The sequence below is a fragment of the Hemiscyllium ocellatum genome, chromosome 12, assembly GCF_020745735.1.
Source record: "Hemiscyllium ocellatum isolate sHemOce1 chromosome 12, sHemOce1.pat.X.cur, whole genome shotgun sequence".
Lineage (NCBI taxonomy): Eukaryota > Metazoa > Chordata > Chondrichthyes > Orectolobiformes > Hemiscylliidae > Hemiscyllium > Hemiscyllium ocellatum.
The window spans coordinates 101,481,989-101,602,822 of NC_083412.1; the positions used below are offsets into that span (position 1 = coordinate 101,481,989).

Consider the following 120,834-nt stretch of genomic DNA (forward strand, 5'->3'; position numbering starts at 1 on the left):
ATTTGTTTGCAAAATCACGAAGGCAGATAATTGTTGGAATAAGACTATAAGACCTCAGAGCAGAAATTAGGCCATTCAGCCCATCGAGTCTGTTGCACCATTCAATCATGGCTGACAAGCTTCTCAATCTCAATCTCTCACTTTCTCCCCATACCCTTGATCCCCTTTATACTCAGGAACCTATCTTTCTCTGTCTTAAATATACTCAATGCCTTGGTCTCCACACCTTTCTGTGGCAATGAATCCCATCGATTCCCCACTCTCTGGCTGAAGAAGGTTCTCCTTATCTCCGTTCTAAAGGGTCTTCCCTTTACTTGAAGGCTGTGCCCTTGGGTCCTGGTCTCTCCTACCGATGGAAACATCTGCCCAACATCCACTCTGTCCAGACCGTTCAGTATTGTTTACATTTCAGTTAGATCCTGCACCCCCCCCCTCCCTCACCCAGGATCCTCAAACATTCCTCATGTGTTAAGCTTTTTGTTCCTGAGTCCATTCTCCTCTGAACACACTCCAGGGTCAGTACATCCTTGCTGAGTTATGGGGCCCAAAACTGCACATTACTCCAAATGTGGTCTGACCAGAGCCTTACAGAACCTCAGAAATACATCCCTGCTTTTATATTCAAGTCCTCTCAAAATAAATGCCATCATTGCATTTGCCTTCATAAACACTGACTCAACCTGCAAGTTTACCTTGAGAGAATTCTGGACTAGAACCCCCAAGTCTCTTTGCACTTCAGACTTCTGAATTTTCTCCCCATTTAGAGAATAGTCCATGCCTCTATTCTTCCCACCAAGGTGCACGACCTCATACTTTCCCAATGGCTGTAATTGAGGGTGGCACGGTGGCACAGTGGTTAGCACTGCTGCCTCACAGTGCCAGAGACCCGGGTTCAATTCCTGCCTCAGGCAACTGACTGTGTGGAGTTTGCACATTCTCCCCGCGTTTGTGTGGGTTTCCTCCGGGTGCTCCGGTTTCCTCCCACAGTCCAAAGATGGGCAGGTTAGATGAATTGGCCATGCTAAATTACCCCTAGTGTTAGGGGAATGGGTCTGGGTGGGTGTGCTTCGGCGGGTCGGTGTGGACCGAAGGGCCTGTTTCCACACTGTAAGTAATCTAATCTAAGCAAGAATGACGAAAAACAGGCCCTTCGGCCCTCCAAGCCTGCACTGATCCAGAAGCTCCATCTAAATCTGCTGCCTATTTTCTAAGAGTCTGTACCCCTTTGTGCCCATTCATGTATCTGCCCAGATACATCTTAAATTCCAGGCACCCACCACCCTCTGCGTGAAGAACTTCCCACGTGTATTTCCCTTAAACCTTTCCCCTCTCAGTTTGAACTTGTGACCCCTAGTAATTGAATCTTCCGCTCTGGGTAAAAGTTTTTTGCTATCCACCCTGTCTACACTTTTAATGATCCTGTAGGCTTCAGTCAGGTTTCCCCTTCAACCTCCACCTTCCTGATGAAAATAATCCTAACCTACTCAACCTTTCTTCATAGCTAGCACCCTCCATACCAGGCAACATCCTGGTGAACCTCCTCTGTATCCCTCCAAAGCATCCTTTTGGCAATGTGGTGACCAGAACTGTACATAGTATTCCAAATGTGGCTGAACTAAAGTCCTATACAACTGTAACATGACCTGCCAACTCTTGTACTCAGTATCCCGTCCAATGAAGGAAATCATGCTGGATGCCTTCTTGACCACTCTATTGACCTTCATTGCCACCTTCAGGGAACAATGGACCTGAACACCCAGATCTCCCTGTACATTAATTTTCTCCAGGACCTTTCCATTTACTGTATAGTTCGCTCTTGAATTGGACATTCCAACATGCATCACCTCGCATTTGCCCGGATTGAACTCCATCTGCCATTTCTCTGTCCAACTCTCCAATCTATCTATACTCTGCTACATTCTCTGATAGCCCCCTTCACTATCTGTTACTCCACCAATGTTAGCGTCATCTGCAAACTTGCTAATCAGACCACCAACACCTTCCTCCAGATCATTTGTATATATCACAAACAACAGTGGTCCCAGCACAGATCCCTGTGGAACACCACTGGCTACAGTTCTCCGTTTTTTGAAACTCCCTTCCACTACTACTCTCTGTCTCCTGCTGCCCAGCCAGTTCTCTATCTCTCTAGCTAGTACACCTTGGACCCCATGTAACTTCACCTTCTCCATCAGCCTACATGGGGAACTGAAAGTCACTGCAAGTAAGTACACAGGTGCAACAGGCAGTGAAGAGGCAATGGCAGGGTTGTTTTATTCATTGATGGGATTGTGGTTGTCACTGACCAAGCCAACCCAGAGGGAGATTCAGAAACAACCACATTGCTGTAGGGATGGGAGTTTCCTTCTCTAAAGGACACTAATGAATCAGATGGGTTTTTCCAACAATTGATAATGGATTCATGGTCATCATTAGACTCTTAATTCCAGATTTGTACAGAATTCAAATTTGACCAACTGCCACAGTGGTGGGATTTGAACCCAGGTCCCCAGAATAATCTCTGGATTAATAAAAGCCAAAAGAACGACAGCTGCTGTAAATCAGGAACAAAAACAGAAATTGCTGGAAACGCTCAGCAGGTCTGGCAGCATCTGTGGAGAGAAATCAGAGTTAATGTTTCATGACCCGAAGGAGCTCTGAGGATGGGTCACTGGACCTGAAACATTAACACTGACTTCTCTTCACAGATACTGTCAGACCTCTGAGCTTTTCCAGCAATGTCCAGTGCAGGGATCCCCTGTGGCCGTTCCTCTCAATAACAAGTACATAGTTTTGGATACTATTGGGCGGGAGGGACTTACCTGGGGTAAGCCATGGGGTACAGGTCTCTGGCACAGAGTCTGTCCCTGTTGCTCAGAAGGGAAGGGGGAAGAGGAGTAGAGCAGTAGTCATTGGGGACTCCATAGTTAGGGGGACAGATAGGAGGTTCTGTGGGAACAACAGAGACTCGCTGTTGCTGTATTGCCTTCTAGGTGCCAGGGTCTCTGATGTCTCGGATCGTGTTTTCCGGATCCTTAGAGGAGAGGAGGAGCAGCCCCAGGTTGTGGTCCACATAGGCACCAATGACATAGATAGGGAGAGGGATGGGGATGTAAGGCAGAAATTCAGGGAGTTCGGGTGGAAGCTGAGAGCTCGGACAGAGTTGTTGTCTCTGGTTTGTTGCCCGTGCCACGTGCTAGTGAGGCGAGGAATAGGGAGAGAGAGCAATTGAACACGTGGCTGCAGGAATGGTGTAAGAGAGAGGGATTTAGATACCTGGATAATTGGGGCTCATTCTGGGGAGATGGGACCTCTACAAACAGGATGGTCTATACCTGAACCAGAGGGGCACCAATATCTTGGTGGGGGGGGGGAATTGTGTTGAATTTGCTAATGCTCTCCAGGAGAGTTTAAACTAACACAGCAGGGGGGTGGGAATCCGAATTGTATTTCCAGTGTCCAGGAAGTTGAGAGTAGTGACATCAGAAATGAGGTTTCAAGGTCACAGGACTGCACCGGTAAGCAGGAAGGTGGTTTGAAGTCTGTCTACTTCAACACCAGGAGCATCCAGAAAGACATGGGTGAGCTGGTGCCTAGGATTTCGATGTTGTGGCCATTTCAGAGACGTGGATAGAGCAGGGACAGAAATGGTTGTTGCAGGTTCTGGGGTTTAAATGTTTCAGTAGGAATAGGGAAGGTGCTCAAAGAGTGGGACAGTATTACAGTGGCAGAAAGGACATTTGATAAGGATGTGTCTACTGAGGTAGTATGGGCTGGGGTTAGGAACAGGAAAGGAATGGGGTCTGAAAGTGGAGATTGGTGCATCATTTAAAATAGACATTGGATTTGATCTTCAGAAAATAGAGCAGCAGGGATTGGGTAAGGGAATGGGGCTGACTGGAATGGTCTGTGTGGGGAAGAGTGCTCAGTATGGACATGAGGGGCTGAATACCCCCCTGATGTAAATGAGTTTAGTTCAGCCACATTTGGAATATGAGTCAATAAAGTGTGCAGCTGGAAAAAGTACAGCAGGTCAGGCAGCATCCAAGGAGCAGGAGAGTCGACGTTTCATCAGAACTCATGAAGGGTCCCGGCCTGAAACATCGACTCTCCTGCTCCTCTGATGCTGCCTGACCTGCTGTGCTTTTTCCAGCTCCATACTTCATCAACTCTGACTCTCCAGCATCTGCAGTCCTCACTATGTCCACTTTGGAATATTGCATACAGTTCTGGTCACCACATTACCAGAAGGATGTAGATGCTTTGGAGAGGTTACAGAAAGGTTTTACCAGGATGTTGCCTGGTCTGGGGGATTTTAGTGATGGAGAAAGGTTGGATAGACTGGGTTTGTTTTCACTGGAACACAGGGGGTCAGGGGTGACCTGATATCAGATTGAGAATAGCATGGATAGAGTGGAGGGTGACACCAGGAGATACTGATTCAAGGTGTAGTGCTGTGCAACTTAAAAGAGATGTGTGAGGTAGGTTTTTCACACAAATGGTGGTGAGTCCCTGGAATGTGCTGCTAGAGGAGGTGGTAGAAACAGATACAGTAGCAGCATTCAAGAAATACCTGGACAAATCCTTGGATAGAAAGGGAATAGAGGGATAGGGATCCAGAAGTGAAGACAGATTTAAAATGTGATGGCACAGGCTCAGAGGGCCGAAAGGCCTGTTCCTGTGCTGGACTGTTCCTTCTTTATCACATGGCAGCTTGCAGCAGGACAGAGGGTCCTCACGGTGGTGGAGACTGAATACTGCCCCACACCAGAACTTCATCTCACACTGTCATTTCTTCAATTTTCAGAACAACATCTTCAGACTCACGGCAACGGATCAAAACAAGACTTCATTAATTCGCTCGGTCTCAGTTCTGACAATGAAGAGAAGTTGTTTGCAATTTCACAGGATCCTGAAATAAGCTCAATAATCAACAACCCACAGTTCCAGGACAAACTGACAGATATGAGCAACAATCCCATTCAGGCACAGAGGTAATCAAGTTTACTTCTCCTCCTCGAAACCTCAAAACATCATCCCCTCCTTCAGTACACAGCCACACTGACCCTCACTGGGGGTCAGTCCCACACACACTGACCCTCACTGGGGGTCAGTCCCACACACACTGACCCTCACTGGGGGACAGTCCTACACACACTGACTCTCACTGGGATACAGTTCCACATATACACACACTGGTTCTCACTGGGGTACAGTCTGACACACACTGACTCTCACTGGGGAGCAATCCCACACACACTGATCCTCACTGGCGTACAGTCCCACACACACTGACCCTCATTGGGGTACAGTCCCACACACACACACACACACACAGACCCTCACTGGGATACAGTCCCTCACACACACTGACTCTCACTGGGGTACAGTCCCACACACACTGACTTTCAATGGGGGACAGTCCCACACACACTGACACCCACTGGGATACAGTCCCACTCACATACTGACACTCACCGTGGTTACTGTCCCACACACACTGACCCTCACTGGGATACAGTCCCACACACACACTGACTCTCACTGGGGTACAGTCCCACACACACTGACCCTCACTGGGGCACGGTCCCACACACACTGACCCTCACTGGGGCACAGTCCCACGCATACTGAACCTCACTGGGGCACAGTCCCACACACACTGACCCTCATTGGGATACAGTCTCTCACTCACACTGACCCTGACTGGGGGACAGTCCCACATACACACTGACCCTCACTGGGGCACAGTCCCACACACACTGACCCTCACTGGGGGGACAGTCCCACACACACTGACCCTCACTTGGGGACAGGTTCATTATCACCAATGGAATCATGTTGCAGCTCTCCTTTCTTGCTGCAGTCCTTTGGAGAATATGACCTTCCATTCAGCGTCTGCTGTGGGTGGGTATTTTTTTATATTTTATTAAACAAATTACAAAACAGTCTACAATAAACATTTACAGCTGTACAAGAGACAGCAATTTTACAAGGGAGAAGAGCAGCAAAGCTAGGCCCCAAACCCTACCATTCAACCATTTTACAGAGAATGAGGACAAACCTCAAATCCCAGTTCCACATTTAACAAGACAGTGACAATGACATTTGTACATTAAACAAAACTGTTACATACAGAAGTGCAGACAATACAGACCCAGCAAGCCCCCACCCCTCCCACCTTCCGACCACTCTAAGGCAGCCCGCCCCTACCCACCTTCCAGTTTGTGGGTGGGTATTGATTCTGTTGTGGTGTTTGTGATTGGGCAGTGATTTGGGATCTCGCTGCTTGCTTGTTGAGGTGAGACTGAGTTGTTCCGAGTTGCTGAATGGATACAGAATCTGGTCCTCATCAAATGGCAGAGCATCAGGCTGGCACAGTATTGGGACCAGCTGGTCCCTTTATTTGTAGCTCAACTTTAACAAAAACTCTCCAGAAACTAAATTCGAAATTGCCAGAGGAACTCAGCAGGGCTGACAACGTCTATGGAGAGAAAGCAGAGTTATCATTTCAGGCCCAGTGACCACTCCTCAGAACTGATCATAGTGAGCAAAGTCTGGGGGGATAAAGGTCTTAAAGTTCAGTCAGGATGGAGCCCAGAGAGAGAGAGAGAGAGAGAGAGAGAGAGAGGAGAGAATGACAGTTAGACAAACAGAGGGATGGAGGGATAGTGAGTCAAGGAGAACAAAAAGCTGCTAATGGGTCACTGAGGAAGTGACAGTGGGTTGGCTGTGATGACAGGCCCTGGGGCTGGGCTTTAGGGTAAGGACATGGAGGTGGTGTTCTGGCTGTGAAATGATTGAACCTGATATTGAGTCCAGGAGGCTGCAGGCTGGAAAATGAGGCGTTGTCCTTCCAGCTTGTGCTGAGCTTCCCTGGAGCACTGCCGCGAGCCTGAGACAGAGCTGCTGGCCAGGGAACAGGGTGGGGGGGTTGAAGTGGCAGGCTCAGTGTCTTTTTTGCCAGCACAACATAGACATTCTGCAAAGCAGCCATCCAGTCTGCACATTACTGCAGCTGGAAAACGTGTTTGTGACCTTGGATACTGAGGAAAGAGAAAGCAAACAGACAGGGGTTACACCTTTTCTATGTCTATATCCATCTTACCAGCTCATTGCAGATCCCATGTAAGTTTCCCTTTTCCATTAGCTGCCATGAGGGACCTTGTCTAAGGTCTTGCTAAAGTCCATGTAGACACTCCTCCTGTTGATGTTGGTACCAATGTGTATCACAACCTCTTACTGCTCATCCTCCCCCTTCAGAATATCCTGTGGCAGCTCAGAGCCGTCCTTCGTCCTGTCACCAGGGAGACAACACACCATCCTGGAGTCTCTTTTGGATCCACAGAAACACCTCGCTGTATCCCACAGTCCCCTATTGCTTCTGATCAGCTGCACTTTGACCCTCCCTGTGGTACCACTGACCTGTCTGCTGCTACTGCAGGCTATGTTAAAACATGGAAGGTAACAGAGTTATACAAAGAGAAAAGTAAACAGAGTTCCAGGTAAATATAGAAGTGGAGGAGAAACACAAAAGGAAAAATTCAGAGAAAGAAGTTTAACATTTACCACAAGGGAGTACACGAGTCACCGAGTGAGTGAGAGAGAGTTTGTGTGTGCGAGAGAGAGAGAGAAAAACAGACAGAGACACAGAGAGAGAGACACACACACACAGACAGAGACACACACACATAGAGGAGACAGAGAGAGAGAGAGAGAGAGAGAGAGAGAGAATGCCAGAGTTGATAAAATCATCAGTGTGTGTAATTTCTTTTACAGAATGTTGGAGGTTTCTGACCCGGAATTCCGAGCTCAGTTGATGACGCTGGTGTCTACTGGTGTCATGGATATTCTGCTGCAAAACAGCAGCTCAAACTGAATCCCAGGGCAAGTGAAATATCTGCAACAAACTGATGGTCACAAACAGGGACCCAGACGTCATCAGGAGATTGGATTCTGGAAATGTGATGTTTCTGTTACTCCTACAAATAAAATGAACTTTGTACACCTTATCTCCTAGATAATAGTAAGCTAACCGATCAGCCAATCAGAAACTCCACACTGTCTCACTAATACCAACTGGAATGAGTAAACAGCCTCTGTCCAAAGTACCTGAGTGAGTCAAGGATTGCTTGAATCCCTGCCAAGGTCCCCTGTGCACCCGAGAGTCCATGGAGGGAAGATGAAGTGAAATCTCCCACAAGTAGTAACCACATCATCACTGGCCCCAGGAATTTAATTTGAATATTTCTCAACTTCTGTTGAGAATTTCATTTTTCAGGTTGTAAGTTTGCTCGCTGAGCTGGCAGGTTTGTTCTCAGACGTTTCGTCACTGTGCTAGAGAACATCATCAGTGAGCCCCCAGTGAAACACTGGTGTTCTGTCCTGCTTTCTATTTGTGTTTCTTGGTCAGTTATGGTGGGTGCTAACAGTTTCGGTTCTTTCTCTGAGAGGTTGGTAAATGGGGTCCAAATCGATGTGTGTGTGTGAGTTTGTCCAGTTTTTCTTGTAGGGCTAGTCTTTTCTTTGTCTTGGTCCAATGGAGAGCTGCAGACCAGCGTCTACAGGAAAGCGACATACACAGACCAAATTCTCAACTACAGGAACATTCATCCCCACACCCACAAACAGAGCTCACACACAGCAATAACACAGATAATCCAGATGCTTGGAAAAAGAACCTGTTGGACCAACTACTCACAGACATGGGAAACGCTGTCCTGGTATGAGGGATGTTCTTCAACCACAGGAACAGAGACAAAAAGGACTTTCTACCAGCACTGTAATCAACTCTGAAAACAATGGACTTGTGAAAGAAACCCAGCACGTGATCAGACAGACTGTTGCACCAGCACTAAGCAGAAAGAAAGAAGGGAACACCCCCAACATGCAGGAAAGGAAAGCCCTGGAAGGACTTAGAAAAGACAGAAATATCGTAATCCTACTGGGGGAGGCAAAGGGCACATGACCGTCATCCTGAACAGAACACAATACATTGCAAAAGCAAACACACTATTCGCAGATACCGACACCTACCAACAGGTGGCGGTGGACCTGACTGAACAGCGAGAAAACCATTTGACAGCATGACTGAGGAAACTCCACAAAACAGGTGTCATTAACAAGACAGACCTCCAAAGAATTAAACCTGAAGGATCCAACACACCCTGTTTCTACGGATTACCAAAGGTACATAAACTTGGGGCCTCCCTCAGATCCACAGTCTCACCTCTCAGCATTCCGACATACAGACTAGCCAAGGAATTTCAACGCAACCAGAAACACTGAGTAGAAGACTCAAGCCACTCCACCCACTCCACCTAGAGATGCCTTAACATCAACAACACCAAGATAGAGGATGATGAGGTCATGGTTTCCTTCGGTGTGACAGCCCTGATCACATCAATAAACATCAGCCTGGCCAAAGAAACACTGGTCTCATTGTTCAATGAAACAAGGACTCAAACACCTGACAGCACCAACTCCATCAGCAAGTCAGCATCCTCAAACAAGTCGACCTGTGCCTCACAACCCACTTCACCCTCAATGACAAGATCAACAAACAAATCAGTGGGATGCCTATGAAATCACCAATATCAGGATTCTTAGCAGAAGCAATTATGCTGAGGTTAGAACAGACAGCCCTTCCCACAATCCAGCCCAGACTGTGGCTCCACTACATGGAGGACACCTTTGGCATCATGAAATGCAACAAATTTGAAGAAACCCACAAACACATAAACAGCATCCGCACCGGGATAAAGGTCACCGAAGAGGAAGAGGACAACAACAGACTCCCCTTCCCAGACGTCACAGTAGAATGGAAAGCCAATGGAGAGCTGCAGACCAGCGTTTACAGCAAAGCCACACACACTGACCAGATATTCAACTACAGGAGTCATCATCCCAACACCCACAAACTGAGCTGCATCAGGACATTATTTAAACGAGCCACAACACACTGCAGCACCCAGGAACTATGAGAAGCTGACGAAAAACACTTGTACAATGTTTTCAGAAACAACGAGTACCCGATAAGCGCAGACCGCCGATTCCTACACAACAATCCTAAACAAGAAGACACAACATGCCCAGAGACTCTAGCCACCCTGCCATACATTAAAGACATCTCAGAGATGACAACCAGACACTCCAGCCCTTAGGCATTATAGTAGTCCATAAAGCTACCACCACACTGAAACACCTCCTGATGAATGTAAAGGACCACATACCAACAACCAGCAGAATGAACATCATATACAAAATACCCTGCAAGGACTGCACAAATATTACATTGGACAGATGGGCAGGAAACTAGCCACCAGGACACATGAGCACCAACTAGCCACCAAAAGACATGACCAAATATCACTAGTATCCATACACACAGGTGAAGAGGGACATCAGTTCGACTGGGACAATACATCTATCCTGGGACAGGCTAAACAAAGACACACACACAGGAATTCCTAGAGGCATGGCATTCAAATCGGAACTCCATTAACAAACATATCAATTTGGGCCCCATTTACCAACCTCTCAGAAAAAGAACCAGAAGTGATGTCACCCACCACAACAGACCAAGACACATAAAGAGTAAGTGGGACAGAACACAAGAGCTTCACTGGAGGCTCACTGATGATGTCACCAAGCACAGTGATGAGACATCTGAGAACAAACCTTCCAGCTCAGTGAGCAAACGTACAATTTCATATTTATTTATTGTGCTACTCTCACTGGGATACAGATCCTGAAGGTGCTGACTCTCACTGGGATACAGATCCTGAAGGTGCTGACTCTCACTGGGATACAGATCCTGAAGGGGCTGACTCTCACTGGGATACAGTTCCTGAAGGGGCTGACTCTCACTGGGATACAGATCCTGAAGGGGCTGACTCTCACTGGGATACAGATCCTGAAGGGGCTGACTCTCACTGGGATACAGATCCTGAAGGGGCTGACTCTCACTGGGATAGTTCCTGATGGTGCTGACTCTCACTGGGAGACGCTGCATCCAAAATCATCAGAGACCACGATATATTGTATATAGCATCATATTTATCAACATGCTGATTATCATCCACTATCATTGTATAACAGGACAATGCTGGACAGTTCACTTTGGGTAAATTGTTACCAGCTGAAACTGAACTGGAGTGGGATTGGGAGTGGGGGGAGTGACCGCAAGGACCTGAGGCCCGACAGGAAGGTAAATTGTAAAAGATTTAAAACCTTGCCTTGTGTATATGCAGTGCACACGCTGAGCAGGACGGACACAGGAATGCTGGGTAAGTGAGGCTTTCTATTTGGGCGGATGCTTTATCCAAAACACTCCTTGGGTAGTGTCTCCCACCCGGCCGCCTCCTCCTCCTCTAACCAAAAAGAACCGGTTCTGTGCGCTGGATTGGTAAGGTGACTAGGTTCTTTATGTTTTTTAGTTTATCAGTGGTCTTGTTGGATATTTAGAACAGTGGGATTAGAGGTTAAGGCAGGTGAATGTTCTTCCTGCAGAATGTGGGAGGAAAGGGTCACCTCTAGTGTCCCTGCTGACTTCACTGGTGGGAAGTGCACCCAACTCCAGTTCCTTGGAAACTGCATTAGGGAACTGGAGCTGGAACTTTGGATCATTGGATTTAAGGCAGAAATTCAGGCAGCTAGGGTGGAAGCTTAGTGCTAGGACAAACAGAGTTGTCATCTCTGGTTTGTTGCTCATGCCACATGCTAGTAAAGTGAGGAATAGGGAGAGAGAGGAGTTGAACATATGGCAGTAGGGGTGGTGCAGGAGGGAGGGGTTTGGATAATTGGGGCTGATTCTGGGATAGGTGGGACCTCTACAAGCAGGATGGTCTACACCTGAACCACAGGGGTACCAATATCCTGGGCGGGGCAGGGGGGATTTGCTAATGCTCATCGGGAGGGTTTAAACTAATTCACCAGGGGGATAGGAACCTGAATTGTGGTTCAAATAGTGGGAGGTTGAGAGGAGTGAGGTCATAACTAAGGTTTCAATATCACAAGGCGGCTCCGGCAGACAAGAAGTTGGTTTGAAGTGTGTCGACTTCAACGCCAGGAGCATCTGGAATAAGGTGGGTGACCTTGCAGCATGGTTCAGTACTTGGGATTTCGATGTTGTGGCCACTTTAGAGACGTGGATAGAGCAGGGACAGGAATGGTTGTTGCAAGTTCCAGGTTCTAGATGTTTCAGTAAGAACAGGGATAGTCATAAAATAGGGGGAGGTGTGGCATTGTTAATCAAGGACAGTATTACAGTGGAAGAAAGGACATTTGAGGACTCATCTGCTGAGGTAGTATGGGCTGAGGTTAGAAACAAGAAAGGAGAGGTTACACTGTTGGGTTTCTGTAGGCCTCTGAACAGTTCCAGAGATGTAGAGGATCGGATAGCAAAGATGATTCTCTATAGGAGTGAGAGTGACAGCGTACTTGTCATGGGGGACTTTTAACTTTCCAAATATTGACTGGGTGAACTGTAGTTCAAATATTTTAAATTGGTCCAATGTGTGCAGGATGGTTTCCTGAAACAGTATGTAGACAGGCCAACAAGGGGTGAGGCCTCACTGGATTTGGTACTGGGTCATGAACCTGGCCAGGTGTTAGATTTGGAGGTAGGTGAGCACTTTGGTAATAGTGACCAAAATTTGGTTATGTTTACTTTAGTGATGGAAAGGGATATGTATATACCACAGGGCAAGAGCTATTGCTGGAGGAAAGGTACTTGTGATTAGGCAAGATTTAGGATGTATAGGATAGGGAATGAAACTCCAGGGGATGGGCACAATTGAAATGTGGAGTTTATTCAAGGAACAGCAACTGTGGATCCTTGATAAGTATGTGCTGGTCAGGCAGGGAGGAAGTTGTCAAGCACAGGAGCTATGCATTACTAAGGAAGTTGAATCTCTTGTCAAGAGGAAGAAGAAGGCGTATGTTAGGGTGAGATGTGATGGCTCAGTTAGGGCACTTGAGAGTTACACATTAGCCAGGAGAGACCTAAAGAGCGCGTGAAGAAGAGCCAGGAGGGGACATGAGAAGTTGTTGGCAGATAGATGAAGGAAAACCCTGAACCTTTCTATAGGTACATCTGGAATAAAAGAATGACTAAGATTAGGACCAGTCAAGCACTGTAGTGGCAAGTTGTGCATGGAGTCAGAGGAGATAAGAGAAGCGCTAAATGAATTTTTTTTATTAGTATTCGCACTGGAAAAAGGAGAATACTGAGATACAGGCTACTAGACTAGATGGGATTGAGGTTCACAAGGAGGAGGTGTTAGTAATTCTGCAAAGTGTGAAAATAGATAAGTCCCCTGGGCCGGATGGGATTTAGCCTGGGATTCTCTGGGAAGCCAGGGAGGAGATTGTTGAGCCTTTGTCTTTGATCTTTATGTCATCAATGTCTACAGGAATAATGCCAGAGCAAATGTTGTTCATTTGTTAAAGGAGGGGAGTGGAGACAGCCCTGGTAATTATGGACCAGTGAGCCTTACTTCAAATGTGGGTAAAGTGTTGGAAAGGATTATAAGAGATAGGATTTATAATCATCTCAAGAGGAATATGTTGATTAGAGAAAGTCAACACAGTTTTGTGAACGGTAGGTCGTGCCTCACAAACCTTATTTAATTTGGTCACCTTCTCAAAGAATAGGTGGATGAGGGTAAAGTGGTTGATGGGGTGTATATGGAGTTCAGTAAGGGGTTTGATAAGGTTCCCCAAGGTAGGCTAGTGCTCAAAATACGGAGGTATGGGATTGAGGGTGATTTAGCAATTTTGATCAGAAATTGGCTAGCTGAAAGATGACAGAGGGTAGTGGTTGATGGGAAATGTTTATCCTGGAGTTCAGTTTACTATTGGGTACCACAAGGATCTGTTTTGGGTCCATTGTTGTTTGTCATTTTTATATATGACCTGAGTGAGGGCATAGAAGGTTGGTTAGTAAATTTGCAGATGACACTAAGGTCGGTAGAGTTGGGGAAAGTGACGAAACATGTAGGTTACAGAGGGACATAGATAAGATGCAGAGCTAGGCTGAGAGGTGGCAAATGGAGTTTAATGTGGAAAAGTGTGAGGTGATTCACTTTGACAGTATTAACAGGAATGCAGAGTACTGGGATAATGATAAGATTCTTCATAGCGTAGATGGGCAGAGAGATCTCACTGTCCAGGTTGATAGCGTTGTTAAGAAGACATATGGTGCGTTAGCTTTTATTGGTAGAGGGATTGAATTTCAGAGCCACAAGGTCATGTTGCAGCTGTACAAAACTCTGGTGCAGCCGCACTTGGGAGTATTGTGTATAGTTCTAGTCACTGCATTATAAGAAGTACGTGGAAGCGTTGGAAAGGGGTCCTAGGAGATTTCCGATGATGTTGCCTGGTATGGAGGGAAGGTCTTACGAGGAAAGGCTGAGGGACTAGAGGCTGTTATTGTTTAAAAGAAGAAGGTTGAGAGGTGACTTGAGACATATAAGATAATCAAAGGGTTAGTTACGGTGGACAGTGGGAGCCTTTTTCCTTGGATGGAGATGGCTAGCACAAGGGGACATAGCTTTAAATTGACGGTTGATAGATATAGGACAGATGTCAGAAGTAGATTCTTTACTCAGAGAGTAGTAGGGGGCGTAGAACTCACTGCCTTCAACAGTAGTAGACTCGCCAACGTTACAGGCATTTAAATGGTCATTGGATAGATATAGATGAGAATGGAATAGTGTGGGTTAGATGGGTTTCAGATTGGTTTCACAGGTTGTAGCAACATCAAGTACCGAAAGGCCTGTTTTGTGCTGTAACCTTCTAGGAATGTTCATGCCCTTTATCGCATTGGAGTAACTTACCATGACTCCTCTATCAGCACCTTCCAAATCCATAACCACTTCTCCCTGAGATGACCAGGGCAGCAGATACATGGGAGCATCACTACCTGCAAGTTCCCCTCCAAACCACTCACCATCCTGAACTTGGAAATATATCACTATTCCTTCACTGTCACTGGGTCAAAATCCTGGAAATCCCTCCCAAAGCAAATCTACAGCAGGTGGACTGCAGTGATTCAAGAAAGCAGCTCACCCCCACCTTCCCAAGGGACAACGGGGGGTGGGCAATAAATGCTGGATCAGCCAGCAACTCCCATGTTGTGAAGAAAAATTTCCACTTGCGTTATTAGTCCTTTGTGTAGAGCAGACTTATGTTCTTTATTCACAGAAAGTGGGTGTTGCTGGCTGGGAGGGCATTGCTTACCCATCATTAATGCTCAGAAATTAATTAAGAGACAGCCATATTCCTATGGGTCTGGAGTCATATATAGACTAGACCCCCAGACCAAATAATAACCGCAGTTTCCTTCCCGAAAGGATATTAGTGAAGATGTTTTCTGACAAAAATCTAAGCACTCCCTAACAATATCCCCCTCTCAGTGAGGATGGAACACTGGAGTCAGAAAGTGCTGTTTACTTCAGAACATTATTCTCCACCCACATAAAGATCTCTCCTTCCCAAGAGATTCTTTCAGCATTCTGTGAAATCTCAGTTGATCTTAATTCCATCTAAGCTCCCCAATTAATTTCTGGACAGAATTTCCACATCCCTGTTGGTGAGGAAGGTTTTCCCAGCATCACCCAGGAGTTCCGTGGCTCAACTACAAGAGAAATGCTGATGTTCTGGAATTACCAACCGGATGAAATAATTCCTCTTTGCTCATTCATTAAATCCCTTAATCCTCTTAATGACTTTAATTAAGACTCTTCTTAATCTGCAGTTCTGAAAATATAAAATAACTCTGTACAAGCTTACCTGACAAAACAATGCCTGTTCCCAAATGTACAGATTGTGAACTGAATTTCTGTCAAGTTATTTTCCACTTGAACTGCTGCCCAAACACAGCCATGTTTTCTCACGTCTGTTTATTTAAAGCTCTTACATCCCAGTGGTAAAATTCTTATCTCTGAAGGCCCGTGGGGGTCACCCACTCCAGAGGTGTGTCATGTTCAAACTTAAAAGCTATCGACAACTTCCTTCTCTGAGCCCAGTCTCCTCCAAGTGAAGCAGCACACCGCCCCCCCAACAGCAGCCCACATGGACAGGGCTGAGATAAACACAGACACCCTGCCTCTGGCACCAGCTGTTTTATATTGACTGAAGCAACTTGCAGTTTCCTTGAAATAAATAGGCTAATGGAATGTTGGTCTTTAATTTTGTTTTGCATCTCTCATCTTGTTTTTCTGTGATTCCTGTTAATTCCTCCACAATTCCAGCTTCACAAAGCATTCCAATTGATTTTAATTCTAGGGTCTGAAGTCAATGAGCTCTCACTAACCTACACTGAATGCTGATAACATGAAGAGACTGTTCAACTGTCCCATTGTAAACATGTGCTCCTGTTCCTACTGTATTGTCTAACCGAGCATTGCCAGCAAACCCGACTATACCCTCATCCAAGTTATTGAGAAATACTGCAAGAAGCTCAAGGTCTGAGTGCAGACACCACTAATCCCATCCTGACAGTCGAAATAGGTCATCATTATTCCTACGGTCTCCTTCCTCATTAGTTAGCTTCCACCTCATTACACACCCAGTGTGGTGATGTGGAACTTGATATCACATTGATACTTTCATTTTCACACCAACAACTTCCTTAATAAATGCAACTGTTTTAAGCCACGACCTAAAACCTACCCCTTTGCAAACCCATCTGGCTCTCTCTGAGGTAATACTTTCTCAAATACAGAACAGATTCCAATCATCTCCAGAAAACTGACAGACTTAGGCATGTATAATTCCTTAATTTATCTTTTCTACACTTCTTCAGTACTATTGTCAATTTTCCAGTTCAATCTTTGAACCTTTGGGTGATTTGGAAGATCATGATGAACAAAAATATGAAGTTACAGCAAATGCACAGTGGGCACAATGCTAAGGAGTCCTGAGACTATATCGTGGCAGTGGTTCAAGGTCATTACCACAGTCTCCATGGCAATAAACATTCCCCCAGCCTGTCACATCCATGATGGAAAAAAATTAAAAACAAACTGAATAATAACTCATGGATTAACTAAGGGAAGCCAGATCTGTTCAGATGAAAGTGGTTATATGATGTACATGGACTTCGAGGAGAAATTTGAACACAGCAATAGTCCCCACTATCTTCCTCATTCCTGGGACAGCCCCATCAAATCCTTCATCGAGGTATTTTAATCAACCTTCTCTGGAGCAGGTTGAACTTAAACCCAGGCCTCCTAGCTCAAAGGTAGGGGCATTACCACAGCATCACAAAGGACTCCATAAAGGGGCTACAGGGATCAAGGAATATAGGGAGAAAGTGGGAACAAGGTACTGAATTGGATATCAGCCACGATGTTGACATTTTCATTATTTTATTTATTTTCCTATCATTCTTGGTTTGGAGCTATGAACTGAGATTTGAGAGCTAAAGGTGACCTTTGGACTATGAGTAGCAGCTTGTTTTAGACAAGAGAATTAAAACAAAACTGATGTTTAGGAGGCCAGTCGTGGAAGTTAAATTGCAGGTAGATTCTGTTCAAAGAATGTTTTAGACATTTCCGTTCCCAAAGTGCTTTATGCTTAGGTAGATAGCAAATGTTTAAATATCAACTAGGACCTCGAGGGAGGAATACCAATCTAACAAGGAGGAACCAACATTGGAAATGGTTTTGAACTGCATTTAAGGCAAATGGATGATAGCTTCAAAAGCTGGAGGATGGAAATTTGATTGTTCCCCAGTTGTTCTCCCATTATCTATTCTCTGAACTTTCAATAATTTGAATCTTAGTTTTAAATATTATGTGATATTCCTTGGAGCCTACTGGAAGTTATTTGCAATGACCAGTGTCTGCAGAATGAATGCCAAAGGCCTATGATGTTAGAGATGGTGGAGTGCGCTTAAGTGAACTTGCCAGTTACATCTCATTCATATTTGTTCTTGTGATTTATTCGTTAATGGTGCGCCTGTGTGTCGGGCTAGAACCAAAGAAGGTTAAATCATAATTAGATTACCTTGTTTCTTAACTTTGCTAAAGTTACTGTATGAGTAATAAAATGCTAAATCTTTTGCTTAAGCCAGAAACCTGGCATTGGATTTTGGTTATTCATAAAGTCTGGTTAAGAACCATTGGGGTTAATTTTGAAGGTCATTGAATGTTTCAATATTGTATATACAGGGATAGGACTGTTACCTGTGTCAGAACAATATTCATACAGAATGGCTGAGGCAACCTGAACGGTTCCTGCTCTCTATGTAAAATAATCTTTAAAACAGATTTCGAGATAACTCTGGTCACCAGTCCAGGAGTGTGGGGAGGGAGGAAGTAGAGAGGGGAAGAGAGAGTGAGGAAAGGAAGGCAGGGATTGAGGGAGAAAGGACAGGGTTGGGAGGAGATGGGGGGGTCAGGACCAACAACAGCATCAAATGCAAGACGAGCAGAGTGGAACGGTTTATTTGTTTATTCTGAAATGCAAGGTTATAACGCAGCTGTCAGCCCAGTTTTGGGAAGCTGGTGCATGATTCATCTAGTTCAATGTTTTAAATCCCTGAAAGTTCTTGTATATAGTCAGCAGAACATGCAAAATGGAGAGAGACAGGTACTCAGGGCCACCGGCCAAACGGCAGGAAAACTGTACTGCATTGATGAATCAGGATTCTGTCCCATTTAAATAACTGTTCATACACAGATTCATCAATGCAAAACCCCAAATATACACCAACCCCATGGCTCCAGTGTACAGTCAAACTTCACTAACAGGTACACCAGGCCACACTAACATCAGTTAGGATGGTTTAACAGAGGGAAAAACAAACATTCAGAGTCAGGGCTGCTAAAGGACGGAAACACTCTGGGAGAAAATGGCAATAAACAGCCCACGCTCCATGACCCATGTACAGTATTTAACTCAGGTACACTGGGAGTACAGAAACAGGGTTAGATAGAATAAAACCTCTCGACAAATGTCCTGATCAAACACTCCTAGAACATGCACTGTACGGGGTTAGAGAGAGAGTAAAGCTCCCTTTACACAATCCCATCAAACATTCCTGGAACAGGGACAGCATGGGTTTATGTAGAGCAAAGCTCCCTCTACACTGTCCCCCATCAAACACTCCCAGGGACAGGGACAGGGACAGCACGGGGTTAGATACAGAGTAAAGCTCCCTCTACACTGTCCCCCATCAAACACTCCCAGGGACAGGGACAGGGACAGCACGGGGTTAGATACAGAGTAAAGCTCCCTCTACACTGTCTCCCATCAAACACTCTTGTAACAGGAACAGCACGGGATGTATAGCTACAATCTGCATTGACTGTTCATAGGAAGGACAAAAATGACTGGCCAGCACACAGCTGCCCCTTCGTTACCAAGCCTGAAATGTTGCTCCTGCCTTATTACGTTCTTGCATGCTGCTTTTGTTACAAAGCAAGGAATTGTGAAAACAAAACTCAACCAAAGTCCAGGTTGTTACAAGCAGCAGTTGTTACAATCCCAATGAGGAAAGCTGGTCATATCCCTGGCTCAGACCACAGTCTATTCAGACATACACATTAAAGGGATGGTTCCACAGTTCCCTCAAAGGAATTAACAGAGTTCGTGTTTACTTCCGTTCACAGGTTAACTACATCTGCAGCATATGCCACCTCCCAGCCCAATTGTAAACAGTTTTAATCCCACAATCAAGCTGGTTTATTATAATTACAATCCAGCTGTGGTAGGGTTACAGCAAACACATGCCCCCATTATTTGTGCGCCTACCCTTGGCTTCTGTTTTTAGGAATTTCTGGTGTTTGCACTTTTATTCATTGCACCAAAACATGTAGGTTTTATTTTTATTTTGAATCATGCTTCACCCAATCATCACATGAGCAAACCCACAGACAGGCAGCTCACTTTCCTGCCAACAAGGTGTTTAGGATGAACCTGCACCCAGACTGGAGAGGGAGTGAGGTGACAGGTTCGTTCGGTTAGTCGGTCGGTCAAATTCAGGTAAATTTGGAAAAGTGGCCAGTAACAGTAACTAGGTCTTCTTTAAAACAAAATATAACTCAGCAACAACTCTGATCAGATTCACAGTACTCTCAGGTTAACACTAGCCCTTTCGGAGAAGGGTGCAAATGACGGACATAATCATAGGAGACTCTCATTTTATTATAGATATACTTTTTCCAGCTCATCCCCTTAAACTCTGAGCTTGAAATCTGTATGGGTTAGTATCTGAAAATAGAGACCACCCAGAGTAAGTAAAAGCAGACGCCACAGAAACAGAGATGTGTACAGAATGCAGCCAGGAGGAAGCAGCTTCTCTGTTATGAGACAGAGTTACCTTAAAGGATGGAACTGTTCAATCCTTTAAGGAGATTAACAAATGGAACTCGACTGATCCAAACTCGGCACAGTCAGAAGTTTCTAACATTGAATATTCAGAGTGTAAAGGAGGTATTAGTGAGAGATTAAAACAAGAGAGTGCACAAAGACCCCCAGAATGGAGTTGGTCAAGGATTAAAAATACATGCAAAAAGATACATGCAAAACTGCAATTAGTTCCCAGCTCATTCAATTCCACTGAATACCTGACAGTCTGCTGATCAATGCCCAGGTCCCTGGTACCCAATGGAACCCACCGTGAAGCTTTGCTTTCTCACTGTTAGTGCATAAGGTGCTTTCCTAAATGTTGACTTGGATCATCTGCTGATCTACAACATCTCTCTTGATCCCAGTTCTGGTGAACAGCAGGAAGGTCCCAGGGGAGAATAAAGATCTGGTCCACTGGGATCAGGATGTCAGGAGGAAGGTAACATTGCTGCCAGGACTCAAACAAAACTGGATAACTTGGAATGTTTAATAAGGGGTAGAACTTTCCTTCAACCTCCATCAATCCATTCAGTGAATAACATTCAGTCTGAACAAATCAAAGGATGTGACTCTGTTCTATATTGGGACCCAATTGTTTTTGGTGGGGGGAGTTGGTTCGGTCTCACAGCTTAACACAGATCTCTCAAGACTAGGAAAGGAGGATACTCAGAGCACTCTGCCCCATTCAGATGCAATGAATCAATTGCAGCTCCTTCAGAAATCTTTGGGGTCTGATCCTGGGTGCAGTCAGTTTAAGGACATGGAGACAGAGAGATACTGGATGATGTGTGTCAGAGATCCATATTCACCCGTGGCTCACATTACCTTCACAATCCCTCCACTTCATGCTCCAACACTCAGTTATTGATTTGACAAAATTAAAGTGAGAACTGGATTCTCTGCAAAAGGATGGAGGGTGGAGTCTTGGTTTCGATGGCAGTGAAAGGGGCAAGGGGAAGAGAGAAATAAGGGGTATGAAAGAAGATGCTAGAAAGCTGGAGGAAGAAACATCAGCCCAGAGCTGGAGGAATATGTAGGGAGGAGGGCGGTTTTAGTGTGGAGACAGAGATTGTTGTATCGCTTAGAGAGACAAAGTTACCACTGTGTATTGTAGATGAGAGAAACCCACCCTGAAGTAGAAATTCAGTCATGTCAGTCAACAGCAACAGACTACACTCAGTGTCCTTGGTTACTGATCCATTCGTGAAGTGTCAGTGTAGTGACCTACCACAGCATGGTAGGATCAAGTGGGGCATGGAACAGTCCGCATACAGTCAGCATACATCATCAAACGTAATGAGAGCAGACGATTATAGTCTCAGTCTCTCCTGAAAAACACAACCTTTTGATATATCTCAAAATCTTAAAATGGAGGCAGTGGGGGATGAAAGCAATTGGAGAGATGTGGGTGTGAAATGGAGACGGTGAGCATGAGATGGCAAGGCTGGGAGAAATATACAGCATGTTCGAGATAGAGACAGCAAGCAAGTGGGAAAGATAGAGTGAAAGGCGAGGTAAAGGGTGAGTTGACCTGGGATGAGAGTGGACAGTTGTGTCTGAGTATAGTCCATGAGACAGGGTGGGTGTCAGTAATGTGGATCGGGGGTTAGTGCAGCTGTCCATTCAGGAGCTGATCATGGAGCAGCTGATTCCTGACTCCTGGCCACTGTTAGTTGTTGTCAGTTGAGAGCAAAACATTCCTAAAAAATTCAGTTATTTTCAATAAGCAGCTTGGAAGTCTTTCCATTAATATTTCTACATCCTCTTCTTAAATTCCTGATTTCCATAACTAGAGCCTTTTCCAATCTCCGTCACTCCAATAAGCCTTCGTACACAGAAGGATGCTGTGAAAACAGGGAAAGGATATATTAAAATCACAGCAGAGACACGATGCTGAAAACACCACAGCAAAATTAATCACAACAATCTCAGGACTTACTAACAAGTGGATACATTTAGAGATTAACCTCACATTAATCAGACAGAACTCAACAAGTCTATAGATTCAGGATTTATTTCAGACTCCCATAATGTAGAAGACCCTGAAAGAGCACAGGAAGAGACAACTCCCCTGGTGTTTGCCCAGAGCATTGCAAAAGTAGTGAGCCAATCCCTTCTTAGATGTTATGGCTGAATCCCACTTGCACATTTAGGCAAGGCCATTGCAAATCACAGCTGGGGTGCACATGGAGGTCAGACCAAGTAAGTGCACGAGGTCTCCCTCTCTCTCTCTCTCTCTCCCCCCTCAATGGCAAAACTATCACTGAATCCCCCACCAACATCCTGCGAGTTACCATTGACCAGAAATCTTACTGGATGAGCCATATAAATAGTGGTTGCAGTTCAGAAGCTAGGAATCCTGCAGCAGGTTAAGTCAAGTCTGTCCACAATACCAAGACACAAGTCAGAAGGGTGATGGAATACTCTCCACTTGCCTCCAACAACACTCAAGAAGCTTGACACCGTTCAGGACAAACTGTGTACCACCTGGAGATGCAATGCAGTAACTCACCAGGGTACCTTCCAAACTGATGACCAATACCATCTAGAAGGACAAAGGCAGCAGATACAATGGGAGCAGAGGTGGAGAGGGGATTGGATAGAGGGGTATAATCTTTTGAGGGGCATGGGCAGGGTGGACAGAAAGCATCTATTCCCCTTAGATGAAGGATGAATACCAAGGAGGTAGAAACGTAAGCTGAAAGGAAGGAGATTTAGAAGAGGGTTCTTCTCCCAGAGCGTGGTGGGGCTCTGGAATACACTCGAGTGTAGTTGAGGTTGGAAACTTCACAGCCTTTAATAAGTGTCATAATCTTCTAGGTTATGGATCAAGTGCTGGCAAGTGGAGCTATTGTAAATTTAAGAGTAATGTTTAGTCAGTGCAAATTCAATGGGCTGAAGGGCCTTTTCTGTAATGTACGATTCTCTGCAAACACCAACCCCCTGCAAGTTCCCCTCCAAACCACCCACCATCCTGACTTGGAAATAAATCACCATTTCTTCAGAGTTGCTGGGTCCTGGAATTCCCTCCCTAAGGGCACTGTGGGTCTGCCTACAGTACAGAGGCTGCAGCTATTCAAGAATGTAGCTCACCCTCACCTTCTCAAGGGGCAACTAGGGATGGGTCGTCATTATTGGCCTAACCAGCTACACCCACTTCTGATGAAGTTACCACAGAAGGTTAGGTCATAAGGTGAGAGCCGCAATGTGTTGGAGATAGTATATTGGCAGGGATGGAGAATTAGATCATAAGCAAGATATTGCAAAGGGTTCCTTTTCAGGCTGGGGACCTGTGACCAGAGCAATTCCACAGGGAACACTGCGATAACCACAACAGTTTACAAACTGTTAATTACTTGGAGGAAGGAAGCAAAACATACTGAAGCCACATTTGCAAACAGAACAAAAATAAATGGACAGGTTAACTGCGACAGGGATACAAACAGGTTAATTGATACACTCAAGGTCTCACTGGGGAAGTGCAGTATTCCCACAGGCACCTGGGCATCACTGGGCAAAGACTGTCCAAAAGTGGAGGAGCAGCATCTGGGAATGTGTCGAGCATCTTGAGGTTTGCCATTGGGTAAAAACGGAAGCCAGGGGAAAACAGCAAAAAGAGCCACCCACCCCATTCCTGTGACCACCACCTGCCCCAAGTATAACACAACTTGTAGTAGCTGTTGTCAGTCTGTCCAGTCACCTACTGACTCACTTAGTCTGTAAGGGACAAACAGTTTAGAGAGAGATATTGATAGGTTAGCTCAGTGGGTAAAGAGCTGTCACATGGAGTATAATGTGCAGAATATGTGAAGTTGTTCATTTTGGAAGGGAGATCAAAAGGACAGTATCATTTAAATGGAGAAAACCTGCAGAAAGCTGCAACGCAAAGGGACCTGGGGTAACTAATGCACACAACACAGAAAGCTAACACACAAGCTGCAAGTGTAGAGGGTGATGGTGAGACCACACCTGGAGTACCACGAGCAGTTTTGAACATAGAACAGTACAGCACAGTACAGGCCCTTCAGCCCTCAATGTTATGCCGGCCTGTTATCCGACTTTAAGATACATACCCTGCATTGTACTATCTTCCATGTGCCTATCCGAGAGTCACTTATATATCTGAATCTACAACCACTGCTGGCAGTGCATTCCACACACCCACCGCTCTCTGTGTAAAGAGCCGACCTCTGACATCTCCCTTCCTCCAATCAGCTTAAAATTAAGCCCCTTCGTGATAGCCATTTCTGCCGCTGGCTATCTACTCTATCTATGCCTCTCATCATCTTGTACACCTCTATCATGTCACCTCTCAGCCTTCTTCACTCCAATAAGAATTGATGAAGGGCTTATGCCCAAAATGTTGATTCCCCTACTCCTCAGATGCAGCCTGACCTGTTGTGTTTTTCCAGCACCACACTCTCGACTCCAATGAGAAAAGCCTCAGCTCCCTCAACCTTTCTTCATTTCACATGCCCTCCAGTCCAGGCAGCGATCTGGTAAATCTCCTCTGCACCCTCTCTAAAGCTTCCACATCCTTCCTATAATGAGGCGACCAGAACTGAACACAATATTCCAAGTGTGGTCTAACCAGGGCTTTATAGAGCTGCAGCATAACCCCTGCTAAACTCAATCCCCTGCGAATGAAAGCCAACACACTATACACCTTCTTAACAACCCTATCAGCTGGGGTGGCAACTTTGAGGGATCCATGGACATGGACCCCAAGATCCCTCTGTTCCCCCACACTGCCAAGAATCCTGCCTTTAACCGTGTTCTGCATTCAAATTCAATCTTCCAAAATGAATCACTTCACACTTTTCCAGGTTGAACTCTATCCGCCACTTCTCAGCCCAGCTCTGCATCCTGTCAATGTCCCATTACAACCTACAACAGCCCTCCACACTGTCCACAACTCCACCAACCTTCATGTCATCGGCAAACTTATTAACCACCCTTCCACTTCCTCATCAAAGTCATTTATAAAAACACAAAGAGCAGAGATCACAGAACCGATCCCTGTGGAATACCACTGGTCACTGAGCTCCAGGCTGAATACTTTCCATGTACCATCACCTTCTATGCCTTCTATGGGCCAGCCAATTCTGTTTTGATCCCCTTATTTAAGGAAGGGTATCATTTCACTGGAGGCAGTTCAGAGAAGGTTCACTCGGATAATCCCTGTGATGGAGGGATTGTCTGATGAACAAAGGCTAAACATAAAGAGATTCTTTTCACTGCAGTTTAGATGAAGGAGAGGTGATCTCACTGAAACAAAGGGTTCTTTCGGGGCTTGACCGGGAAAACGCTGAGAGCATGTTTCCCCTTATAGCAGTCTGGATCCAGAGGGCATAGTGTCAGAATAAAGGGGCACCAATTTCAGACAGAGATGAAGAGGAATTTCTTCTCTCAGAGGGTTAAGAGCCTTTGCAACTCCTCCTCACAGAGAGCTCTAGGAGCAGACACTTTGGGTGAATATAAGGTTGGGTTTTAATCTAACCTTATGAATAAGGATAAGGGTAGTCTCCAGATGGAAGTATTAAGCTGAGGCAAGGCTCAGTATAAGGCAGAAGCTGGGGAAAGTAGATTTTGTGTGTGTGTGTGTGTGTGTGTGTGTGTGTGTGTGTGTGTGTGTGGGAGGGGGGTGGGGCAAGGGATGTTTGAAGGCAAATCCACATCTGACATGCGAGAATCCTTTAAAGACCAGTTGATTAGAGTTCAGGACCATCATGTTCCTGTGAAAATGAAGGTCAAGGATGGCGAATCTCAGGAATTTTCAATGACTACAGAAATCATCAGCTTGCTCAGTGATGGTAGAGTCAGATGCATTAGGGACATTTACGCAACTATTGGATAGGCACACGGAACATAATACAATAAAGGGTATGTAGGTTAGTCTGATCTTAGAGCAGGATAAAAGGCAGCAGAACACTGAAGGCCGAAGGGCCGGTACTGTGCTGCATCGTTCTATGGTCAAAAAGGAGGAAGCATATGCAAGGCTTAGGAAACTGAAGACTGACAGAGCTCTCAAAGGATACAAGGGAAGCAGGAAATAACTCAACTATGGAATTCGGAGGGCTAGAAACAGGCAATAACAGGATTGAGGAAAATCCCAAGGCGTTTTAAACTACCATATGGAGCAAGAGGGCAGCTAGGGAAAGGACAGGTTCATTCAAGGAGAAAAGAAGGAATGTGTCTGTGGAACCAGAGGAAGTCACTGAGGTCCTGAATGAATACTTTGCAGTGGTATTCACAAAGGGGAAGGTCTTGTTGGATTGTCCATTGAGAAAGGGTATGTTGATATTCTGGGGCATGTCAATATTTAAAAGAAAAAGGTGGTTTGGGTGTTTTACTTTGCGTTAAGATAGACAGGTCCTAGGACCTGGTATGATCTAAGCCAGTTTGCTGAGGAAATTGTTGGACCCTTCTACATCATCTTTGCATTGTCTTCAAACACAGGAGAGGTCCCAGAGGACTGGAGAGTAGACAATGTTTAAAATGGGGAACATAGATAATCCAGGAATGACAGGCTAGTGAGATTCACATCAGTGATAGGGAAATTATCGGAGAAGATTCTCAGAGACTGGATTTACTCACATTTGGAAAAATATGGATTTATTAGTGATGGACAGCATGGCTTTGTGTGGGGAAGGTCATGCCCCTCAAACTTGATTTGAGTGTTTTGAGGAAGTGACAAAGATGATTGATGAGGTCACTGTGGTGGGTGTTGTCTATGTGGGCTTTAGCAAAGCCTTTGACAAACTCCCTCATGACAGGCTGAGAGAGAAGGTGAAATCACATGGAATCCGCAATGAGCTGATAAAACCGATTGAACTGGCTTGGTCATAGGAGAGACTGTTTTTCAGACTGAAGATCTGTGAGCAGTGGTGTTCCACAGGGATCAGGACAGGAACCCGTGGTTTGTAATTTATATAAATGATTTGGAGGATTATGCAGGTGGCCAGATCAGTAAGTTTGTGGATAACATAAAGATTGGGGAAGCTGTGGACAGTGAGGAGGATTGCCAGAGGATACAGCAGGATATAGAAACTCTGGAAACTTGGGCAGAGAAATGGCAGATGGAGTTTAATCTGGACAAATGTGAAGTGATGAATTTTGGAAGATCTAATGCAGGAGCAAAGTGTGAATAAATGGCAGGACCCTTAGTTGGATCAACATACAGAGGGATCCAGGTGCACAGATCCATACCTTCCTGAATGTGGCAACGCAGGTAGATAAGATGGTCAAGAAGGCAAATAGCACGCTTGCCTTCATCGGTCAGGGCACAGATTAGTGAGTGGCATGGTGGCACAGTGGTTAGCACTGCTGCTTCACAGCGCCAGAGACCCGGGTTCAATTCCCGCCTCAGGCGACTCTCTGTGTGGAGTTTGCATGTTCTCCCCATGTCTGCGTGGGTTTCCTCCGGATGCTCCGGTTTCCTCCCACAGTCCAAAAATGTGCGGGTCAGGTGAATTGGCCATGCTAAATTGCCCGTAGTGTTAGGTGAAGGGGTAATGTAGGAGTATGGGTCTGGGTGGTATACGCTTCGGCGGGTCAGTGTGGACTTGTTGGGCCGAAGGGCCTGTTTCCACACTGTAAGTAATCTAATTGTTAAAAGTTGGCAAGTTCGCGTAGCAGCTTATGGAACTTCAGTTAGGCCACATTTGGAACATTGTGTACAGACCTGGTCGTCACACTGCCAGAAAGATGTGGAGGCTTTGGACAGGGTACAGAAACGATGAGGGGCTTTGCCCGAAACGTCGATTTTCCTGCTCCTCGGATGCTGCCTGACCTGCTGTGCTTTTCCAGCACCACTCTAATCTTGACTCTAATCTCCAGCATCTGCAGTACCCACTTCTGCCTGGGGTACAGAAACGGTTTGCCAGGATGTTGCCTGGTTTGAAGAGATTGAAAAAACTTAGTTTGCTTTCACTTGAACATCAAGGATGAAGGGCCATCTGACAGAAGTTTCCAAAATTATAAGAGGCGTGGATAGAATGAATAATCGGAGTTTTTCTCCTCATAAGTTTAAAGTAAAAGGGGATAAGCTTAAAGGAAATGTGAGGGGCAGTTTTTTTTTACACGGAGGGTGGTGAGTGCCTGGAATGTGCTGCCAGAGGACATGGTGACCACAGATACAACAGCAATGTTTGAGAGGCATCTTGACAGATACTTGCATAGAGAGGGGATAGAGGGATATGCACTGTGTAGAGGCACTTAGATTCAACATTATGTGTCGGCTCAGTCTTGGTGGGCTGCAGGACCCGTACCTGTGCAGTGCTGTTCTTTGTTCATGTGTACAGGGTCATATGACAACACACCCTGGTAGAATATACAGTTTAATTCCCTTAATTGAACATAATATGACTGCATTAGAAAAATTCAGAGGAACTTCATTCAACTCATTCCTGGGATGAAAGACTTATCTTACTAGGAAAGACGGGACAGTTTGGGCCTATGTCCACCTGAATTTCAGAGAGAGAGAGGTGATTGTATAGAAATAAACCGGCCTTGGGGGGGATCTGACAGGATAAAATCTGAGAGGTTGTTTCTTCCTTTCTAAGGTAGAAATGAGGAGATTTTGGTTTTCCCTGCTCAGAGGGTCATCAGTCTGTGGAATTCTTTTTCCCAGAGAAGTGGAGGCTGGGTCATTTACTTCAGACTGTGTTCGCTAGAATGATGATCACCAAGGGGTCATAGGGGACAGATAGGAAACTCTGTCGATCCAAAACCACAACTAGATCAGCTGCGACCAGATTGAAAGGTGAAGCAGATTTGAGGGACTGAATGGCCTAACTCCTACTGCTCACTCCCATTATTCTGCTCAGATGCTGAAAATCTGGAATAAAACCATGTCAGAAATACTTGAGACATTAACTTCGTTTCTCTCTCCACTCGCGTTCAGACGAGTATTCCCAGCAATTATTTGTCTGAAGTGTTACCTGCTCCGACGAACAGCAGAAATGAACAGATGACAACAGGGGAACCGCTGACAAATACTCCAAACACAAAGTTAATTAGTGGAGTCAGGAGCACGATCACCCAGAACAGCCAGTTCAGGAAGGCCCAGGGTCGACGTCTCGGCTGGATGGCCTGCCCAGGGAAGGTACCATCCTTCACATACTGCTCCTGAAGTGCATCCTGGTAAACGGAAAGATACAGTCTTGTTCAACGGTCTCTACTTTGCCAAGTGGGGTGGGCTCAGGTTTAGGTAAGACCCCTCCCGTCATCCCACAATTTAGAGGAAAATCACATAACCAAAAGGAAAACACGCGAAGCAGGAAAAAAATGAGTCCAGGATGAAGTTTCATCTTACGCTACCTCAGAGTAACAAATAGCAACAAGAAAAGTTCATTCACCCAAAGGATGGTAGAAATAGGGAAGGTGCTGTCTGAGAGGGTGGGGGAGGCAGAAACTCAATAGCATCTGGGTAAGGACTTAAAATGCCAGTCGAGAGTGTGGTGCTGGAAAAGCACAGCAGGTCAGGCAGCATCTGAGGAGCAGGAAAATCGATGTTTCAGGCAAAAGCCCTTCATCAGGAAATGTCGACTCTCCTGGTCCTCAGATACTACCTGACCTGCTATGCTTTTCCAGCGCCACACTCTCCACTCAAACCTGCAGCATCTTCAGTCCTCACTTAAAATGCCAGGGCAGGCTAAGCCATGGACCAAGTGTAGGTAACTACAGGATTATTGTTGTTTCATGTTTGTGGGTCAGCATAGTCATAGTGGGCAGAAGGACCTGCTTCTGCTGGATGACTCTTTAAGACTCAATGAGAAAGGGAACAGCGACAGGCCTGAAGGCAGAGTGACCCCAGTGCCTGGTGGGATGTGTGGGAATGGAGACAGGGCACTGTTTTCTCAGTAATTTCCAGGTGGGATCAACATTGGGACAGCACACTCAGACTGATCAACGGGCATTGGAAACGAGACTGAGGATCACAGAGATATTAACTCTTCAGTTTGACAGACAGCTGACAGGTGCATTCGATGGGCAAAGATAGTGGTGGGGCAGGTGGGCTGGGGGGTTGGGGTGGCGGGGGGGGGCGGAGGGGAGTTAGACAGGATCACTGACAAGCTCACAGGAGTTGACACTGCGGCCTCCCCACAGGAGCATGGTCAATACCGAAGTGGGGAACCAGACCTCACTTCTGTTCTGTCTCCTGATGGCAATGAACACTTTGTCAGTGTTCACTAGTCAGAGCGATGATATAGATAAAGATATAGGGTGAAGGACTGTAGTCTAATTTCTTTAAGCATATCAGACAGAGAGAAACATCTAAGTGTATTAAAAGTAGAATAAATCTCTAAGACTGGGTGAGATGGATTCCAGGCTGATGAGTGAGGCAAGAGAAGAAATGGAAGAGGCGCTGGCAATAATTTTCAATTCATCTCTGGCCATAGGAGAGGTGCTGGAGGACCGGAGGACAGCTAATGTGATCCCACTACTCAAAAAGACAGCAAGGGATAAACCAGGAAACTAGAGGCCAGTCAGTCACCTCAATGGGGTGGGGGGGGGGGGTTGTATTTTGAGAGACAGAATACATCTGCATTTTTAGAGACAGGGATTAATCAGTCAGCACGTTTTTGTTTAAGGGTAGTCTAAGCAACATGATTGAAAAATTCAAACTGGGTGTCTCGATGAGGAGGTGACAGAATAATGGCTTTAAGTGGTTTATGTTGTCCTTTTTTTCATAATGAGAAAGGTTTTAAGACAGAGGTACTAAGATGTCTACAGAAAACTCCTAAAGTGAACAGCTTGAGAGGCCTTGGTGTGTTTTTTTTTAAAAAACATTGGAACAGAAGAAACAGCCTGACGGGTGTGGTCAGCCCTGACACAGCCAGGATGTTTAGATTTAGGTTTTCAGGAGGAGTAGTTGTTTGGGAATGTGTTGCTGCAGTACATCTCTCCCTGCTACACTCTCGGATTACTCTTAATGTTTTCCTCCTGGGCTGCTGGAGTGGAATCGGTTTTCGCAATCTGCTGAAGGGTGTGTTTATTAAATGCTACTATAATGGAACAGTTTACTAGTAAAAGTTACTGCGTCCATTATGAAAGTTACTGCGTCTATTATTTTGGAAAGCATTCCTTTAGAGTAACAGCTAAGCCAGTTTTTTTCTTTATTCTTTCTTTTGTTCTATCTTAACTATAGTCATAGAGTCTTGGAGATGTACAGCATGGAAACAAACCCTTCGGTCCATCCCGACCATGCTAACCAGCTATCCCAACCCATTCTAGTCCCACAGTGTCTGAATAAATTGTGTTTTGCTCAAAGCAGAGTGAGTAGTTTGACAAATTGAATTGCATCTGGAACACAGCACCTTACATTTACCTTTGAGAAAAGGTTGGGGTCTAGGTTACTTTCTTAATATATTTTGAGGGGGTCTGGTCTGGTCCACAAAAATCACAATAATTTTGATGAAGTCTATCTGGACTTCTGCAAGGGCTTTAATAAGGCCTCATGTGGAAAACTGAGGGTGAAGGTACAAGTCAATGATAGCCAAGAATATTTGGCTAATTGGATGGAGAATTAGCTGAGCGGACTGTGATGGTAAGGAGGGGTTGTTGTGTCTGAGAGCAGAGTGTGATCATGGAGGGGGGGTTTGGTGTGTCTGGGAGCCGACTGTGATGGTTGACGGGGGGTTGGTGTGTCTCGGAGCAGAGTGTAATGGTTGGGGGGGGGGGGGGGGGGGGGTTGGTGTGTCTCGGAGCAGAGTGTAATGGTTGGGGGGGGGGGTTGGTGTGTCTCGGAGCAGAGTGTAATGGTTGGGGGGGGGTTGGTGTGTCTCGGAGCAGAGTGTGATCATGGAGGGGGGGTTTGGTGTGTCTGGGAGCGGACTGTGATGGTTGTGGGGAGGGTGGGGATTGGTGTGTGCGGGAGCAGTGTGAGATGGTTGAGGGGGGTTGGTGTGTCTGGGAGCAGACTCTGATGATTGAGGGGGGTTGGTGTGTCTGGGAGCACGTGTCCAGTGGGGCTCATCAGGGATAAGTATTAGAGACCATGATATTTGTGATCTATGTGAATGGGTTGTATGCAGGAGGATTGATCAGGGGGTTCACAGATGAGATGAAAAATGGCAGGGTGGTAAATAGTGAAGAGGAAAGCTTAAGATTTCAGGAAGATATATTTGGGCTGGAGCAAGTCAAATGGTATGCAAGCGAGGGAGAGGCAAAAACCTTCATAACATTGAAGCAGTATTTAGATGTGCAATTGTAATGCCAAAACATACAACGCTATGGGCTAAATGCCGGGAAATGGAATTAAAAATAAATAAATAAGTGGATGTTTTTGACTGCTCAGTGAGCCTGCTGTAGATCTCCATGACACCCTGGCAATAATTACGTACTCCGATAAGGAGCTGTACTAAGAATAAAGCTCTGGGAAATACACCCTGATGTTGAAAGGTGAGTGTCACTGCCTGGTTTAGGCTCAGTGAGAGCAGTATTCACATCCAGCAGCAGCAGGTGGGACTGAAGTAAACAGTATTCCAAAAAATAGTTGATACTTGTTGCTATGCACTGACAGGACACAGTTCCAGCCCTATTTCTTACAAGGGGCATCAGACACCAGTTATCCTGTGACATTCATTCCACTTACTCATTATCTAATACAAACCAAACAACAGTGAACACACACCAGTGAGCGTCAGTGTGTGTGGGTCCCATCTCCCAGTGAGCAAAAGGGCTGGAGCTGACATTTCGCCTTGGTTATACCTTATAACTGACATTTCACCCAAGCCCTCAGGATGACAATACCTTTTCCTGGTACAGTCTATGGAGCCAAGCTGCGCATTCCTTCTCATCTTCTGGAATATCTTCTAGAGGGAACCTCCTATCAAACAAAGATGTCAGTCTGACAGTTGCCTCGAACTTGGCACTGTATGTCCATGGTCGAAATAATTAAGTAAGCAAACAAAATGTAATCTCAAACACACGTGTGCATACGCCCATTCCTACTCACAAAGATGCTGAAACATAAATCCGCACAAAGATAGACCCACCCCCAGGCCCCACCCACCCAGAGAGAGACAGTCCAGCCCCCACCCACACAAAGAGAGATACCCCCAGCACCCACCCACACAGAAACACACACCTCCGTCCCCCACCCACACAGAGGCACACACCTCCAGCCCCCACCCACACAGAGGCACACACCTCCAGCCCCCACCCACACAGAAACACACACCTCCACCCCCCACCCACACAGAGGCACACACCTCCACCCCCCACCCACACAGAAACACACACCTCCACCCCCCACCCACACAGAAACACACCCCTCCATCCCCCACCCACACAGAGGCACACACCTCCATCCCCCACCCACACAGAAGCAGACACCTCCAGCCCCCACCCACACAGAAACTGACACCTCCAGCCCCCACCCACACAGAAACTGACACCTCCAGCCCCCACCCACACAGAAGCAGACACCTCCAGCCCCCACCCACACAGAAACTGACACCTCCAGCCCCCACCCACACAGAGACAGACTCTGACTGTGAACAGCTGGAACCCCAAGCACTGTTCTTTGTGGCAGTCACACCCTGCCAATGTGAGAATGACCCATTTACACCGACCGTTTTCGGTCTCTTCACCAATCGTTAATCCATTGCAGGACATTACCTCCCATCCCATAACGGTGAGGCCTCGGGGTGTTGCTGAACAAAGACAGGTGCACAGTTTTTTTGAATGTGGAGTCACAAGTTGACAAGGTGATGAAGAAGGTGTTTGACGTGTTTACTATTTTTGGTCAGTGCACTGAGATAGGGGTTGGGAGGTTATGTTGGGTCTGTACAGGACACTGGATAGGTCACTTATAGAATACTCATTCAATTATGGCCTCCCTGTTACAGAAACATGAAAAGGTTCAGATAAGAATTACAAGGATGTTGCCAGGGTTGGAGGATTGAGCTACAGGGAGAGTTTGAATAGGCTGGGGCTGTTTTCCCTGGAACGTTGGAGGCTGAGGGATAAGCTTGTAGAGGTTAATAAAATCATGAGGGGCATGGATAAGACAAATAGACAAGATCTTTTCCCTGGATAGGTGAGTCCAAAACTAGAGGGCACAGGCTTAAAGTGAGAGGGGAAAGATTCAAAAGGAACCTGAGGGGTAACTTCTTCACACAGAGGATTGTGCATGCTTGGAATGAGCTGCCAGAGGAAGTGGTGGAGGCTGGTACAATTACAGCATTTAAAGGCATGTGGATGGGTATATGAATAGGAAGGGATATGGGCCAATGCTGGCAAATGGGACTAGATCAGTTTAGGATATCTGGTCGGCAGGATCTCATCATCATAACCCAATCCTCCTTTTCCTTCTTGTCTGTACTTCCTAAGTGTCACATATTATGGAATATTCAGTTCCCAATGCTGGTCACCATGCAGGCATGTTTCTCTAATGGCAATCTGTTCTTTCCTGTGTATCTGGATGTCTGCCTTCAGACCATCGGCCTGTGCGCATCAAACAGAGTGCCCTTCCCTTGGTCTCTTCGACATCAGTCTTACTCAAGGCCTACCCAACTCGCTATCTCCTGCCTTCCTGTCTCTCCAGCATCTTTTCAACCTCCTGTTACCAACTTTCCTTCCTTCCAATTTCAGTTAGCCCCTCAGGTTCCCATCCCCTGACAAACTCAGTTAAACCCAGCCCAACAGCACAAGTAAATGTCCATTAAACTACCCCTTTCAGTTCTGGTAAAATGTATCCCTTGTTGAGGTTTGACTTGCTCTGGAACGGATCCTAATTCCTCAGGAACCCCTCCTTCCTAGAGCAGCTCTCCAGCCACATGTCCAATCCAGCATTTCTCCTCCCTCTTCTAGCAATATGCACCACAATCTCTGGCTAATCCCCTCCCTCCCAGAAAGACATCTCATAGCTGCTAAGTGACATCCTGCACCCTGGGTCGCTCATGGCACAGTGGTAGTGCCCCTAACTTTAAGCCAGGAGAGCTGAAAATGTGTTGCTGGAAAAGCGCAGCAGGTCAGGCAGCATCCAAGGAGCAGGAGATTCGGCATTTCGGGCATAAGCCCTTCTTCAGGATTATGCCCAAAACGTCGAATCTCCTGCTCCTTGGATGCTGCCTGACCTGCTGCGCTTTTCCAGCAACACATTTTCAGCTCTGATCTCCAGCATCTGCAGACCTCACTTTCTCCTTTAAGCCAGGAGACCTAAATTCAGGTCCCACCTGCTCCAGAGGTAACGTCTCTGAATCAGGCTGCACAGGAAGTATTGATCACTCTGGAGTCACATTTAATGCTGCAGAAAAGCCTGTCTGATCACCCTGACTGTGAATCCTCTATCATTACTGCCCTCCCATTCCTCTCCATCTCCTGTGGTCCCAAGGGCTGGGCTCTGCTACACTTCTCACAGTCACCACCATTCTCACCAGTTTCCAAATCGGAATACCAATTAGCCAACTCGACAGGCTTTGGACTCTCTAGCCTGCCTACCTGGCTCTCCCAGGCTGCCTGGTGAGTTTCGGGTTTGTGTGTCAGACTGACAGATATTTGTTTGGTCACCTACCACTTGTTCCTTACCTGACACACATATCTGCATGGTACTGCTTGCCGTGCAGTATGCCCAAGAGTGTCGGGTTCTTGTTATCTCGGAAGTTTAACGTCACATCATACACAGCAGTAACTGAAATGGAAAGCAGCCAGATGATGTTGCAGCAATACATTTCATAGGGGCTGGCTCACAGAGTACAGGCTGAAGCAGCTCGCAAACATGGCACTGGCCCTCATATTGGCCCCAAGTCTCATCAGTCTTCACAAGGTGACAGGGGCTTTACGGACCGCAGCGTTGAAGAGAGTTGCTGCTGTAATATGGGACTGCTTCAAGATAGCCAGAGCAAGTGGTGGATGCTGGTACAATTACAACATTTAAAAACTATCTGAATGAATGGGAAGGATTTAGAAGGACACAGGCCAGATGCTGGCAAATGGGATGAGATCAATTTTGTATATAATTGGCATTGACAAGGTGGGCTGAAGGGTCTGCTTCCATGCTGTACATCCGTGACTCTGAGACACAAGCAGGTAGCCGCTCAGTGAGTTTCCACACCCGATGTCAAAAGTCTAAAATAAAAACAAGCCACAGTCACTGCACACACAGTAGAACCCAAATCTGAAACAGAACCAAATCCACTTCAACTTCAAACCAAGAGAGGAGCCTGACTTTCCCACAAGGAAGCTAACATAGGCTGTTTCCAGAGGGCCAACCTTGTGACCAGTGTTAGAAGCTTGTGCCTGAGAGGGTGGATTTGAGGGACATTTCCTGATGGGATTGGAGGAGTTGTTCCCTGGGATCTGTTCCAAGGTGTTAGGAAGCAAAACAAAGAACAGAGAGGAGTTAATTGGGCTGAAGGCGAGAGAGCAGGGTAACAGAGGCTCAGAGGGGTCTCAAATCCAGCAACACAAATATAATAAAACAAAAACCGCAAATGTTGGAGGTCAGAAATAAAAACAAAAACTGTTGGAGAAACTCAGCAGGTCTGGCAAGATCTGTGGATAGAAAGCAGAGTTAATATTTTGAATCCAGATATACAAGAACGAATGTATTGAGAGGTCAGGGCGGAACACAGCCAACTCACCCGTTCCCCTGAGGTATTTAACAGTGGTGGTAAAACCTTTGGTCCTTGGTAACAGGTGATATTTCAGCTTCGGTAGACCCTTAGATTCAGCAACCTCCATACTAATACGGTGTTTCTTCTCTGTAAAACGTGTGCCTTCACAGTATAACAGAAACTGAAATAGAGAGTGAGACAGATAAAGGGTATTTTAACAACCAACCCAGAATCAAGGCATGGGACCTCACATGGAAGGGGGTCATGATCCCACGCGCACGCGTACACACACACACCCCGACCCTCACTGGGGGGAGCGGGCATCCTGCACTCATTGACTGGGGTACTGACCCACAGACATTGACTTGCACTGGGTTACAGATGTACAAGGTTAAGACAAATTGTCTTACAAGGACTTGGGCACAGAAATCACATATTTTGGGGGAAAGAGCTGCAGCGGGACAATGAGGAGGAATGTTCTTACACAGCAAGTGGCAATGACCAAGAACTCATCCACAGGGTGTGGGTGGAAACAGAAATCAACAAATGACTTCAAAAGGAACAGAAACAGAAATTGCTGGAGAAACACAGCAGCTCTGAAGGAGGATCACCAGGGCAGCATGGTGGCTAGTACAGCTGCCTTACAGCCCCAGGGACCAGATGACTGTCCGTGTGGAGTTTGCACATTCTCCCCGTGTCTGAGAGAGTTTCCTCCAAGTGCACCGGTTTCCTCCCACAGTCCAAAGATGTGCAGGTTAGGTGGATTGGCCATGCTAAATTGCCCATAGTGTTCAGGGATGTGTAGGTTAGGTGCATTAGTCAGGGCTAAATGTAGAGTAATAGGGTAGGGGAATGGGCCTGGATGGGTTACTCTTTGGTGGGTCAGTGTAGATGTGTTGGATCAAATGATCTGCTTCCACACTGTAGGGATTCTATGATTCTAAATCAGACATGAAATGTTTACTCTGCTTTCCCTCCACAGATGCTGCCAGATCTGCTGAGTTTCTCCAACAATTTCTGTTTCTTTTTCATATTTCCAGTATTAGCAGTTCTTTGTTTTATTTAAATGATATCAAAAGGAAACCGAAGGGAATAAATGTGTGGACTTTGGGATAGAGTGGAGGGGAATGGATTGACGGAATTGATCTAGGGAGGGTTGGTAGAGCTTGGCTGAGTTGGTTTCCTGTGCTGGAATGACACAGAGAGGCTTGCACTTGCTCCCAGAGGTGCGTGTAGTTTTGGAACTGGGCAGTGTACTCACCCACATGTACTCTGGGTAGTCCTGCAATGCCTTCAGTCCATTTACAACTGTGTCTCTGTCCTCATCCCAACGACGTTTACAGAAAACAATCTCCAGGAAATACCACGTCCATCCGATCAGAGGTACGTAAAGCAATTCCTTCTTCGCCAACACTTTAGAGCTCTGTAGGCATCAGGGCAGTGAATAAATCCACAATAATACCCAACAATGGAGTTACAGAAAACCAGCTTCACATCCTTCACCAGCCTCCCCCCACCCCCACAATCTCACTTCCCACAGGGTTTTCAACACAGACATTTAAAATACAAAAGGATAAAATGGGAATGTTACTGACCCCCAGAACGCCGTGTCTTTCACACATGGTCCAACCGCAGAGGAAGTCAATCTCAAAATTGTGATTTAAGATGACAATAACATGTTCCTTGCCAAATTGGTCCACCGTGGCCTGGTCAGTGAAAAGTGTACATTCCGTGCCAGACCACCATTCCAGCAGCAAGACCAGCTCTGGAGATACAGAGGGAAGATGGCCACATTACCAACAGCAATAGCAGCTGAAACTGACAAAGACCTAAACTCATCAAGTTGGCCGCAGCACAGGATGGGCACCAAAACCCATTCCAAACACCAAGCAAGAAAACACTCTGCGCACTATGTTAGGGAAAATGCAGAGAATGTTACACATCCAACTGAAACCCGTCGGATTATCTTAAAAACATCGCTCCAGCTCAAAGGCCAAGCAAACCTTCCTCTACTATCATATAGAAAGTAAAGCTCCCTCTACACTGTCACCGTCAAACACTCTCAGGACAGGGACAGCATGGGGTTAGATACAGAGTAAAGCTCCCTCTACACGGTCCCCATCAAACACTCCCAGGACAGTACAAAGTTAAAAATCACACAACACCAGGTTATAGTCCAACAGGTTTAATTGGAAGCACACTAGCTTTCGGAGCGATGCTCCTTCATCAGGTGATAGTGTAGGGCTCAATCGTAACACAGAATTTATAGGAAAAATTTACATTGTGATGTAACTGAAATTATACATTGAAAAATTGATTGTCTGTTAAGCCTTTCATCTGTTAGAATACAGTGATAGTTTCACTTCTTTCATGTGTAAATCACAAAACACTTTTTTTAAAGTTGCATTCTTGGGTTAGCTGTTAACAATGGTGATAGCTAGACAATATGTTGAAGGTGTTAGCCCCCTGTGTTCTCTGTCTATGACCTGATGTTTAGATTGATTCTAATCTTAAAAGTGAGATAACAGAGTTTTACATAAATTCCTGCAGTTTTTGAGCTCAGAGTTCTACATGAATGTATGCAGTTTTTGAGCAAAGTAACTCCGCAAGTACAAATTCAGCCCACAAAATATATGTGTGCATGTGGGTCTTTGTCTGTGTGTGTGTGTCTGTCTGTCTGGGGTGGGGGTTGTGAGTGTGAGAGTATGTCTGTCTGGGTTGGGGGTTGTGAGTGTGAGTGAGTGAGTGAGTGAGTGAGTGAGTGTGTGTGTGTGTGTGTGTGTGTGTAGGTGTGTGTGTAGGTGTAGTGGGTGCAGAGTGTCTTAAGTCTATGAGGGGGTGCATGTGAGAGTGTGGGTGTGTGTGTCCATAAGGGGGTGTGTGGGTGTCTGTGTGCGCGTCTGTGTGTACCTGTGTCCGTGTGTATGTGAAAGTGTGTATGTATAGGAATATCTGTGTGTGTGTGTGTGTGTGTGTGTGTGTGTGTGTGTGTGTGTGTGTGGTGCAATGGTGATCACCTGTAATGTGACATGAACCCAAGGTCCCGGTTGAGGCCCTCCCTATGGGTACCGAACTTAGCTATCAGCCTCTGCTCAGCCACTTTTCACTGCTGCCTGTCCCAAAGTCCACCTTGGAGGATGGTCACCCGAAGGTCCGAGGCTGAATGTCCTGGACCACTGAGGTGTTCCCCAACTGGGAGGGAACCCTCCTGTCTGTTGATTGTTGTGCGGTGCCCATTCATCCGTTGTCGTAGCCTTTGCTCGGTTTCCCCAATGTACCATGCCTCCGGCTACCATGCACCCCAGACAGACACACACACCACAGACAGACAAAGACCCACATGCACACATATATATTGTGGGGTGAATTTGTACTTGCAGAGTTACATTGCACTTTGCTCAAAAGCTGCATACATTCATGTAGAACTCTGAGCTCAAAAACTGCAGGAATTTATGTAAAACTCTGTTATCTCACTTTTAAGATTAGAATCAATCTAAACATCAGGTCATAGACAGAGAACACAGGGGGCTAACACCTTCAACATATTGTCTAGCTTATTTTCACTATGGACATCCAGTCCCTGTACACCTCCATCCCCCATCACGAAGGACTCAAAGCCCTCCGCTTCTTCCTTTCCCGCCGCACTAACCAGTACCCTTCCACTGACACCCTCCTTCGACTGACTCCTGCCCCACCGAACTCATCTCCCAATACCTCGACACGGTCCTGTCCCCTTTAGTCCAAGAACTCCCCACCTACGTTCGGGACACCACCCACGCCCTCCACCTCCTCCAGGATTTTCGCTTCCCCGGTCCCCAACGCCTTATTTTCACTATGGACATCCAGTCCCTGTACACCTCCATCCCCCATCACGAAGGACTCAAAGCCCTCCGCTTCTTCCTTTCCCGCCGCACTAACCAGTACCCTTCCACTGACACCCTCCTTCGACTGACTGAACTGGTCCTCACCCTGAATAACTTCTCTTTTCAATCCTCCCACTTCCTCCAAACTAAAGGAGTTGCCATGGGCACCCGCATGGGCCCCAGCTATGCCTGCCTCTTCGTAGGATATGTGGAACAGTCCATCTTCCGCAACTACACTGGCACCACCCCCCACCTTTTCCTCCGCTACATCGATGACTGTATCGGCGCTGCCTCGTGCTCCCACGAGGAGGTTGAACAGTTCATCAACTTTACTAACACCTTCCATCCCGACCTGAAATTCACCTGGACTGTCTCAGACTCCTCCCTCGCCTTCCTAGACCTTTCCATTTCTATCTCGGGCGACCGACTCAACACAGACATCTATTATAAACCGACTGACTCCCACAGCTACCTGGACTACACCTCCTCCCACCCTGCCCCCTGTAAAAACGCCATCCCATATTCCCAATTCCTTCGTCTCCGCCGCATCTGCTCCCAGGAGGACCAATTCCAACACCGCACAGCCCAGATGGCCTCCTTCTTCAAGGACTGCAGATTCCCCCCAGACGTGATCGACGATGCCCTCCACCGCATCTCCTCCACTTCCCGCTCCTCCGCCCTTGAGCCCCGCTCCTCCAACCGCCACCAAGACAGAACCCCACTGGTTCTCACCTACCACCCCACCAACCTGCGCATACAACGTATTATCCGCCGCCATTTCCGCCACCTCCAAACGGACCCCACCACCAAGGATATATTTCCCTCCCCTCCCCTATCAGCGTTCCGCAAGGACCACTCCCTTCGTGACTCCCTTGTCAGATCCACACCCCCCACCAACCCAACCTCCACCCCCGGCACCTTCCCCTGCAACCGCAGGAAATGTAAAACTTGCGCCCACACCTCCACACTCACTTCCCTCCAAGGCCCCAAGGGATCCTTCCATATCCGCCACAAGTTCACCTGTACCTCCACACACATCATCTATTGCATCCGCTGCACCCGATGTGGCCTCCTCTATATTGGTGAGACAGGCCGCTTACTTGCGGAACGCTTCAGAGAACACCTCTGGGCCGCCCGAACCAACCAACCCAATCACCCCGTGGCTCAACACTTTAACTCCCCCTCCCACTCCACCGAGGACATGCAGGTCCTTGGACTCCTCCACCGGCAGAACACAACTACACGACGGCTGGAGGAGGAGCGCCTCATCTTCCGCCTGGGAACCCTCCAACCACAAGGTATGAATTCAGATTTCTCCAGCTTCCTCATTTCCCCTCCCCCCACCTTGTCTCAGTCGGTTCCCTCAACTCAGCACCGCCCTCCTAACCTGCAATCCTCTTCCTGACCTCTCCGCCCCCACCCCACTCCGGCCTATCACCCTCACCTTGACCTCCTTCCACCTATCCCACCTCCATCGCCCCTCCCCCTAGTCCCTCCTCCCTACCTTTTATCTCAGCCGGCTTGGCTCTCTCTCTCTTATTCCTGATGAAGGGCTTATGCTCGAAACGTCGAATTCTCTATTCCTGAGATGCTGCCTGGCCTGCTGTGCTTTGACCAGCAACACATTTGTAGCTATCACCATTGTTAACAGCTAACCCGAGAATGCAACTTTAAAGAAAAGGTTTTGTGATTTACACATGAAAGAAGTGAAACTATCACTGTATTCTAACAGATGAAAGACTTAACAGACAATCAATTTTTCAATGTATAATTTCAGTTACATCACACTGCAAATGTTTGCTATAAATTCTGTGTTACGATCGAGCCCTCCAAAATCACCTGATGAAGGAGCGTCGCTCCGAAAGCTAGTGTGCTTCCTCTTAAACCTGTTGGACTATAACCTGGTGTTGTGTGATTTTTAACTTTGTACACCCCAGTCCAACACTGGCATCTCCAAATCATCCCAGGACAGTAACAGCATGGGTTAGATACAGAGTAAAGCTCCCTCTACACTATTCCCATCAAACACTCCCAGGATAGGGACAGCATGGGTTAGATACAGAGTAAAACTCCCTCTACACTATCCCCACCAAATACTCCCACTCAGGGATGCATGGGGTTAGATCTACTCTACTCTCTATTCTTTTCAACTGAAAGTAACAGTCTCCCTATCAAACACTTGTTAGCCATAAATGAGATCCACTCGGACAGTTTTCCTTCCTGGCGAGCAGCCGGTTTGCATGGTGCCCTGTATGGTTGCTATCGGTGTCATGGCAAGAATTGAGTAAACTCTGATAACAGGCTTGCCACAGTGGGGGATTTCAGTCTGGGCTGACTTTCCACTCTGGTCAACAAATGGCATCTCCCATTCACAAACAGCTGAAGGTGTGCCGAGTCGAGTCAGGCACGGCTGTGGGGAATACTCACGGCTCCACAGTGAGTACGCAAGCCGACAGTTGAGATGTCGATACAGTTGCTTGTTGATGGGCCAGATGGGGAGAGTGCAAAGTTGGATGAAGTTGATGCAGAAGCCACTGACAACGAACACAAATCCAAGTAAAAGATGAACTATGAACTGAGTCTTCAGGTAGGCGATTATACTCATGGTTTAATCAGAAGCGTTTACAAGGCCCCTCACTCAGAATAACCGTCCTGTGAAAGAGGGAGAGAATACAGATCATCAATATAACTGTGACAGTGCAGTAATCGCTAGCACAGCTACAGGCCATTCAGCCCACCAACTGGTCTCTTAAATCTCACTTCTGGTTATTCTGCCAATCACCACAAACCCACGCCCACTGGTTCACAATTCAACAGCAATGGTTTCAGGTGAGGAGCAGGTTTGAGAGTTGGTCGCGCTGTTGGGGACAAGGGTACACGTGTCTTCTGTGTTAACCAATTCTCAATCTATGTTCAAACATTACCCCCAATACCAAGAGCTTGTGTAATAACCTTTTATGTCACATGTTATCGAATAGAGGTGAGGTTACTGAATATGTTCTAGGGGCTGCATGAAACTTCTGATGGACAAGGGAGTCCAGGATTATGAGGAGCAAGCAAGAATGTGGGGTCGAGACCACAATGCAACCAGACACGATCTTTCAAATAGTAGAGGGGTTTGATCGGCCTAAAGGCCACTCTTTCTCTCATTTCTTTTATCCTTTCTGCTGACCAGAGCAACAAGCTAGAGCTATCACCCGAGAGCCTGCAACCCTGGCTCTCAGTAGGCACTCTGATAAGGCACACAGCTAACTCCACATGTCCTGATGGGGCATCAGTTGCTCGAGCTGATTCTGAAACACTGTCAGCTAAACTGCTGCATCTAACCAGGACAGCAACTCTTTCTTTTCCCAGGGCCAGGGATACTTTCTAGACATGCACCTTCTGAAAGAATGCTGATATTTATCAAGCACTGTCCGAGAGATCTGGGCAACAGGTACTCAATACTGTAAATGACTCCTTCACATCAACTGTGAGCATTGTTACAGCATTGTTTAATAGAACCCGGTGTAGCACACAGAGAGAGAAGGGAACAAGCCATTCATTCTAATTGTAGTTTTAATACAATTATTGTGGAATTTGCTCAGCTGTTGCAGACTCTTTAGTTCGGAATCACTGAATTGTTATGGTGCAGAAGCGGACTGTGTTTGTGCCACTTGTCCATCTCTTCCCCACAGCCCGGCCTATTGTTCTTTCATCTTGAAATCCTTGTTGAATCTGCTGCCATCACAGAGACAGTACATTTCAGATCCTAACCAGTCACTGCATAAAAAAGTTTTCCTTATCCTACTATGGCTTCTTTTACTGATCCCGTTTCCATCTGGGACACAGCCAAAACATTTTCTGCCTACAATCTCAGTCCAGACCACTCCTGCTGGGAACCAGAAGAGAACACTCGTAAACAGTGAGGTGGGAACTAGAGACTGTAAGGATCATGAAGTTTGCATTTCCAAGGGGAAGCAAGGTTGTGAGCAGATGAACGCAAAAGAACCAGCAGCCTGAAGTACATATGCTTTAATACAAGGAGTATAGTGGGTAAGGCAGATGAATTTAGGGCTTGGATTGGTGCCTGGGAGTATGATGTTATTGCGATCACAGAGACTTGGTTGAAAGAAGGGCATGATTGGCAACTAAATGTTCCAGGTTATCGATGCTTCAGACAGGACAGGGAGGGAAGTAGAAAAGGAGGGGGTGGGGGTGGGGGTGGGGGTGGAGTTGCATTGCTGGTCAGGGATAATATCACAGCTGCGCTAAAGGAGGACACTATGGAGGTAGTGAGGCATTATGGGTGGAGCTGAGAATTAAAAAGGGTGCAGTTACACTGGTGGGGCTGTACTACAGACCTCCCAACAGTGAGCATGAGGTAGAAGAACAAATAGGCAAACAGATTATGGAAAGATGTTGAGGCAACAGGGTGGTGGTGATAGGAGATTTTAATTTTCCCAACATTGACTGGAATACACTTAGTGCCAGAGATCTGGATGAGCCATAATTTGTAAGGAGTATTCAAGAAATTTTTTCTAGAGGAGTTTGTCAATAGCCCGACAAGGGAAGGGGCCATACTGGACCTGGTACTGGGGAACAAGCCAGGCCAGGTGGTAGAAGTTACAGTGAGGGATTTCTTTGGGAACAGTGACCACAATTCTGTAAGTTTTAGAATACTCTTAGACAAAAATGAGAGTGGTCCTAAGGGAAGAGTAGTAAACTGGGCCAAGGTTAATTATATCAAAATTCGGCAGGAGCTGGGAATTTTGGGGAATTGGGGGCAGCTATTTGAAGGGAAGTCCACATTTGGTATGTGGGAGGCTTTCGAAGATAGATTGAAGATAATGCAGGATAGGCATGTCCCATTGAAGCTGAAAATGTGTTGCTGGTTAAAGCACAGCAGGTTAGGCAGCATCCAAGGAACAGGAAATTCGACGTTTCGGGCCAGAGCCCTTCATCAGGAATGAGGAGAGGGTGCCAGGCAGGCTGAGATAAAAGGTAGGGAGGAGGGACTTGGGGGAGGGGCGATGGAGATGTGATAGGTGGAAGGAGGTCAAGGTGAGGGTAATAGGCCGGAGTGGGGTGGGGGCGGAGAGGTCAGGAAGAGGATTGCAGGTTAGGAAGGCGGTGCTGAGTTCAAGGGAATCGACTGAGACAAGGTGGGGGGAGGGGAAATGAGGAAACTGGAGAAATCTGAGTTCATCCCTTGTGGCTGGAGGGTTCCCAGGCGGAAGTCCCATTGAAGGCAAAGAATAGGAAGGGCAAGATTCATGAACCTTGGATGACAGGAGAAATTGTGCAACTAGCCAAGAGGAAAAGGAAAGCATACATAAGATTCGGGCAGCTAGAACAGAGCAGGCCATGGAGGAATGTCAGAAGAGTAGGACCAATCTTAAACGAGGAATTAAGCAGGCTAAAAGGGGTCATGAAATAACTTTAGCAAGCAGAATTAGGGAGAATCCCAAGGCCTTTTATCATATAAAAGAAGCAAGAGGGTAACTAGAGAAAGGATATGCTCACTCAAGGATAAGAAAGGAAGGTTGTGCATCAAACCTGAGAAAATGGGTGAGATTCTCAATGACCACTTTGCATCAATCGATGAAGTAGACATGACCGGCCGAATGTGTGTCCACAAGCAAAATAACCATCCCGAACATACTCCCTCCTACAAGCATCGAGTATTGGTGATCAGTGTATAATTCTGCCTACTATAGGGACTTTACTATGACACAGTTAAAAACACACAACACCAGGTCATAGTCCAACAAGTTTAATTGGAAGCACACTAGCTTTCGGAGCGACGCTCCTTCATCAGGTGATAATGGAGGGCTCGATCGTAACACAGAATTTATGGCAAAAATTTGCAGTGTGATGTAACTGAAATTATACATTGAAAAATTGATTGTCTGTTAAGCCTTTCACCTGTTGGAATACAGTAATAATTTCACTTCTTTCATGTGTAAATCACAAAACCCTTTGCATTCTCGGGTTAGCTGTTAACAATGGGTGATAGCTAGACAATATGTTGAAGGTGTTAGCCCCCCAGGTTCTCTGTCTATGACCTGATGTTTAGAGGCTTAACAGACAATCAATTTTTCAATGTATAATTTCAGTTACATCACACTGCAAATTTTTGCTATAAATTCTGTGTTACGATCGAGCCCTCCACTATCACCTGATGAAGGAGCGTCGCTCCGAAAGCTAGTGTGCTTCCAATTAAACCTGTTGGACTATAACCTGGTGTTGTGTGATTTTTAACTTTGTACACCCCAGTCCAACACTGGCATCTCCAAATCAGGATTACTATGACAGGTGATTGATAACCCAAAACACTGGGTCACAACTGAAGCAGAGGATATATAAACAAGGATTTGGAAATCAGTAAAAAAAAAGTTGGGCAGTGAACTGCAATGAATCAGTGCTCCCCAGTAGGAAGAGAGAGATAAGCTGTTTACATCGGACTGATGTGAAATTGCACAAGCCAATTCCTTCGCAAACCTGTCATGGGAGAGGGACCAGCAGCAGGGTCAATACAAGCCTGTCGCAGTTGGACAGTCTTGACTAAACCAGTGTCCCGAAGCTCAAGGCTAACCACAAGTTTTAATTAGTGATCCCCCACCTGCAGTAACACACCCCACCATTGCATCCTTACAGTTTAAGTAAAGATCAAGAGAAAACAAACAAAAATGCCAGAGTGCATTGGTAAGCAACAGGAAGATTAGTTCCTTAAATTGAAGAATTGTCACAGACATATTCAGCAAATTGCTCTATAATGAGATAGTGGCTGATTATCCAGTACACTATCAGCTACAACACAACAAGGATTCATCATTCTTTACGACTCAGTACTGGAGCTCATGACTTGGAGGGTATCATGGTGTGTTCATGCTTCAGTCCAGAGAGGTCAGCACTGAATGGTGAACAGTTCAAGAGGAAAGCGTGAGGGAGGGCCACACTGCCCGAAGGACACAGTTGAAGGAGTGCTGACCTTTGGGTGCTCAGACTTCCGGATTTTTACCCAATGCCTAGTCTGTCCTGTCAGGGGATTTACTTGGAGAAAAATTGGGGCACTGTCCCGATCAATATCTACACTAACACAAACATCACAAAAACAAAACACAAAACTTAGATTTTCAAATGGACATGCTGGTGATGGTGATGTGGTTTGGTGAAATTAGTAATGAACAAAGTTCAAGGCAGAGAAGTATGAGGTGAGATGTTTGCGGTATGGATACAGAGAGATTAGATTAGACTAGACTCCCTACAGTGTGAAAACAGGCTCTTGGGTCCAACCAGTCCACACCGACCCTCCAAAGAGTAACCCACCCAGACTCATTTCCCTCTGGCTAATGTACCTAACATTGTGGGCAATTTAGCATGGCCATTCACCTGACCTGCACGTATTTGGACTGTGGGACGAAACTGGAGCACCCAGAAGAAACCCACACAGACACGGGGAGAATGTGCAAATTCCATACAGACAGTTGCTCGAAGGTAGAATCGAACCCAGGTTGCTGGTGCTGTGAGGCAGCAGTGCTATCCACTGAGTCACCGTGCTGCCCCGTAGAGTATGAGAAAAGGTGCAACTTTAAATGGGGTAGAACACAGCAAAATGGGTGCACATGGGCAAGTGTTATTAAAGGTAGCAGGACAGTGAAGAGCACAGTTAACAAAGCACAGAGTTTTGAGGCTATATTAATAATGAAATAAAGTATCAAAACAGAGTTATGTTAAGCCTGTATAAAATACATTAAGCTTTAGCTGGAGTATTTTATACACTTCAGGAAGAATGGAAAAGGATTAGAGTGAGTGCAGAAGTGGTTTAAAAGAATGGTTCCACAGATAAGGAACTTCAGTTATCAGTACAGATTGGAGAAATTGGAATGTACTGTCTGAGAGTGTGGTGGAGGTAGGCTCGCTCCAACAGTTAGGGTCTTTTGATTTGATTTACTGTTGTTACATGTACCTAAGTACAGTGAAAAGTTTTGTTTTGCCAGCAGTACAGCGAGATCATAAAGAACAAGGAAATACAGATCATAGGGTGCTTAGACAGGGCAAGGCGTACAAGGTTACACTGCACAGGAGGTGCACAAATGAAATCAATGTGAGATTTGAAGTTAAAGGGGTCCATTCAACAGTCTAACAGCAGGGAAGAAACTGTTCTCAAATCTGTTGGTACATGTTCAAGCTTCTGTCTCTTCTGCCTGATGGAAGAATTTGGAAGAGATTATAACCGGGGTGGGAGGAGTCTTTGATGATGTCTGCTGCCATTCACAACAATGGAGCCCATGGATGGGAGGTTGGCTGCTGTGACAGTCTGGGCTGTGCGCACCCCCTTCTATAGTTCCTTATGGTCCTGGGCAGAGCAGTTGCTGTACCAGGCCGTTATGCACCCAGATAGAATGCTCTCTATGGTGCATCTGTAAAAGTTGGGGAGGGTCCTTATGGACATGCCAAATTTCCTAAGGCTCCTGAGGAAGAGGTGTGGTTGTGCCTACTTCACTGTTACATCTATGTGGGAAGTTCAGGAGGTATTGGTGGTGATCGTCACTCCTAAAAACTTGACACTGTTGACCCTCTCCACCTCAGCTCCATTGAGGTAGATAGGGGCATGTCCTCCTCCTTTCCTCCTGAAGTCAATGATTAGCTTTTTAGTTTTGCTGATTCTGAGAGAGATTGTTATGTCTGCACCACATCACCAAGCACTCGGTCTCCTTCCTGTATTCTGACTCATCATTGTTTGACATCCAACCCACTATGGTGATGTCATCAGCAAACTTGTAGGTGGTGTTCGTTTGGAATTTGGCTGCATAGTCGTGGGTCTACAGGGAATTCAGTACATCCTCGCGGGTGCCTGTGTTGACAATTATCGTGGAGGAGGTGCTGTTGTACATCTTCACTGATTGTAGTCAGTGGGTCAGGAAGCTGAGGATCCAGTTACAGAGGGTGGAGCCGAGCCCAAGGTAGCAGTGTTTTGAGATTGATCTGGAAGGGATATGATATTGAAGACGGAGCTGTAGTTGATGAGTAGGAGCCTGATGTAGGTGTCTTTATTATCCAGATGCTCCAGGGATGAATACAGGGCCACGGAAGTTGCACCTACTGTGGATCTGTTATGTTGGTCGGCAAACTGCAGGGGATCGAGGGAGGCTGCAGCTGATGTGGGCCATGACCAGCCTCTCAAAGCACTTCATCATGATCATAGAGGTCAGAGTCATTGGGGGTAGTCATTGAAGCACATTGCATGTGCTTTCTTTGGTACTGGGATGATGGTGGTCTTCTTGAAGCAGGTGGGGACTTCAGATTGTAGCAACAAAAGGTCGAAGATCTCAGCAAATACTCCCACAGCTGGTCAGCACAGGATCTAACTGCACAGCCGGGGGACTCCGTCTGGGTCAGTCGCTGGGTCTGGAATGTACTGCTAGACTGGAGGGGAAGCCAGGTTCACTTAAGGATTTCAAGAAGAAATGGAATATTATCCAAAGAGGAAAAAATGCACAGGGCTAAGGAGGAGATGGTACAAAGTGTCAGGAGTAGGTGAGTTGCTTTTCAGAGAGAAAGCACAGAGAGAATTATAGAGAGACTCCACCTGAGCAGTGACCAGTCTGAGAATGTGAAGTTAAGCCAGAAAACTTTAAAATTGTTGAAAATTTAACTGTCAATACCTCAATATCACAACTCTATTTCTGGGATTATATTGTCTGCAATGTGACCACTGCACTTCCAGCACCAAAAAAGCAACCACTCTTCAAAAAGCAGTCTTAGTCACAACTATGTTTAAGATATCCTGAGTCCATGTAAGGTAGATAGGAAATGCAAGTTCCTTCTAGCTCGACTTGCACAGAATCTATTGAGAGCATTATCAGAAATACTGTATTCATGAGCCACTTACCCTCACTGCCAACACTTCACAGTCAGAGAGACTCTAAGGCTACTGCTCTCCTGCTGACAATGTCCTTAATCTCAGGTTCTCAGCATTCCTTACCATTCACCTGACCAGCCCAGAGCCCATTCCCATTCCCAAGCACGGACAATAGACAATAGGTGCAGGAGTAGGCCATTCTGCCCTTCGAGCCTGCACCACCATTCAATATGATCATGGCTGATCATCCTTAATCAGTATCCTGTTCCTGCCTTATCTCCATAACCCTTGATCCCACTATCCTTGAGAGCTCTATCCAATTCTTTCTTAAATGAATCCAGAGACTGGGCCTCCACTGCCCTCTGGGGCAGAGCATTCCACACAGCCACCACTCTCTGGGTGAAGAAGTTTCTCCTCATCTCAGTCCTAAATGGTCTACCCCGTATTTTTAAGCTGTGTCCTCTGGTTCGGCACTCACCCATCAGCGGAAACACGTTTCCTGCTGCCAGAGTGTCCAATCCTTTCATAATCTTATACGTCTCAATCAGATCCCCCCCTCAGTCTTCTAAACTCAAGGGTATACAAGCCCAATCGCTCCAGTCTGTCAGCGTAAGGTAGTCCTGTCATTCCAGGAATTGACCTCATGAACCTACGCTGCACTCCCTCAATAGCCAAAATGTCTTTCCTCAAACTTGGAGACCAGAACTGCACACAATACTCCAGGTGTGGTCTCACCTGGGCCCTGTACAGCTGCAGAAGAATCTCTTTGCTTCTACACTCAATCCCTCTTGTTATGAAGGCCAGCATGCTATTAGCCTTCTTCACTATCTGCTGTACCTGCATGCTTACCTTCATTGACTGGTGTACAAGAACACCCAGATCTCTCTGTACTGCCCCTTTATCTAAATTGATTCAATTTAGGTAGTAATCTGCCTTCCTGTTCTTGCCACCAAATGGATAACCACACATTTATCCACATTAAACTGCATCTGCCATGCATCTGCCCACTCACCTAACCTGTCCAGGTCACCCTGTAATCTCCTAACATCCTCCTCACATTTCACCCTGCCACCCAGCTTAGTATCATCAGCAAATTTGCTAATGTTATTACTAATACCATCTTCTATATCATTAACATATATTGTAAAAAGCTGCGGTCCCAGCACGGATTCCTGCGGTACTCCACTGGTCACTGCCTGCCATTCCGAAATGGAGCTGTTTATCACTACTCTTTGTTTCCTATCAGCCAACCAACTTTCAATCCAAGTTAGTACCTTGACCCACACACTACAGAACAAAACAGAAATCCAACGAGGCTCCTCTTGCATTCAACAAGGTCAGGTTGATCTTAACGCGCTGTCAAGTCATTTCAAATTCTTCAAAAGCCCAGAGAATATCAGCCAGTCAGACCCACCACTCCCAACCCCAAGGAGTACACAGCAATGAGACTAGGGAATAAATTAGAAAACAGCAAAACAGATAACATCATAACAAGAAAAGCACTAGCACCTGAAGTAGTAGTGAGGCTCTGAAAGCTTGTGATTTCAAATAAACCTGTTGGACTATAACCTGGTGTCGTGCGATTTTTGATAATGAGGAGGAACAGGAATATGTAGCACGCTTCCTTCAGCCTGTTCATTCATTTAAGGCCATGAGGTATGCACATGGGGTTGTAGAACAGTCCAGGATTCTCGTGATCATCACCATGACTAATCCTAGCTTGTATTTACCTAGTAGAATTTAAACTTTCCAGCTGCAATGGTGGGATTTAAAGCTAGCTCCAGGTTGTTCATCTAAGCCTCCGGATTAGACAACTTTTATGATACTGTACACCTTGAATTGTTTCAACAAGAGATGTTTGCACAAGTGCCAGGCAATGATCATCTCCAAGCAGCTTAGAACTAATGGCACCAACAGCACTGACTACATCACAATTAATATCCTGGAGCTAACCATATAAAAGGCAGTTACAGTTATAACACTGAAAAGACATTTGGATAAGGACAAGAAGAAGAAATGTTTGCAGGGACATGGGCCAAGTGCAGGCAGGTGGATTTGTTGAGTTTGGGGTTATAGCCAATGTGTCTCGGTAGGACTGAAGGGTCTGTTTCCAAGTCGTATGATACTATAGCTCTATAACTATTTCTATTCCTTTTTCTCACCTATAGTCACCTTGTCTCTTTTTGGCTTTGTACAGCAGCATGAAAGTTGCCTAATCCAGAGGCTTAGATGAACAACCCGGAGTTAACTTGAATTCCGACCATTGCAGCCAGGAAGTTTCAATTCTGTTGGCTTTCACCACTTCCTACGGTAGTTAGTTCCATATTCTATTGCTCAGAAATTTCCCCTGTTTCAAAAGTGAAACTATTTCAGGCTACAAGAGCAGGTCAGAGGCTCGGAACTCACCTCCTGACTCCCCAAGCATGTCCACAAGGTATGCATCAGGAGTGTGATGGAATACCCCCACTCGCCTGGATGGGTCCGCTCCAGCAAAATTCTAGAAGCTTGACACCATCCAGAACAAAGCAGCCCGATTGATTGGCACCACATCCACAAGCATCCGCTCCCTCCACCATCAACACTCAGTAGCAGCAGTGTGTACTCTCCATAAGATACACTGCAGAAATTCACCAAGCTTTGGAGGAATATAGGGAATGTACAACCAATCTGAAACGAGGAATGAAGAGGGCTAAAAGAGGTCATGAGATATCTTTAGCAAAAAGGGTTAAGGAAAAGGAACAAGAGGGTAACTAGGGAAAGGGTTGGCCCAATCAAGGGTAAAGGAGGAAAGATATGCATGGAGTCAGAGAAAATGGGTGAGATTCCTAATGAGTATTTTGAATTGGTATTCACCAAGGAGATGGACATGGTGGATGTTGTGGTTAGGGATAGATCTTTGATTACTCTAGGTCAAGTCAGCATAAGGAGGGAGGAAGTGTTAGGTATTCTAAAAGATGGACAAGTCCCCAGGACCAGATGGGATCTATCCCAGGTTACTGAGGGAAGCGAAAGAGGAAATAGCTGGGGCTTTAACAGATATCTTTGCAGCATCCTTGAACATGGGTAAGGTCCCAGAGGACTGGAGAATTGCTATTGTTGACCCCTTGTTTAAGGAGGGTAGCAGGGATAATCTAATTTCAGACCTATGAACCTGACGCCAGTGGTAGGGAAACTACTGGAGAAGATTCGAAGGGATAGGATGTATATTCATGTGGAAGAAAATGGGCTTATCAGCGATAGCAGAGTTTTGGGCAGGGAAGGTCATGCCTTGCAAACCTAATAGAATTCTTTGACAAGGTGACCAAGTTGATTGATGGAGGAAGAGATGCAGATGTCATATACATAGACTTTAGGAATGTATTTGATAAGGTTCCCCATGGAAGGCTGATGAAGACGCCTTCCACATATATCTCCCCTAAACTTTTTCCCTCTGACTTTGAGCTCCTGAGCCTTAGTAGTTCCTCTGCTCTGTGAGAATGTTTCTTGCTGTTCACCCTGTCTACACCTCTTGTCATTTTGTAGACCCTCAAATAATTTGCACGAAGGTGTAGGTTGCCTCATTAGCAAGTTTGCAGGTGACACTAAGTAATAGATAGTAAAAGGGTGTGTCAGAGAATACAGCAGAATATAGAGAGATTGGAGAGTTGGGCAGAGAAATGGCAGATGGAGTTCAATCCAGATAAATGTGAGGTGATGCATTTTGGAAGATGTATTCAAGAGCAAACTATTCAGTAAATGGAAGAGTCTTGGAGAAAGTTAATGTACAGAGAGATCTGGATGTTCAAATCTATTGTTCCCTTAAGGTGGCAATGCAGGTCATTAGGGTGGTCAAGGAGGCATACGGCATGCTTCCCTTCATCGGATGGGGTACGGAGTACAAGAGTTGGCAGGTCATGTTCCAGTTGTATAAGACTTTGGTTTGGCCCCATTTTTAATACTGCGTACAGTTCTGGTTGCCACATTACCAGAAGGATGTGAATGCTTTGGAGAGGGTGCAGAGGTGGTTCACCAGGATGTTTCCTGGTAAGGACAATGCTAGCTATGAGGAGAGGTTGAGTAGATTAGGATTATTTTCATGCGAAAGGAGGAAGTTGAGGGCCTACAAAATGACAAGAGGTGTAGACAGGGTGAACAGCAAGAAACATTCTCACAGAGCAGAGGAACTACTAAGGCTCAGGAGCTCAAAGTCAGAGGGAACAAGTTTAGGGGAGATATATGTGGAAAGCTCTTCACGCAGAGGCTGGCGGGTGCCAGGAACGCGTTGCCAGCAGAGGTGATGGGGCAGGCACGGTAGCATCATTTAAGGTGTATCTAGACAGATACATAAAAGGGCACAGAGCAGAGGGACACAGATCCTGAGAAAATAGGCGGCAGGTTTAGACAGAGGATCTGGATCGGTGCAGACTTAGTGGGCCAAAGATCCTGTTCCTGCACTGTAATGTTCTTTGTTCACCAAAGATCCTCAGACAGCACCTTCCAAACCCATGACCACTTCCATCTATCAGGGCAAGAGCAATATATAGCTGGGAACACCAAACCCTGAGAGTTTCCCTCCAAGCCACTCACCATCCTGACTTGGAAATATACAGTTGGTTCTACTATAATGTGCGTTTCTTCAACACAAATTGCCTTAACGCGATTGAAAAACTTAGACTGTTATTTGCAGAATGCGAACTTTCCTTCCCTGGATTGATGATAATACTATTCCGGATCCATCAGTTAAATGGCGCAGTTTGTGTGATTTTCTTATAACAGGAGACTGCGTGAGAACGGAACTGTCGTGTTATCCCAGAACCGACTGAATCATCTTTTCTTCAGTGTTGCCAAGTCAAAGTCCTAGAATTCCCTCCCTAAGGGCACTGTAGATCCATCCACATGAGATGGACCACAGAGGTTCAAGGAAGCAGCTCACCATCACCTTCTCAAGGGGGAAGTTTGGGATGGCTAATAATTGCTGGCCCAACCAGGAACACACATTCTGTGAATTAATATTTTTTTAAAATGTAAGGATGTAGGTGCAGTGGAAGCAGTCAGGAAAGTGTTGGCCAGACCAATGTCTGGACTGAGGGGTTGCCCTGTGAGGAAAGACTGTACAGGCCTGGCTCATTCCCACTGATGTTTATAAGAGCAGGAGGCAATTTGTTTGAATTGTACAAGATCGTGCGGAGTCTCGACAGTGTAGATAGGGGTATTATTTACAAACCAGGGCTGCATACCTGAAACAGGGATTAGGTGATTTTTTTTTGCTTCCTCTTGAACGGAGTGTCTTTGGAACTCTCTTCCTGAGGTGGTGGAGGAAAGGGAGCCTTGGAATATTTTTGAGTGATTCTTAATAAGCAAAGGGAGTGTAAGGTTAGCTGTAGTAACAGAGCAGCCATGATCTTATTGAATAGCAGAGTAGGCTCGAAGGGCCGAATGGGCTACTCCATGTTTGGATGTACGTTCATATATAAGATGAAAATCAATAAAACACAGGAATGAGTGACTGGGAGCAAACAGACTGTGCTGAGATATGAATACCACACTCATCTCTTCCTTTTCCATTCCCCTGACAACTGTCGCTCTCACTTAGCAGAATCTTGTGTCCAGTACTGGTGTTCTGGAGGTGGTGTTCCAACCTCCTCCTCAGATTTGGGAAGGTCAGATTTTAACTGGTGCAGAGTCTTCTCACCATTAGCCACTCTGATGGAGCTATCATTGCAGTTGTATGAAGGGTGGTCCTATAATCAAATAGGAACTGGAACAGTGCAGTATCTCGTGAGCTGTGGGCTGTTTGTTTAAGCCTGTCTTCAAAATTTGGACTGAATGGTATGGAGATGTCCTTATATGTCCAATACCATTCGACTTTAGGAAATATTCAACATCCCAGCTTGTAAACATTTCCAGGGGGGTTCTTGTGTGATATTAAAGAGTTAACTTGATCTGCTGACCTGTAGGAAATTGGAGGTCCCAAGGCTAGGATGGATTGCCTCTGACATACAGATAAATGGTAAGAAATTTACATTATCCTCTCCTAGTATTCAGGGCCATTTACAAGACCATCTCCTTGCCATTCAAAAGCCTATTTACATGGCCATCCCCTATTCAGAGATTAATAAGAACATTACAGTTGGAATTGGACTACTCCCTGCAGTTAAAAAAAACATACAATACACACCAGATCTGGCCATTAAAAGAGCATTCACATTACATTGTTTCTGGAGATGGTGTGGTCACTGTATCGTGCCTTGAGAGGCATGTAACTGTGAGGGAGTGACTGGGGGTTGTCTTGTGAGCATTACTGACTGTGATGCAAAGATTTTGTATAAAGGAAGGATTGTTTTCTTTGTTCAGAGAGAGCTTCCCTGGACACACCTCACATACATGGTTTCTACAGTGCTTGTATTGTACTGTGCTTAATAAAATGTTGCTTGTTCACAGAAGTTGGTGTGTTGCAGTTGCATCAAGTGCATAAGAACCTCAGGAAAAAAGAATTTAACACTTGCACTGCAAAAGATGCATGTTTTTTTTCCATCACTGTTTCCTTGCACCTCCAGCCACTTTGAGTGGGCTTCCACAATGGCTAAGAATATTGCGCGCATGAAAGGACCTACACAGTTGATGTGTAACTGAGTTCAGGGTTTACCCAGCCATTCCCACAAATGTGGGGAAGTTGCTGGCTATATTTTTCTACTTTTGGCACTCTGAGCACTCCCTCACCAACTCAGCAATGTCTGCATCTGATTCTTGGCAATCAGACATAAAACTTAGTCATACAGCACGGAAACAGATCCTTCAGACCAATCAGTTTATACCAACCTTGGTCCCCAAACTAAACTATACCCCTCCAAACCTTTCCTATTCATGTGCTATTCATTTATGCTCCACTGTTTTGAATAGTCCCAGCCTAGGGAAAAGACCTTTGCTATTCACCTTAACTACATCCCTCAATTTTATAAACCTCTCTAAGGACATCCCTCAACCTCCCATACTCCAGCGAAAAAAAAGTCCGAGATTATCCAGCGAATTTTTATGTCTCAAACTGTCCATTCTTAGCAATATTTTGGTAAATCTTTCTGAACCTTCTCCAGTTTGACAATCTCCTTCCTGTAACAGGATGACCAGAACTGCTCTCAGTACTCCAGAAGAGGCCTCACCAACATCCTGTACAACTTCAATATGACATCCCAACTGCTATACTGAAAGTCCTGAGCAATGAAGGCAAATGTGCTAAACACCTTAACTTCTCACCAACATCTTTATTTTGGAAACCCATCGATGACCCTGGTGGTTTTCAGCCAGTACCTGGTGACCACTTTTGCTCAGGATAATCACTCTTGCTCCCCATAATAATATGCCAACCCCAACAGTGATTTGGTCTCTCTGGGTCCAAAAGGTTTCAATTCTATTTGAGATGGTCCGGTGGATCCCCTCCCCATGACCACCAGCTGTTTCAGTTTTGCCAGGACCAGATCTTTCAGCATTCAAAGTCTGATATTATCAGCTGTAACTGAAAGTGTGTCCAAACAATTTAAAACCCTTATGGACGCTTCCAGTGCTGGCACTGCCGGTGGTGTATCTGCGTGCACCAGGCGGTTCAATGCATCCGCATTTGCCACTTGGTCTCCCGGACAGTGCTCCGATTTGTAATCACTCAGTATTAGTTTCAGGTCAAATACAGCAATGGGCTCTATGGGCAGCACTGTAGACCTAACAAGAGGTTCGTGGTCCATTATTAGGATAAGTTTAAGTCTGTAAAGGTATAGGAGGAACAATCTAACTTGAAATCTGACTGTGAAGCCTTCCTTTTCTATCTGGGAGTATTTACGCTCTGTATTAGCCAAAGTCCTGCATACATACACCATTGGGCAATCCCCTCTACTGGGCTATTTCTGAGATAATACTACCTGATGCCAAATGGGGAGGCATTGAATGTCATTACTAGATCTGGCCTGGGCTCACAGTGTGCCAACATTTCACAGGATATTAACTGTTTCTTCACTTCCTGAAAGTTATGGTGTGGCTATGCAAACATTTCCAAGGCTGACTCTTTAAGGGTTGACGCAAAAGTGCCAGGATGGAGGCCAGTTAATTATGATCTTTCTGTAATAATTTACCAACCCAAGGAATGGCCTAAACTCCAATACAGAGCTGTGGACCAGGACAGCTTTGATTGCCCTCACTTTATTTTCCAACAGATGTAACCCAGTCTTGTCCACTCTGTAGCTCAAGGAGATCACTTGGAATGCCTGGAACACAGGTGGACACCAACCTGAGAGAAATGTTGAAAGACTATGTCCAAGTGCTCCTTATTGGTCTTCCTTGTTATTAACGAGCCATCTGGATAAATGGGTACCTCATGTGGACCTTGCAAAATATTCTCCTGAAAAATTGCACAGGCTGACGATACCCCATGTGGCAAGAGTGTATTAGTACAAACCCTTCTGGCTCATGTCTAGCTTTGTGAAGGACAGCCCCCTTGCCAGCTTTACCTATAAATCCTCAATGAGAAGGATTGCGGATTTATCCAGCTGCAAAAAGTAGTTTATTATTTGTTTAAAATCCCCACAAAGGCTAACTGATCTAGCAGGCTTCACAGTCAGTATGACCAGCGCAGCCCATTCCCCAAACTGGATTGGTTTGATGATTCCATCGCTTTCCAGCTTTCTGTCTCTACTTTTGCCTGTAAGGCAAATGGCACTGGATGGACCTTGCAGAATCATGGGATTGCTTCCTGGTCAACATACAAGATGGCCTGGACCCTTTGATAGTCCCTAGACCTTCCTGAAAATCTTCAGGGTATTGGTTAGAACTTCACTCAGACAGCCATTTTCTAACTAAAAACGTTGAGCCAATTTCACCCCATCAAGCTTGGGCCCAAGCCTTTTACTACAGTCAGTGGGAACTGAACCAGCTGCTTCTGATAAGAGACTGGAACCAAAGTTGTATCCTTAATCTGTAAAGGTTCCCCAGTACAGGTTCTCAGTCTAGACAATATCTTGCTCAAACTTAAGGGTTGGAGTCCAGAGGGAATTTTGTTACAGTTCTGCGATCACTGATATGGCCACATTACACCTGGATGACCATTAAATCAGGCGTTTATTTGATCGGCTCTGATTTGGATGTTGCTAAGCAATTTCACTGTTCCAAGCCAGATATAGGAGGATTTTTCACAGTGTGCACTCTCCTGGCTACTGCTCTTTGAGTTCTCTTACTCAATTTAAGTCGAGTGGAACTGTTTTGCTGTCTTGTGTCTGCATATGGATAGCAACAATAATGGCTTGCAGTCCTGGATCCTGGAGAACATTTTAACCGTTTGGCTGAGGATTGGCTTTGTTTTAGGGTTTTGCTGTGAGCTGACCGAGAGTCCTTCTGTTCAGGATATGTCCTGAGTGAGGCTGTGTAATTGCCTTCACTCAAGTGGTGTTCCCCAAACTCAGTCAGACTGGTGAGGGTGTCCACTTCCATCAGAACACCCTGTACCTCATCTGCTCCACTTGCCACACTTTTCAGTGACAAAGCCAGTTGTAGTGCCTGTTAAAACCCAGTTGGGCTTCAGCTAGGAGGCACTTTTGCATGGCTACATCATTAACCCTACTCTTGTGACAGAGGCCAGTAACCCCTCAACATACACCCTTAATTTACACATGGAGAGCCCTTGACACTGATCCAGCTCCCTCACAGCCTGTTCTTAAACTGAACAAGATGTCTGACATGTCTGTTTATATCTGTCAGCCAGGGCTCCCTGATTGGGACTGTTAGTCTGGCCCAATCAGGGAACTCATACATTATGAAATCCACCTGGCTGATCTCATTACATTCACTGCACGTACTTTCTGGATGATATGAAGTTAAATATAGTGGGTGCCCAAAGAGACCTGGGGGCTCAGGAGCATAGATCTTTGAAATGTCACAAACAGGTACAGATAATAATCGACGAAGCTAATGGAATGCTGCCCTTTATATCCAGAAGACTGGAGTACAAGGATGTGGAAGTTATGCTGCAGCTATACAAAAGCCAGGTTAGACCCCACTGGGAACAAAGGGTAGATCTGGGCACCACACTTTAGGAAGGATACACTGGCCTTGAAAGTAGGACAAGGTAGGTTAACCAGAATAATACCTGGACTTCAGGGGTTAGGTTATGAGGAGAGATTATATAAATTAGGTCTGTTTTCTCTCAAACTTAGAAGGTACAGGGTGATCTGATCAAAGTCTTCATGATATTAACAGGAATAAAACAGGGTAGAGAAAGATCAAGTATTTCCACTGGTTGGGGATTCTAGAACTAGGGGTATAGCTGCAGTAGTCAGGCCAGACCATTCAGGAGGGAAGTTAGGAATTACGTCCACACACAAAGGGTCAGAGAGGTTTGGAGCTCTCTTCCACAATGTATCCTTTTTTCCAAAGCGCAAGACCTTGCATTTGCTCACGTTGAGTTTTGTCAGCCATTTCCTGGACCACTCTCCTAAACTGTAAATCTTACTGCAGCCTCCCCACCCCCTCAGTACTACCAGTCTGTCGGTCTAACTTCGTATCATTGGCAAATTTCGCCAGAATGCCCCAGTCCCTTCATCGACAGATCACTGAAGGTGGCAGCACAGGTAGGTAAGGTCGTAAAAAAGGCGGGCATTCTTGCCCTCGTTAGAAGGGGCACCAAATGTAAGGATTGACAAGTTATGTTGTAGCTGTACAGAACTTTAGCTCAACCATACTTGGAACATTGTTCTGGACACCACACTGGCAGAAGGATGTGGATGTCATGGACAGGGTACAGAAAAGGTTCACCAGGATATTGCCTGGCATGGAGGATTTTAGTTATGAAGGAAGATTGGATAAATTGGGCTTGTTTTCGCTGGAAGACAGGAGGTTGAAGGGTGATCTAATACCAGTTTATAAGATTGTGAATGACCATGAATAGAGTGAAAAGTACAAGGCTTTTTCCCAAGGCGGAGGGATCAATCCCAAGGAGACGCGGATTCAATGCGCAGGAAGAAAGTTTAAAAGAAATGTATGAGGTGCGTTTTTCACACAAAGGGTGATGAGTGCCTGGAGTGCGTTCCAGAGGTGGTGGTGGTGGAAGCAGACACAATAGCAGCATTCATGAAGCACCTGGATGGATATATGAACAGGAAGGGAATAGAGGGATACGGATCCTGTAAGGGAAGGCTGTTTTAGTATGGAAGGGCAAAATGTGCAGGCTAGGAGGGCCGAAGGGCCTGTTCCTCTGCTGTACTGTTCTTTGTTCTTTAAACACCTCAAGATCCCACTGTTCCTCTGAGCTTCCTTGTGTTCTGCCATTCACAGTAATACACTGTTTCTATATTACTTCTTTATCTACACTAAACTTCATTTGCTACTGAAATCATCCAGTCCCCAAGTTTTCTCTCTGTATTTTGTGTTCTTCTATGTTAGCTATGCTCCCCAAATTGGTGTCAATCGCTCAACTTTATACTTAGTTAGATTTATAAAACAGATTTTGTTAATTTAAATGATGTAAACCAGTTGGTTTAACACAGATCCTTGTGGAAGAGTTTATTTTGCATTCTCTCGAGGCTGTCAATGTCACTGGCTGGGCCAGCATCTATTACCAATCTCGAACTGCCCTTGGACAGAGTATCTTGTTTGACCATTTCAGTTAAGATTCCTGAAGCACATTTGTGAATCCCATGGATTTTTACAACAGTCAATGATAGTTTAGTCATTGCCCACCATTTTAAAGACTAGCTTTGAATTCCAGGCTTGTTAAATGAATTTAAATTGACCCATGTGCCCACAGCATTAGCTTGCATCTCTGGATGACTAGCCCAGTGGCAACGCCACTTGTCCTATTTTCTTCAATCACTGCTCTTCTTGGAGTTTAGTCATTTTGCAATCACTTCAGTACCTCTCCTAACAACTTTGTGTGCTACATTATTGAGGACTTAATGACATCCACCGTGTTTTCTCTTTTGTTCATTTTGTGAACTTTTCTATAAGGTTATTAAGCAGAACCTAGCTTTTGAGAATCCTGATATTTTAAATGATATTGTGTGTCTTTCTCCCCTCTCAGTACAGGTTACAGAATTGTTTCTATCACTGACATTAAGCTGACTGGTCTACATTTCCTAAGTCTTACCCAATCTCCTCTTATCCTTTCCTTGCTATAGGGTAAACAATCCCAGCTTCTCCAGTCTCCCCATTATTTTGTAGTATTTACCACAACAACATTGCATTTGCAGCAATTCATCTTTTGAATAAGTTAACAATCCTGTACATTTTTCTTTAAGTACTTTCTCAACTTGCCCTGACACATTTTGGGCCCTCTTTCAAATTGTACCTTTCGTTTTGCCTCTCCTTCAATTGTTCAGCTTTTAGCACACTCTATGCCATTGCTAATGCTCCACACTGTTCTGAGGTAAAGGAATCTGTTACATCTCTGGTCATTTCACCAGTGTAGCTACGCCTTCTGAAACACTTCCATTATACTGCATTTCTGGGCTTTCTATCATCTGCAGATTTTGAACATTTTACCCTACATTATCGATCTGAAGTTGACTGTGCAAGTCAAAAGAAGAAACACTCCAGAAATCAGAGCCTGGACTACTTCCAAAGACAACTGCTTACCACCAACCACTCTACAGAGTTAACATTTCAGGTTGAAGACAATATATTACAAGTCATCGAGTCTGTCTGTTACATTAAGAATTCGGAAAAGTTATTCAAATAACTTTTGCCTTTAACAAAATCAATGCTGATTTTCATTTGTCAACTCATTTCATTCCAAACACCAATCAACTGAGCGCCAGACTGGACACATCAGCTGTAAAACATGCAAACGCAAAAACACACACAGCTCAAGAAACCAGCAATGCTGATGGTGAGCTGGTTACCAAGCAACATTGCACTCCAGAGTGACAGGACTGTGGAAGGATGCAAGTCAAACAAAACATGACTGCATCCTCAGGGAGACACGAGATGAATATTATATCCTCAGAGGTCATACTTACAGAAAGCTCCGTGAATGTTTGCAATTGCTGATCCACAATGATCTCAAAGAACAGCACAGCAGCGTAGAGAGGCTAAACTGCCTCCTCTTGTTTCAGGAACAGTGCATTAGACTAGTTAAACATCCAGAGGAAAACCACACAAGCCACTGAACTCAGACCAGGAAAGGCAGTACACCCACTCACTCCCAGAGAGACCTCTGAACAAACTATAACATTCTGTGTGATAACCCAAAGTTTACACCAAGAGCACAATAAAACCCACAACTGCAGGAAACAAAGCGACAGCTGCCTGAGAATGACAGCGCTAATATAGCTGACCTCTTACACATATTTGAAAAGCACGTGTTCTCTTGTGGCAAGTGGGCAATCTAATTTTAATATATGCACTGAGTTCAAAGTCCCACTTGCAAGTGAGTGCATAACCCCTACACAAACACGGTGGCTCAGTGGTTAGCACTGCTGCCTCACAGCACCAAGAGCCAAGATTCAATTCCAGCCTCGGGTCTCTGTGTGGAGTTTGCACATTCGCCCCGTATCAGAGTTTCCTCTGGTGCTCTGGTTTGCTCCCACAGTCCAGAGATGGCTAATCCACGTAACATGTACATGTTAAACTTCCCAGTGTCCAGGGATGTGTAGGTTAGGTGGGTTAGCCATGGGAAATGTGGGGTTACAGATATAACATAGGGGGTAGGTCTGGGTGGGATACTCTCAGGGTCGGTAAAGACTCAACTGGCCAAATGGTCAGCTTCCACACTGTAGGGATTCTATGATTCTGACTGAGTGCACCCAGTCAGTTGTCCTGTCCCACTACAGTATGTATGTGCTCATGGTACAAGGCCTAGATAAAGGCCAATGCATGAACAGAACTCTGAGGGAGGGGGAGCTTACCTAAACAGCTCAAGGTATCTGTAAAAATAAAATCCCCATTGCCACTCACATCACCAAGCAACAAGCATACCAAATAGTGAGGCTGTTCAGACAGTCTGCACACCCTCCTATACTGAGACAGGAGGTAGTAGCTGCAGTAAGTATATACAGGTGTGTGCGCACACACGGCTTTTTGATCTTTAAAAGGACCTTGGATCTGAAATGATGATAGATCGGCAAAGGCTGATGCATAAGGGGACCTGGGTCACCTTGTAAACTAGTTACTGAAACCAAATAGGCAGGTGCAGCAAACTGTCAGGAAGGCAAATAATATGGTGGACTTCATTGCAAGAGGACTTGAGTTCAGCAGTAATGAAGCCTTACAATATCCAGGCAGGGCGTTGGTGAGGTCACCTTGAATACTGTGCAGTTTGGGTCACCTTACTCAAGAGAAGACTAACTTACCATTAAGGGAGCACAGAAAAAGTTCAACAGACTGATTTCTGGGATGGCAGCTGTATCATGTGGGGACAGATTGGGTCAACTGAGCACTTATTGAAAAAAGTGAGAGGGGATCTCACTGAAACATAACATTCTGAGACTGGTGGACAGACAGGGATAATGTTTCCCTGGCAAGGGGCCTATAGAGTAAAAAGTGAGGTCTGCAGATGCTGGAGATCAGAACTGAAAATGTGTTGCTGGTTAAAGCACAGCAGGTTAGGCAGCATCCAAGGAACAGGAAATTCAACGTTTCAGGCCAGAGCCCTTCATCAGGAATGAGGAGAGTGTGTCCAGCAGGCTAAGATAAAAGGTAGGGAGGAGGGACATGGGGGAGGGGCGATGGAGATGTGATAGGTGGAAGGAGGTCAAGGTGAGGGTGATAGGCCGGAGTGGGGTGGGGGCGGAGAGGTCAGGAAGAGGATTGCAGGTTAGGAGGGTGGTGTTGAGTTCAAGGGAATCGACTGAGACAAGGTGGGGGGAGGGGAAATGAGGAAACTGGAGAAATCCGAGTTCATCCCTTGTGGCTGGAGGGTTCCCAGGCGGAAGATGAGGCGCTCCTCCTCCAACCGTCGTGTTGTTATGTTCTGGCGATGGAGGAGTCCAAGGACCTGCATGTAAACCTCCGTATACAGCGTATCATCCGCCGTCATTTCCGCCTACTCCAAACGGACCCCACTACCAGGGATATATTTCCCTCCCCTCCCCTATCAGCGTTCCGCAAAGACCACTCCCTTCGTGACTCCCTTGTCAGGTCCACACCCCCCACCAACCCAACCTCCACTCCCGGCACCTTCGCCTGCGACCGCAGGAAATGCAAAACTTGCGCCCACACCTCCCCCCTTACTTCCCTCCAAGGCCCCAAGGGATCCTTCCATATCCGCCACAAATTCACCTGCACCTCCACACACATCATCTATTGCATCCGCTGCACCCGATGTGGCCTCCTCTATATTGGGGAGACAGGCCGCCTACTTGCGGAACGCTTCAGGGAACACCTCTGGGACACCCGGATGGCTGAACACTTTAACCCTCCCTCCCACTCCATCGAGGACATGCAGGTCCTTGGACTCCTCCATCGCCAGAACATAACACGACGGTTGGAGGAAGAGCGCCTCATCTTCCGCCTGGGAACCCTCCAGCCACAAGGGATGAACTCGGATTTCTCCAGTTTCCTCATTTCCCCTCCCCCCACCTTGTCTCAGTCGGTTCCCTCAACTCAGCACCGCCCTCCAAACCTGCAATCTTCTTCCTGACCTCTCCGCCCCCACCCCACTCCGGCCTATCACCCTCACCTTGACCTCCTTCCACCTATCACATCTCCATCGCCCCTCCCCCAAGTCCCTCCTCCCTACCTTTTATCTTAGCCTGCCTGGCACCCTCTCCTCATTCCTGATGAAGGGCTCTGGCCCGAAACGTCGAATTTTCTGTTCCTTGGATGCTGCCTAACCTGCTGTGCTTTAACCAGCAACACATTTTCAGCAAGGGGCCTATAGAACAAGGGCTCTCACTCTCAAGGTATGAATTTGACCACAGAAAGTGGTGAACCTGTGGAATTCTCAACTGTGGAGGGAAGCCACTGAATAAGGCACAAATAGAATTCTAGAGGCTTAAAGGGGTATGTGAGTGAGGGGGTGAAGAGGAGGGTACTGAGACAGAGGTTCAGCCATGACCATTTGAGTGTACAGCAGGCTCAATGGATTGGACCTATCTGCTCCTGTCCTCCTTTCTGACACTGCTGTGGTTCCAGCTGTTCCCCTCAACTGATTGAGCCACGTCCAGCAGAAATAGACAGCAATCAAGGCAGAGAATACTGGAGAAACTCAGTGGGTCTGGCAGCATCTGTGGGAAGAGAAACTGAGGTCATATTCTGAATCCAGTATGATTCTTCTTCAGAACTGACGGGAACTGGAAACTGACCAAAAGGCAAAGGAAGTGTTCTTGGTAATAGTGTAAAATAAAGATCTAAAACAAGTGTTAATGCTAAGTGTAAACAGCAGAAAAGAGATCAGCTCTCCTGATAGCAAATACGTGCAAACAAGACACTGAGCAGTGGAGCTGTGAGGAGATTTAATCAAAACATTGGGACTTGGCTGGGATTCTGCAGCAGACTGAGGACAGGAATCAGAGCACAACGGAAAGGTGGTGTGTGGAAATGGCAGGGTAGGTAGAAGGTCATTCTAGACTCAAAATGTTAATTGTTACTCTCTCCATGCCATTGCCAGAACTGCTGAGTTTCTCCAGGACTTTGTTTTTATTTTAAGACTTCCAGTTTCCACAATATTTTGGTTTTATTAGACCGGGACTGCAGTTGACCAGATGACGATGAACCATGCTATGCCCTTGTTCAGCAATGTGCCAATTTTTAGCCTTGCCAGATTATCGTGTGGCAGCAATGTAGAGAGAGAGAGACATTAGCCAAGGACAAATATTGACGTGAGTCAGGAAGCATGAAGTCATTCTGATGTCAGGACAAGGTAAGACGAGGGATATGAGCGACAGCAATCTTCATTAACTAAAGGACACGAGCAGACACTGAACATATCACACGAGAAGCTGTGCATTCACACAGTGACTGTATCAATTGTATAACAGTTTTATTTTCTCCAAAGTGATTTAAAAAGGCCATTCGACAACATTAGTCACAGAGCTCACTCACAGAGGGCCACGTTAACCCTGGCCTTTGGACAAAGCATAGACGTGTTGGCATCATTCGACAGTCACCCTCTGGACTTTCATCCATCAGCTGATCACCTCAGCCTGTGATACGAGGATGAAAGGAACAGGGGAGGGTACACAAGTCATGGTAAAACTGACACACCACCTCATATGTACACCACTTCAAATAAATCCCAAACTACAGCTCAGCAGTTGCTGCTGCTCTCAGTCCCATGAGCAACCAACAGAACTGTTTCTTTGAAAAAAAAGGTAAGCATTTTTCACAGACCACAGCCTGCAGAATTTTATCAATAGTAGCTCCTGGATCCACGAGCATCCAATGAAAGATACCTTGGCTAAGGATACTACCAGAGTGAGACTTGTTCACAACCAGTACTGTACCCCAGTGTTATACAGTGATAGACCTGTCCCCACCAGTACTGTACCCCAGTGTTATACAGTGATAGACCTGTCCCCACCAGTCCTGTACCCCAGTGTTATACAGTGATAGACCTGTCCCCACCAGTACTGTACCCCAGTGTTATACACTGACAGGCCTGTCCCCACCAGTACTGTACCCCAGTGTTATACACTGACAGGCCTGTCCCCACCAGTACTGTTCCCCAGTGTTATACAGGGACAGACCTGTCCCCACCAGTACTGTACCCCAGTGTTATACACTGACAGGCCTGTCCCCACCAGTCCTGTACCCCAGTGTTATACAGGGACAGACCTGTCCCCACCAGTACTGTACCCCAGTGTTATACACTGACAGGCCTGTCCCCACCAGTACTGTTCCCCAGTGTTATACAGGGACAGACCTGAGCCCACCAGTACTGTACCCCAGTGTTATACACTGACAGGCCTGTCCCCACCAGTACTGTTCCCCAGTGTTATACAGGGACAGACCTGTCCCCACCAGTACTGTACCCCAGTGTTATACAGTGACAGACCTGTCCCCACCAGTCCTGTACCCCAGTGTTATACAGTGACAGACCTGTCCCCATCAGAACTGTACCCCAGTGTAATACAGCGACAGACATGTCCCCACCAGTACTGTACCGGTACCGGTGTTATACTGACAGACCTGTCTCCATCAGTACTGCACCCCGCTGGTACACAGTGACAGACCTGTCCCCACCAGTACTGTACCCCAGTGTTATACACTGACAGGCCTGTCCCCACCAGTACTGTATCCCAGTGTTATACAGGGACAGACCTGTCCCCACCAGTACTGTACCCCAGTGTTATACACTGACAGGCGTGTCCCCACCAGTACTGTTCCCCAGTGTTATACAGGGACAGACCTGTCCCCACCAGTACTGTACCCCAGTGTTATACAGTGACAGACCTGTCCCCACCAGTCCTGTACCCCAGTGTTATACAGTGACAGACCTGTCCCCATCAGAACTGTACCCCAGTGTAATACAGCGACAGACATGTCCCCACCAGTACTGTACCGGTACCGGTGTTATACTGACAGACCTGTCTCCATCAGTACTGCACCCCGCTGGTACACAGTGACAGACCTGTCCCCACCAGTACTGTACCTCAGTGTTATACAGTGACAGACGTGTCCCCACCAGTACTGTACCCCAGTGTTATACAGGGACAGACGTGTCCCCACCAGTACTGTACCCCAGTGTTATACAGGGACAGACCAGTCCCCACCAGTACTGTACCCAGTGTTACACAGCAACAGAACTGTCCCATAAGACCATAAGTTATAGGAGTAGAACCAGGCCATTCAGTCCATCTAGTCTGCTACACCATTTCATCACACTTGGTGTGTGTCTCAATCCCATTCTCCTGCCTTCTCTCCAACCCTTGATACTCTTCCCAATCAAGAATTTATCTATTTTGGTCTTGAACACACTCAATGACTTAGCCTCCACAGCCCTCTGAGGCAAATGCCCATATTCACCACTTTCTGGCTGAAGAAAGTCTTCATTTAAGTTCTAAAAGGGTCATCTTTTTGCTCAGAGGCTGTGCCTTCGGGTCCTACTCTCTCTTACTAGTGGCAACATCTTCTCTGCGTCTCTCAGTACTCTAAGTTTCAATTAGATTTCCTCATCCTTCTAAACTCCATCAACAGCAGGCACAGAGTCCTCGACTACTCCAATGACAAGCTCATTTTTTCTTGTATCGTTCTTTAAACAAACCCAAATATTGCTGGAAAAGCTCAGCAGCTCTGGCAACATCTATGAAGAGAAATCAGAGTTAATTTTTCAGGTCCTGTGACCTTTCCTATGAACTGAGGAAGGGTCACCAAACCTGAAACGCTAACTCTGATTTCTCTTAGATTCGGAGCCCAAAACTGCTCACAATATTTCAGCTGTGCTCTGACCAATTGTATACAATTATGAGGGATGTGGACAGAGTGAATAGAGAGCAGCCATTTTACTTGGTTGAGGGGTTAATCATGCGAGGGCATTGTTTTGTAGCAAGGGATTCAGAGGGGTTGTGGGAAAAACCTCTCTCACTCGCTGGGGAGGGGGGAGGATATCTGGAATGCACTGTCTTGGATCGTACAGGAGGCCAGAAATCTTACTTTTAAGAAATATTTGAATGAGCATGTCAATTATCATCACATTCAAGGATATGGGACAAGTGCAGGAAATTGGAATTAGCACATTTTTAACAGCAGTTATGTTGGTGTAGAATCAGTGGGTCAAAGGGCCCTTTCTACACTGTATGAATCTCTGCTCTTGTGTTCTACCCCTCTTGAAATGAATACTAACATTGCATTTGCCTTCCTAACCACCAAGTGAACCTGTATGTTAATCTTCAGAGAATCCTGAACTAGACTCTCAAGTCCCTTTCTGTTTTTGACTGCCAAATTCTTTCCCCATTTAGAAAATAGTCTCCCCCTCTATTCTTCCTCCCAGAGAACATAACCTCTCACTTTCCCTCATTGTATTCCAAGTGTCTCACCTACCTTTGTGTCATCTGCAAACTTCGCAACAATGCCCTCAGCTCCTTCATCCAGATCAGACATTGGATCAGCCTTAAGGGTGAATCCACAGAAAGCAACTGGCCTGCATGGAATCCCTGATTGTACACTCAGATTCTGTGTGGACCAGCTGGTGAGAACATTCACAAACATGCAGCATGCTTTAATGTCTACCACCCAGTGGCTCTGAGATCCATAATTATGAAGTGCTTCGAGAGGTTGGTGATGGCTCATATAAACTCCAGCCTCACAGCCTGCCTTGATCCTTTACAATTCGCCTATCGGCACAACAGGTCCAAAGCATACACTATCTCCATGGCCCGACACTCAACCCTGGAACATCTGGATTCCAAGGATGTCTACGTCACCCCTATTTATTGACTACAGCTCCGCCTTCAACACCATAACGCCAAACAAACCCCTCTCTAAACTCCAAGACTGAGGTACCTCCTCCCCTCTATATAACTGGATCCTCGATTTCCTGACTCTTACACCTCAGTCAGTAAGAATAGGCAACAGCACCGCCTCCACAGTAATCCTCAACATGACGACCCACAAGGCTACACCCAGTCACTGCAATACTACTTATACACCCATGACTGTGCGGCCAAATTCAGCCACAACTCCATTTCTAACTTCACTGTCGACACCACTGTTGTAGGTTAGATCTCAAACAATGACAAGACAGAATACACAAGTTAAAAATCACAACAACATCGGGTTATTGTCCAACAGGTTTATACAGAAGCACTAGCTTTCAGAGCTCTGCTCCTTCATCAGGTGATTGTGGAGAATAAGATTGTGCATGTGTGTGTGTGTGTGTGTGTGTGGGCGGGGGGGGGGGGGCGGGGGGGGAGGAGGGGCACGGGGAAGGGTTTATGATGTCTGTGAGAGTGCGTGTGCACGCGCATGACCATAGTGCAATGGTGGTCATCTACAGTGTGACATAAGCCCGAGGTCCCAGTTGAGGCCACCCCTATGGGTACTGAACTTGGCTCTCAGCCTCCGTTCTGCCACTTTGCGTTGTTGCCTGTTCCGAAGTCCACCTTGGAGGACGGTATCCCAAAGGTCCGAGGTCAATGTCCTGGACTGCTAAATGTTCCCTGACTGGGAGGGAACACTCCTGTCTGTTGTTTATTCTGCAGTGTCCATTCATCCGTTGCCAGAGCCTCTGTTTGGTCACGGCAATGTACCATGCCTCAGATCATTCTTGCCTGCAGTGTATGAGATAGACAACGTTGGCTGAGTCGCCTTAGTACCTGCCACATATATGGTGGGAGGTGTCCTCATGGGTAATAGTGGTATCCATGCCCACACTCTGACACGTCTTGCAGCGTCTACTGTGACAGGGTTGTATGGAGTTGTCCGGAAAGCCGGGCACATTGCTACAAACAATGATCTGTTTGAGGTTTGACAGTTGTTTAAAGGCGAGCAGTGGAGGTGTGGGGAAGGTTCTGGCGAGATACTCATCCTCATTGATAATGTGTTGCAGGCTGCGAAGAACATGATGTAGTTTCTCGGCTTCAACACGGTCATTCTAAAAGAGGAGACACTTAACGATCCAGGTCTTTTTCAATATATAATTTCAGTTACATCATAGTGCTCTCTAGAAAGCATCCAATCTGGACGCATCTCGGCAGCGTTTGGCAACTGCTCTTCCAAGACCACCAGAAACTAGAGAATTGGGAACACAGCCCGGTCATTTGTAAACCAGCCTTCCATCCATTGACTCCATATACTTCCCACTGCCTCAGGAAAACAACCAACATAATCAAAGACCCCTCCCACCCTCTTTCATCGAGCAGAAGGTAGAAAAGTTTGAATACATGAAAGTTTCAAGAAATGCTTCGCCCTCGCTGTTATCAGACTTCTCCATTGGGACCTCTCAAATGCTAATGTTGATCTCTCTCTCTCCACCAATTGGCAGCATTGTATCCCGCACATGCGGTCCTAATATGGACCCCTGCAAAATTCCATAAGTTACTGGCTGCCAACCTGAAACTGACCCCTTTATCCCTATGCTCCCTTCTGCCAGTCAGCCAATCCTCTACCCATCCCAGTACCTCACCCCGAACACCATGGGCTCTTGACTTCTTTAGCAGCTCCTGTGCAACACCTTGTCAAAGACCTTTTGGAAATCCAAATACATCACAGCCACTTCCTCCCTTTTGTCTAACTTGCTTGTTACCCCAACTAATTCTAATAGATTTGTCAGGCATCACCTGCCCTTGGTGAAGCTGTGCTGACTCAGCCCTATTTTAACATGCACTTCCAAGTACAGATTTGTTCTGCATTAACGTGAATTCCCTATAACACGATTGACAAATTGGCTCACTGTTTTTAAAGCACAAACTTTTAAAACGAGTGTTAGCTGTAATGTGATTACATTTCCAACACTTTAAGCGCTGTTTCTAAAGCAGAATTTTTCTATAACATGGGGTTGTACAAGAATGCAGTGTTGAAGGAGAACTACCTGTACACCACAATGTCATCCTTAATATTGATTTGGAGATGCCGGTGTTGGACTGGGGTGTACAAAGTTAAAAACACACAACACCAGGTTATAGTCCAATGAGTTTAATTGGAAGCACACTAGCTTTCAGAGCAACGCTCCTTCATCAGGTGATAGTGGAGGGCTCGATCGTAACACAGGATTTATAGCAAAAATTTGCAGTGTGATGTAACTGAAATTATACATTGAAAAATTGATTGTCTGTTAAGCGTTACTGTATTGTTAGAATACAGTAATAGTTTCACTTCTTTCATGTGTAAATCACAAAACCTTTTTTTTAAAAAGTTGCATTCTCGGGTCAAAAACTGCATGAATTTATGTAGAACTCTGTTATCTCACTTTTTAGATTAGAATCAATCTAAACATCAGGTCATAGACAGAGAACACAGGGGGCTAACACCTTCAACATATTGTCAAGCTATCACCATTGTTAACAGCTAACCCAAGAATGCAACTTTAAAGAAAACGTTTTGTGATTTACACATGAAAGAAGTGAAACTATCACTGTATTCTAACAGATGAAAGGCTTAACAATCAATTTTTCAATGTATAATTTCAGTTACATCACACTGCAAATGTTTGCTATAAATTCTGTGTTACGATCGAGCCCTCCACCATCACCTGATGAAGGAGCGTCGCTCCGAAAGCTAGTGTGCTTCCAATTAAACCTGTTGGACTATAACCTGGTGTTGTGTGATTTTTATCCTTAATATTGGCTTCTAAAATTATTACCAATGACTCATGTCAGGCTAAGCAATCTATAGCTTCCTATATAAAAACCAAAAGAACTGCAGATGCTGTAAATCAGAAACAAAAACAGAAATTCTCAGAAAAGCTCAGCAGGTTGGCAGCATCAGAGAACAGAAATCAGAGTTAATGTTTTGGGTCAAATTACCTTTTTCCAGCAACTTGTTTTTGTCAATAATTTCCTGTCTTCTGCCTCCCTCCCTTCTTACACAGGGTGCTTTATCCACTTTCACCTTTCCCAACATGTTCTCCTTCGTAATGGCCACTGCACTCACCTCTGCCCTCTGACTCTCCAAGTTCTGATAAGTTGCTGGTGTTTTCCACTGAAAATTGATGCAAAATACCTGTCAGTTCCTCCAACACTTTTTGTTCCCATTACTACTTCTCCAGCCTCATTTTCCAGCAGTCAAACACTCACTCTTGCCACACTGATGTTTTATATATCGAAGGAAAACCCTTGCAATCTGCTTTTATATTGCTAGCTAGTTTACATTCATTTAATCTTCTCCCCACCAACTCCAATTTTTTTCAAGCTATCCTCTGGTCTTTAAAGTTTCACCAATCCTCTGTTTAGATAAGGTTTTTGCCCTGGGGTGGGGGAATCCAGAACTCGAGGGCATAGGTTTATGGTGACAGGGGAAAGACATAAAAGGGATCTGAGGGGCAACTTTTTCACACAGAGGGTGGTGTGTGTATGGAATAAGTTGCCAGAGGAATTGGTGGAGGCTGGTACAATTGCAACATTTAAAAGACATCTGGATGGGTATATGAATAAGAAGGGTTTGGAGGGATATGGGCCAAATGGGACTAGATTAATTTAGGATATCTGGTCGGCATAGACAAATTGGACCGAAGCATCTGTTTTCGTGCCATACATTTCTATGACTCTATGACACGCTTTTTCTTTTGCTATTATGCCGTCCCTGACTTCTCTGGTCACCACAGTTGCCTTAAGATGTTTCCTCTTCCTTGGGATGAAGTTCTGCTGTGCCTCCTGAATCATCCCCAGAAACTCCTGCCATTACTGCTCCACCATCTTCCCTGCAACTGTCCCCTTCCAATCAACTCTGGCCAGCTCCTCCCTCCTGTCTTTGTAGTTACCTTGACTCAGTTGTAATACTGTTATATCCGATTCTAGCTTCTCCCTCTTAACCTCTCCTTAGCATATTATGGTCACTGCTCCCTAGGAGCTCCTTCATTTCCAGCTCCCTAACCAAGTCTGCCACATTGCACATCACCAAACCCAGAATAGCCTGTTTCTTAGTTTCTTGAAGCAGCCGGTGATGGAGCACAGTATCTCAGACATTTCATAAATTCCTTTTCTTGGCATCCACCACCAACCTGATTTGCCCAGCTCACTTGCATAGTGAAGTATAATATTATAATATGCCTTTCTTAAATGCCTTTTTTATCACCTGATTTATTTTCGTCCCCATAACCTGTCTACTGCTAAGAGGCCTGTACACAACTCCCATTAGGGTCAGCAAGTTTTGAGAAGATTTGTAGCTCAGGTTGAGGTTCTGGATGTGGGTTTGCTCACCCAGCTGGAAGGTATTTTTTCAGACGTATCATCACCATACTGAGTAACATCATCAGTGAGCCTCCGGTGAAGCGCTGGTGTTAGTGACCTGCTTTCTATTTATACATCTAGGTTTCTTTGGGTTGGTAACAACAAACACATCAATTTGGACCCCATCTACCATCCTCTGAGGAAAAGAACCAGTAATGAAATCACCAACCCAAAGACACCTAAACACATAAATAGAAAGCAGGACATAGCACCAGTGCTTCATCCAGAGACTCACTGATGATGTTACCTAGTGTGGTGACAAAGTGTCTGAAACCGAACCTTCCAGTTTAGCAAGCAAACTCACATCCCATTAGGGTTTTTTTTCCCTTTGCAGTTCCTCCTCTCTATCCACACAGACACCACACCTTTAGACCTTACATCACTCCTTACTATTGGCTTAATTTCATTTTGTACTAACAAGGCAACCCCACCCCTCTTCCCATCAGCCTGTCCTTTTGATAGAATATGTATCTTGAATATTTAGTGTCCAGCCACGTCTCTGTGATCCCCACAATATTGTACCTGACAGTTTTAATCTGTGCTACAAGCTCATTTCCCTGGTTTTGTATGCAGTGTGTAAGTACAAAGCCCTCAGTTTTGCATGGATTAGCCCCCTTATTTGCTATGCCTGAAGTTAGATTCCTGAACCTTTCCACACATTCTTTCCTGTCACTTGTTCTGCAAACTTTAAACTCTGCTGAAACCTCCCACTTTAACTTTTCCCATATTCTTCCTTGTAACTGAACGCTCGAGGAGGAGAAAGTGAGGACTGAAAATGCTGGAGACCAGAGTTGAGAAGTGTGGTGCTGAAAAAGCACAGCAGGCCAGGCAGCATCCGAGGAGCAGGAGAATCGACGTTTTGGGCATAAGCCCTTCTTCAGGAATTCCTGAAGAAGAGTTATGTCTGAAACGCCGATTCTCCTGCTCCTCGGATGCTGCCTGGCCTGCTGTGCTTTTTCAGCACCGCACTTCTCAACTGAACGCCCAACCCCACTATTTAGTTTAAAGCCCTATCCACTGTCCTAGTTATGCAATTTAGCAGGACTATGGTCCTTGCATGACTCAGATGGACCCTGTCCCATCAGAACAGTTCCCTCCTTCCACTGTATTAGTGCCAATGTCTCATGAATTCAAAACTGTTTCTCCCACACCAATCTTTCAGTCACATGTTTTACCTGATTAACTTGTGCTAATTTCCCCATGACTCAGGTAATAATCTACAGATGATTACTTTTGTAGTTCTGCTTTTTAATTTAGCCCCGTGGGAGAATCTCCTTCTTCTTTTTACGTATACATGGACCACAATGACCGAATCTCTACCCTCCCACTCCAAGGCCCTCTGCAGCCCAGATGAGGTGCCCTGAACCTGGACACCAGGCAAACAACACAGCCATTGGGACTCTTGATCCTAGCCAGAGAACAGTGTCTATTTCCCTGACTGTACTATTCCCGCTGATTATAACTACATTTCTCTTTTCTCACCCTTTCAAATGGCTTCCTGTAGCTATGGTCAGTTTGCTCAGTCTCCCGACAGTACCCTCTCATTCACACAGGGACCAAGAATCTCAGACCTGTTAGACAAGCTCAAGGGCAGAAGCTCCTTCAGCACCACATCCTGGATGCCTCTACCTAACTCGCACATGGTCACATCCTCCTGTGCCCGGCCACTGTAGGTAATTAATCGAAGGAGTGTGTCTGTTTTCTGAAACACAGCGTCCAAGTAATCCTCACCCTCTCTGATGTGTCACAGTGTTGGAGATTCGGACACCAGCTCATCAACTCTGAGCCGAGCTCCTCAAGCGACGAACATTAGTTACAGATGTTACAACCACCAGCTCCCACATCTTGCAGTTACAACACAGCGCCTGGTACAAGCACCTTGAAGGAGAAAGTGAGGACTGCAGATGCTGGAGATCAGAGCTGAAAATGTGTTGCTGGAAAAGCGCAGCAGGTCAGGCAGCATCCAAGGAACAGGAGAATCGACGAGAAACACCTTTACCTAGCTCTTATTTTGAATTTCAAAAAAAAATTGCACGAGTATTTTAGTTTCAACCTTTATGTATTTCCCCTATTTATCTTCAATTTGAAAGTAACCAACAATATATCATCAACTTAGTAGCTATCACCAAACAATGAACTTAAGGTTTATCTGTGATGTCTTTTTTTGCTTCTAGTTGCAGATCCTGGGCTTCAATTATCCTGTTCAAAACATGTCACTTTCGAAATTCCCCCAAATTAATACTCATTCGAGCTGTGTCACTCTGGATGGAATCATTCTTTCTGACTGTGCAAAGCTTACTGTGCCCCAGTGTTATACAGGGACAGACCCGTCCCCACCAGTACCGTACCCCAGTGTTATACAGGGACAGACCCGTCCCCACCAGTACTGTGCCCCAGTGTTATACAGGGACAGACCCGTCCCCACCAGTACTGTACCCCAGTGTTATACAGGGACAGACCCGTCCCCACCAGTACCGTACCCCAGTGTTATACAGGGACAGACCCGAGCCCACCAGTACTGTGCCCCAGTGTTATACAGTGACAGACCCGTCCCCACCAGTACTATACCCCAGTGTTATACAGTGACAGACCCGTCCCCACCAGTACTGTACCCCAGTGTTATACAGTGACAGACCCGTCCCCACCAGTACTGTACCCCAGTGTTATACAGTGACAGACCCGAGCCCACCAGTACTGTGCCCCAGTGTTATACAGTGACAGACCCGTCCCCACCAGTACTGTACCCCAGTGTTATACAGGGACAGACCCGTCCCCACCAGTACTGTACCCCAGTGTTATACAGTGACAGACCCGTCCCCACCAGTACTGTGCCCCAGTGTTATACAGTGACAGACCCGTCCCCACCAGTACTGTACCCCAGTGTTATACAGTGACAGACCCGTCCCCACCAGTACCGTGCCCCAGTGTTATACAGTGACAGACCCGTCCCCACCAGTACCGTACCCCAGTGTTATACAGTGACAGACCCGTCCCCACCAGTACCGTGCCCCAGTGTTATACAGTGACAGACCCGCCCCCACCAGTACCGTACCCCAGTGTTATACAGTGACAGACCCGTCCCCACCAGTACCGTACCCCAGTTTATACAGTGACAGACCCGTCCCCACCAGTACTGTACCCCAGTGTTATACAGTGACAGACCCGTCCCCACAAGTACTGAACCCCAGTGTTATACACTGACACACCCGTCCCCACCAGTACTGTACCCCAGTGTTATACAGTGACAGACCCGTCCCCACCAGTACCGTGCCCCAGTGTTATACAGTGACAGACCCGCCCCCACCAGTACCGTACCCCAGTGTTATACAGTGACAGACCCGTCCCCACCAGTACCGTACCCCAGTGTTATACAGTGACAGACCCGTCCCCACCAGTACTGTACCCCAGTGTTATACAGTGACAGACCCGTCCCCACAAGTACTGAACCCCAGTGTTATACACTGACACACCCGTCCCCACCAGTACTGTACCCCAGTGTTATACAGTGACAGACCCGTCCCCACCAGTACTGTACCCCAGTGTTATACAGAGACAGACCCGTCCCCACCAGTACTATACCCCAGTGTTAGACAGGGACAGACCCGTCCCCACCAGTACTGTACCCCAGTGTTAGACAGGGACAGACCCGAGCCCACCAGTACTGTACCCCAGTGTTATACAGTGACAGACCCGTCCCCACCAGTACCGTACCCCAGTGTTATACAGTGACAGACCCGTCCCCACCAGTACTGTACCCCAGTGTTAGACAGGGACAGACCCGAGCCCACCAGTACTGTACCCCAGTGTTATACAGTGACAGACCCGTCCCCACCAGTACTGTACCCCAGTGTTAGACAGGGACAGACCCGAGCCCACCAGTACTGTACCCCAGTGTTATACAGTGACAGACCCGTCCCCACCAGTACTGTACCCCAGTGTTATACAGAGACAGACCCGTCCCCACCAGTACTGTAGCCCAGTGTTATACAGTGACAGACCCGTCCCCACCAGTACTGTACCCCAGTGTTATACAGAGACAGACCCGTCCCCACCAGTACTGTACCCCAGTGTTAGACAGGGACAGACCCGTCCCCACCAGTACTGTGCCCCAGTGTTATACAGTGACAGACCCGTCCCCACCAGTACTGTACCCCAGTGTTATACAGGGACAGACCCGTCCCCACCAGTACTGTACCCCAGTGTTATACAGTGACAGACCCGTCCCCACCAGTACTGTGCCCCAGTGTTATACAGGGACAGACCCGTCCCCACCAGTACTGTACCCCAGTGTTATACAGTGACAGACCCGTCCCCACCAGTACTGTACCCCAGTGTTATACAGTGACAGACCCGTCCCCACCAGTACTGTACCCCAGTGTTATACAGTGACAGACCCGAGCCCACCAGTACTGTGCCCCAGTGTTATACAGTGACAGACCCGTCCCCACCAGTACTGTACCCCAGTGTTATACAGGGACACACCCGTCCCCAACAGTACTGTACCCCAGTGTTATACAGTGACAGACCCGTCCCCACCAGTACTGTACCCCAGTGTTATACAGAGACAGACCCGTCCCCACCAGTACTGTACCCCAGTGTTAGACAGGGACAGACCCGTCCCCACCAGTAGTGTACCCCAGTGTTAGACAGGGACAGACCCGAGCCCACCAGTACTGTACCCCAGTGTTATACAGTGACAGACCCGTCCCCACCAGTACCGTACCCCAGTGTTATACAGTGACAGACCCGTCCCCACCAGTACTGTACCCCAGTGTTAGACAGGGACAGACCCGAGCCCACCAGTACTGTACCCCAGTGTTATACAGTGACAGACCCGTCCCCACCAGTACTGTACCCCAGTGTTATACAGTGACAGACCCGTCCCCACCAGTACTGTACCCCAGTGTTATACAGAGACAGACCCGTCCCCACCAGTACTATACCCCAGTGTTAGACAGGGACAGACCCGTCCCCACCAGTACTGTACCCCAGTGTTAGACAGGGACAGACCCGAGCCCACCAGTACTGTACCCCAGTGTTATACAGTGACAGACCCGTCCCCACCAGTACCGTACCCCAGTGTTATACAGTGACAGACCCGTCCCCACCAGTACTGTACCCCAGTGTTAGACAGGGACAGACCCGACCCCACCAGTACTGTACCCCAGTGTTATACAGTGACAGACCCGTCCCCACCAGTACTGTACCCCAGTGTTAGACAGGGACAGACCCGAGCCCACCAGTACTGTACCCCAGTGTTATACAGTGACAGACCCGTCCCCACCAGTACTGTACCCCAGTGTTATACAGAGACAGACCCGTCCCCACCAGTACTGTAGCCCAGTGTTATACAGTGACAGACCCGTCCCCACCAGTACTGTACCCCAGTGTTATACAGAGACAGACCCGTCCCCACCAGTACTGTACCCCAGTGTTAGACAGGGACAGACCCGTCCCCACCAGTACTGTGCCCCAGTGTTATACAGTGACAGACCCGTCCCCACCAGTACTGTACCCCAGTGTTATACAGGGACAGACCCGTCCCCACCAGTACTGTACCCCAGTGTTATACAGTGACAGACCCGTCCCCACCAGTACTGTGCCCCAGTGTTATACAGGGACAGACCCGTCCCCACCAGTACTGTACCCCAGTGTTATACAGTGACAGACCCGTCCCCACCAGTACTGTACCCCAGTGTTATACAGTGACAGACCCGTCCCCACCAGTACTGTACCCCAGTGTTATACAGTGACAGACCCGAGCCCACCAGTACTGTGCCCCAGTGTTATACAGTGACAGACCCGTCCCCACCAGTACTGTACCCCAGTGTTATACAGGGACACACCCGTCCCCAACAGTACTGTACCCCAGTGTTATACAGTGACAGACCCGTCCCCACCAGTACTGTACCCCAGTGTTATACAGAGACAGACCCGTCCCCACCAGTACTGTACCCCAGTGTTAGACAGGGACAGACCCGTCCCCACCAGTAGTGTACCCCAGTGTTAGACAGGGACAGACCCGAGCCCACCAGTACTGTACCCCAGTGTTATACAGTGACAGACCCGTCCCCACCAGTACCGTACCCCAGTGTTATACAGTGACAGACCCGTCCCCACCAGTACTGTACCCCAGTGTTAGACAGGGACAGACCCGAGCCCACCAGTACTGTACCCCAGTGTTATACAGTGACAGACCCGTCCCCACCAGTACTGTACCCCAGTGTTAGACAGGGACAGACCCGAGCCCACCAGTACTGTACCCCAGTGTTATACAGTGACAGACCCGTCCCCACCAGTACTGTACCCCAGTGTTATACAGAGACAGACCCGTCCCCACCAGTACTGTAGCCCAGTGTTATACAGTGACAGACCCGTCCCCACCAGTACTGTACCCCAGTGTTATACAGAGACAGACCCGTCCCCACCAGTACTGTACCCCAGTGTTAGACAGGGACAGACCCGTCCCCACCAGTACTGTGCCCCAGTGTTATACAGTGACAGACCCGTCCCCACCAGTACTGTACCCCAGTGTTATACAGGGACAGACCCGTCCCCACCAGTACTGTACCCCAGTGTTATACAGTGACAGACCCGTCCCCACCAGTACTGTGCCCCAGTGTTATACAGGGACAGACCCGTCCCCACCAGTACTGTACCCCAGTGTTATACAGTGACAGACCCGTCCCCACCAGTACTGTACCCCAGTGTTATACAGTGACAGACCCGTCCCCACCAGTACTGTACCCCAGTGTTATACAGTGACAGACCCGAGCCCACCAGTACTGTGCCCCAGTGTTATACAGTGACAGACCCGTCCCCACCAGTACCGTACCCCAGTGTTATACAGTGACAGACCCGTCCCCACCAGTACCGTGCCCCAGTGTTATACAGTGACAGACCCGCCCCCACCAGTACCGTACCCCAGTGTTATACAGTGACAGACCCGTCCCCACCAGTACCGTACCCCAGTGTTATACAGTGACAGACCCGTCCCCACCAGTACTGTACCCCAGTGTTATACAGTGACAGACCTGTCCCCACCAGTACTGTACCCCAGTGTTATACAGTGACAGACCCGTCCCCACAAGTACTGAACCCCAGTGTTATACACTGACACACCCGTCCCCACCAGTACTGTACCCCAGTGTTATACAGAGACAGACCCGTCCCCACCAGTACTGTAGCCCAGTGTTATACAGTGACAGACCCGTCCCCACCAGTACTGTACCCCAGTGTTATACAGAGACAGACCCGTCCCCACCAGTACTGTACCCCAGTGTTAGACAGGGACAGACCCGTCCCCACCAGTACTGTACCCCAGTGTTATACAGTGACAGACCCGTCCCCACCAGTACCGTACCCCAGTGTTATACAGTGACAGACCCGTCCCCACCAGTACTGTACCCCAGTGTTAGACAGGGACAGACCCGAGCCCACCAGTACTGTACCCCAGTGTTATACAGTGACAGACCCGTCCCCACCAGTACTGTACCCCAGTGTTAGACAGGGACAGACCCGAGCCCACCAGTACTGTACCCCAGTGTTATACAGTGACAGACCCGTCCCCACCAGTACCGTACCCCAGTGTTATACAGTGACAGACCCGTCCCCACCAGTACTGTACCCCAGTGTTATACAGTGACAGACCTGTCCCCACCAGTACTGTACCCCAGTGTTATACAGTGACAGACCCGTTCCCACAAGTACTGAACCCCAGTGTTATACACTGACACACCCGTCCCCACCAGTACTGTACCCCAGTGTTATACAGAGACAGACCCGTCCCCACCAGTACTGTAGCCCAGTGTTATACAGTGACAGACCCGTCCCCACCAGTACTGTACCCCAGTGTTATACAGAGACAGACCCGTCCCCACCAGTACTGTACCCCAGTGTTAGACAGGGACAGACCCGTCCCCACCAGTACTGTACCCCAGTGTTATACAGTGACAGACCCGTCCCCACCAGTACCGTACCCCAGTGTTATACAGTGACAGACCCGTCCCCACCAGTACTGTACCCCAGTGTTAGACAGGGACAGACCCGAGCCCACCAGTACTGTACCCCAGTGTTATACAGTGACAGACCCGTCCCCACCAGTACTGTACCCCAGTGTTAGACAGGGACAGACCCGAGCCCACCAGTACTGTACCCCAGTGTTATACAGTGACAGACCCGTCCCCACCAGTACTGTACCCCAGTGTTATACAGGGACACACCCGTCCCCACCAGTACTGTACCCCAGTGTTATACAGTGACAGACCCGTCCCCACCAGTACTGTACCCCAGTGTTAGACAGGGACAGACCCGTCCCCACCAGTACTGTACCCCAGTGTTAGACAGGGACAGACCCGTCCCCACCAGTACTGTACCCCAGTGTTAGACAGGGACAGACCCGTCCCCACCAGTACTGTACCCCAGTGTTAGACAGGGACAGACCCGTCCCCACCAGTACTGTACCCCAGTGTTATACAGTGACAGACCCGTCCCCACCAGTACTGTGCCCCAGTGTTATACAGGGACAGACCCGTCCCCACCAGTACTGTACCCCAGTGTTATACAGTGACAGACCCGTCCCCACCAGTACTGTACCCCAGTGTTATACAGTGACAGACCCGTCCCCACCAGTACTGTACCCCAGTGTTATACAGTGACAGACCCGAGCCCACCAGTACTGTGCCCCAGTGTTATACAGTGACAGACCCGTCCCCACCAGTACTGTACCCCAGTGTTATACAGGGACACACCCGTCCCCAACAGTACTGTACCCCAGTGTTATACAGTGACAGACCCGTCCCCACCAGTACTGTACCCCAGTGTTATACAGAGACAGACCCGTCCCCACCAGTACTGTACCCCAGTGTTAGACAGGGACAGACCCGTCCCCACCAGTAGTGTACCCCAGTGTTAGACAGGGACAGACCCGAGCCCACCAGTACTGTACCCCAGTGTTATACAGTGACAGACCCGTCCCCACCAGTACCGTACCCCAGTGTTATACAGTGACAGACCCGTCCCCACCAGTACTGTACCCCAGTGTTAGACAGGGACAGACCCGAGCCCACCAGTACTGTACCCCAGTGTTATACAGTGACAGACCCGTCCCCACCAGTACTGTACCCCAGTGTTAGACAGGGACAGACCCGAGCCCACCAGTACTGTACCCCAGTGTTATACAGTGACAGACCCGTCCCCACCAGTACTGTACCCCAGTGTTATACAGAGACAGACCCGTCCCCACCAGTACTGTAGCCCAGTGTTATACAGTGACAGACCCGTCCCCACCAGTACTGTACCCCAGTGTTATACAGAGACAGACCCGTCCCCACCAGTACTGTACCCCAGTGTTAGACAGGGACAGACCCGTCCCCACCAGTACTGTGCCCCAGTGTTATTACAGTGACAGACCCGTCCCCACCAGTACTGTACCCCAGTGTTATACAGGGACAGACCCGTCCCCACCAGTACTGTACCCCAGTGTTATACAGTGACAGACCCGTCCCCACCAGTACTGTGCCCCAGTGTTATACAGGGACAGACCCGTCCCCACCAGTACTGTACCCCAGTGTTATACAGTGACAGACCCGTCCCCACCAGTACTGTACCCCAGTGTTATACAGTGACAGACCCGTCCCCACCAGTACTGTACCCCAGTGTTATACAGTGACAGACCCGAGCCCACCAGTACTGTGCCCCAGTGTTATACAGTGACAGACCCGTCCCCACCAGTACCGTACCCCAGTGTTATACAGTGACAGACCCGTCCCCACCAGTACCGTGCCCCAGTGTTATACAGTGACAGACCCGCCCCACCAGTACCGTACCCCAGTGTTATACAGTGACAGACCCGTCCCCACCAGTACCGTACCCCAGTGTTATACAGTGACAGACCCGTCCCCACCAGTACTGTACCCCAGTGTTATACAGTGACAGACCTGTCCCCACCAGTACTGTACCCCAGTGTTATACAGTGACAGACCCGTCCCCACAAGTACTGAACCCCAGTGTTATACACTGACACACCCGTCCCCACCAGTACTGTACCCCAGTGTTATACAGAGACAGACCCGTCCCCACCAGTACTGTAGCCCAGTGTTATACAGTGACAGACCCGTCCCCACCAGTACTGTACCCCAGTGTTATACAGAGACAGACCCGTCCCCACCAGTACTGTACCCCAGTGTTAGACAGGGACAGACCCGTCCCCACCAGTACTGTACCCCAGTGTTAGACAGGGACAGACCCGAGCCCACCAGTACTGTACCCCAGTGTTATACAGTGACAGACCCGTCCCCACCAGTACTGTACCCCAGTGTTATACAGGGACACACCCGTCCCCACCAGTACTGTACCCCAGTGTTATACAGTGACAGACCCGTCCCCACCAGTACTGTACCCCAGTGTTATACAGAGACAGACCCGTCCCCACCAGTACTGTACCCCAGTGTTAGACAGGGACAGACCCGTCCCCACCAGTACTGTACCCCAGTGTTAGACAGGGACAGACCCGAGCCCACCAGTACTGTACCCCAGTGTTATACAGTGACAGACCCGTCCCCACCAGTACCGTACCCCAGTGTTATACAGTGACAGACCCGTCCCCACCAGTACTGTACCCCAGTGTTAGACAGGGACAGACCCGAGCCCACCAGTACTGTACCCCAGTGTTATACAGTGACAGACCCGTCCCCACCAGTACTGTACCCCAGTGTTAGACAGGGACAGACCCGAGCCCACCAGTACTGTACCCCAGTGTTATACAGTGACAGACCCGTCCCCACCAGTACTGTACCCCAGTGTTATACAGAGACAGACCCGTCCCCACCAGTACTGTACCCCAGTGTTATACAGTGACAGACCCGTCCCCACCAGTACTGTACCCCAGTGTTATACAGTGACAGACCCGTCCCCACAAGTACTGAACCCCAGTGTTATACACTGACACACCCGTCCCCACCAGTACTGTACCCCAGTGTTATACAGAGACAGACCCGTCCCCACCAGTACTGTAGCCCAGTGTTATACAGTGACAGACCCGTCCCCACCAGTACTGTACCCCAGTGTTATACAGAGACAGACCCGTCCCCACCAGTACCGTACCCCAGTGTTATACAGTGACAGACCCGTCCCCACCAGTACTGTACCCCAGTGTTATACAGTGACAGACCCGTCCCCACCAGTACTGTACCCCAGTGTTATACAGTGACAGACCCGTCCCCACAAGTACTGTACCCCAGTGTTATACAGTGACAGACCCGTCCCCACAAGTACTGTACCCCAGTGTTATACAGAGAACGACCCGTCCCCACCAGTACTGTAGCCCAGTGTTATACAGTGACAGACCCGTCCCCACCAGTACTGTACCCCAGTGTTAGACAGGGACAGACCCGAGCCCACCAGTCCTGTACCCCAGTGTTAGACAGGGACAGACCCGTCCCCACCAGTACTGTACCCCAGTGTTAGACAGGGACAGACCCGTCCCCACCAGTACTGTACCCCAGTGTTATACAGAGACAGACCCGTCCCCACCAGTACTGTACCCCAGTGTTAGACAGGGACAGACCCGAGCCCACCAGTACTGTACCCCAGTGTTAGACAGGGACAGACCTGTCCCCACCAGTATTGTACCCCAGTGTTATACAGAGACAGACCTGTCCCCACCAGTACTGTACCCCAGTGTTATACAGTGACAGACCCGTCCCCACCAGTACTGTAACCCAGTGTTATACAGTGACAGACCCGCCCCCACCAGTACCGTACCCCAGTGTTATACAGTGACAGACCCGTCCCCACCAGTACCGTACCCCAGTGTTATACAGTGACAGACCCGTCCCCACCAGTACTGTACCCCAGTGTTATACAGTGACAGACCCGTCCCCACCAGTACTGTAGCCCAGTGTTATACAGTGACAGACCCGTCCCCACCAGTACTGTACCCCAGTGTTATACAGAGACAGACCCGTCCCCACCAGTACTGTACCCCAGTGTTAGACAGGGACAGACCCGAGCCCACCAGTACTGTACCCCAGTGTTATACAGGGACAGACCCGTCCCCACCAGTACTGTACCCCAGTGTTATACAGCAACAGACCTGTCCCCACCAGTACTGTACCCCAGTGTTATACAGGGACAGACCTGTCCCCACCAGTACTGTAACCCAGTGTTATACAGTGACAGACCTGTCCCCACCAGTACTGTACCCCAGTGTTGTACAGGGACAGACCTGTCCCCACCAGTACTGTACCCCAGTGTTATACAGGGACAGACCTGTCCCCACCAGTACTGTAACCCAGTGTTATACAGTGACAGACCTGTCCCCACCAGTACTGTACCCCAGTGTTATACAGTGACAGACCTGTCCCCACCAGTACTGTACCCCAGTGTTATACAGGGACAGACCCGTCCCCACCAGTACTGTACCCCAGTGTTATACAGGGACAGACCCGTCCCCACCAGTACTGTACCCCAGTGTTATACAGCGACAGACCTGTCCCCACCAGTACTGTACCCCAGTGTTATACAGGGACAGACATGTCCCCACCAGTACTGTACCCCAGTGTTATACAGGGACAGACCTGTCCCCACCAGTACTGTACCCCAGTGTTATACAGGGACAGACCTGACCCCACCAGTAGAGTACTGGTGCTTACCAGTAGGTGTAGTATGCCAAGGCAAAGAATAGAAGAGTGAGGCAAAGTCCCAGAAACAGCAAGTAGGCAGCTTGTGTCGCCGTCATCATCAAGAGTATGACCGTTGCCAAACAGAGCAGCAGCTGAGTCTGCGAGCCAACTGTGTAAATCCAAAGCAGATTATGACCCAACTAGTCTGGGTAAATCCGACAGCACAGCAACAGCTCCCAGAAACCACTTCCTCAGCAAGTCAGGGATCAGAGGTAGTGGGAGTCCTCCTCCTTCACGGAACACTACTCTCACTATTCCAAAATTAATACCAAGATTAAACCTCACAAATATCTCACTGCCTGACAGAAAGGAAAGATTCAGGAATTCTTTCTCCACAAAGAAAGTCATGTGGGAATGTGTGCACACTGCTTGCTTCATAATCCCTTAACCAGCTTAAATTTCACCATGTCGAAATGCCCTGGATCAGTCTCAGTGTATTTACATCAACCCATTGTTGGAACAGCAATCCTCACAGCCCATTCCTGCACACCCAGTCTACCCCAGTCTTCACCTCTACCCCAGAGGCAATCACGAAATAAATCAGTGGTGTGTTGCAAGGATCGCTGCTGAGTGCAGTGCTTTTTGTCATTTATAGAAATGATCTGGATGTGAAAAAGAGGTGTAATGGTTAGTTAGTTTGCAATTACACTAAAATAGGTGGTAGGGGAGGTTATCTCAGAGTATAATGGGACCTTGATCAGATGGGCTGCAGAGTGGCAGATGGAGTTTAATTCAGATAAATGCAAGGTGCTGCATATTGGAAAGGCAAGTCAGAACAGGACTGATACACTTAATGGTAAGGTCCTAGGGAGTGTTGCTGAACAAAGAGACCTTGGAATGCAGGTTCATCGTTCCACGAAAGTGGAGTCGCAGGTAGACAGGATAGTGAAGGCGGCTTTTGGCATACTTTCCTTTATTGGTCAGAGTATTGAGTTTGGGAGTCGGGAGGTCATGTTGCAGTTGCACAGGACATTGGTAAGGCCACTGTTGGAATATTGTGCGCAGTTCCAGTCTCCTCGTTATTGGAAGGACGTTGTAAAACTTGAAAGGGTTGAGAAAAGATTTACAAGGATGCAGCTGGGGCAATTTTCCCTGAAGCGCCTGAGGCTGAGGGTTGACCTTATAAATGTTTACAAAATCATGAGGGGCATGGATAGGGTGCATAGCAAAGGTCTTTACTCCAGGGTGGGAGACTCCAAAACTAGAGGAGACAGGTTTCGGTTGAGAGGGGAAGGCTTAAAAGGGACCCGAGGGACAACTTTTTCATGCAGAGGGTGGTGCATGCATAGAATGAGCTGAAGTGATGAAGAATGGTACAATTGCAGCATTTGAAAGGCATCTGGATGGGTGTATGAATAGGAAGGGTTTAGAGGGGTGTGTGTCAAATGCTGACAATCAGATTAATTTAGGATATCTGGTCAGCTTGAATGAGTTTGTCCAAAGGGTCTGTTCTGTCATGCACAGCTTAGATATTAGATTAATTCTCTACTGTGGAAACTAGTGTGGAAACAAGTCCACACCGACCCTTCAAAGAGAAACCCATGCAGATCCAGTCCCCTCTCACTAACGCACTTAGGGCAATTTAGCGTGGCCAATTCACCCAACCTATAGATCTTTGGACTGTGGGGGAAACTGGAGCACCCAGAGGAAACCCACACAGACATGGGGCGAATGTGCAAACTCCACACAGACAGTCACCCGAGGCTGGAATCGAACCCAGGTCCCTGATGACTATGATAAATACAGAATGAACAGTGACTGTGTGATGGCCTCACCGAATGAGTCGATGCAAATGAGAAAAGGATGTTGCCGAAACAAAGAAACAGCTCGCAAGAAAATACTAATAGGACCCCTTAAAGAAAAATTATTTTGACACCTACCTCCCACACCATATCCCCTCAACACTACCACACTGGCTTCTCCAAACTCCTTCCCAAATTCCTCTCTCCTGGCTACTTGCTGGAATGCAGAAGGCATGGGTAATGGTGGTAGCACTGACTGAGGTCAGCAAAATAACACATGCTGCTCTGTTAGACTCAGCACCATTTCCACTCAGTGTTATCCGGAATCAGGGTCCCTCATTGTCACACAGAATGACTCTTCTAAAATCATAGCAGTTTTGGCCTTTGCAAGTCTTTGCAAACCATAATGTCATCTCCAAACTTCTGTTGCTGTCCAAAGTCCTTGATCGTCTCAGAGCATAGAACATACAACAGTACAGCACAGTACAGGCCCTTCGGCCCTTGATGTTGTGCTGACCTTTTATCCTACTCTAAGATCAACTAACCGACATACCCTGTATTTTACCATGCGTCTATCCAAGAGTCACTAAAATGTCCCGAATGTATCTGGCTCTACTACTGCTGCCGAAAGTGCATTCCACACACTAACCACTCTGTTCTTTCTTTATAGCTTATTTGCACAAAGAAAATTTACAGCAGGAACAGGCCCTTCGGCCCTCCAAGCCTGAGCCGATCCAAATCCACTATCTAAACCTGTCGCCCAATTCCTGAGCATCTGTATCCCTCTGCTCCCCACCTACTCATGCATTTAGCCAGATGCATCTTAATTAAATCTACCGTGCCTGCCTCTACCACCTCTGCTGGCAACGCGTTCCAGACACCCACCCCCCTCTGTGTGAAGTACTTGCCGCGTGTATCCCCCTTAAACTTTCCACCTCTCACCTTGAAAGCGTGACCTCTTGTTATTGAAACCTTCACCCTGGGGAAAAGCTTGTCTCTATCCACCCTGTCTACACCCTTCATGATTTTGTAAACCTCAATCAGATCCCCCCTCAATCTCCTTTTTTCTAATGAAAAAAAACCTAACCTACTCAACCTCTCTTCATAGCTAGCACCTTCCATACCAGGCAACTTCATCATAAACCTTCTCTGCACCCTCTCCAAAGCGTCCACATCCTTTTGGTAATGTGGTGACCAGAACTGTACACAGTATTCTAAATGCGGCCGAACCAATGTCTGGTACAATCTTAACATGACTTGCCAGCTCTTATACTCAATACCCTGTCCAATAAAGGCAAGCATACTATATGCCTTCTTGACCACTCTATCCACCTGTGCAGCAACCTTCAGGGTACAATGGACCTGAACTCCCAGATCTCTCTGCTCATCAACTTTCCCCAAGGCTCTTCCGTTCATTGTATAATTTGCTCTCGAATTAGACTTGCCTAAATGCATCACCTCACATTTGTCTGGATTGAACTCCATCTGCCACTTCTCCGCCCCACTCTCCAGTCTATCTATACCCTCCTGTATTCTGACAGTCCCTTACGCTTTCTGCTACTCCGCCAATCTTTGTGTCATCTCTGACATCTCCTTGAAACCTTCCTCTAATCACCTTAAAATGATAGCCATGTCTCCCCTGGGAAAAAGTCTCTGGCTATCCATTCTATGTCTCTCAACATCTGGTACACCTCTATCAAGTTACCTCTCATCCTTCTTCAGTCCAATGAGAAAAGCCTCAGCCTTTCTTCATTTCAAATGCCCTCCAGTCCAGGCAGCATCCTGGCAAATCTACTTTGCACCCTCTCTGAAGCTTCCTATAATGAGGAGAAAGTGGGGTCTAACCAGGGCTCTATAAAGCTGCAGCATAACCTTGCAGCTCTTAAACTCTATCCCCCTGCTAATGAAACCCAACAAACTGTATGCCTTCTTAACAACTCCATCAACTTGGGTGGCAACTTTGAGGGATCAATGGATATGGACCCCAAGATCCCTCTGTTCCTCTACACTGCCAAGAACCCTGTAATTTGTATTCAAATTTGACATTCCAATCTTATGTCAGTTTAAAAGTTCAATCTGTTTCTTTAGACCTCCAATCTCAGTTTTAAGTTATTGAGAATGTATTCAGAGATTTTTGAGGAGATATGGGATCCCTGGTGGTCAAACTGAATCTTCACTCATGACCAGATAACCCTGTCTAACTTCTTATCACCTCCCCCTAGCCAGAATGAGCCTTCCTCTCGTCAGCATACTGACATACATCAGATAATAAAGAGAACTCAGTGACACCCAATAATCTCCTTCCATTTTTAGCTCTGTTACATTGCAGCATAATGTTTCAATGCTACTTTTTACTGTATTATAAATGAGACTGATTACGAGATTGAAGTGCTCATGTTACACACACACACTCCTCCTCAGGTTCCCAGTGCTGATCATTCTGGTGTTGAAGAGAAGCTCCCACACACTCTACATTATTCATTCCGATACACTGTGATATGATGGTTGCAGGCAGATACCGTTGTGATGATAATGCACTTTCATTTCCAACAGCTCTCAAAGTTTGAAGGCAAGAATAAAGTTGTCACTGCTCACTCTGTACCCTGGCATAGACAGAGGGCTCCAGGCAGCCCAACCAACGTTCCCTGACGCGGTCAGGTCTCCCAATTCAACTCTGCAGGCCTTCGCAACCTCCCTATGCCACATGCCAAGGGAGCACAGTTCTCAGAGCCTGTGACAATAAACAGCTCAAGGGACTGAACGGTGTACTCCTGTTCTTAACACAGCTTACATTTTGACAGCTCTCATTTTACAAACCCACCACAATTCATAGTGCCCATTAATCTGCACAAAACATTTTTCGCGAATCTTGACGCATGATCTGGTATGTCAGCCAAAATTTCCGAAACTCAAACACACCTGCAATGACACCAAAACCCCAGCACCACAGCCACCTGCTTGGTAAGGATGCACGGCCACAAACAGTCTGTAGGAGAAAGGGAGACTGCAGATCAGATATGAGCATGTGGTGCTGAAAAGGCAGGGCAGTTCAGTTAGCAGCCAAGGAGCGGGAGAATTCCTGATGAAAAGCGTGTGCCCGAAACATTGATTGTCCCGCTCCTCGGATGCCACCTAATCTGCTGTGTCTTTCCAACACCACACTCTAGATACAAACACTCTGTGACCACAGACAATTAAAAAGAAATAACATCCAGTAAAGAATTTACAGCACAAACAGCGCAGTCGGTTCAATTGCTCTGTGCTGGTCTTTACACATCACAGATGAATTTCCCCGATGCTACTTCATCTCACTATCAGAACAACCACACATACTTTTGCACGGTCAAAAGGTCAGTGCTGACGGAGCGCTGTGCTGTCAGAGGGTCAGTACCGAGGGAGTGCTGCACTGTCAGAGGGTCAGTACTGAGGGAGTGCCGCACTGTCAGAGGGTCAGTACTGAGGGAGCGCTGCACTGTCGGAGGGTCAGTACTGAGGGAGCGCTGCACTGTCGGAGGGTCAGTACTGAGGGAGCGCTGCACTGTTGGAGGGTCAGTACTGAGGGAGTGCCGCACTGTCGGAGGGTCAGTACTGAGGCAATGCCGCACTGTCGGAGGGTCAGTACTGAGGCAGTGCCGCACTGTCAGAGGGTCAGTACTGAGGGTGTCAGAGGGTCAGTACTGAGGGAGTGCCGCACTGTCAGAGGGTCAGTACTGAGGCAGTGCCGCACTGTCAGAGGGTCAGTACTGAGGGTGTCAGAGGGTCAGTACTGAGGGAGTGCTGCACTGTCAGAGGGTCAGTACTGAGGGTGTCAGAGGGTCAGTGCTGAGGGAGTGCCGCACTGTCAGAGGGTCAGTGCTGAGGGAGTGCCGCACTGTCAGAGGGTCAGTGCTGAGGGAGTGCCGCACTGTCAGAGGGTCAGTGCTGAGGGAGTGCCGCACTGTCAGAGGGTCAGTGCTGAGGGAGTGCCGCACTGTCAGAGGGTCAGTGCTGAGGGAGTGCCGCACTGTCAGAGGGTCAGTGCTGAGGGAGCGCCGCACTGTCAGAGGGTCAGTGCTGAGGGAGCGCCGCACTGTCAGAGGGTCAGTACTGAGGGAGCGCTGCACTGTCGGAGGGTCAGTACTGAGGGAGCGCTGCACTGTCGGAGGGTCAGTACTGAGGGAGCGCTGCACTGTTGGAGGGTCAGTACTGAGGGAGTGCCGCACTGTCGGAGGGTCAGTACTGAGGCAATGCCGCACTGTCGGAGGGTCAGTACTGAGGCAGTGCCGCACTGTCAGAGGGTCAGTACTGAGGGTGTCAGAGGGTCAGTACTGAGGGAGTGCCGCACTGTCAGAGGGTCAGTACTGAGGCAGTGCCGCACTGTCAGAGGGTCAGTACTGAGGGTGTCAGAGGGTCAGTACTGAGGGAGTGCTGCACTGTCAGAGGGTCAGTACTGAGGGTGTCAGAGGGTCAGTGCTGAGGGAGTGCCGCACTGTCAGAGGGTCAGTGCTGAGGGAGTGCCGCACTGTCAGAGGGTCAGTGCTGAGGGAGTGCCGCACTGTCAGAGGGTCAGTGCTGAGGGAGTGCCGCACTGTCAGAGGGTCAGTGCTGAGGGAGTGCCGCACTGTCAGAGGGTCAGTGCTGAGGGAGCGCCGCACTGTCAGAGGGTCAGTGCTGAGGGAGCGCCGCACTGTCAGAGGGTCAGTGCTGAGGGAGCGCCGCACTGTCAGAGGGTCAGTGCTGAGGGAGCGCCGCACTGTCAGAGGGTCAGTGCTGAGGGAGCGCCGCACTGTCAGAGGGTCAGTGCTGAGGGAGCGCCGCACTGTCAGAGGGTCAGTGCTGAGGGAGCGCCGCACTGTCAGAGGGTCAGTGCTGAGGGAGCGCCGCACTGTCAGAGGGTCAGTGCTGAGGGAGCGCCGCACTGTCAGAGGGTCAGTGCTGAGGGAGCGCCGCACTGTCAGAGGGTCAGTGCTGAGGGAGCGCCGCACTGTCAGAGGGTCAGTGCTGAGGGAGCGCCGCACTGTCAGAGGGTCAGTGCTGAGGGAGCGCCGCACTGTCAGAGGGTCAGTGCTGAGGGAGCGCCGCACTGTCAGAGGGTCAGTGCTGAGGGAGCGCCGCACTGTCAGAGGGTCAGTGCTGAGGGAGCGCCGCACTGTCGGAGGGTCAGTACTGAGGGAGCGCTGCACTGTCGGAGGGTCAGTACTGAGGGAGTGCCGCACTGTCGGAGGGTCAGTACTGAGGGAGTGCCGCACTGTCAGAGGGTCAGTACTGAGGCAGTGCCGCACTGTCAGAGGGTCAGTACTGAGGGTGTCAGAGGGTCAGTACTGAGGGAGTGCCGCACTGTCAGAGGGTCAGTACTGAGGCAGTGCCGCACTGTCAGAGGGTCAGTACTGAGGGTGTCAGAGGGTCAGTACTGAGGGAGTGCCGCACTGTCAGAGGGTCAGTACTGAGGCAGTGCCGCACTGTCAGAGGGTCAGTACTGAGGGTGTCAGAGGGTCAGTACTGAGGGAGTGCTGCACTGTCAGAGGGTCAGTACTGAGGGTGTCAGAGGGTCAGTGCTGAGGGAGTGCCGCACTGTCAGAGGGTCAGTGCTGAGGGAGTGCCGCACTGTCAGAGGGTCAGTGCTGAGGGAGTGCCGCACTGTCAGAGGGTCAGTGCTGAGGGAGTGCCGCACTGTCAGAGGGTCAGTGCTGAGGGAGTGCCGCACTGTCAGAGGGTCAGTGCTGAGGGAGCGCCGCACTGTCAGAGGGTCAGTGCTGAGGGAGCGCCGCACTGTCAGAGGGTCAGTGCTGAGGGAGCGCCGCACTGTCAGAGGGTCAGTGCTGAGGGAGCGCCGCACAGTCAGAGGGTCAGTGCTGAGGGAGCGCCGCACTGTCAGAGGGTCAGTGCTGAGGGAGCGCCGCACTGTCAGAGGGTCAGTACTGAGGGTGTCAGAGGGTCAGTACTGAGGGAGTGCCGCACTGTCAGAGGGTCAGTTCTGAGGGATTGCTGCACTGTCAGAGGGTCAGTACTGAGGCAGTGCCGCACTGTCAGAGGGTCAGTACTGAGGGATTGCTGCACTGTCAGAGGGTCAGTACTGAGGGAGTGCCGCACTGTCGGAGGGTCAGTACTGAGGGAGTGCTGCACTGTCAGAGGGTCAGTGCTGAGGGAGCGCCGCACTGTCAGAGGGTCAGTACTGAGGGTGTCAGAGGGTCAGTACTGAGGGAGTGCCGCACTGTCAGAGGGTCAGTACTGAGGGATTGCTGCACTGTCAGAGGGTCAGTACTGAGGCAGTGCCGCACTGTCAGAGGGTCAGTACTGAGGGATTGCTGCACTGTCAGAGGGTCAGTACTGAGGGAGTGCCGCACTGTCGGAGGGTCAGTGCTGAGGGAGTGCTGCACTGTCAGAGGGTCAGTACTGAGGGAGTGCTGCACTGTCAGAGTGTCAGTGCTGAGGGAGTGCCGCACTGTCAGAGGGTCAGTACTGAGGGAGTGCTGTGGATGGTACAACATGTGAACAGACCCTTCGGCCAATCGTGTCTGTACTAACTGTGACACCATTCTAAATTAAACGTCATCTAGCTTATTATGGGATCTTGCTGTGCACAGATTATCTACCAGGTCTCTTACATTACAACAGTGACCTAACCAAGTCACCCTTGGGACGTGACAGGCGCTAGGGTAATGCACTTCCCAAACGCATGACCTGGTAGCGACCATGCATTTGTGTGGCGCCGTTCCCCTCACCTCACCGGGAGGCTGGGCTGGGCTGGGCCTCAGGCTCTGTCCTGGCTCCGTGTCTGCTGTAGGCCGCAGGCTCTGTCGGTGCGGAGTGAGATGGGCTGGCGGGTCGGCGACGCCCGGGGCTTGGAGCCGGGAGCCGGTCAGGACTGCGTTAAACCCGGAGCCTGTATCACCACACACCGGGTCCCGGCTCCACACCGCCTTCCGGTCCGCCGCCTCAAACGCTCGGCCGGAACACCTAGCAGCAACGTTCAGTTCCGGGCTGAGGCGGGGGCCGCCCTGTTCCCATGGTAACATTAACCCTCCATCAGCCAGGGGTTTTCACCAGAGTCTGAAATGCTGCAGGGGCAATAATAATCCCAACTCAGTACAACATTGGGCAAGAACTGGGGCATATCTGAGGGGTAGGGCAATGAGGGTCAATGGGGACAATCAGGGGTCACCTTCAATGTGGGATATAGGTAAAGTAGTGCAACTTCTGCAATTATAATGACTTTTACAAAATAAATGAACTCACACCCAGTGTGTAATTGTTTCAGCCAAGAGCTGAGTCAACAAGAATGGAAACTATGTGGAGGAAATGCATAATTTTTTTTGTATTAGCTAAAAGTGTTTGCAAGAAAGAAAGGGGACTGCACAACAATGGTAGATATTACAGGGGACTAGCTAAGATGCTGTGAGGGGAGGCAGTTAAACTAGATACACCTGTACAAAAAATAGGTATAAACATCTGTTGCCCACTTTTACAGGAACAAACCCCAATTAAAAGGGTCTTAACGATCTGTATGAGAGGGCAGACACCGATGGAGGGAGTAGATAATGGTAAGGAAAGGATAAGCCTAACAATGACCCACAGCGGGATGAGGTCAAACGGCCTTATGAGGCACAAATAAGCGTTTTGTCACAGACAAGGCCGGATAAGGCAAGAGATAAACAGCAGTAATGGGTGCCGTTCTTAGGGAAGTGGAAGATGTAAACTGGAGAGGAGCAATGAAATAAAAAAAAAACAAATTATATAAATATCGAGTATTCGTTGAATTCAGTGTGTGTTTTGTCCCTGCCTTGTGGACAGTGGACATTGCACCCACTGGCAAGCGTGAAATAAATGATACTACTGATTCAGATTTTGTCTCGGACTGAAATTATTGAAGTGAGTGAGCTCAGTTTCTCACATTCATGAAATAAAACAAAGGAGAGTCTGGTTGTGGGTCCAGGAGATCACCCTGTGAGTGTTTGTAGGGGTGGGGGTGTATTTTAAAGTGACCTCCCTGACTCCCTCACATTATTTCATGAGGAAGGGTCAGGAAGGCCCAGCCTGTGCTCTCTGGGATTTAGAGCAGTCAGAGGTGGCTTCATTGACACATCGAAGGTCCTGAGGGGATTTGACCGGGTGGATGTGGAAAGGATGTTTTGTGTTAGAATCTTGAACTAGGGGTCATAGCTTAAAACAAAATGCACACCCATTTAAAACAGAAATGAGGAAACATTTTATTCTCTCAGAGGGTTGTGAATCTTTGGAATTCCCTTCCTCACAAAGGTCGTGGATGCTGAATCTTTCAAAATATTTTGAAGGCCGAGGGAGATTCCATGATTCCCAAGGGTGTTGAAAGATTATTGGGGCTCTGCAGGATTGTGGAGTCAAAGGTAAAATCTGATCAGCCATGATCTTTTTGAATGGGGGAAGCGGGCTGGAAGGGCCGAGTGGTCCCTATTCTTTCTCCTTGTTCATATGTTCAAGTCACTCAATGTCACTCAGCAGGTTTCCAGGACCAGGCTCACACTGACTATCAAGGTCGGGTAGACACACACATTTCCTGGGACAGTCAAAAATAACAGTCTCTTTAAAAACGGGACATAGTCATGGAGTGTGGAAACAGACCCTCTGGTTTAACTTGTCCATGCCAACCAGGTTTCCCAAACTAGACCAGTCCCATTTTCCTACATTTGGCCCATATCCTTCTAAATCTTTCCCTTTCATGTATCTGTCCAAATGTTTTTTTTAAATACTGTAATTGTACTTGCCTCTACCACCTCTTCTGGCAGTTCATTCCATACACACATTACTCTGTGTGTGAAAACGTTGCCCCTCAGGTCCACTTTAAATCTTTTTCCTCTCATCTTAAACCTATGTCTTTTAGTTTTGAACTTCCCTTTCCTGGGGAGAAGACCTTTGGCTATTCACCTTATCTACAGTTCTCATGTGTCATTTGGTCAGCCTGGGGGAAATGGTTAGGCTTTGATGATGGTGGATTTGGTGGGCAACAGAGAAAGCTTGGAGGGTGACTCAGGGCCCAGCTGGAGTTGGGGGGATTGGCAGGGGAGAAGATTAATGTCAGGTTCTGAGGGTACATGGTCCATTGAGGAAACCACAATTAATCAGCTGAGAGTAGCCAGCTAAGCACAGACCCCTTTAAACAATTGGCCATAGCAGGGAGTCAGTATTGAGGAATGCTGGTGAGATACTATAGCTGATTGTAGTCCTGATGCTAGTGTTCTTGAATAGAGTTGGAATCCAGTGTCATGGTCGATCATTTATGTGGCTGTAACAGTTCAGTATCTGAGGAGTTGCGAATGGTGCTGAACATTGTGCAAACATTGGTAAACATCCCCACTTCTGACTTTATGATGGAGGGATGGTCATTGATTAGGCAGCTGAAGATTGTTGGGCCTAGGACACTATCCTGAGGAACTCCTGCAGAGATATCCTGGAACTGAGAAAACTTTGTGCCAGGTATGACTCCAGCCAGTGTAGAGTTTGCCCCAATTCCAGTTGATTACAGTTTTGCTCAGACTCCTTTTTGCCATGTTTAGTCACTTGACGTTATTCAGGTGAGCATTAGATGATTATTTGGATGGAAATAGTGTCCAAGTGTATGGGGATAAACAGGAGAAAATGATGCTCATTTGAAGAGGTGGGACAGGCACAATGGGCTGAATGGGCTCCTTCTAAACTGTGCTGAAATTGTGTTCTGGAAAAGCGCAGCAGGTCAGGCAGCATCCAAGGAACAGGAGAATCGACGTTTCGGGCAGAAGCCCTAAATCTCCTGTTCCTTGGATGCTGCCTGACCTGCTGCGCTTTTCCAGCAACACATTTTCAGCTCTGATCTCCAGCATCTGCAGACCTCACTTCCTTCTATACTGTAACAATTCTGTGATGTTATGGACAATCACTCTCACCTCCCCTTTGTAGTTGAGATGAAAGTCTTGAAATAAGGTGAAGTAAGCAGATTACTGCTCCTTTAATCTTAAATGGACTGTATCACAGAATTTTATTTAATCTACATTTTATTTAAATTCTAATCTGAAATCAATTTTTAGCCTGACTATGAATGAATTATAGTTATGTGGGAGGAGTAATTGCAAGTTAGTTTTCTGCACTGTCTTTTTGTATATTGATCAGTTTAGTGGGACATGATCATTGAGGGTGGGATGGATTATTCAGGTCCCGAGATGGTCAGCAGCAAACTGCATACAGTATCCTCAGCTTTATTAGGGGGACATAGCGTAGAGAGCAAGGTGGGGTGGTGTTGAATTTGTACAGGACACATGTTAGAGCTCAGCTGGAGTGTTGTGTACAGTTGTGGGTGCCACATTATCGGGAAAATGTGAATGCACTGGAGAGAGTGACAAGAATGGTTCCAGGAAGGGGCAACTTCAGTGATGGGGATAGATTGAAGAAAATAGGGCTATGAGAGAAAGGCTCAGAGATGATAAGGAGAAGTTCCCAACTCATAAAAGGAGCAAGTACAAGGGGATACTTGATGTTCATTTGGATAAAAAATCACGTACAACAGTATGGAGATAAAGCAAGGGGAGAAGTTCTTGTCTCAAGATGGTTCCAAGGAAGTGACAGGATTCTGGTCTGTATAATTGATGTAACATTCACATTGTTGGTGGTGTTTATTTCAAAATGATGTACAGCAAGCCGTGATGACATGGAAACAGACAGTCTAACTGAATCAACCGTTCCACCTCTGTATTCACAGCACAGTAAAATTAAAACCTTCAGAGACCTCCAATAGTTACTCCAATGGTTCCTATCTCAAGTTTTGAATAACCAGTCCCAGACTTTGTGAATAATTAATTCCAGACACTGGTTTTGCATTTCAAACAAAAGACTTAACTATTTATTAGATATGCAATAACATTAGCAGACAAAAAAGTAAGCTGCAAGATAAACTGGTGAATGTCTGTGCTTTAAAACTTAAACATTCATTTTTAACCTGCAATCACACAATCAAACAAACACAGTTAAGGTATAAAAAAAATAAAACTAGCCAGATTACTTCAAATGTTTTCTTGATGCATTGTTTCACAGGCATAGATGCGGACTCCTTGGTTACTTCTCTGGAAATTGTGATCAAGCTCATCTTTTGGATTCCCTCATGTCGAAGTATTACTACCTTCTAGCTTAGCTTTCTTCTATATGAGCTTCCGGAAGCTGGTGAGGCTGAGTGGGCAGGGAGTTTTCAAATCTTCATGCTGTATTGCCAGCAACCAGTGTCATCTCCCCTGAAGAAAAAAGCTCAAACAAACTTCAGCTCTGGCTCTGCCCTCAGCAACCAACTGTCACTTCCCGAGGTCTCAATTACTACTCAAGTCTGTCCTCTGTTTGAACAAAGGCTCTCTTTCAGACTTACCACAACCAATTTCCATGTACTTTCCTTATTAATAGTCAACTTCAACTTCCTATTTAAACATAATGCTCCTCCTGGGGTTTCTGTGTCTGTAAGAACTCTTTGAATCAAAAACCAGCCAACAATTAACCCCATGCCTGACCTCACAAACAAACAAAAGCTTATTTTATCTATTATGTTCTTTTTACCACAAGCTTTTTCACAAAGTCCACAAGTCATTTTCAGCTCCAAACTAAAACCAATAAAAGAATAAAAATAAAACTAACGTAAAATCAGCGAATGTTCTAACATGCTCCACCCTCAAAAACATGACAGACTGCTATTTATAAAAAATGAATTTCATGACAGGGTTGGTAACATTTAAACAACAAGTAAAACACACAACTCGCAGCCATTCTTCCTGCCTCCATGCCACTCAACTTACCTGGTTACTTTCTTAAATTTACAACAGTTTACATTTGGGATAGGTCATGAGCAATTACATTATTTTCTTAGTAATATGTACAATTTTTATATTAAACAGCTGCAGATCTAAATTCAATCTAAACAACCTTGGAGCCTCAACTTTAAATTTATCAAGAATCTTGGAATTATGGTCTGTAAAAATGACAGTTTCAAAGGATCCATTTTGAATATAAACCTCCTAATACAAACCTGAACAGCTGTTAACAAAACTATTGCTTCCTTTTCCACCTTTGAGATGTGGCTGGGGCATTCTTAAATCCAAATGGCATAACTCAACATTAGGTGTGACAAATGCTGTGGTTTTCGCCAATATCCTTTTAACAAATGGATGTGAATGATAGACTACAAACACTAATCTGGGAATAGGGTATGAATCCACCTTTGTGATTGCATTAACTTTCCTATAGTCTTACGGAACCCAATTGTACTGTGTCTTTGAGAAAGCAATGTTACTGGAGATCTCCAACTACTCTGACTTGGTTCAATCAATGGATTCTCTGACACATATTCAATTTCCTTTGTGACTTTGGCTTCTTTCCCTGGGTTTAACTGATACGGGTTTTGTTTTATCAGGTTTGAATTACCGACAGTTAATGTGGTACATCTTTGCAAATTACTTTGTACTTCCTGAGCAATCTCACTGTATCTCTCTGTTATCTTTCTCTAGGTCAGTGTCTGAATTCTCTAATATGTCAAATTTGTTAACCTGATAGTAGGAAGTTTTCTTTGGGCACTCTCCACTTCTCTTTGGCTACCATCCTTTTTTCTTCATATCCCCCTGGAGTACACCTGCTGCTTGACATGTGAATGTTCTCCCCATCTCTATGATAGCACTGGTTTAACACGATCACATGACACGATCAATTATTACTCCTATGATCAGGAGTATCAATTAAATTTCTTGCCTGACTAACCCTTTCACTTACTTTGCAGAGTCCACTGAATTTTGATTTTGATGTTTGTAAAAGCAACATTACCGAAACTTCATCTCCTACTTTAAACTCTCTGGTTTTCCCATGTTTATCTGCCCATGCTTTCATCCTGTTCTTAAATGTTCCTGAGCAATACTACCTGTTAATTAACACATATTCTAACATTGAAGATTCGTTTTTATGGTTTAGCAATTTATAGACATAGAAACATCGAAAATAGAAGCAGGACTAGGCCAACTCCCGCTCTTCGGAAACCGCATTAGGGAACTGGAGCTGGATGAACTTCGGATCATTCGGGAGGTGGAGGGGGTTATAGAGAGGAGTTATAGGAGATAGTTAAACCTCAGGTACAAGAAGAATGTAGGTGGGTTACAGTCAGGGGACGGAAAGGAAACAAACAGACAGTGCAGGCATCCCTGTCTCTATTCTCCTCAATAACAAGTATACCGTTTTGGATACTGTTGTGGGGGGCATTACCAGGGAAAAGCAATGGAGCAGAGGTCTCTGGCACAGAGTCTGTCCCTATTGCTCAGAAGAGGGGAGATGAGCAGAGCATTAGTCATTGGAGACTCCATAGTTAGGGGGACAGACAGGAGGTTCTGTGGGAAATGAGAGACACTCACAGTTGGTGTGTTGCCTCCCAAGTACGAGGGTTCGTGATGTCTCAGATCGTGTTTTTGGGATCCTTGAGGGAGAGGGGGAGCAGTCCCAAGTCGTGGTCCACATAGGAACCAATGACATAGGTAGGAAGAAAGGTGGGGATCTTAGGCAGAAATTCAGGGAGCTAGAATGGAAGCTTAGAGCTGGAGCAAACAGTTGTTATCTTTGGTTTGTTGCCCATGCCACGTGCTAGTGAGGCGAGGAATAGGGAGAGAGAGGAGTTCAACACATGCCTATAGGGGTGGTGCATGAGGGAGGGTTTTTGATACCTGGTTAATTGGGGCTGATTCTGGGGTAGGTGGGACCTCTATTAACAGGATGGTCTTCACCTGAACCAGAGGTGAAGAACCAATATCCTGGAGGGGAAATTTGCTTATGTTCTTGGGAGGGTTTAAACTAATTCAGCAGGGCGATGGAAACCTAAATTGTAGTTGCAGTATACAGCTACTAGTGAGGTCAGAAATAAGGTATCAAGGTCGCAAGAGTGCACCGGCAAGCAGGAAGGTGGTTTGAAGTGTGTCTACTTCAACACCAGGAGCGTCCAGAATAAGGTGGGTGACCTTGCAGCATGGGTTGGTACCTGGGATTTCGATGTTGTGGCCATTTTGGAGACATGGATAGAGCAGGGACAGGAATGGTTGTTGCAGGTTTTGGGGTTTAAATGTTTAAATCAGAAAAGAGAAGATGGTAAAAGAGGGGGAGGTGTGGCATTGATAGTCAAGGACAGTATTACAGTGGCAGAAAGGACATTTGGGGACTTGTCTACTGAAATAGTATGGGCTGAGATTAGAAGCAGGAAAGGAGAGGTCACCCTGTTGGAAGTTTTCTGTAGGCCTCCAAATAGTTTCAGAGATGTAGAGGAAAGGATAACAAAGATGATTCTCGATAGGACCGAGAGTAACAGGATGATTGTTATGGGGGATTTGAACTTTCCAAATATTGACTGGAAGTACTATAGTTCAAGTACTTTAGATGGGTCAGTTTTTGTCCAATGTGTGCAGGAAGGCTTCCTGACACAATATGTAGAAAGGTCAACAAGGGACGAAGCCACATTGGATTTGGTACTGGGTAATGATCCTGGTCAGGTGTTAGACTTGGAGATAGGTGAGCACTTTGGTAATAGTGACCACAATTCAGTTATATTTACTTTAGTGATGGAAAGGGATAGGTATATAGCGCAGGGTAACAGTTATTGCTTGGGGAAAGGCAATTATGATGCGATTAGGCAGGACTTTGGATGCGTAAGGAAACGGCAGGGGATGGGTACAATAAAAATATGGAGCTTATTCAAGGAACAGCTACTGCGGATCCTTGATAAGTATATACCAGTCAGGCAGGGAGGACGTTGTCAAGTGGTTTATTAAGGAAGTTGAATCTCTTGTTAAGAGGAAGGAGAAGGCTGATGTTAGGATGAGACGTGAAGGCTCAATTGGGCATTTGAGATTACACGTTAGCCAGGAAGTACCTAAAGAGAGAGCTAAGACAAGCCAGGAGGGGACACAAGCAGTCGTTGGTGGATAGATCAAGGAAATCCCTAGGGCTTTCTTTCAGAATTTCAGGAATAAAAGAATGGCGAAAGTAAGATTATGGCCAATCAAGTATGGTAGTGGAAAGTTGCACGTGGCGTCAGAGTAGATAGGAGAAGCGCTAAATGAATATTTTTCATCAGTATTCACACTGGAAAAAGACAATGTTGTCGAGGAGAATACTGAGATACAGGTTACTAGACTAGATGGGATTGAGCCAAAAGTGTGGTGCTGGAAAAGCACAGCAGGTCAGGCAGCATCCGAGGAGCAGGAAAATTGACGTTGATTTTCCTGCTCCACGGATGCTGCCTGACCTGCTGTGCTTTTCCAAAATCACACTCTTGACTCTAATCTCCAGCATCTGCAGTCCTCACTTTCACCTGGATGGGTTTGAGTTTCACAAAGAGGAGGTGTTAGCAATTCTGGAAAGTGTGAAAATAGATAAGTCCCCTGGGCTGGATGGGATTTATCCTTGGATTTTCTGGGAAGCCAGGGAGGAGATTGCAGAGCCTTTGGCTTTGATCTTTATGTTGTCATTATCTACAGGAATAGTGCCGGAAGATTAGAGAATAGCAAATATTGTTCCCTTGTTCAAGAAGGGGAGTAGAGATAACCCTGGTAATTATAGATCAGTGAGCTTTACTTCGGTTGTAAAGTGTTGGAAAGGATTATAAGAGACAGGATTTATGAACAGAGAGATCTTGCTGCCCATGTACATGGATCCCTGAAAGTTGCCTTATCGATTGATAGGGTTGTTGAGAAGGCATATGGTGTGTTAGCTTTTATTGGTAGAGGGATTGAGTTTTGAAGCCATGAGATTATACTGCAGCTGTACAAAACTCTGGTGCAGCCGCACTTGGAATATTGCATACAGTTCTGGTCACCGCAATATAGGAAGGATGTGGAAGCTTTGGAAAGGGTTCAGAGATTTATTAGAATGTTGCCTGGTTTGGAGAAGAAGGTCTTATGAGGAAAGGCTGAGGGACTTAAGGCTGTTTTCGTTAGAAGAAGGTTGAGAGGTGACTTAGTTGAGACATAAGATAATCAGAGGGTTAGATAGGGTGGACAGGGAGAGCCTTTTTCCTCGGATGGTGATGGCTAGCACAGGGGGCCAAGGAGGTGACTAAGCATGCAGGTACAGCAGGTAGTGAAGAAGGCTAATAGCATGCTGGCCTTCATAACAAGAGGAATTGAATATAGAAGCAAAGAGGTGCTTCTGCAGCTGTACAGGGCCCTGGTGAGACCACACCTGGAGTACTGTGTGCGGTTCTGGTCTCCAAATTTGGGGAAAGACATTCTGGCTATTGAGGGAGTGCAGCGTAGGTTCACGAAGTCAATTCCTGGAATGGCAGGATTACCTTACACTGAAAGACTGAAGCGACTGGGCTTGTATACCCTTGAGTTTAGAAGACTGAGAGGGGATCTGATTGAGACATATAAGATTATTCTGGATCAGTGGTGCTGGAAGAGCACAGCAGTTCAGGCAGCATCCAAGGAGCAGCGAAATCGACGTTTCGGGCAAAAGCCCTTCATCAGGAATAAAGGCAGTGAGCCTGAAGCGTGGAGAGATAAGCTAGAGAAGGGTGGGGGTGGGGAGAAAGTAGCATAGAGTACAATGGGTGAGTGGGGAGGGGATGAAGGTGATAGGTCAGGGAGGAGAGGGTGGAGTGGATAGGTGGAAAAGGAGATAGGCAGGTAGGACAAGTCCGGACAAGTCATGGGGACAGTGCTGAGCTGGAAGTTTGGAACTAGGGTGAGGTGGGGGAAGGGGAAATGAGGAAACTGTTGAAGTCCACATTGATGCCCTGGGGTTGAAGTGTTCTGAGGCGGAAGATGAGGTGTTCTTCCTCCAGGCATCTGGTGGTGAGGGAGCGGCGGTGAAGGAGGCCCAGGACCTCCATGTCCTCGGCAGAGTGGGAGGGGAGTTGAAATGTTGGGCCACAGGGCGGTGTGGTTGATTGGTGCGGGTGTCTCGGAGATGTTCCCTAAAGCGCTCTGCTAGGTTACGCCCAGTCTCCCCAGTGTAGAGGAGACCGCATCGGGAGCAACGGATACAACAAATGATATTAGTGGATGTGCAGGTAAAACTTTGATGGATGTGGAAGGCTCCTTTAGGGCCTTGGATAGAGGTGAGGGAGGAGGTGTAGGCACAGGTTTTACAGTTCCTGCGGTGGCAGGGGAAGGTGCCAGGATGGGAGAGTGGGTCGTAGGGGGGCATGGACCTGACCAGGCAGTCACGGAGGGAACGGTCTTTGCGGAACGCGGAAAGGGGTGGTGAGGGAAATATATCCCTGGTGGTGGGGTCTTTTTGGAGTTGGTGGAAATGTCGGCGGATGATTTGGTTTATGCGAAGGTTGTTAGGGTGGAAGGTGAGCACCAGAGGCATTCTGTATTTCCTTGTTACGGTTGAAGGGGTGGGGTCTGAGGGCGGAGGTGCGGGATGTGGACGAGATGGGTTGGAGGGCATCTTTAACCACGTGGGAAGGGAAATTGCGGTCTCTAAAGTAGGAGGCCATCTGGTGTGTTCTGTGGTGGAACTGGTCCTCCTGGGAGCAGATACGGCGGAGGCGGAGAAATTGGGAATATGGGATGACATTTTTGCAAGAGATAGGGTGGGAAGAGGTGTAATCCAGGTAGCTGTGGGAATCGGTGGGTTTGTAAAAAATGTCAGTGTCAAGTTGGTCGTCATTAATGGAGATGGAGAGGTCCAGGAAGGGGAGGGAGGTGTCAGAGATGGTCCAGGTAAATTTAAGGTCACGTTGGAATGTGTTGGTGAAGCTGATGAATTGCTCAACCTCCTCGCGGGAGCACGAGGTGGCGCCAATGCAGTCATCAATGTAGCGGAGGAAGAGATGCAGAGTGGTGCCGGTGTAATTATGGAAGATCAACTGTTCTACGTAGCCAACAAAGAGACAGGCATAGCTGGGGCCCATACGTGTGTCCATGGCTACCCCTTTGGTCTGGAGGAAGTGGGAGGATTCGAAGGAGAAATTGTTAAGGGTGAGGACCAGTTCAGCCAAACGAATGAGAGTGTCGGTGGAAGGGTACTGTTGGGGATGTCTGGAGAGGAAAAAATGGAGGGCTTGGAGGCCCTGGTCATGGCAGATGGAGGTGTAGAGGGATTGGATATCCATGGTGAAGATGAGGCATTGGGGGCCGGTGAAACGGAAGTCTTGGAAGAAGTGGAGGCCTTGGGTTGTGTCTCGAACGTATGTGGGGAGTTCCTGGACTAAGGGGGATTGGACAGTGTTGAGGTAGGTGGAGATGAGTTCAGTGGGGCAGGAGCATGCTGAGACAATGGGTCGGCCAGGGTGGTCAGGCTTGTGGATCTTGGGAAGGAGGTAGAACCGGGCAGTGCAGGGTTCCCGGACTATGAGGTTGGAAGCTGTGGGTGGGAGATCTCCTGAGGTGATGAGGTTCTGTATGGTCTGGGAGATGATGGTTTGGTGATGGGGGTAGGGTCATGGTCGAGGAGGCGGTGGGAAGAGATGTCCTCAAGTTGGCGTTTGGCTTCAGCGGTGTAGAGGTCAGTGCGCCAGACTACAACTGCACCCCCTTTATCCGCTGGCTTGATGGTGAGGTTGGGATTGGAGCAGAGGGATTGGAGGGCTGCGCGTTGTGAGGGTGAGAGGTTGGAGTGGGGGAGGGGGGTAGACAGGTTGAGGCGGTTAATGTCCCAGCGGCAGTTGGAAATGAAGAGGTCGAGGGCAGGTAATAGGCCAGCGCGGGGTGTCCAGGTGGATGCAGTCTGTTGGAGGTGGGTGAAGGGGTACTCAGAAGGTGGGCGGGAATCCTGATTGTGAAAGTAAGCTCGGAGGCGGAGGCGACGGAAGAATTGTTCGACGTCACGGTGTGTATTAAATTCATTGATGCGTGGACGGAGGGGGATGAAGGTGAGTCCTTTGGTGAGGACTGATCGTTCGTCCCCAGTGAGGGGGAGGTCTGGAGGGATGGTGAAAACTCGGCAGGGCTGGGAGCTGGGATCTGGTGTGGGTGTGGAGCTGGGAGTGGGGGCGGAGCCAGTAACTGGAGTGGGTGTGATGGTGGCAACCTTCTCATAAACCAAATCATCCGCCGACATTTCCGCCATCTCCAAAAAGACCCCACCACCAGGGATATATTTCCCTCCCCACCCCTTTCCGCCTTCCGCAAAGACCGTTCCCTCCGTGACTACCTGGTCAGGTCCACGCCTCCCTACGACCCACCCTCCCATCCTGGCACCTTCCCCTGCCACTGCAGGAATTGTAAAACCTGTGCCCACACCTCCTCCCTCACCTCCATCCAAGGCCCTAAAGGAGCCTTCCACATCCATCAAAGTTTTACCTGCACATCCACTAATATCATTTATTGTATCCGTTGCTCCTGATGCGGTCTCCTCTACATTGGGGAGAGTGGGCGCCTCCTAGCAGAGCGCTTTAGGGAACATCTCCGAGACACCCGCACCAATCAACCACACCGCCCTGTGGCCCAACATTTCAACTCCCCCTCCCACTCTGCTGAGGACATGGAGGTCCTGGGCCTCCTTCACCGCCGCTCCCTCACCACCAGACGCCTGGAGGAAGAACGCCTCATCTTCCGCCTCAGGACCCTTCGACAACAGGGCATCAATGTGGACTTCAACAGTTTCCTCATTTCCCCTTCCCCCACCTCACCCTAGTTCCAAACTTCCAGCTCAGCACTATCCCCATGACTTGTCCGGACTTGTCCTACCTGCCTAGCTCCTTTTCCACCTATCCACTCCACCCTCTCCTCCCTGACCTATCACCTTCATCCCCTCCCCCACTCACCCATTGTACTCTATGCTACTCTCTCCCCACCCCCACCCTCCTCGAGCTTATCTCTCCACACTTCAGGCTCTCTGCCCTTATTCCTGATGGAGGGCTTTTGCCCGAAACGTCGATTTCGCTGCTCGTTGGATGCTGCCTGGACTGCTGTGCTCTTCCAACACCACTGATCCAGAATCTTGTTTACAGCATCTGCACTCATTGTTTTTACCTCACATATAAGATTATGAAAGGATTGGACACTCTGGCAGCAGGAAACGTGTTTCCGCTGATGGGTGAGTGCCGAACCAGAGGACACAGCTTAAAAATACGGGGTAGACCATTTAGGACAGAGATGAGGAGAAACTTCTTCACCCAGAGAGTGGTGGCTGTGTGGAATGCTCTGCCCCAGAGGGCAGTGGAGGCCCAGTCTCTGGATTCATTTAAGAAAGAGTTGGATAGAGCTCTCAAGGATAGTGGAATCAAGGGTTATGGAGATAAGGCAGGAAGGGGATACTAATTAGGAATGATCAGCCATGATCATATTGAATGGCGGTGCAGGCTCGAAGGGCTGAATGGCCTACTCCTGCACCTATTGTCTATTGTCTATCGGGACATAGCTTTAAACTGAGGGGTGATAGATATAGGACAGATGTTAGAGGTAGTTTCTTACTCAAAGAGTAAAGTCAATTTTGTGACATATTATCCAAGTCCAATTCATGTAAAGCAATCCTCCAGTCTGGCATAGGATATGAGTCCACTTTCGTGACCATGTTGACTTTGCAATAATGAATACAGAATCTCTGTGACCAAACGCGTTTCACCAGCATCATGATAGGTGAGCTTGAACTACTTTTGACTCGTTCAATCATGTAATTGTCCATCCAGAACATAATCTCTTCCTTCTCCTCCTTCTCAGCCCTGACTGGATTGAGTCTGTAAGGACGCTTTTTGGGAACTCACCACATTATTAACATCATAGACATTCCAAGACATTTTCCTGGTCAAACCGTGCAAATAGATCTGTGATTCTGTAATAGTTTTAGTGAGTCGCTTTAGTAGTTTTCTGGAAGCTAAAACATGGTGCTATCTGATTTTGTCAGCACATCCGCGTTATCCAACATGGCCGCTAGAAGGTCAACTATAAAATTTTTTAATTTCTGGTTCATTCTCCAGTTGTTCTGATATTTCTATCGCAGTGGTGTAGTGATAATTCCTTTCCAAGAATTGCCACATTGTTGCATCCACAATCAAAGCATTGGCACACGATCAACGACATCTTCAATCCCAAGACCTAAACGATGTCCTCATTACCAAAACAGAGCAGACGGCTGCTGGACATATCACCAGCTCATCCTCAATGTCCAGCAAATGCCACCAGAAACGGCTGCAGATGAAGAAACTGTTCAGAAAAAAGCTCAATGTTGACCAATTTCAAAAGCTGAGCAGACTAGCGACTGTCCAGCAATGTCTTTATCATAATCTTTGAAGAGTTCCTTTTAATGAAGTGGAGGAAACTGGAAAGAGCTGAAGACAGCAGGAAACACCAAGACTGGTTCGATGAGAATGACCACATCCTCCAAGACCCCATCGACAATAAGTGGAAAGCTCTCCCTGCTTGGCAAACAACATCACCAGCGAGGCACAGAGGAGAACTCATCAAACAGGAAAGGTGGAATTACAAAGACAAATTAGGGAAACCAAGAGCCATTGGTGGACTGAGAAAGCTAATGAACAACAACTCCCTGTCGGACAAATCCGACACCTGGGTTTCTTCAGTGCCATCAGAGCAACACACACACCCAACACCCTTGGCCTTTAACCAGTGCAGAGTGACTATTAGATTAGATTTTATTGTCATATGTACCTGAGTACAAGAGTTCTATTCGACACATGAAGAATGGAAACGCAGCAGGAGTTGGAAGGATTCCAGCAAAGATGCTCAAACTTGGCGGAACAGACCTTACCGTTATCTCCATCAACTTGTCCAGAAAACCTGGGACAAAGAAGAAATCCCTGCCATCACCACCGTCTTCAGGAAAGGAAACAAAGTGGACTGTGGGAACTATTGAGAAATCTCTCTACTCTCCACCACCGGGGTGATCATCACCCAAATCCTCACAAGGCACCGTCTCCCAGTCTCAGAGGAAATCCTTCCTGAAAGTCAGTATGACCTCCAACCGAATTATGGACATGATTTTCATTGCTCAGCAACTCCAAGAGAAATACCAGGAACAACACCAGTCAATCTATATGGTCGTTAACGACCTGACCAAGGCTTTTGACTCACTCACTCGGCAGTGCTATCAAAGGCCAGCTGTTGAGTGAAATTCAGCAACTTTCTCCACTTGCTCCACTCCAAGCTATCAGCAATGATCCTCACTGACCGTAATATGGCAGGATCCTTCAAGGTCAAGATGGGGTTGAGCAGGGATGGGTCAGTGCCCCGATCCTTTTCTCAATCTTCATCACCACCATTCTTCATCTTGTCAAGAACAAGATTCCAAGTGCTGTGGATATTGTCCACAGGATGGACAGTTAAACCCAAACAAGAACCAAACGCTGACCTCACTTGTGGAACATCAGTATGTGGTGACAATGTTATCTCTGCTCTCTCAGAAGGAAACCTTCAAACCTCACTGAATACCTTCACAGAAACATAGCAAAGAATTGGCCTCAGCCTCAAATCCTTTACGTTTTGTTTAATTCCCCCTTTAAAGTCAACAGTGACTTACCTGGGAAGCTACCTCTCAGCTGAGGCTGACATCAATGTGGAGATTCAACATCACATCCAATGTGTGAGAGTTGCGTACAGATGCCTAAGGGTGAGAGGCTTTGACATCTGTGGCAGCCCGTGCTGATACCGAGATCCAAGTGTATAAGGGAGTCATCCTTCCAACTCTTCGACATGGCTCGGAAACTTGGACTGTGAATAGACTCCACCTCAAGGTCCTGGAGAAGTCCCATCAATGTTGTTGATAGAGATCCTCTGCATCAGCTGGGAGGATAGCTGTACTAACGTCAGGGTCCTTGAAGCAGCTAACAGCACCAGCATCAAGTCTATGATCATCTGAAACCAACTCTGCCGGGCCGGCCTTGTGTGTAGACACCGGAGTTCCTACTGCCAAAACAAGCCACCTTGACCCAGCTCAGGGCAGGTACTTGGATAACAGGAGGGCAGAGGAAGCATTGCAAAGTCTTCGTGAAGGCTCCCTGTAGAAATCTAACATGGATGTCAATGCATGGGAGACCCTCGCTCAGAAGAAACTGACTTGGAGGAAGCTCCTATCCAAAAGGACCTATTTCTTTGAAAACACCCAGCAGCAAACGAAAATACAGAAAAGGATTCGGAGAAAGGAATGCCAGGAATTTCAAGGCCAAGGACCAACTCCACCTCCCGGAAACACCTGCCCAAGGTGTGGTTGGAGCACTGGGCCTATCAGCTACACAAGACCCACAGAGCCCAGGACCAGTGACACGGAATTTCCCCGGTGAGTAATCAGGCTCATTAGTGAGTGATTGCTGATGACAATACTAGCAATTCTAAACCTCAGGTTCATGTTTTGGACACGTGTTTGAATCTCACCATGGTAAATGGTGAAATTTGAATTCAATTTTTAAAATGTGGACTTAAAAAACTTGCCTATTGATGACTGTGTAACTGTTGATGATTTTAAAAACCCATCTTGTTCACTAATGTGTGGTGGATCCTACCAGAGATCAGGCTGTTTTGGATCTAGTGATGTGTAATGAGGGTGATTTAATAAATGATCTCAGAGTAAGGGATCCCCAAGGAAATTGTGGCCATGATATGATAGAATTTAGCATTCAGTTTTAGAGTGAGGAACTTACATTAGAAAGAGCTGTGCTAAGCTTAAATAAGGGGCATTCCAAGGATATGAAGGCAAAGTTGACTGGGGTAGACTGGAGAAAGCATTAGCAGCAAAGCTAGCTGAGGAAAAAAGGCACACATTGAAGAAAATATTTCATGATTCACAACAAAGATAGATCCCAGTGAGCAAGATGGATTCTAGAAGGGGATAACCAACCAGAGAACACAGAACGTTACAACGCAGTACAGGCCCTTCAGCCCTCCATGTTGTGCCAACCTGTGAAATTAATCTGATGCCCATCTAACCTACATTGTTCCATTATTACCCATATGTATGTCTAGTGCCCATTTAAATGCCCTTAACATTGGCGAGTCTACCACTGTTGCAGGCAGGCCTTTCCATGCCCCTACTATTCTCTGAATAAAGAAACTACCCTTGATATCTGTTCTAAATCTATCACCCCTGAATTTAAAGCTATGTCCCTTGTGCTAGCCATCGCCACCCGAGGAAAAAGACTCTGACTGTCCAACCTATCTAACCCTCTGATTATCTGATACATCTCAATTAAGTCACTTCTCAAAGTTTTTCTCTCAAACTAAAATAGCCTCAGCTCCCTCAGCCTTTCCTCGTAAGAACTTCCTTCTATACCAAGCAACATCCATTCCAAAGCTCCCACATCCTTCCTATAATGCGGTGACCAGACTGCATGCAATACTCCAGGTGCGGCCTTACCAGTGTCTTGTACAGCTGAAGCATGACCTCGTGGCTCTGAAACATAATCCCCCTACCAATAAACGCCAACACATCATATGCTTTCTGAACAACCCTATCAACCTGGGTGGCAACTTTCAAGGATTTATGTGCCTGGACACGGAGATCTCTCTGTTCATCTACACTGCCAAGACCTTTACCATTATCCCAGAACTCTGCATTCCTGTTACTTCTTCTGAAGTGAACTACCTCACACCTTTCCACATAAAACTCCATTTGCCACTTCTCAGCCCAGCTCTGCATCTTATTTATGTCCCTCTGTAACCCACAATATCCTTCGGCACTATCCACAACTCTGCCTATCTTAGTGTCATCTGCAAATTTACTAACCAATTCTTTTACACCCACCTCCAGATCATTTACAAAAGTGACAAACAGCAGTGGCCCCAAAACAGTACATCACTAGTAACTGAACTCCAGGGTGAACATTTCCCTTCAACCATCAATTTCTGTCTTCTTTCAGCTCGCCAATTTCTGATCCAAACCACTAAATCACCTTCAATCCCGAAACTCTATATTTTGTGCAATAGCCTACCATGTGGAATCTTATCAAACGCCTTACTGAAGTCCATATACACCATACCAACCACCTTACCTTCATCCACCTGTTTTGTCACCTTCTCAAAGAACTCAATAAGGTTAGTTAGGCACGACCTACCCTTCACAAAACCGTGTTGACTATCTCTAATCAAATTATTAATTTCCAATTGATTATAGATCCTATCTCTTACAACTTTTTCCAACATCTTACCCACAACTAAAGTAAGGCATACCGGCCTATAATTACCTGGGTTGTCCCGACTCCCCTCCTTAAACAAGGGAACAAAATTTGCTATCCTCCAGTCTTCTGGCACTGCTCCTGTTGACAATGATGACATAAAGATCAAAGCCAAAGGCTCTGCAATCTCCTCGCTGGCTTCCCAGAGAATCCTAGGATAAATCCCATCTGACCCAGATGTCTTATCTATTTTCAGATCTTCCAAAATTGCTAAAACCTCCTCTTTGTCAACCGCAATCCCATCTAATCTTGTAGCCTATATCTCTGTATTCTCACTAACATTACCCTTTTCAAATGTGAATACTGATGAAAAGTATTCATTAATCACTTCCCCTATGTCCTCAAATTCCACACACAATTTTCCACTACTATCTTTGATTGGCCCTAATCTTACTCTAGTCATTCTTTCATTCCTGACATACCTGTAGAAGGCCTTAGGGTTTTCCTCGATCCTATCTGCCAACAACTGCTCATGTCCCCTCCAGGCTCTTCTTAGCCCTCTCTTCAGATCTTTTCCTGGCTAACGTACAACTCTCATGGTTTACTGGGGAAATTAAGAATAGCATCAGACTGAAAAAAAAACATACAATGTGGCAAAGATTATTGGTAAGGCAGAGGATTGGAAAAGACAAAGAAGGGGAAAAAATAAACATTGAAGGTAAACGTGTAAGCAATATCAGGATGGACAGCAAGAGCTTCATTAAATATATGAAAAAGAAGAGAGAAACCAGAGTGAACGTTGGCCCCATAGAGAACGAGGCTGGGGAAACAATAATAGGAAACAGAAGAAACAGTAGAGAAATTGAATAAACACTTTATGTTAATCTTCACAGCAGAAAGCTAAGAGTCACACAACACCAGGTTATAGTCTAACAGGTTTATTTGGAAGTCCTAGCTTTCAGAATGCTGCCCTAGTGCTTCCAAATAAACCTGTTGGACTATAACCTGGTGTTGTGTGATTTTTAACGTTCTCCACCCCAGTCTAACACTGGCACCTCCACTTCACAGCAGAAGACAAAAATACCAAACATTAAGGGGCAAAGGTAGTGAGAAAATAAATAGAATAACAACTGCTGGAGAAAAGTGTACAGGAGACTATGGGATTAAAGATAGTTAAGACCCTTGGATGTGTTGGGATATAGCTTAAGATATTAAAGGAAGTAGCTACAGAGGCAGTGGATGCACTGCTAGTAATCATCCAGGAATTCTTTGATTCTGGAAAAGTCCCAGAGGATTGGAAAAGTGTTCAAGGTAACACCTTTCTTTAAAAAGGGGATGAGACAAACAGGTAGCAATGGGCCAGTCTGTTATTGGTAAAATGCTAGAGTCTGTGATAAAGGAGGTAATCACAGAGCATTCAGCAATATGTAATATGAATAAACGGAGTGAGTGTGACTTCATGAAGGGAAAATCATGCCTCACAAATTTACTAGAAATCTTTGAGAAGGTAGAGAGCAGGATAGATAAAAAGGGAAGCAGTGGATGTTTGGGTTTTCAGAAGGCGACACATTAGGTAACTTAAAAATATAAGAGCCTATGGTGTTGGAGGATTGGCTAACCAATAAAAGACAGAGAGTTGGAATAAGGGAGCTTTCTCAGGAAAGGAAACTGTAACCAGTGGAGTCACCTCAGGATCAGAGCTAAGGCTATAATTATTCACAATATTTATTAATGATTTCACAGAATCATAGAATCCTTACAGTATGGAAGCAGGCCTTTCATCCCATCAAGTCCACACCGACCTTCCGAATAGCATCTCACGCAGACCCAGTCCCCAGCCCCCTCACCCCAATCATATAACCTTATATTTCCCATGGCCAATCCACCATAACTTGCACAGCTTTGGACTGTGGGAGGAAACTGGAGCACTCGGAGGAAACCCATGCAGACATGGGGAGGATTGCAAACTCCACACAGTCACCCAAGGCTGGAATTAAACCCGGATTAAAACCTGGTCACTGTGAGGCAGCAGCACTAAGCAGTGAGATGGAGGAAACTCAATGTACTATTGCCGAGTTTATGGATGCCATAAAAATAGATTGAGTCAAAAATCACACAACAGCAGGTTCTAGTCCAACAGGTTTATTTGAAACTGTAAGCTTTCGGAGTCCCCGCTCCTTCCTCAGGCAGCTAGTGAGAGAGAATACATCAGATGGAAAACTTAGAAGTAAGAGCTCAAAGGGTCATGTGATTTTTGAGTTTGTCCACCTCGGTCTAACATCACAACAAATATAGATGGGGAGGCAAGTTGTGAAGGTGATACGAAGAGTCTGGAGAGGGTTATGATTTTGCTTAGTGACTGGTTAAAAACATGGCAGGTGAAATATAACGTGGGAAAAGGTTATGCATTTTGGCAGGAGAAATAGAGGAGCTGAATATTATTTAAACGGAGAAAGACTGTGGAAAGCTACAAGACAGAAGGATTTGGGATTCCTTGCCCATGAATCACAAAAAAAACTAATATCCAAGCAAATAAAATGTTGGCCTTTATTTCAAAGGGGACAGAATATAAAAGCAGAGAAATTTTGCTCAAATTGTACAAGGCACTACACAAAAAAACCCCGAAGAACTATGGCTGTTGGAAATCAGAAACAAAATCAGAAATTGCTGGAAAAACTCAGCTGGTCTGGTAACATCTGTGGAGAGAGAGCAGAGTTAATGTTTTGTGTCCAGCAACCCTTCTTCAGAATGGATTGTAGCTGGGATAATTCGGTATATATATGCTAGAGAGGGGGAGGGTGTGGGAGGGGAGGGAGTATAGTAGGGGTTGAGAGAGAGGAAGTAAACACTGGCATAAATGGAGCCGAGACAGAGAGAGAGAGAGAGAGAGACTTCGACAGACAAAGGAATGGGTAAAGATCAGTCTGGGGGAGTGAATAGCTGCTCATGGGGACCGTTAGTGGCTGACAGCGGGTTGTCTGTGAAAGCAGCCCATGTGAAGACAGGGCGCAGTGTGCGGGGGTTGGGGTAACAACATGGGAGAAGGTGCTCAAACTTTAAAATTGTTAAACTTGATACTGAATCCAGAAGGCTGTAGAGTTCTCAAGCTGAAAATGAGGTGGTGTTAGAGAGTTTTGAGAAGATTTGTGGCTCAGGTTGAGGTACTGGATGTAGGTTTGCTCGCTGAGCTGGAAGGTTCATTTCCAGACATTTCGTCACCCTACTGGGTAACATCTTCAGTGGGCCTCAGGCGGAGCATGTTGATTTGGCTTAGTGACTGGTTAAAAACATGGCAGGTGAAGTATAACGTGGGAAAAGGTTATGCATTTTGGCAGGAGAAATAAAGGAGCTGAATATTAGAGGTTCCTGCTTTCTATTTATATGAGTTGGTGATTTCATTTCCTGTGGTGATGTCATTGCCTGTTCTTTTTCTCAGGGGCTGGTAAATGGGATCCAAGTCAATGTGTTTGTTGATAGAGTTCCGGTTGGAATGCCATGCTTCTAGGAATTCTTGAGCGTGTCTCTGTTTGGCTTGACCTAGAATGGATGTGTTATCCCAGTCGAAATGTTGTCCTTCCTCATCTGTATGTGAGGATACTAGTGAGAGAGGGTCATGTCTTTATGGCTAGTTGATGTTCATGTATCCTGGTGACTAGTTTTCTGCCTGATTGTCCAATGTAATGTTTGTTACAGTCCTTGCACGGTATTTTGTAAATGACATTAGTTTTGCTTGTTGTCTGTGTAGGGTCTTTGAAGTTCATTAGCTGCTGTTTTAGTGTGTTGGTGGGTTTGTGGGCTACCATGATGCCAAATGATCTGAGTAGTCTGGCAGTCATTTCTGAGCTGTCTTTGATGTAGGGGAGAGTGGCTCGGGTTTCTGGACGTGTTTTGTCAGCTTGTTTGGGTGTGTTGCTGAGAAATCGGCGGACTCGGTTTATTGGGTACCCATTCTTTTTGAATACACGGTATAGGTGATTTTTCACCAGGTCGTGATCAGGTGTACCCTATAACTCTGTGTGAAGCTAGGGAAGTGATTGCTGGGCCCCTTGTTGAGATATTTGTATCTTCAATACCACAGGTGAGGTGCCGGAAGACTAAAGGTTGGCTAATATGGTGTCACTATTTAAGGTGGTGGACCGGAGAGCCTGACATGGTGTTGTTGGAGGGAATCCTGAGGGACAGGATTTCCATGTTTTTGGAAAGGCGAGGACTGATTAGAGACAGTTAGCATGGCTTTGTGCGTGGGAAATCATGGTTCATGAACTTGATTGAGTTTTTTTGAAGTGACAAAGAAGATTGATGAAGGCAGAGCAATGAACATTGTCTATATGGACTCCAGCAATGCGTTCAACAAGGTTCTGTATGTTGGACTGCGATGTTGGATCACATGGAATCCAGGGAGAGCTAGCTATGTGGATACAAAATTAGCTTGAAGGTAGGAGACAGAGAGTGGAGGAGGATTGTTTTTCTACCTGGGGTCCTGTGCGTAGCAAGGATAGATGCTCTTTGTCATTTATATAAATGGCTTGGATGTGAATGAGAAGGAATAGTTAGTAAATTTGCAGATGACATCAAAATTGGTGATGTAGTGGACATGGAAGAAGATTACCTGTGTACAATGGGATTTTGATCAGAGGGAGAAAGTGAGGACTGCAGATGCTGGAGATCAGAGCTGATAAATGTGTTGCTGGAAAAGTGCAGCAAGTCAGGCAGCATCCAAAGAGCAGAAAAATCAACATTTCGGGCATAAGCCCTTCTTCCTGAAGATTCTCCTACTCCTTGGATGCTGCCTGACCTGCTGCGCTTTTCCAGCAACACATTTTTCAGCTCATCAATGAATCCCCCACTATCAACATCTCGGGGATTATCATTGACCAGAAACTCAATTGGACTCACCACATAAACACAGTGGCTACAAGGGTCTGGATTAGAGTGGTGCTGAAAAGCACAGCAGGTCAGGCAGCATCCGAGAAGCAGGAAAATCGATGTTCCTGATGAAGGGCTTTTGCCCTGGATGCTGCCTGGCCTGCTGTGCTTTTCCAGCACCACACTAATCTAGACTCCGATTTCCAGCATCTGTAGTCCTCACTTTCGCCACAGTGGCTACAAGAGCAGGCTGGGAATACTGCCACAAGTAACTCATCCACTGACTCACCATTCACAAAGCACAAGTCAGGAGGGTGACAGAATTCTCTCCATTGGCCTGGATGGATGAAACTCCAACAACACACAAGAAGCTTGACACCATCCAGGACAAAGCAGCCTGCTTCATTGGCACATCCACAAACATCCATTCCCTCTATCACCGACACTCATAGCAGCAGTGTGTACCATCTACAAGACGCACTGCAGAAATACACCAAAGATCCTCAGACTGCACCTTTCAAATATATGACCACTTCCATCAAGAAGGACAAGGGCAGCAGATACACAGGAGTTCCCCTCTAAGCAGCTTGTGCCATCCTGACTTGGAAAATATCTCTCCATTCCTTGACTCTCCCTGGATCAAAATCTAGGAATTCCCTTCCCAAGGACACTGTGGGTCAACATTCACCACAGACTGCTGCAGTTCAAGACAACATCTCATCATCACCTGCTCAAAGGACAACTAGGGACAGGCAATAAATACTGTCCCAGCCAGCAATGCTCACATCCCACAAATGAATAAAATAAACCCACTTTGATCTTCTGTCTATGAAATGGCTATAACAGCATTTCTTTTACTGTATCTCGGTGCCAGTAATCCATTTATTTTGCTGTAAATGTTATGTTTTTAAGTAAAGACACTGACTCTAATTGACGTTCTTCTGCGTTTATACACTGTCCCTTCTTGACCACTTTTGGTTAGGATAGCTGCAGAAAACTCTGGCAAAGCCAAAGGATCATCTCAGCAAACTCTGTGGACTGGTGCCAATGGACGGTTTCTCAGCTCGTCTCCCTCCACCCAGAAAAACTTGTTTTTATTGTCTGTGCCTGACTGTAAGTGGGTGTAGGGAT

The 120,834-nt window shown here is 46.9% G+C and overlaps 1 protein-coding gene across 8 annotated transcripts; it reads right to left on the reverse strand.

The window, feature by feature from the left end:
• Positions 1–6,430: 6,430 nt before the first annotated feature.
• LOC132821214 (1-acyl-sn-glycerol-3-phosphate acyltransferase gamma-like) lies at positions 6,431–96,745 on the reverse strand. 8 transcript variants are annotated; one of them, XM_060833878.1, is made up of 11 exons: positions 96,541–96,745; positions 92,754–92,820; positions 43,217–43,441; positions 38,522–38,691; positions 38,188–38,349; positions 36,954–37,107; positions 35,899–36,001; positions 33,118–33,193; positions 29,304–29,502; positions 28,046–28,255; positions 22,123–22,205 (listed from the first exon to the last, which is right to left on the reverse strand). In XM_060833878.1, the coding sequence occupies exons 3-10, from the start codon at positions 43,392–43,394 to the stop codon at positions 28,053–28,055; spliced, it is 1,245 nt and encodes a 414-aa protein (XP_060689861.1). In that variant the 5' UTR covers positions 43,395–43,441; positions 92,754–92,820; positions 96,541–96,745; the 3' UTR covers positions 22,123–22,205; positions 28,046–28,052. The 8 variants fall into 8 exon arrangements, with proteins under 8 accessions (XP_060689867.1, XP_060689866.1, XP_060689861.1 ...); XM_060833876.1 differs by having other exon boundaries at positions 96,536–96,745; XM_060833879.1 differs by lacking the exon at positions 96,541–96,745 and adding an exon at positions 96,419–96,501.
• Positions 96,746–120,834: the final 24,089 nt, after the last annotated feature.

Excerpts from the sequence above, each read along its gene's own strand:
- LOC132821214 (XM_060833881.1), bottom strand. The coding sequence starts at position 43,394 with ATGAGTATAATCGCCTACCTGAAGACTCAGTTCATAGTTCATCTTTTA. Across the intron at positions 29,503-33,117 it reads ATAGACTGTACCAGGAAAAG|GATGCACTTCAGGAGCAGTA; the intron begins GTATTGTCATCC and ends TCCGTTTACCAG. Across the intron at positions 28,256-29,303 it reads TCTGCTGTTCGTCGGAGCAG|GCAACATCCTGGCAAACCGT; the intron begins GTAACACTTCAG and ends TCTTCAAACCAG.